We start from the raw sequence: 104,415 nt of genomic DNA, 5'->3' as shown, positions 1-104,415 counted from the left end.
AAACACACAAGCCTTTCTGATACTCAACAGAAACAAAGACATATTTAATAAAACTATATTCCATTTGAAATAATTCTGATCATTTTAAAATTACATTTAATTTTAGACATTGATAATTGCTTATAATATCCAGTTCTAGCATTTCCATTGCAAATATTTCATTTTTAATAGTTCAATATCATGAGAGGCACAATGCATATTTTACAGGCAAACATGAGGTCAAAGGCCATTTAGGTTTGAAATAAACAAATGGACACACACTAGGGGTTGTGTTTGATCAACGTGTGATTTTTATTTTGTGTTATGGATAAGTAAATGAACGATTTGTTTGTACATGAGGAGATGATATAAAAATGTATAGTAACCAACTGGCTGATTTTGTACATTCTTGTTTTAAAATGATCTTTTGTCAGAGCATTTACAGTTCAAAGCTTTTCACTGTTGTGGATTATTATGTTAATAATTGTTTCTAGTGGTGAATATAATTCACCAGAATGGGCCAGCTATGTACAACTGGGGTGGAAGATATTGTAAGATTTCATTTCTGAGGAGTATTGCAATCACCCTGATGGGTCATTTACTCATGATCGCTAATAGTCAGATCTATAATAGTGAGTTTTCATGCAGTGTTATAAAAGGGTATAAAAACTGGAAAATAAAATGGACAAAAGATGGGTAGCTGGTTTTTGCATTGCAATGATCATTTTTTTTATTCCCATAGAAACAAACAGAATATACACACTGCCCATTGATAGGAATATAAATAAATATATATATAATATAAAACATCAAATTAATTTGCAAACTACAATTAATTGAAAGGTAGGGGATGGAATGGGTTCATATTATAACAACATTAATATCTTGGCTCCTGCAAACCCCTCGTTGGGAATAAATGTCTATTTGCTCCTAATACTGCACTGCTCTAGTACCATGCTGATCTGATGCATTTGATAATGTTTGGACTGATATCTGGGGTGGTTTTAAATTGCCTTATGAATACAGAGTGGGTCATAAACAGGGTCATGCACTGGATTAAAACCTACTGTCACACCAGATTCTCCACTCCTACTTTACACTCTCTCAAGCACACAAATTCCAGTGTACATGTGTATGTGTATTGCAGCCTCACTGATCACTTGATCTTAAATGAAAAAGGTGTGAGTATAGTTCAGATAGCGCATCAATACACCAGGAAAGGAATCTCCGGGGGAGCATAGGACCAGGCGACGTACTTGTGTGTGACATTAGTTTTATTTTCTTATGTTGCAGGCCATTTAATCAAATATTTCACTGGATCACCAAAGCTGGGCACCTAAGAATCGATCAGGTTTCTTTACCTGATCACATCAGCACTTGGTTTCTTGTATCAGGAAGCCGGAGTCCCACGAGGCCTCCACAAACAAGGACTGTGGACGCGAGTAGGATAGGGATTGCTTTGGTAATACCAACCAAAGAGCCAAAGATGAGATTTCCCATGACAGTCGAAGCTTTGCACAGTGCATTCAAGAAGCCAAATCCTGTAGCTCTGAAACACACAAAATAGTGGGGCTTAATTATTTTTAATGTAACACAATAATTTGTAATGAAAATAGACGCACTTGTTCCGAATGTTCAGTTGATCAAGTACTTTTCTCATGAAGGTTAAACAAAATGAGGGGCAGCAACAAGTTATACCAGCAACAACCCGACGACCCAGATATGGGCTTGATTGTCATTTGTTTCTGCGGACCTGTTATAACGAGAGGTCTACTTTTATAGACCCAAACATCATGTTATAATGAGGTCGCAATGCATACTTCTATAACGTAGGAGTCCAAAATACGTGTCATAGCTATGCAAATCCTTTTTGAAGTGCCTATCTCCTTCTTGAGGTGTCCATTAAACACAATCACCATTCTCTCAGTAAAAAGAATTATATTCAAACTGTTTGTTCACTTTCACTTTTCTGACCACAAACCAATGTTCTCTTGTCGCAGAGTTTATTTACAATAATAATCCTTACGTTTAGTATAGCGACTTTCACATCAGGAGGACGTTCCAAAGTGCTTCAAAGGATAGACCATAAAGTGGAGTGATTGTGTGTTTTTATTTAAAACAATATGTTAAACAAATTATTAAGGTTCAGTATATCTGTACCCTTTAAGATCTTGGATGCCTCAATAAAATCTCCTCTAAACCTTCTCTTTTATGTGAATATTTCCAGCTTCTTGCCTCATAACGCAGGTGCTTAATTCCAACTCTAAGTTTCATTGTCTTTTAATAGACCCTGTGCAATGCCAGGATGTCCCTACTGTGATCCACATTGCAACATAAATGGGGCAGAATCCAGATCACTGGGACTTGAGCTACCATTGCACAACTAGCTGGCAAAACCCAATTGGCCCAAATCCTTACCATTTCAAACCCATTTTTCTAAATGTGTTTTTGTGCTGTTTCTGTAATTATTTTAAATTCCTGCAGGAACAAGGTCAGCGTGTGTGACATCTCATTGGGTTTCACACACACAGTACATTGGGCAGTCGGAAGCACAAAAAGAAAGTTAATTAAGCAAACTGCTGAACAGACGACTGTTTTCATTCCCATAATGGTAACGTCTCGATTCTGTATTTAATTAATCATACCCAGCAGAATAACATGTTATTAGTCACCAGAAGATTACATTTTGTTTCTGAGATGACATTAGCGATGTAAAAGTAATTAGGAATTGACTGTGCCATATTATTCCAGAGCTATTTTAGACTCAGGGTTTGCTTTTGGCTTGAAGTCCGGTTGCCCTTTGCATCATGGAAATGATATTTTACAAATGTACACATGAAATGTTGTACAATTTCCTTTTCTAAATCACCCTGATGATGCACACAGAGTTTGCAGTTAGTCCAAGCTGCAGATATCATTCGCCTTTTATATTATATTTATACTTGTGGAGTCCTTAGTGGTTCATCTTAGTGGTTAGAGCACTCGCCTTGCAAGCGAGAGACCCTGGTTCAATTCCCGGGCAGGGCAAAACATTGGGCAAGTTTCCTTACTCCACAAACCTCTGTTCACCTACTACAGTCGATTGGCAGATTGCGTTTCTCTGGGTAATAATCCCTTCAAAAAAATTTAAAAAAAAATAATAATTTGGTTAAATAATCCATGACTGTTTGTGGAATACTGCTGCATGTAATTGGCTGCTGGGTTTCGCCCACAAAATATACAATCAATTCACTTTACAGTATAGTCTGTGAAGCTCTTTCAGACATATTGATGATGTGATAAGGTGTTATATCAAATGCAAGGATCAACATTATCATTATTCTTAGGCTTACGGTGATGCCCACATCGTGCGACCCGATAGTTACATTAAATAATTCTGGGATTTATGGGTTATCGTTTGTTGCATTGACCAGTGACGTTTGAAATGGAATGCAAACCCCCAAAAGTGTTCTGCCAGGAATACCTCAGGGTAGAACATTCGTCCTTACTGCACAGCAGGTGTACAGTTGTCAACATATCAGCCATGTAAAAGTGGTACGAAGAAAAATGGTTGGTGGACCTACTCTTGAGTACCTACAAGTAACTGGTGAGTGTCTTTAACTCATGTCAACTTCATCATAATACCACTTTTACACAATGTGCTGATCATTAAAATAATTCAGAAAGATGGGGGAGTGGGATTAATTTGGACAGCTCTTTCAAAGTGCCGGTACAGGGCTGAATGGCCTCCTTCTATGCTGAATAATTCTAAGATTCTAAAATTCTAATAATTTGTGGAGTCCTGTAGCTCAGTGGTTAGAGCACTCGCTTTGGAAGTGAGAGACCTGAGTTCAATTCCAGGCAGGGCGAAACCTTGGGCAAGTTTCCTTACTCCACACGCCTAATAATATCTCCAAAACCAAAAACAATAATAAATTGGTCATTTTCAATCTACGACTGTTTGTGGGACATTGCTGTGCGCAATTGGCTGCCGCGTTCGCCCACAAATATACAGTCAATTCACTTTACAGTGTGTTCTGTAAAGCGCTTTGGGACGTCCTCCCGACGTGAAAAGCTCTATATCAAAATGCAAGGATTATTATTATTATTATTATTATTATTAAGATGCCAATATATGTCTCATGCTGATATCAAATCACTTCTGACTTTTGCAGAATTGGGAATGAGATGGCAGTTGGTACCAATGAGATAGTAATTGATTCACATTATTTACTGTAAAGTGTAGTGACTGAGTAAGTGTAGATAAACTCAACAGCCAATTTACACACAGCAATGATCTATAAACAGCCTTAAGATGCATGATCAATTTTATGTGAGGGTTTGTTGGCCAGGACAAACTCCTTTCTCATTTAGAATCGTGTCATGGGATCTTTAACATCATGTTGTAGTCAGCGATGCAAATACTTAATTGTTGGATAGTGGCAACAGAAGATCTGACTCCAAAATACTGTCACTATACTTTCCAGTAAATCCTCCTGAAGCGAAAGACACTATATCAAATGCAAGGATTATTATAGAAAAGATCCAGGTAATTTTACTTTAACAAATTACCAGCTAACCTGTAATGAAAAAGCAGTATATACAGATTAGGTGCATTGTTGCATGGTTTCAAGAACAAAAAAGATTTTTCAGTATCCAGTTGTTTTAGATAACACAGTGGAAAGAGACCCTTGCAAGAAGAAATGGTCCCTGATCTACATTCTCACCTCCTATCTGTCGGCAAAAGCTCCACGGTGATCACATCGAGAGAGTTCCACGCTGAAATGGTCAGACCATTGTACAAGCATAACATGCCAATCATCATGGCCTCACTAGTACCAAACCACAGGAAAAAACAGCTGATTCCAGAGAGAACCATGGAGCCACCTGAGGGGAAAATCAATACTCAAGGTAAGTTCCTCATAGAAAAGAGTAAACAGCGCCATGCTCTCTAGGGTAAGGGAAAATATGTAATGAATTCCTCAATCTTATCAGTGGAACTCCATGTATAAATTAAATCCTCATTAATTTCTCATACATTTACTTCACCTCTGGCCTTTGTTTACAAACAGTCGCGAGAATTTTTTCCCCCAGTTTTCCCAGTGTCAGTTTACCCCTTCAGCATTCTGACCCTTCTCTCCTGATCATGAGTGGGATAGTTGCTGTGTTTTCTCTTTCTAACCCAGGAGCGCTGAAGCCAACTGTGGTCACCTCAACTGCAAGCTGAGATCAGCTAATTCAGCACTGAGGGGTTTGATTTGGGACCTTAAAAACATCAGAAATAAAGAGATAGTTTGGGAACCAAGAATCAACAATTCCATGAGCAAAGAGTAAAGCTTTTACTTATTCTATGTACATGTTTTAGACTGATGCAGTGTTGACAACTAGAGCAGAAGCAGGCCAGTTATCACGTTGAGACTGTTCCACTATTTTATTCAATCATAGCAGATCTTTTAATCCCATTTCTGCTGCATGGTCCTAGTCTATAATGAATCTTAGTGCAGGTAATGGATTCTCTGTGCATTCTGTCAAACAGGGCTAAGACATTCCCATCACTGAGCAAATAAGGGCTTCGTTGAATACTGAAGTTGTAGATGATGGCAGGTAAGGGTTGAGGTTTCTAGATAATTTCCACTTCTTTATTGTGTTTTCTTCACCACTTGTTTACCCTGGTGTATATCAAATGCAACTACCAAGTCAAAGAGCTGAATGATGAAAACAGCTTTCAAGCCTTACAGAGCAAAAGTGAATGGAAAACATCACAGACAATCTTTCAATCTTAGCAGAATTATTGATCTGGTCATTTCAGTACCAGTCTACTATTATAACTGCCTGCAGTGATCTGGTTGGCTTTTATCATTGAGTGCATGTCTGTGCCGTGATTTGTGTCAAATTCAAGACATGGCTATATAGCATGAGTTACTTGCCAGATTGAAGACAATATTTTCCCTGGTTCTGTACTTTTCTGTATTCCTATGAAACTCTTTCATCAATAATGTTTAAAAATTCATGCGCAAATTACAACATCTTGTCTTTGTGTAGTGGCTTTCTATTTGTAAATAAACCTGAATCAGTTTGAATCACTTGGTGATTGTATTCATCTATAAACTCACATGACTACAACAACAAAAACAACAACAACAAGATTACATTTGTATAGCGCCTTTCACGTCGGGAGGACGTCCCAAGGCGCTGGACATAGTACAGCATTTCAGACCCAAGCTGGGGTTGGGAGGGTAAGGGAGGGGAGGGAAAGTGGGGTGGCCAATGGCATAGTCGAAGAGGAGGGTCTTGAGGCGGAACCTGAAGGAGGCTAAGGAGGGGGCGAGGTGGAGTGACTGTGGGATGGAATTCCAGAGGTTGGGGACAGAGTGGCTGAATGCGCTCCACCAATGATGGGGCGGATGGGGCAGGTGGGTCGGGGGACATGGAGCAGGGCAGAGCCGGCTGAGCAGAGGGAATGGGCTGGTTGGTAGGGGGTTAGGAGGTCGCAGAGGTAGGGTGGGGCGATGTCATGGAAGGCTTTGTATGTGAGGACCAGGATCTTGAACTGGATCCTCTGAAGGATAGGGAGCCAGTGGAGTCGGGCAAGATTGGGGGAGATGGGGTCACGGAGTTTGGTGCGGGAGAGGACACGGGCTGCAGAGTTCTGGATTATCTGCAACCTGTGGAGGGAGGAGTTGGGAAGGCTGACAAGCAGGGCATTTGCATAGTCGAGCCTGGAGGTATGAAGGCATGAACAAGAGTTTCAACGGCCTGAGGGGTGAGTTAGTGGTGGAGTCGGGCGATGTTACGGAAGTGAGGGAAGACTAGATCCAGAAACGCATGCTAATGACCAGCTCAGAATGTTACTCTTTCAGATAAATGTTTATAAAAAATGAGAGTAGAACTGTACCTAACATTGTCAGTCGTCCAATCCTGTCCATCAGTAGTGCAGAGACTATGTTGCCTGGTAACACTGCCAGTGTTCCTAGGAAGTTGACAAAATAAATCCAGTAGGCACTGTAGTCCTCGTCAAAACTAATTTGACAGCCTTTCTTACTGTGTAGAAATGTAGTGTTGATGAACTGACAATCAATGAATTTAGAGTCCTCAAGATCTGCGAGCAAAACAAAAACAAATATAAAATGTACAGCTAGCACAGAATGATGGAAATTACATGTGCTACAGAAGGAGACAATTTGTACATGACATCTATGCTGTCTATGCTGGACATTAAACAACAACATGCATTCATATAGCACGATTTTTTTTAAAAAGGAAATATCACAAATTAGATCCCATTGATTAAAGTGAGGGTTTGTTGAATAGCTGGGGCCGGGGCTTGAATTTGTGAGCCGAATGTGACTTGTATGTATCTACCACTGATACAGAATCAAGCTGGGTTATATGCTCACCTGTATTATAGAAAAGAGTTTCGATAAAGCTGCAGTTCCTGAAGTAGGTAGTTAAGGATGTGGTATCTTCAAATTTGCAGTTCTTAAAGAGGGAGTCTTCAAAGGTTACAGCTTTAAACTTCATGTGAGAAAACCTGTTTAGAGAGAAAATATACTTTTGCATTGACTTATAGAAAGTACAGTATTTCTAAATCATTCCAGCCGTAGTTTTGTTGAGAGGAGATTCTGCTTTTTAAAAAAAAATCCTTTATTTTGATCATAGTTTCCTTAGGTCTCTACACATCATTATCTAGCCAAGAAAACAGTCTTGGCTAGATAACAATGGTTGACTTCAGGTGATGGAGTAAGGAGGGGTCAAACCCATAAACCAGCCCCCAAAACATGAGGGACCAGGCAATGTGTTAATTAACCCCAGTATAAGTTAACATATTTACTCCAGTGTTAATTAACATACCACAATATTGTGAACATTTAATTTCTGATTAAAACTACAATGTGTCCATTAAAATAACCTTTTTAGTATAATAGTGAAATAACCCTACTAGATGAGTGTTTTCAAATTCCTAAAAATAACTTTTACTCTTGGGATGCACAGAGTTGAATGACCCAAGAAATCCTGACCTGTCTCTGATGTATTCACCATTGAGGTGGATCTGGTTTTCCAGTGTAAAATTGAATACAAAATCTTCTACTCTCTCCCCGTCAAACCGTTTCACTCGGGATGCATATTCGTCAGCTTGAAGATGTTTGATGACATCTGGGAACCAGACGGAGAGGCCGTAGTAACTGTACAAAACAATGTAGAATAGATTTAAGAATTTCTTTCTGTAGGACTATCACTCATAAATAGTAATATTTGTCACATTTGACGCAGTGTTTTGTACATTGGACAAAGTATACATGTCAAAGTTCTTCATAGGATTAGTCATTTTATTTTGCAGGCAAAAGCAGGAGTCAATTTGCGCACACCAATGTCCAACAACAACTTGCATTTAGATATACTGTATTGTGCTCTTATCACAGGATAGCATCTTGAAGCATTCAAACCAAACAGCCATGGCATGAATAATCAATTTTATTTGGAAGACTGTTAGCCAAGATGCTGGAAGAAACTACCTTCACTTATCGAGTAGTGTCATTGGATCTTTAACTTCCACTTGGACAAGCAGATGGGATCTTGGTTTAACATGTCATCCGGAGGACAGCACCTCTGATGAGGGAGCACACCCCCAGCATTGCATTGGAGGGAGGACAGCATAGACTATGTTCCAAGTCTCAATATTGACTTGAATCACAACCTTCAGACTCAGAGAAGAGAGTGATACAAATTGGGCCAGGCTGCTTCCGATAATGCACATGGTAGAAACTTGACGATGTTGTTTAAGACATTAGCTAATGTACAGGAAGCAACATGCCAGAATACTCTGCTGTTTATATAATTAAATCTGTTTAGTGATGCTTGAGAGAAAATAAGGGAATGCATGATAGCATAACACAGATAATGGAAGGTTTCATAAGTGATTAATTAACTGAAGAGTGCAAACTCTGAATAGCAATAAGACAAGCTTAAAACAGATCAGAACTAACACTTGTGTGATGAAAAATATATTCCCAGGTGGTGAAAGTGAAACCAGGAAGAGGCTTCAATAGATTTTCAACTTATAAAATGCATGTTCAAATGATCTTTGCCCCTTTTTCAAAACCTGACAAATTATGAGATGTGATAAATAATAATGGTTGCATTTGATATAGCAAATACTTTGAGATATCCTCCTGATGTGAAAGGTACAAAATCAAATTTAAGGATTATTATTACACTGCTCTCCCATGCTCTCATTGGATTATCCGCCTGTCTCTTCATTCTGATTTTCAGGTCCTGGAACAATGCCGTAACATTATTCGATCTTTTGTAATGTACTGCAAATTTGCATAATATTAGACAAATTATAATATTATACGGCTACAACAATACAAAAAAATTCAAATGCGTACAAAACATACTAAGAACAGCCCGGACCAGCCACCAATATAACATTAGGACGATAATAATATTAATTAATTTTCACTTAACATTATGCAAACTTGACTATTATTATTGTAGCGCCTTTCACTTCAGGAGGAGGATTTACTGTAAGTATTGTGACTGTATTTTATAAGTGAATGCCTAAATATTTTCATTTCAAAACCATAATCCATTAGTCAATATGACCATGAAACTATCCCATTGGACTGACTTGTGAGACATTTAACACGTGAGATTCTTGGCCGGTACATATCTTTCATCAAATGTAAATATTTGAATCCAAGAAAACATATGGCAAAGTAAGATGTGCCTTTACAACGGCAGCAAAACTTACCCAAAGGACAGTGTTGTCCAAACAATTATCAGCATGATGGTGTTCCTTTTAACTGGGTAGTCAAAGCACCTTGTAAATGTCATCCAAATCTGTTAAAAAGGCAAAACAATACATTGAGGATCGTGTTCCTTTCATTGTGTTCAACGGTTGAACCTAGAAGGCGTGACAGTGCAAGGGAATTTGTTTTCTAGGTTTTTTTGTTCAGATTTTAGTGTGTCCAATTATGTTTTTCTATATTTTCTCCTGCATGGCATATGCTTTTCTACTGCTGGTCCCCAAGCTCCCCATGTTAGGGATGGTTCCACGGGCAATGATTGCCATCTGGTATCCCACTCGAGAGGCCCCTGTTCATGTGTGAGTCTCAGCAGGCCAGGTGAGTGTTGGCAGGCCATTTAATTGTACAGGATGTTATTTCAGAACTTGAACCTCTCCCCACCAGCTGCCAAACATGTACTACCAATAGGGGGTGCTGTAGAGGGACCAGGAGCAGAAACCCTGCCAGGTTTTTCTTTCCCTAACCCAGAAACCCTAAGGCCAATTTAGCCAACCCATGCAACCTGTCTGAGACTAGTAAACTCAGCACAAAGTGGGATTCAAATCACCAGCTCTATCCATTACACTATCAGGGTTGCCTAGTATTTCTTGATTGTTTTAAGAAGAAATGTGGCATTAGTGAATTTCTAAAACATTGAATGTGCTAAGAAATGCAATCTTTGTTGTTTTTGAATTTTGATAAACAAACACCCATTTCTTCTTATTTCTTCTTAGAGATATCTTGTTAAAAAAATACAGTAAACCCTGGTCTTAGCAGACTCCGCGTACCCAGAATTTGGACCTAGCCAGATCGGGCCCTAAACGGAAGTTCTTTTTTTAAAATTTCAGCCGGCCCATATAGACTCCAACCCGCCCAACTCTCCTCGCGTGTGCCCCTGCCTCACCATGCTTATTGATACCAGCATTGTAATTACACTTAGCCAGAAATTCCGGCTAGCTGGATCGGATCTCTCTCTAATGGTCCAGCCAGCCAATATTTTAATGTTCTGCAAATTAGACTTTGGGTGGAAATAGTCTCAGGTCCAATTTTTTGCATTTAGGGATGTCAATCACTGACTTATTAACTATCAGCATTTTCTGTGTTTTCAGTTGATGTTTAATAGATTAGTTAGTAATTGATTGAACCACATATAATTAAGCATTAAAACAGCCTTGAGTGAAATAGAATCCAGACATTTTTTGGTGACGTTGTGAGTAAACCTATTTTTGTGCTTGAAACACAGGATAAGGTTACAGTCACCAATCATTTCAGACATGTTCTATCATTAGCAGGACAATGGGGTCTATTATGCGAGTTGTATTGTTTGTATATCATTATTGTTATTATTACAGCAACAACATAAATTTTAATATGTACAAACCAAATTTCAGATTTGTTTAACTCACTCCACACATTTCAGTCTTGATTCGAACAAACCACCTCATATGCCAACTGCCTGTGTCCGTTTGGATCTCGATCAGTTCATCAATCAGTTTGGGAGTCTTGATTCTATGAACCTGTGAAAACAATAGCCTATGGTAGGTGCTTTATGGACTAACAAATATGTTTAAATATTTGAAATATTTAAATATTTACTAGAATGTAACTAAATCTCTTGCAGTGTTTTCAGACTGATTATTTGGTTGGATAATACGGTCTAGCACCCACATGGTTGAATGGTCAAATGACTTTGCTGTAATTTCTATTATTCTAAAAGGGAGAATAGCTTACATATTTCAGTCTGATATTTTAAACTTATTTAAACCACTGGACTCAACATCAAAACCAAGCAGCATGTTATCTGCTGTTAAATCGTCTCATTTCTTATCATCTCTTACATCAAAGCATCTGACCTGCAGCATAAACTCCACGACTTCTCCTGCTCACTCAAACTTGCAAAATCACGTGGAAAGTAAATGTTATGCACACTTCATTCAATGGCCAGTCCTGATGCTTGACTCCTCTAATAATGTGGCCAGTTTGGTTAAGATGGTTTGGTTTAGTTCCAACTCCCCAGACAAGGAGTCCAAACAACAAGTTGCATTTATATAATGTTCTTCATGTGGGGTAGTGACTCAGAGTGCTTAACAAGCACTTTGGAAATGATCCAGTGATGGTATTAACTGTCTCAGCATCTTGGGACATCCTCCTGATGTGAAAGGCTCTATAAAAATGTAATTTGCTGTTCTTGTTGTTGTCTCTGCTTTCCTCCCCTGGCCAATCTACAGAAATATTTCCCTGACCTTAATTATTGCATTCACTTTCTACAACAACAACAACAAAATTACATTTATAGAGCGCCTTTCATGTCGGGAGGACCCTACGTTGAGGATTGTGCACACTATAGAATATTTGGAGTATTCTGTCCTGGTTAGTCCAGTATATTGACATTCCACAATGATATGCAGTGCAGAATGTCCCTGATTTCCTATAGTGTCAACTCCTGATCCAGAAATGCTATCTAGCAGAAGCACTGAGGAGTGGTTAAGAGCTTTTTCGTACAGGGATAGCATGTCAGTCCTTGGCCGGTGCTTGTACAATACAATTGCACAACCCCACTCACTGTGTTGGAGTATGATACAACAACAACAACTTGCATTTGTATAGTGCCCTTCACACAAGGTAGCATATGTTTCACTGTGATACAATGATACAATGTGATACAATGAGCGATATAATGTGAATAGAAACAGTTGATTACAGAAAACATCCTTTCTATTAGATACCTCACATATAGCTGAAGTCTGCTGCAACTTCTGTCAATAATTTATCAAGTTAAGCCTGTCCTGTACCCGTACTTACGGTGAAAACTTTCTCTGGTTGACCTCGGGCCCTCATATTGGTATCATGAATTTGCTTCAGAATCATCCAGGCCTCATCATGTTTACCAACCTGTAAGGTAAGGCAATAAGGTAGTAAAATTAAGTACATGCATAATGTCATTTAATTATTTAAAGGTGAGTTTGAATTATCAAGATTGCCAGCTAGTAACTATCTTTCAAAGATCCAGCACAGACGCAATGGGTCGAATGGCCTTCTTCTGTGCTGTAAAGTTCTAGGGAACTATGTGGAACTCTCAATAATTTGGTTTGGAGACTCCTCAACATAGTGATGAGTTTTCCTGTGAGTCAGACACCCAGTTGACCAAAATTAATTATCCACATCACTTTGGCATGAAAATTGTATGTTCATATTCCACAGTTATTTTACGTGAATATAAAATTGAATATAATAATATTCCATTTTGAAGTCAGGGGTTTTGACACAGTGCACTGGGGAACTAGCGGATTCAACACAGGGGGAGAATGGGCACTTACACTGGTGACTCCCCTTAGAGAACATTCTCACCCATAGCAATAGATGCAGAGTGGGTTCACGTGTCTCTTCCATGAGCCCAGGGAGAAAGGAAAATCAGAGACTGTTACCCCATACTCCTCTTGCCCACTTGCTAGCATTTGTAGTGGCATAGGAGTTGGTAGAGAGCCAGACCATTGATCAGGACATCTAATTACATTGGTACATAGCGAGCTCATGGACAATTAACCTAACCCACAATTTAGACAGTTATGTAATTCCCGACTGATAAACAACAACAAGATTAAATTTGTATATGTGTCCACTTTCATAATCCACTAAAGCAGTGTCCAGTCTTTCCTCAGTTGCGAGTTTCTTACCTCCAGCAGGAATCGAGGACTCTCAGGCATGAAGGTGAGCGCCACCACAGAGGAGACACAAGGTAGAGCGCAGACAATGACAAACACTCGCCAACTGTGGAACTGGTAGGCAGAACCCATGCTGAAACTCCAACCTAGATAGATAAAGCGTAGGTCCTCAGAACATTAACACTGTTAAACTTCAACAACTAATATGACAACCAGCAGCTTTTAGTTGCTTTCACCCATATCGCTGAATTTGGAACCAAAAAACAACTCCCAGTGTGCCTGGAAAAGCAGGTTTTGCTCCGAAATCAAAAGGGTTTCCTAAGAGTTAGAAAAACTATTGTTGCTTTCATGCCAGAAATAACTGAGACAAATTTTAGAGAATGGGTATCAATTGGTAAAGGAGGTTTGGGATAGAGAAAGATAACATGTGTTGTTGAAAGAGGGAATCTCATTTTTTGGGGAAAGAGGGAATCTCAACTTTTGGATTGCTTTTGGAATCGAGCAGTTATGAAGAATTATAGCATTAACATTCTTGTTACCAAAAATAATACTAATAATAATCCTTGCATTTGATATAGTGCTTTTCAAGTCTTCTAGATGTCTCAAAGCGCAAGAAATATGTGAAGATTGTTAGTATTATTGTAGTAATAATTATACAAATAATAATATTCTGGTATCAACTTGTCTCAGCTGGCAACATTTCTCCTGATTATTACAATAATACTAACCATCCTTACACATGATATACTGCCTTTCTTGTTGGGAGGATGTCTCAAAGTGTTTCACAGGATTCACTGTAAATTGTAGTGACTGTGTACATTTTGGTAGGTGAATGCAGCAGCCAATAGGCCCACAACAATGTCCCACAGACACTTTTGTTTTGTTTCACAAGTTGTTGGCTAGAATACTGCAAGAAACTCCTTTCTCTTTTCGAATTGTGCTGTGAGACCTTAACGTAGATCTGAACAGGTAGATGGGACCTCATGAATTAATTCATCATTCACCCCATGGTTGGTTGTGGAGCATTGCTGCTTAGTTTGCCTTAAAAAGGGCACTATTCTTGACAATAAAGTGCTTAAAGATGTTGCAACATGTTAAGATTCCCTCTCCTGAAAAGTTAATAAAAATCAAATGGTTTGTTTTACAAATGCCCCTATAAAAGATTATGAATAATATACTTTATTTATAGGTAACATTTTAAATCATAATTTAAATCTCAATTGCTTTAAATCATTATCTGCACAATGCAGCTGTAATTGAGTTTTTAATTGAATTCTATGCTGGAAACATACACAGGGTCAGCCTTAGAGAAAGGTGGCACATCAGCAACAGTGGGTGATTCCTGAATCACATCCAATTGCTTGTTAGGCAGATCTTTTGCAAGGAATCATTCAGTGCCTTCGCGGGAAGGGTGATGGATCTCTGACCAGTGTTGGTAGTCAGCAGATTGATTGCAAAGGCAATCTGTTTGGTTCTCCGAAGCTTGTCAAGCAATTTGCTTAAATCGCATAATGCTACTATCACATCTTACAGTACACGTACTGCTCTGTATCTCCCACTTGACTCTGGGATGGGGACTGCTCCTGCTTCTACACTGAAAAGTGTAGTGACTGTGTATTTTGTAGGCGATATATAGATACAATAATAATAATCCTTGCAGTTGATATAGCGCCTTATCACGTCTTCGAGACGTCTCAAAGCACTTCACAGAATATACTGTAAAGTGAATTGACTGTATATTTTGTGGGTGAAATGCGGCAGCCAATTGCATACAGCAGTGGTCCACAAACAGTAGTGGATTGAGTGACCAATTTATTATTATTATTTATTTGAAAGATAAGCCAATCGACTAACAACCAGGTTCCTACTTAATGCTAGGTAAACAGGGGCGTGTGGAGTAAGAATACTTGCCCAATGTTTCGCCCTGCTGGGAATCGAACCCAGGTCTCTCGCTTGTCAGGGGAGTGCTCTAATCATTGAGCTACAGGACTCCAACAATGGAGTAAACCTCTATTTTTGGGATCCTCGTCCTCACCTTTAAGGGCATCCATGGCCTTGCCTCCTCCTATCTCTCTGACCTGCTGACTCCCTACCAAACTGCCCACTCCCTCCGCTCATCAGGTTCCGGCCTGACCCGCCCTACCATCGGTGGCCGGATTTTCAGCCTCTTTGCCCCCACACTCTGGAACTCCATCCCACGGTCCTTTCACCTCGCTTCCTCCCTTGTATCCTTCAAGGCCGGTCTCAAGACCCTTCTCTTCGACCGTGCCTTTGGTTTCCCTCCCACCTCTCTGCCTTCCCTCACCCCTACACCACCCCTCGCCCATGCTCGGGCTCCGACATCTGATTCTTCAGCACTTTGGGACGTCCTCCTAATGTGAAAGGCGCTCTATAAATGTAATTTTGTTGTTCTTGTTGTTAAGCAATAGAACAACAACAGAAACAGAACTGAAGCAGCTGCAAAATAAGCAGGAAGCAGATGCCTGCTCTTTCCAATGGCATAATTTCATGCAATTTACTATCGAGGGATTTAAGTTTCCAACTGTGGAAAATTAAAATGCTTAAAAACCAATGCTGATACTGTACACAATGCAGTCGATTACTGTGAAAAAATGCTTTCTCAACCCCATCCAGAGTAATCTTGTCAAAGGTGTTATATTGCTGCAACTGCTAAATAATTACCTAAATATTGATCTCTTTTTATCAGTGAGTAAGCAGTAAGTACGTAACAGAGGGCTGATAGAGAATGAAGCATTTTGCGGCCTCATGGAAGAGCTCTTGCAGCTAATACAATAAACTGTGCAGGTAAATTGGGTATTTAATCTTTGCAAGCCCACTTACTAAAAAAGCATTAAGCAGTCACTCAGAAGTGGTAATAGGCAAATGTGTCATAAATGAACTTTCCCAGCACAAGTCAATAGTTCTGCCATTATCCATTGATACACGTAATGAAAAATGTCAGGTGTTTTATCCTGCAATATAGAACCTTGAGCATAATAAAGACAAGGTACCCTCAGAGAATAGCTCTCCATTTCTCTCTGTACCATGTGAGTGCAAACATAGGAATGTTGGATTGCACAGAACAACTGGCCAGTCCAAAGGTTAAAAGAACACATGCACTACTCTAACATGCATACCCACAATCGATTTCTTCACCAAACAGCTATTAATTCTCTCTTATATTTGTCAACACAGTTTTCCATCACTGCCTCCCTGGGAAATCTATTCTACATTTTCACCACTCTGTAAAATAATTAAACTGTTTAAATTGTGTGTGTCCCTTGTTGTAGAACATATTATTATATTATGTTGTAAACATTATTAGACTTCAGCTTGTCTGCATCTTTTATGATTTTGAAAACTTCAATAAGATCTCCCTGGAGTCTTCTCTTTAGTGTGAACTTGCCTAGCTTTGGTAACTGTACTGTGAGTGATGTAAAATCAGCTCGGTGTCATCATCTCTTCCTCTCATAAACTGCTGTCCACTGCAATTTCAGTCAAAAGACAAAACATTGCTCCCTTGATGGCTCTGTTTTGAAAGCCATTTTCGATGTCAAATTGAGTGAATCAGAACAGGAAGATCACTTGTTCATTCTGTGCTGAGTTACCTGATCCTCAGCTTGTGTTTAGAGGTTGCAATTGGCTTCAGCAACCCTGGGCCAGAGAATAGTTAAAATCAGCTAGGGTATCTCTTCCTGGACGCTATCCAATAACCCATACAGGAAAGTGCATTTGAAAATTGATGTAATACACTTGGAATTTCACCTAGTCCCTAGCTTGTAAGACCTTTTTACGTCAAAATATCAGATTGTGCAGAACTGTGAAAAAATCTTAGTTTTTTTAAGAACAGAGGAAAATAACAATAACTTGGATTTTTATATAGCATCCTTCATGTAGGATGATGTCTCAGGGGGCTTTACAAAGACAGGGTCAGATGCTGAACAAGGAAAATGTAGGGGGAGGAGGAGGTGATTGTAGGTGTTGGCAAAGAGGTAGAATTTAAGGCTAGATTTAAAGACAAATTGAGGGGATGGGGGAGAGACCGAAGGAAAGAGGGAGGGAGTTCCAGAGGTGTAGGAGCTGAAGACTTGACCACCGATAAAGACAGGGAGGGGTCAAAGGACATGCTCTCTTTTTCTCTGATGACTCTCACTACCAACATTCACCCATGAACATGGCAGCCAATTGCGCACAACACTGTCCCACAAACAGACGTAGATTGAAGTGACCAGTTTTTTAAAAAAATAATAATTGTCTATCTGCCAATTGACTAACAACCAGGTTTCTACTTACTGCTAGGTAAACAGAGACGGGTGGAATAAGGAAACTTGCCCAACATTTCACCCTGCCGGAAATTGAACCCAGGTCTCTCGGTTGCAAGATGAGTGCTCTAACCACTGAGCCACAGGACTCCACTGGGTAATGCCACAGATGGCATCCAGTACCATGAAAAAGTACCTCTACCTCAGGCATGCTTCAGTACTGTGCTATTCAGCAGAAACTCAAGGAGAATAGGGGAACGAGATTAGAAGGAAAAACAAATCGATAAAGATGACAGAAATTTAAAATCGTGGTCTGGATAGTAAAATGTAGAGATGATGGCAGTTGAAAAACAATATAAACAGTAAAATGGAAAGTTTGATATAATTTAATGACACAATAGCTATCCTTGATAATGTGTTATCAGGTTTCTGTACAAACTGCTCAGATTTAAAGAGCCATCAGGATAGAATTTGGAATAATGAACTGAAGAAGTTGGTGTGCTGGTACTTTATAGTTCAGTGTTTAAAAGCTTTTTTGAACTAGCTGAAGACTATGTGACTGCGAGCCAAACAGTTATTGCAGCTGTAATTGCTCTGTCCCCATCAATCAATAAAAGAGATGGATAAACCTGTGGTAAGGAATGAAATTGGTCTTTGGTCATTTTCAATTCACATTATAGAGTGCTCGCAATAATTGGCCAGGACATGGTTACGCATGTAAAATGGTGTACCCTGAGATATTGTGGTAAGAAAAGACAGTGCCTGAAGAGCTTGCAGGTCTCATCAAGACAAGCAGGCAGCAATGGTGAGACCGGATCCTCGAAAGTAATGGAGATTACAGCACAGGGTTAAATGGAAAGTGCTGCAGTCTATACATACTTGGCTAGTCATTAATCTTCAGTCTTGCCCTGGGTTCTTGCTGTGTCACAAATTGCTAGAGCCATTGGTTAGACTGTATCCAGGGAGCAATTTCCATGCACCATTGCACAGAGCAGAACTTTAGTAACCTCAGACACAGCTTCAGCTTTCCTCTCGCTCAATATCACCTTTTCACTCTACTGATTACCCCAAATGACCAAATGAATCACTACGACAGAGATGCCCACAGTACGTGACATGCAGGCCTGACAGAATGCTCCATTAAAGAGCCCCTCCACCTGGATTGTAATGCAAAACATGAATTTCAAGAAAACCTTATAACATTTCCATTATAAATAAACGACAAGAGGGTCTGTCTGGAGCAGCATATTTGGGGCACTCATCCTACAACCTAACATGTATTTTCCAATCTGCTGAAATCTCCACTCTATCTGACCACTGGAAGTACCATAAGGTAGACAGATTGATCTAATGATTCAGAAGGGAGGTCCGAGAGGTCAGCATCCTGACTATGTTGTCCTGACTGACTAGTTGTATTAATTGATTCATGACTGGATACACAGCTGGTTTCTGACAGTTTACTTGTATGAGGCTGATAAATAGTGTGCATTTCTGATCTCTGGTTGTACAGCAGTGATGGGAACATCCTTAATACTTTTACAACAACAAGATTTCCAGCACCTTGGGATGTCCTCCCGACGTGAAAGGCGCTATACAAATGTAATCTTGTTGTTAATACTTTTACGACTATTCTAACAAATGATCAGACAGGTGCACTATTACCATATGACTTCTAATAGTTTTATTTGAAAGCATTTTATTTGTAATGTCTGTCTGGCTCAGTTATAGCACTCTTGCCTCTGAGTAAGAAGGTAGTGGGTTCAATCCCCATGCTGGGAGTTGGGACTCATATAGTCTAAGCTGACATTCCAGTACATTGCTGGTGGAGCGCTGCATTGTTGGAGGTGCCATCCTTTGATGAGATGTTAAATGTGGCCCATCTGCTTGTGCAGGTGGACGTGAGAGATCCCCCAGGACTATTTGAAGGGAGTTTCTCCCAATATCCTGGCCAACCATCTCCCAAATAGAAGTTATCATTTACTTCATGATTGTTTGTGGATTACTGCTGTGTGCAAATTAAATGCTATGTTTGTGCACAAAATACACAGTCACTCTGCTTTCTAGTACTTCCTGTCAAATCCTTTGCGACATCCTCCTGATATAAAAGGTGTGTATATCAAATGCAAAGGTTCTAATTATTTTTATCATTTATTATTACTATACTACCAAGTGGCCAGACAGATGTCTTGCAATGATGGTGCAACTGTCTGATCTCTGATGGTATAACAATAAGAATGTTGGAGATATTGTGCTACTGATGTACTTGTCCTCTTTGTGATGGCATAGTAAATAATAAATAATCCTTGCATTTGATATAACTCCTTATATGAAGTCACACTGTCGAAACCTCTCAGAGCACTTCACAGTATTTGCTATAAATTCTAGTTGCAAAACGTGGAGTCCTGTAGCTCAGTGGTTAGAGCACTCGCTTTGCAAGTGAGAGACCTGAGTTCAATTCCAGGCAGGGCGAAACCTTGGGCAAGTTTCCTTACTCCACACGCCTAATAATAATCCCTCCAAAAAACCAAAAACAATAATTAAATTGGTCATTTTCAATCTACGACTGTTTGTGGGACACTGCTGTGCGCAATTGGCTGCCACGTTCACCCACAAATATACAGTCAATTCACTTTACAGTGTGTTCTGTGAAGCGCTTTTGGACGTCCTCCTGACGTGAAAAGCGCTATAACAAATGCAAGGATTATTATTATTATTATAGTGATTTTTGTATTTGTTGACAAACATGGCAGACAATTTGTGCAAAGCAATACTCCACAAATAATACAAAACTACAATACAAAATGACATTTGTATAACACCTTTCCTGTCAGGAGGATGGCCCAAGGCGCTGGACAGTCAGGGATTTGGACACAAGCAGGGAGGTTGGGATCAGGGAGGTTGGAGGGCAAGAGGGTGGCAGACAGCGTAGTCGAAGAGGAGGGTCTTGAGACATGCTTGAAGGAGGAAAAGGCGGGATTCAGGCAAAGGAATGTGTGATGGAGGGGGGGTGGGGGGGGGCGAATGAAATCAATTGGACCACCCTGGTCTAGAGGAATGTTGGCCAGGACACCGTGAGTAAAGGTTAGAGTTAAAGCCAGAATGGTGTTAAAAGTACTTTAGTAATGTTATAAATAAATATATAATCAGGACAATATGAGAAACTCCTTTCTCTCAAATAAAGTAAAAATTAGGGTTAGAGCCATAAGGGTATTAATGGTATTTTCGTAATGATGTGTATATAATCTGTGGTATACAAATAGTGTCAATTCTTTTCCGTCATTCTCGGAAAAGATAAAAGCAATGGTTTCACCAAACAAGTATTGCACAAACACTGCCTCTAATTTGATTTGCAAGCCAGCAACATACAGACGGAATGTGGACTGAGATTTGACATTGTAGGACTAAATCTGAGAGTCAAGCGCATTTAAAATGTTAATAATTCAGTTGTGGATACAGTGTCGATAAAACAGCAATTGGAAGTGAGGTTGTTTGAAAATGTCTTGTTTTACAATGTGTAAGAAGGATCTCTCTTTCTCTTTTCCAAAAGCGAGTTGAGATAATTATCTTTACAAGTGATATTAGTGCCTGCAACACTGAAATGTTTCAAAGTGTTTCACAGGAAATTGCTGTCAAGTATAGTAACTATGTATTTGTAGGCAAACAGGACAGCCAATTTATGCACTGCAACGTTCCACAAACAACTGAGCAATTTATTGTTGGCTACGACATTGGGAGACACTGCCATCTCTTTTCAAATAGTGTCACGGGATTTTCAACGCTCTCGTGAATAGGCAGCCAGAACGTTAATTTAACATCTCATCCAAAGGATAGCAGCTCTGACAATGAAGCAGTCCTCCAGTAATAGACAGGAGTGTCAGCTGCGAGCTCAATGATATTGACTGCAGATTAGGTCTAATATAGTTTAGAAGTTAATTAGCAAGGTCACTTTGTCCCTTCTCCCATTATCCCTTTGTGATTAGACTATAGCCCAGTAATTTTAGATGTTAAGCTCCTGACACTTGTTCAGTACTTATTCTTCCCTAGTTAATTCAGGTCATTCCTTGAGAAATCCACATGCATTGCCAACAGCACTAGATAATATAGGTTATCACAGAAAGGTTATCATTCCAAAAAGGCCTTGCCCACAAAACAGCCACTATCCTTGCCGGTAAATACTGTGAAGTGCTTTGAGATGCTCTGATATGATAAGGTGCTATAAAAATCCAAGCCTTTTCTTCTTCTGAATATTGCGTAAAAATATTTTTATCTTAATATAATGTATTTTAGTTTCCATTTTGTAGTAAGGTTAAGTAGAAACAAAATGCTGACCCACATGAATGCCACTGAACTGAAATAGGTTACTGTGTTACTTTCTAAACAAGAGATGGCAGGTGTTACAAAGCCTTGGTGTACTGACACTGTACTCTATGGAGGAGAAAACAAGAACAGGAGTAGGCCACTTGGCCCATTGAGACGACTCAACTAATTTATAGTTCACGGTAGCTCTATATCTTTCTAATCCCATTTGCTCACCTTTTCTTCACATCCCTTAATCCTCTCGTAATACTGTACAGCGCAGTAAGTGCTATTGAGGAGCTATGTACTAGAAGCATCGCTGGTGTCATTTCCCTCACAAGATTACAACAGTGATGCTCCCTGAACTCAGTGTATATAGGCAACACACATGAAGTGGCATCAGTGGTACCTTTAACCTTGACTCTCGAGAATATAACTCTGACATAGACAGAATGGTAAAATGGGCAGACACATGGCAGATGAGTTTCAATGTAGAGAAATGCGAAGTAATGAATTTTGGTAGAAAGAATGAGGGGAGGTAATACAGGCTGGTAATACAATCTTAAGGGGGGTAAAAGAACAGAGAGACCTGGGGGTGCAGGTAAATGAATCCTTGAAGGTGGCAGGACAGGTAGATAAGGCTGTAAAAAGGGCAAATGGGATTCTATGCTTGATAAATAGGGGCATAGAGTCCAAGAGTCAGGAGGTTATGATTAACCTATATAAAACACTGGTTAGGCCTCAGTTAGAATACTGCGCCCAGTTCTGGGCACCACACTATAGGAAGGATGTTAAGGCATTGGAAAGGGTGCAGAGGAGATTTATGAGGATGTTACCAGGAATGAGGGACCTTGATTATGATGAAAGGCTAGAGAGGCTGGGATTATTCTAATTGGAGCAGAGAAGGTTACGAGGAGACCTAATAGAGGTCTTCAAAATCATGAGGGGATTTGATAGGTTGTAAAGGGAAAAAGTGTTTCCACTGGTGGGTGTGTCAGTGACTCGAGGTCACAGATTCAAAATAGTCTCTAAAAGAAGCTTATTCATTTATTGATAAATTTTTTCACACAGCGAGTTGTTCGAATCTGGAACGCATTGCCTGAAAGGGTGGTCAAGGCCGATTCGATACCTACTTTTAAAAACGCGGTGGACGGATATTTGAGGAGGTCGGGTTTGCAGGGTTATGGGGAAAGGGCTGGGAAGTGGGATTGACATTAATTGCTCTATTCAAAGAGCCGGCACAGACTCGATGGGCCGAATGGCCTCTTTTTGTGCTGTACAGTTCTATGATTCTATGAAATTAACCCAACCTCTCATCATAGCTAAGATCATTCATCCCAGGTATCCTGGATGACAAGATCCTACTCTCAACTGACTGACTATAGGATCAAAGAGGAAATGAGTAAAACTACAAGACATGTCAAGGATTATTCCAAGCTCTAAATTACAACAAGAATCTTGCAGAGTTTAACTTGTTCTAGAAAAACAATTGAGAGAGAGGATATAATCGAGGGTACATCTCGCATCGATGTACCTAATGCTTATTCTTATTCGCTTCTTTTTTACCTCTCAAGTAAACCTACAACACTTTTTGCATCTCCAAGGGATTGATTGAAGGATGAAGTCAGAAGATGCTTCAAAATCAACCACATGTTTGATGCTTAAGTCAGAAGATGGTGTGTGATGCAGTCTCACCACTTAGTGAGTTCTCAAATCCGTGCTTGGCGAATGTCTAATGACCAGATAGTTTAGTCTTCTCGAGGAGGAGGAGGTAAGTAAGGTCGCTTTGGAGCCGAGCTCTAAGGTGACCTGCTTAGCCACAAAATATTGGAGTCATGCCACCTACTGTGGCAGTTTCAATAGTCATGTTCCTACACTCGGCAGTATTTCCAATTCTTCAAGGCACTTATATAACAGATAAGTCAATCTAGCAATTGGAGGAGCTAATCATTGGGATTCTTCCCCCTTGAGGCCTGTTTGAGACCATTACCAACCCGTCCTGCCACACATTTGAACTTGTCACCCCCTCCTCTGTCATCACCACCATATCCTCCATGAAGCCCACCACCTGCTCCCTGGACCGCATCCCCACCCCTCTCCTTAAATCCCAGCTCCATCTCCTTGCCCCACTACTCGCCGACATCATCAATCTCTCCCTGTCATCTGGCACTGTTCCTACTCCTCTCAAAACAGACACTATCACCCCCACCTTGAAGAAACCTTCCCTTGACCCATCAGAGCTATCCAGCTAATGGCCCATCTCCCACCTCCCTTTTCTGTCTAAGGTCTTCGAGAGATCCATTGCCTCCCAGTTTCGCTCTTTCCTCTCCTCCCACTCCCTCCATGAGCCCCTCCAATCGGGTTTCTGTGCGGCCCACAGCACGGAAACTGCTCTGGTCAAGGTCACAAATGACATCCTGACCATGTGTGACGAGGGCTCCCTCTGCCTCCTCGTCCTCATCGACCTCTCCGCCGCCTTTGACACCGTGGATCATTCAATCCTCTTCCACCGCCTCTCCTCCCACCTCAACCTTCAAGGTTCTGTCCTTGACTGGTTCAGGTCCTTCCTTTCACATTGCCTCCACTTCATCGCTGCAAACGGTTTCTCCTCCAGCCCCCGCACCATCTCATGCAGTGTTCCTCAGGGTTCTGTCCTAGGTCCCCTCCTCTTCACCCTCTACATGCTCCCCCTTGGTGACATCAGCCGCAGACATGGGATAAATTGCCACATGTATGTGGATGACATCCAACTCTATCTCTCTGTCTCCACCCTCAACTCCAGGACTACTGGCATCCTGACCACTGCCTGTCGGACAATAAGTCCTGGATGAGGGACAACTTTCTTCAACTGAATGTCAGCAAGACCGAGGCCCTCCTGATTGGCTTACGCCAGCGCCTCCGCACCTCGGGCCCTGGCGGTATCAGCCTCCATGGCTGCACACTGAATCTCACTAAGCCAGTCAGGAACCTGGGTGTCTTGTTTGACCCTGAACTGTCCTTTCTCCCCCACATCCGCGCCATGACCGGCACTGCCTACCACCACCTGTGCAACACTGCCGCACCCCTCAGACTGCTAAAACCCTCACCCACGCATTCGTCACATCAAGGCTCGATTCTGGAAACTCCTTCCTCATTGGCCTTTCCAACTCTTTCCTTCACAAGCTGCAGATCATCTGCAGATCGTGTACTCTCGTGCACCTGGCTCCGTGTCCCCATCACTCCCACCCCCGCCTGACTCCACTGGCTCCCCATCCCTCAGAGGATCGATTTCAAGATCCTCATCCTCACTTTCAAGGCCATCCATGGCCTTGCTCCCTCCTATCTCTCTGACCTGCTGACTCCCTACCAACCTGCCCGCTCCCTCCGTTCAGCGGGCTCCAGTCAGCTCTATGTCTCCCGCCCGACTCACCCTACATTCAGTGGCCGGGCTTTCAGCCTCTCTGCCCCCAAACTCTGGAACTCCATTCCAAAGTACCTTCACCTCACTTTGTCCCTTGCCTCCTTCAAGGCCAGTCTGAAGACCCTTCTACTCGATCGTGACTTCAGTCACCCTCCCACCTCCCTACCTTTACTCATCCCTACCCCACCCCTCCCCCATGCTTGGGTCCTGACCCCTGACTGTCCAGTGACTTGGGACGCCCTCCCAACGTGAAAGGCACTCTATAATTATAATTTTGTTGTTGTGTTGCTGTTGTTGTTAACCCAACAAGCAAAGGCCTTAATGGTGTGGTAAGAATTGGATACGCAGTGGTGAGCAATCCAGTGTTCACAATTGGTTTTATCTGGTCAAATGCCAGCAGCAGTCCAATGCACATTCTTGGGTCTTCAAGCTTTGGGTCTTGCCAACCTGTGCCTAAAGCCTCTAGCATTAACTAAGCAGGGTGTTTCCCTCCAGGGTAAAAGAGTGCATTGCCTATTCACCGAACATTAATTTGCATACATATGTGGAACTCCCAGCCATTTGGTTTGGAGACTCTTAAGCATGGTGGTGGTTTTCATGTTGATCAGGTTTTCCTAGCTGACTAAATTAAAAAAAATGACACAGCAGTCATACAGAGGGAAACAGAATGACTGAAATATAGAAGAGGAGGAATCGATTGAACCAAATTTCATTCATGTTGATTGAATTGTACTGAACCATCAAGTAATATGTTTTAGAGATTTAAAATACCACTGGTATAACAACGAAACCAGAAAAATATATTTAAGGCCTTAAACTCAAAACTCATCATAATTGAAAATCCTGGGTCATTTCAATGAGATAATTTCAGCCTTTTTTGCTTGAATTCTGCTTAATTTGGAAGTCTTAAAAAAAAGGCATGTAGAGCAGCAGATAAAATATCCAACTTCATTCACTATTTTATGTGACTTTCCGCAACAGAGCAATAAGTGATTTCTAGTAAAAGGCAACAAATGATTTTAATAATGGAAAAATTGGATTCCTGGTAGGGTAAGCATCCAATCTAACCTTTGTGTGCTATAGGATGTCCTCCCAACAATGAGAGATTGAAATGCAATGGGCGCTTGAACTGATGCATTTGTCTGGTTGTAGTGAGACCAGTGAGCCTCTTTGGTGGCAGTGCTGCCTCCATCTCTAATGTATTGAACTAATTCAGAACATTACTCTTACCTACAGTCCTTCACATCAACAAATCTACTCTTGAGAATCAATCCCAGTCACTTAAACTCACTTAAACCCATCTGGGCCTATTTTGTCAGTGCTTGTTCAGATTGTTTGATAATTGAGTTCTCCCTTTCAAAGGCAAATCAATACTGACTGGACCAGTGCTCCCACCTAGCAATGGCAATGGTAACCATGGAGACGTATACGGCTCAGAATGCTTCACCCTTTCCCTAAGGAAGAAGGAAGGACAGATTGAGTATCAATTGGTAGAACTTAACAAAAACAACAACAACAACAAGATTCCATTTATAGAGCACCTTTCACGTCGGGAGGACGTCCCAAGGCGCTGGACAGTTGGGTCAGGACCCGAGCAGGGGGGAATGGTTAGGGTGAGGGGAGGGAAGGGAGGGAGCGAGGAGGGGGTAGAGAGTCGAGAGGGGAGCTGAAGGATCGGTCAAAGAGAAAACTTAAGTTCTTAAGAACTTAAGGTCTTAAGTTCAGAATTATAAAAAATATAAATGACTGAGGGACAACATCTCCTTCATTAAAATTTCACTCTGAAGATAAGTTAAACAAACAAAACTGGTCCATTATTTTCTTTCAATTCAATTGTAACTAATGCTGAATTCAAATAATGCTAATGGCAACTTTAGAAAGGTCATCATTTTGCAGTAAAACTGTCTAGCCCGGAAGGATGCAAACCTCAGTTAATGATAATTACATAATACTATGCAGAAAATAAAAATGTTTTTTTATTATTGTAGCACCGGAATGCTGTTGCAGGGCACCAAGAGTTAAAATTGTAGCCAATCCCAGAATTTCTTGGTCCGTGTATCCAGTATGTAATTGACTTCACTGCAGCGCTGGCTGAGTCAGCATCCCCTGAGATTGATGCCTTTGTGCATCCGCAAAGTCCTTGCTCTGAAAAAGGCACTCGCCCTGACAGAACGCCTTCACTCAGTAACCTGCGCAATGCTGTTTGAGTTATTGTCGCACATTGGCGCCATATTTCCTCTCTGAAATGTTGTGGATATGGCACTGGTCCACTACAGCACTAATCATACTGATGAGGCTGCCAAGCTGAGAGGAGAATCGATGCCAAGACCTCAAGATTTATACTTTTACTGAGTGGGAGAGGTTACTGATCAATAGGACTCAATCAGGGTCAGATGAGTTGTCTCAAATAAGTTCCACAGAGAGACTCACTTCGCTTTTACTTAATTCTAGGTATGTTAATTCTTGGAACTGCTGCACTTCCAGCCTGGTCTATTGAACACAGCACTGTCGATCATCATAATTCGTATGAACCACCGAATCTTTTATTCTTTAAAATATTTTGAAGAGATTTCAAAAAAAGTGTTTTCTTTCATGTTTTATGCTGCTTCATTTTGTTTCTCTTGAGCTGAGCAAAGGTGTTTGGAATGGAAAAGCTATTGTGATGGAATCAGTGCTTGACCTTAAGTACACTTGGAGCTCTAGGAAAGATTGATTAAGATTTCAATTCCTCTGTACGTAAAACACATCTGTTTAAGTTACCAATACGAGCAACACTTCCTATTCTATTTGTTGAGGTGTGCATTGGTTCTTTACCAGTACCTCAAACAAGCAGCCATTATTCTTGTGACAGCAAGGAAATGGACAGTAGGACATCAAAGTAATCCGGAATCCTAGTCTCACATGAAGCTCAAAATTCCTCCCAGACTTAGCCTGTAAGGTCATTTTGTCTTAAAATTTAAGATTGTGTTAAATTCGTAAATTCAGTCTTAAGCTGAAAGCAGTTTTTCTGCAGTTTTCAAAAGGAACCAGCTGCCAAATTAAGTGTGAATTTAAGAATTTTTCATACTTCTGTACCATGTTCTGTAACAGCCACGAGGTAAAGACTTTCTCTGTAGCAGTGAAGGAGGGGATGAACGAAGCATATTTAATGTTGAGTTAATTACAGTTTTTTACTAAGTCACTAGAAACTGGATAGAAATTGCCCAAATCCATTCCAAAAAGAGCTTTTATTGTCATGTGGATTCATTTTAAGGTGATGGTTTCCTGGCATGAACAGCAGTTTCTGTACTCACCACACACAACTTAAATAAACTGAAATAATATGTATCAAGACTCCATCCACTCAAACTCTGCATAATTTAAGATTCTTCAGAATCGTTACTATCACCACAAAAAGCCACTAACAATCTGAAAGTCTCAGCATTGTTGATATTATTATTATTATTATTATTATTATTATTATTATTATCATAAACAAAACTCAAATCAGGAATGGTGGTGAATTATAAATAATAAACCATTTATTTGAAGTTGGAAATATCCTGGTTGTACTTGAAGGATTTACGGTGTCCATTTTCTCTTGCCAGACGAAGTGTATGATTCAAATACTTACACTCTGTATGTTCAGTGTTAGCAGCACATGTTATACAATTATAGGTACTGGTATGAATATGCCAAAGAATTCAGGGTCAATAAGTAACTTATCTCACTGACAATGATAAGCAATTTCCAAGTCACTCTTCTTTCTGACTCAGACACTGTATTTGTTTGCACAAATCCTGTTCAAGGTCAGGATCCTGTAAATCAGCTCATCAGTATCTGCATTTGATTAAATAAGTCAACTATGTGCACTTGAACACTCCTGGCATGTTTCCTGAATGCCTTTCTGGAAATGGTGAGTCAAGGTAAAAATCACAAAGCACTGCAGCCCCTGGAACTCCACTTCCACCTCCCAGACTGACCAATATATGATCTAACACATCAATTAAACACACAAACAAATAACAAAATAATCCTTGCATCTGCTGTGGTGTGTTTAGTATCAGGAAGATATTGCAAAGCCCTTTACAAGGTGTATAGTGACTGTGTATTTCATAGGCACACACACTAGCCAATTTGCACAAAGCAATGTCCCACAAATGACCATGAATTAAATGACCAATTTTATCGAGGGAATTGCTGGCAAGGATACTGGGAGAAACTCCCTTTTCTTTTCAAATAGTGCCTGGGATCCTTAACATCCACCTGAACAGGCAGATTGGACCTTGGTTTTTAATACCTGCTCTGAAGGACGTCACCTTCAAAATGCAGCACACCCCCAGCAATGCACTGCTGTGATTGTGAGTTCAAAGTCACAATGTGAGCACTCAACCTTCTTACTTAGAGTTGAGAGTACTAACCAATCGAACCAGGCTGACACCACTTGACATGTATATATATACTGTGAGGTCGCATTATAACACAGTATTTGGGATCCATAAATTCCCAATCCACAGACTGCACATGCTCACATCCGGCTGATTCAATGGCTGGTTCCTGCTCTGGAAGAAAAAGTGGCCAATTTGCAGGTCATCGGGTCACCACATATCACATTTTGTTTATTGTATGTGCACGGGATGGGGGCGGGGTGGGGGGAATAGTATTTTACTGTGTGATACAAAGTGCAACAGCACCACCTGCTGGAATTGTATGGAGATCTATTGAGAACCCAAAAAATATTTTGCATGATACAACAACAACAACAAAATTACATTTATATAACTCCTTTCAGATTGGGAGGACGTCCCAAGGCACTGGACAGACAGAGTTTCGGATCCAAGCTGGGGTTCAGGATCAATATAGTCAAGATGAAAAGCGCTATTAAAATTTTATGATTGGGTCATAAATCAGACAGTCACCAAACAGGGTGAAACATTTGGCACAAATCAGGCACAGAATGGAATTGCAAAGGTTCCATCTGAAGGAAACAACAGACTTTATTGAAGCCACTTTAGATGATTCTGACTAAAGTTGGAGTTGGCAGCCTGTTGGTGAGAGGGGGAAGAGCAATAATAAATAATAATCTGCATTTGGTATAGTGCCTTGTCACATCATTCAAACATCCCAACGTTTCTCATAGGATTCATTGCAAAGTGAATTTTGAAGCATTCTATTGGGATTAAGAATTCTAATACAATAGTAGGAACATCAGGCTGATGTATTTGATCAGCTCTGTCAATACACTTCTCTAGTCCAATCATCCTATGTGTCATGTGTAAACCATGTGTATAGAGAGAATTACAGGTGTCCTTAATTTTGTCATCAACAACTGAATTTATTAATTATGAAATCAAAAAAAAATCCTTTTCATACGTTGTTTAATATATAAATAGGGCCCCTGTAATTTCTTCATACACATGGTAAATTCAGTGCACTACACCATTCACTGAACAGATTTTATGAAGTGTGCTTTGCTGAAATTGCCAGCAGTTTCTCCAAGGGACAACAATCTTAATTTTTGTATTTGGTACAGAACCTTGTCACATCAGGAGGATGTCTCAAAGTGTTTCACAGGATTGAACTGTAAAGTGTAGCGACTGTATTTTATAGGCAAATGCGACAGCCAATTTGTTCACAGCAATGATCCCTGAATGACGGGACCAACTGCAAAAGGTAGAGAGATAATTAATATTCTTGTTGTGTTAATACATTGTGGAGTTCAGAGCATCACAAAAATTGGGTTATTCTGAAGGAAAGGCCCATGGCAATTTTTTCGGACTTCCAGCTACCTTGAAGCTTAAATTGAAATGGTGAGGTTGGGGAAGAGGTGGGGAGATGGCTTTTGTGGACTCTGATGTTATTTTTGTGATTGAAACAGACAATTTCATATAGCGTTTATGGTACACTGGTTTTGTGTACCTGTCAAAGTTGCTATTCTATACTGCAAAGTGCATAACACGGTGCCTGGCCGATTAAACCTCACTTGAATAAAACAGTAATGGACATTTATCACCAAAAGGCAAATTGACCACTTATATGTTTGTAGATTATGCCACTTGGACAACAGGCTTTGGGTTACATGTCTGTATAAGGAGACAGCACTTTCTTTCTGCGCGAGGAAGAAAAACACTATAAGGGGATGCATGTTTTTAGTATGCTGATATTGCTGACATATGATAACTTGACATTTATCATTGACATCATGTGATGAGCACTTGTGTTTTGACATGATTTACATCAGTGGAACCAGGTTTATCAGACATTTTTCTCATGATGATGGTGCCCCTTTTATAATAATAATAATCCTTGCATTTGATATAGCGCTTTTCACCTCTTCTCAACATCTCAAAGTGCTTCACAGAATAGACTGTAAAGTGAATTGACTGTATATTTGTGGGCGAAATTTGTGAGCAAAGGATACTACATTCATTCCCTTGAACTCATTCCAATCAATTGGTAAAGCCATGAATTAACTTAACACAAGTAAGATAACTTGCTGAGACAGGGCAAAGGTCAATCCTCTCATGTGACATCAACTTAAGGACCTAATTTCATTAACTACTGACCTTAGTCACCACCAGCTCTGCTCTCTGGTACATAAATTATTCCTGACAAGATTGAAAATACCTCTTTGATGAAGCATGTAGAGAGACCTCTGTATTGTTGAGAATCTGTGATTGAGTCAGGAGTCTGTCCATCCACATAGCCCCAGTACAATAAAGAGAAACTCACTCAATGATAGATCCTGACAGTAGTGCACTAAAGCAGCATGAAATTTGACCACCTGGTAAGGTGTTCCAATACATCTCTGACAATCAGAAAAATAAATTCTCTGTTAACCCCAATAAAATCTCCACTGGGCAAAAGGCAAGAGCAATAAACTAACCAGCAGCAGGATACTATTCACCAATGACTTGGAAAATATCCTTTTATGATCAACTTTCAATTCAGTTTTCCTTCTGTATTCAAAAAAGATTATTTTATTACATTTTTCGCTCCCTATGTGTTAACGGGGAAGAAGTTACATGAAGCACAATGAGACATCTTTTTGACAAGAGTGACATTACATAAATGTAAATTGTTGCTGTTGTTGTCCTAGGAGATCTAATAGCACATTGATCACTAACACTAGGTATCAAATATACAGTCAATTCACTTTACAGTATATTCTGTTAAGCGCTTTGGGACATCTAGAAGACGTGAAAAGCGCTATATCAAATGCAAGGATTATTATTATTATCTTTTCCTCAATAATGATAATGGGAAATCCTATAACATAACATAACTAAAGATCAGGAGGCTAACCTAGTTAACTCCGCTGTTTTGACTTCTCTATTTAATTGCTTTATGTCCCCCACCCTGCCCACCTCACCATTAGCGGTCGAGCATTCAGCTTTTCTGCACTCACCCTCTGGAAATCCATCCCAGAATCCCTTCACCTCAGCCTCTCCCTTGCCAACTTCAAGGCCCATCTCAAGATTGCTTTTTGATTCCAACCCCTCTTGATTCCAACCTTCAGATCAGGCCAGGAGCAAACCCTTAACCGTCCAACACCTTGGGAGACCTGCAGCAGGCCGGAGCCTGTTGAGCGGAGGGAGCAGACATGTTGATAGGGGTCAATAGGTCAGAGATGTAGGTGGGGGTAAGGCTGTGGAGGGCCTTGAAAGTGAGGACAAGAATTTTGAATTCTATCCTCTTAGGGATGGGAGCCAGTGGAGCCGGCGAGGGTGGAGGTGATGGGGTCACAGAGCCTGATGCAGGAGAGAACATGAGCTGCAGAGTTCTAGATGATTTGCAGCTTGTGGAGGGAAGAGTTGGAGAGGCCGACAAGGATGGAGTTTCCGTAATTGAGCCTTGAGGCGACGAATGCGTGCGTGTATGAGGGTTTCGGTAGCCTGAGGGGTGAGGCAGTGGTGAAGTCGGGCAATGTTGTGGAGGTGGGGGAAAGCAGAGCGGGTCATGGCAGGGATATGGGGGAGAAAGGGCAGTTGAGGGTCGAACAAGTCGCCCAGGTTCCTAATTGGCTCGGTGAGGTGGAGTGTGCAATCGTGGATGCTAATGCTGCCAGTGCCTGAGGTGCTAAGGTACTGGTGTGAGCCAATCAAGAGGGCCTCGGTCTTGCTGACATTCAGCTGTAGAAAGTTGACTGTCATCCAGGATTTGATGTCAGACAGATAGTCTGTCAGGACGTCATTTGTCCTGGAATCGAGAGTGGAGGCAGAGAGATAGAGTTGGGTGTCATTCACGTACATGTGGAAGTTGACCCCATGTCTGCAGATGATGTCACCAAGGGGGAGCATGTAGAGGTTGAAGAGGAGAACCCTGAGGAACACTACGTGAGACTTTGCAGGGGCTAGAAGAGAAGCCATTGGCAGAGACAAATTGGAGATATTTTGAGAGATAAGACCTGAATCATTCAAAGACAGAACCTTGAAGATTGAGGTGAGAGAAGAGGCATTGGAGGAGGATGGAGTTGCCCATGGTATCGAAGGGAGCAGAGAGATCGAGGAGGATGAAGAGGCAGAGGAAGCCCTGGTCACAGATGGACAAAATGTCATTTGTCACCTTGACTGATCCAGTTTCCACGCTGTGAGCAGCAAGGAAACCGGATTGGAGGGGCTCGTGAAGGTAGTGGTAGGAGAGAAATGAGCGAAGCTGGGAAGCAACGACTCTTTCAAGGACCTTTGAAAGAAAAGGGAGGCTGGAGATGGGCTGGTAGTTAGAGTTCACTCTCACCGACCCTCTTTATGTATTAACTAATCTTTAGAAATGTTTTAATATGGCTCAGGTTCTTTTTCTCCAGTTTGGGTTAGTGCCGAAACTCCAGGTGAGACATACTGTTGGATACAAAACAACAGTTTCCTCTCCCAAATTATTAAAAAGAATGAAATGAAAAGTATTCGACAGGGATATTTTCAACAGGAAGAGATGATGTATGAAACCTATAGGAAGCTTTCACTTGACTGAAATAATGTGATTTATCTCGAGTTCATTCTCACCAACCCTCTTTATGTATTAGCTACTTTTTAGAAATGTTTTAATATGGCTCAGGCTCTTTTTACCTCCTAGATCTCATTTTAAAAGACATTTATTTAGTGGATCACTTCAATTTTGTACATTCTGCGCTTTCATATCTTGTCTTGAAAGAGCTTGTTTTTTCTTTCAGCTGATGTGTTGGGTTTTCCCTTCCTTTATTTTACTGCCACATTACACTGACTGCATTGCTGACACTGCAAAAAATCAGTCGCTTGGAGCACTTGCATTTTGCACCATGACCTGCACCTGTCCCAGAAAACTAGGTGTCAACACTCTGACAAGCAACGTGAGGTGAAGCAACTGTGAAAATAGCAAGAGGTTCAGTATGAAAAAACGTAAGTCAGTGGGTGAATGCCCGAGCTGGTACGAGATTGAATCATGTAGGCCAGAAGGCCCCATGTTCGGTCCCTTGCGTGTGCTAAGTTTAGTTTATCTCAGCAATATGAATGCTATGATTTTCCTCATGTGCCCGAGCTAGATATAGGAAAACTCACCCTCATTGCCTAGTAACCTCTACTGGAAAGTTACTGTTTGTCAATGTTCAGTGAGAACAAAATGCTCCCTTCCTCTCATGGTTCATAACACTGTTTAGCATTTGATGGAAGATCAGGTAAGTTATAGTAGGACAGCCAGGACACATGAAACTGTTTCTGGATAGGAGTGGAGAAAACTGGGAAAAGAATAAAACGGCCAATTCCAACCAATTTTGACTTTGGTGAAGTTGGCCAGTCCCTTTAAACATAAAACTTGGTGCAATGTAGTTTGTGTTCCTCTCCCAGGAATTTCCAAATGGTTCTTTCTATCCATGAGTATGTTCCATTATTTTTTTTCAAAAGGGGAGGGGTTATATCCCTTAGTTAATATTTTATCTTTGCACTTCTGAAACAAGCCATACATTCCTGCAGCCTTGTTCAGCTGGGAGAACAAAGTAGACGGTGACACACATTATCCCATGGCTTCCATAATTCTGCTCACTGATCCATCTAGCAGCCCAAACCAAGACAAGTGGCCTGGTTGTTTTTGCTGCTGTTCCTGTACAGTAAGGGGCTGTAACTGGTGACCTGATTGAAAGCTGCAAATGTCATTCCCGGTGGAGATAATGAGCTCAAGCGACAAGTAGCTCTGGACTTAAAGCTGCCACCATCTGCCTGGGTGGGAGGGAGGTGCTGAGCTCCCCGCTCTCCTGGTTGCTAAATCTTACAAGAATTATTACTTTCTGAGCTTCTCTACAGGCCGAAAATAATGAACAATACATTACAAAGGAAATGGTCTAGCTCTTAGCATTTGATTTTGTGTGTATTTCAATCCAGTGGAATTGACTATAATTCAGATGTAAAATAACACAAAGGCAATAGCGTGTGGATAATCAATTACGGCATGTCGCATGCTAAGTGGAAGAGTACCATCAAAGCAAGAGGATTACACACTAGGTTAGGGACTATCCCTTCACCTCTGGGGCACGATTTGAAATCCAGCTCAGAAGGAAGGCATGAAAGGCTCTGTTCTCTGGTGGCTTTTAAGGGGTCCTAAATAACAAGGGTTCAGTGCTTTCAGTCCAATTCCCATTCCACCAAACAAAATTACCGTCATGTTTCACAACTGACTGAAAATGTGCCTTTAGGCCTCCTTCCTTTCTCTCTTCTACGTTAAAGGAGAGAAATTCCACTCATTGCTTTTGAAAAGCTGTGTTATGCAACAAGCTGCTAAGGATGCATGGAACATGACTTCCGTAGACCGAAATTCTATTGAATGTAAGATAATGAAAATAATAATCCTTACATTTAATATAGTGCCTTTCACATCAGAAAGACATCTCAAAGCACTTGATAAGATTTACTGCAAAGCGTAGTGACTGTCTATTTTGAAGGCTAGCATGTATGCAGAATGCCTACTAGAAGATCATTTTGTCTTAAATGTTTAAGACTATGTAGAATTGTTCTAAGTTCAACCTCAGTTTGGAAATTAGAGCTTTTTAAGACCTGTAGAAACTAGCTTCTACAGGTCTTAAGAAGCACCCGTTTCCAAACTGAGGAAATATGCTGTGAGCACTATTGCATCTATAACCATAACCTGTAACCTCCAAAACTGTTCCCAAGAATATACATATTTTTTGAATGTGTTCCCTGAAAGAGTATCATTGTTTCTCTTAGGAGCCTGATTCATCCACTCCACATCTCCCCACCCCCAATCCCCCCCCTCATACCTCTCAACTCATGCAGACACACAAAACATCCAGCACTGTGTGCAGCATTTAGGTGACTGCAGGCCATTCATGCTCTTGTTGTCCTACCGTAGTGAGGGATGATGGCCCAAGCCATGGCCGATGCATAGATCCCTCCGATCATCCAGAACATGCAGAGCCAGCTCAAGTGCTCCCCACGCTTCTCCCGAGCCAGGACCTCAGCAAAATAGGTGAATACCACTGGAACTGCTCCTCCAATCCTGGGTTATCAAAACGAGACACATACTGAGGTTAGGCTTCAGGGAAAAGGTACAATTAATTGTACACCTCATTGTTTTCTCTTGCACGTGAATGTAATTATGTTATCACTGATTGTAAAGCCCAAATTATAGGATGAGTGCAGTGACTCCCAGTGAGGCATTATATCACAAATGCTGCATTATTCTGACTCAGTGGAATTCTTTAATGCCATGAATCTCTGGTGCATCATCTCAGACAAAATATTTAACATTTGCAAGCTTTCAGAAACTCACCTTCCTCTTTCACACATAAATACACAGAATCAATTCACTCTCTGCCCCTATAGAACTCTGAATCATAAAATTACCTTATATTTTTAAGATGTCCTTGTGCTACCTACTGCATTCTCATTGAAAAATGTACTTGTATACATTTTACAGGAAATTCCCATAGGTATGAGGAGATCTGTCATTTAAATTTACCACAATTTTGCATCTGGCTTTGCCTTATTGAATGCCCTTCATAGCTGCTGCACTTTCTAAGCTGACCGGGGAGTTATTTCAGTTACCCGCAAAAATAACCTTTTGGAGAGACAGTGCGGTGTGCAAGTTTCCACATGGACCAATCCAGATTCGGACACTAAAAAAAATGTTGGCTTTCTTTCTCCATTTAAGAGACAAATTATCAATAACCTCTCTCATTTTGTCGAATTAGAACTGTCAATATTTAGATAAATGACTAAAATACTTAACTAATTCCAGGGTTGATAGAATGCACTATAATAAAAGAATTGTCACGGACGATTTACTGAATTTGAGGTGAGGTTTACAAAGAGATACAGTTAATGTCTTATCCAGATCTCTGTCAATTACACACAAACATTTTTTTATTCTCACTTACTCTCTTTTAAAATAATATTCCAATAATGGTTAGTGCACAGGATTGTGAAGTTGGAATCCGTAGCACATCCACAGAGAATGGTTTGTTCACAGATATTTATATTCAGTGGAATTGTCTTGCTTATATTCTCCTTTTGATGTGTAAGCAGAATTCCCACATCTTCTATCCAGTATTCTGTGCTGGGATATTACTGGGATGCTCAGTAATCTCAATGCCCCTGGGTTTCGGGAGAAGAAAAAAGCAGGCAGCACTCCCACATCTGATCAATATCAAGTCATCTCTGTTCCAAAGGGTAAGGGGAGGATCAGTCTTTGCTGTGATGTGCCCACAGCCTCACAGCTTGATAACATTCATTGTCTAGACTCAAACATGAAAATGGCTATTTCAGTGAGGTAGCCGAGGGCAGCCAATATGAGTCAGTCCTTGCAGGAGAGAAGGATATAAAAATTTCAATGGAGCAGGAAAGGTGCCAAATAAGACACATTGAAGGAGAGTTGGAGATTTAAAAATGTATGCTTATAGACAGAGGATCACTCAAGGGCCTGACCTACACTGGATAATGAAATGCATAAATCAGGCTCTGAAAGAGACACTCAATATGAAAACAATGTAGCTTACATCACAAATGTGGAGACACTTCCATGAGGTTAGCACATTGCTGGGAACGAGAAACTTTGAATAATGATGTGATTCTCTGTGTTGAGTGCCTCACTTTTGTGTGCAGTGGCTAAACATTCAGTGAACCTTTTGCATCTTAGCAACTCGCAGTGTGGGTATTCTAAATATGAAATAATAGCCTCTTCAGCCTTGGAATTACAACTTTGAACACTACAATATAGGAAAGGATTCTATGTCACAGCTCCAGCGAGCAGCAGGCATCTTTGTGAATTCTGTTTTTATTTCAAGTTTTTTGACAACTGGGAGTTTTGATCATTTCAGTTTTTCAATCTCCACCGCATTGCAGTTACATCATGAAATCATGCCCTTGTGTTCACATAATATATATAAATAAATATCTACACAAACAAACAAACAAGCAAACAAATAAATAAATAGAATAATACTTGCATTTGATGATGCGCCTTATCTCATTAAGAATGACATTTTTTTTACTGTTACAGTTTCGCTTTGACTCCCTAAAATGCATTATTTAATTTCTCTTCAGATTACCTGCATGGGAATTTCTCCCATCAGCCATTGCAGGGGTCAGCCTGGCTCAGTTGGCAGCAGTCTCAACTCTGAGTCAGAAGGTTGTGGGTTCAAGCACCACCTCGGAACGCTGAACTCACAGCCTAGGCTGACAATTCATTACAGTGCTGGCAGCCCAAGCTGACAATTCAATATATTGCTGCATTGCTGGAGGTGCCATCCTTCAGATGAGACATTAAACCGAGGTACTGTTTGCCTATTCAGGTAGAAGTTAAAGATCCTCAGGCACTATTTGAAATCTCGTCTCCAAGCTAACAATTTCCCAGATTAAATTAGTCATTCCTTTCATAGCTGTTTGTGAGACATTGATTGCTGTGTCCAAAATGACTGCAACATTCGCCTACAAATACACAATCACTACACTTTACAGTAAATGATGTGAATTGCCTAAGACGTCCTCCTGATATGAACAGAGCTGTATCAAAGGCAAGGATTATTATGTAGATCTTCATGCAGTGCTGGCAAAATCCTTGATCCCTGGTCCTTGATTTATGAGATATAATTTTTAGTGCATGCCGGATTTTTTACGTTGGGCATGATAACCCTCCGTTACAGAATGGTACTCTGACCTTGGCAAGCAATGTAATTGATAGTGGGAATAAGGCGTTAGTGTAAAAATTCAACTCTTCAAATGTTAGCATTGAAATTTTTTTATTGCCTGCAACAAATAAAAACAGGAACTGAAGCTCATCAAGCTTTTGTTAAAGGCCATTAAGCGCCAATCTGTTGTAAATTTTGCATTTGTCAAAGTACGCAGAGCAGAGTATTTTAATGCCAGCACTGTTTGCTTGGATGATATTGAATGTGGCAGGTTGGGAGTGAAGTTGCAGAAGTGGAGGTAGAGTGGGCATGGGAGTGTTAGCGAAAGTGGAAGTGGAATGAGTGTGGATTGGGAGCAAAAGTGGGTTAGAAATGGAAGCAGTCAATGGACTAAATAACAGGTGGTGTACAGGTATGTCAGGCTGGGAGAGGGGATGAATGGGAGGTGGGCTGGGTTGGGTGAATGAGATAATAAGGTGAAAGGTGGGAGTTGGGGTGGATGGGTGGTTGGCTGGTACGGATAATAATATTAATCCTTGCATTTGATATAGCACCTTATCATGTAGTTGAGACAACTCAAAGCGCTTCAGAGTATATATTCTAAAGTGAATGTTTGTTTGTTTGTTTGTTTGTTTATTTATTTATTTAAAGCAGTTATTATCTCCAGAAAGTGATCCGCCAATTGGCTAACAGCCGGATTTCTTCTTAATGCTAGGTAAACAGAAGCGTGTGGAGTGAGGAAACTTGCCTGAGGTTTCGCCGAAAGGATATGGGCTAGGAATGGAGATAGGCTTGGAGGGGTATCATAGAATCATAGAATTATACAGCACAGAAGGAGGCCATTTGGCCCATCGTGTCTGTGCTGGCTCTTTGAAAAGAGCTTCCAATTCAATCCCTCTCCTCCGCTCTCTCCCCATAGCCCTGCAAACTTGTCCTCCCCAAATAATTATCTACTTCTCTCTTAAAAGTTGTTATCAAATCGGATTCCACCACGCTTTCAGGAAATGCATTCCAGATCCGAACAACTCGCTGTGTGAAAAAATTTCTCCTCACCTCCCCTCTGTTTCTTTTAACAACTATTTTAAATCGGTGTCCTCCGGTTACTGGCCCACCCACCAGTGTAAATAGTTTCTCCACTGGATGGTAGAATAGGATGGGGTGAGCTGGAAAATGATCAAAACGGAGGGAGGGAGGACTGTGAGGGATTGGGCCAGCAGATGGCTGGGATGTTGGGATATGTGAACACTTAAAATTAAAAACAATACTTGTTAGATTGTAACAACAGACTGCAGCACAAATTTGGTGCATTAGCAGGAGCACTGCACAACATAATCTGATGTCAACTTCAAGGCACACACTCAATGCATCACAATTCTAATATGCTTAAGTGCACATGCAATTCCCCAAGGTGCATTTCCCCAGATATATATATTCACTGTAATGATTTGCTGCAAACACATACGGAATCAATCTGAAATTTACTTTAAATGGTTTTACAGTAAGCAAAATGTATCAACAATATCACCCCCACCTCTGAGGGAATACATGTTTGTTCCATCACAGGACTTTTAACAATGTTCAAGAAATTCTTGCAATTATATTCTGTACTTTATGTTTTATTCACTTCTCTCCCACGTGTCAGCCTGGCTCAAATGGTAGTACTCTTGTTCTGAATCTGAAGGTTATAAACGTATCAGCACCTTGGGACGTCCTCCCGATGTGCAAGGTGCTATACAAATGTAATTTTTTGTTGTTATAAGTTCAGGTCTTAAGATGTTTGAGTTCACAGTCTACGTGTAATGCTTTGCTCGAGTTACCATCCTTCAAATGAGACATTAACCTGAGGTCTGGTCTGGCTGTATAGATGGGTGTTAAAGATAACTTGGCACTACTAGAAAGGAGAATGGCATTTCTGTGGAGTCCCATAGCACATTATTTAGAGCCTCGCCTCGCAAGCGAGTGGACCCTGGCTCGATTCCTGGTCAGGGCGAAATCTTAGGCAAGTTTTCTTACTCTATACCCCTCTGCTTACCCTGCAGTAAGTGCGAACTTGTGTTTTAGTCAATTGGCAGATCGCTTTCCTGAGGAATAAAATCCCCTCCAAAATAAATAAATAATAATTTGGTCACTCAATCCGCAACCCACACACCTGTATGCAATTGACTATCATTTAACATAATTTTCAATATGATCTAATACCTAAATAACAAAAGTGGAGGCCAGGAAAAGAGAGTGACTGTCAGATAACTTGTTCCTGATCTTTTTTCCCAGATCCGGTACCAATATTTAGGCAATGGCAATTGAGGAAAAAGTGGTTCAAAGGCCTTGTGCCTTCTCAAAGCGTATAACATCATGGACTGCTTAAGTGTCCTTTTTTTCGAGGTGGACCTTGTTTTATTCCAGCAAAGGAATTCCTTACTCAGATTTTTATAGGCAACAATAGGCATGAATTTTAATGAGATACTGCTTGTACTATAGGGGCTAATTTCTCACTGAATTTCTGCGTGAAACCTCCTTCCAGTAATCAAATGTAATAATAATGATCATTGCATTTGATACTATGCCTTATCACACTATTAAAATGTCACAAAGTGCTTCACAGGATTGCACTGTAAAGTGATGTAACTTTGTATTTATAGGCGAACACATTAGCCAATTTCACACAACAACTACCAACAAACAGTCAGAAGGTTAATGGTCAATTTTATCAGGAGACTGTTGGCCGGGGACACTGGGAGAAACACCCTTCTCTCTTTGACTCGTGCCATGAGAATTTTTATATCACCTGAACAAATATATGTCACTCACTCACACTGCTTCAAAATAGATTGTTTCATATGGAGTTCCAACATGACAGCATGACATCCTTCTACTTTCCATAATAAGGGATCCCATTAGAAATTGTCACATATTACACTTCTGTTTAAGTGACAGCTTGCCAGCGTTCGGGGAATGAAAACCTTAGTAGGAGATGGAATAACAAGCCAGCCAATCTTACCCAAATCCAGCGAAGAATCGACAGAAGAGGAAGAGTCCATAACCCTGGACGAAGGATGAAAGAAAAGCGAAGAACCCATTGAGGGACATGCAGATGATGAGAGATTGCCGTCGACCCATCTTGTCTGCTAATCCGCCCCAGAAAAACGCCCCCAACATCATGCCGACATACACGATACTGCCTGCAATACCGAAAAAATCTTTTTAGTTTCAAATATGAAAAATAATATTTTTCAATTATTAAACCAGTAAGTAGCCATTGATATGGTTAGTTGAAATGACATATCATTTTCAAAGCGAACTTGTTTTAGAATTTACCCCCTCAAAAGTCAACATTCGTATTTTCCGTTTCAATTTCTCCCGTTCTCTCTTCTCATTGATTCTGGACTCCTGTTCCATTGGTATCTTTTGCCCTCTAATACACCAAATAAGTGACCATCCTGTTTCCCCTGGTAATGAGTGTCAGCAGGCTAGTTAACTGAGGAAAGTTATCACAGCCAATCCTTGTCATGTCCCTCCAATGTCCTTAAAGTGCTCTGAGATGCTACCTCATGTGAAGGCTGCTATATAAATGTAAATTGTTGTTGTTACGTTAGATCTATAATAACAATATTCCTTGGATTTAATATAAGCATCTTATCACGTCTTGAGATGTCTCAAAGCTTTTCACAGGATATATTGTAATGGGAATTGACTGTATATTTTTTGGGTGAAACGCTATCCAGAAGGGGGTGCTGGATAGCTATTTTACCTTCTCTAACCTCTTGTCTTGAGGTTCCAGCGCCTTGGGACGTCCTCCCGACGTGAAAGGCGCTATACAAATGTAATCTTCTTGTTGTTGTTGTTAATTGCAGCGATCTAATTGCTGCTACAGCTAAGAACAGTTAACTCAGCACAGGGTAGAGATTATAATTGAGCTGTTCTGAGAATGCAGGACTCAGTTTCAAAATGGACAGTGGTTTACCAACTAAGCCATTGAAAGAGGTCATTACAGGATAATCTGCAGTGACGCCAGATAGGAAATGTTGAAGATGTAATTCTTCCAATGCTTCAGTCCATAAATGCAACACATGGTTTGGTATGAAGTCATGCACATCAGAATGGTTACAAGTTTGATTTCACAGACAGCAATGACATCTGACAATTAGCCTCATACTCTGTTCTTGGCGGTGAAAAAGAAACCATGTCTGGATCTCTATCCTGCAAATCTTACTCAAATGTTGGTGTTGGCTGTGAGAATAATAATCCTTACATTTAACAAAGCACATACAATGTTAACATGTCTCAAAGCACTTCATAGCTATTTGCAATTAAGTGTAGTAACCTGATACTTATGCAATGCAGCAGCCAATTTGTGACTGGAAGGGCCACAAACAACAATGACAACTTGCGTTTAAATAATGCCCTTCACCCAAGGTAGCATCTCAGACTGCTGAAACAGTTATGGAATGAATGATCAATTTATCTAGAGGATTGTTGGCCAGGACACCAGGAGAAATTCTCTTTTCTAAGACGCTCTGAGACATTAGCCTTGTGAAGGATTCTGTATAATTGTAAATTATTGTTCTCTTTTTGAATGGTGCTGTGGGATCTTTATCATAAACATGAATAGAGAGGGGACCTGAAATAAGATCTTAATTTTATATTTCACCCAAACAACAATATCCACCTCTGACAATAAAGCCCACCCCTAGTACTATACCGGAGTGTCAGCTTAGACTGCTTTTCCTATTAATAGCAAATAATTTATTTATCGCAACCATTTGCTTATTCCATCTCAGAATTTCATTTACATGGGCTTTATTGCTATGTGCAACATGATGAAAGTTAAAAAATAGGTACAAATTCCACCTGGTTCTAGAATTGCCAGATTTCTGGATTTTATTTTTTTAGCATTTCAGGGATTCCAGAATTTTGATAATTTCTTAAATGCAGTCTCAATTTAGAATTTTTTTTGTAAGTTCTCTGCCTTCAAAGTTACATCTATCTGATTTCAACAATTTGCCAAATTCTGGATTCTGTGAAATGTTACATAAATAGAGTAAATCTGTTGTAATGTCTATCTTAAGTTTCTTAGTAAATACTTTTAATGGTCAAAATGAAAAGAAAAGCTACACTCTCTGCTCTCCTCCTGTTTGGATGGCATCCATAGGTCACAACTTTCTCCCATGGGTGGAGTGGGGGTGTGGGGGTGTGGGATCTCAGCATTATGATATAGCCAGAGCAAACAGACTCTGTTAACAGATAATTAATTGTGAAATAGGACAATTAAAATAAATATCCTATTTCCCCTCCCTCCCAAGGAAAATACGATATTCGGTGTTCTAATTATCATATTGAACATCGTAGAAGCATGGAAGCGATGAATAGGAGAAGGTCATATGGTAAATGGAGATCACAAGCAATCAATCTGTTGCCTACATAGTACATAGCCTCCTAATCCCACTTCCCCGCCCTCTCACCGTGTCCCTTAGTATTTGTAGGAACATGGAGCATTTATTGCCACCATATTTAACTACCGCGAGTATATCAATATTATAATGCAGCTAGAAACTAAAGAAACTAATTGAATCTAGTAAAGCTATGGCAATTAGACAAAACTAAACCTGTTGTACACTTCTGCCCAAGTGCTTTGTGTTTTGATCGACCTGTGTATGATTAAGTGGGAGGAAGAATCCTGGGTGCATTGTAGAGATTTTACCAGATGCTTGGTAGATTACAATAGGGAGCATTCTAAATGCTATGCTTTAAGAAGAAGACCCTCTAAATAACCATTACTCTTTGCTGAGCATAATGTCAAAAGATAACAATGTGAAATATTTCACTGACAATCCTGGACCATGTAATCCTGTTGGCTTTTCTGATAAGCTATCTATCATAGTAGTTCTCAACTGTTCTCAGAATAGTCTGAAGATCACATCAATTCTTTAGAAAGCCCAGGACACATTTCCATCGATTTCACCTTGGTATATCTAACCCTCTTTAAAGACTCTATTCTCCAAGGCATTGTGTTGTGGTAAGTTTCGATTTCCTATTTTTCACATTGACTCCTTGAAAAGTTTATGAAATTGTGAAATGCCCATGGCAATAGAACAATATAATATTTTTAAAAATGCTTATGACATCAAAACACAGGTAATGCCAGTCAAGTCTAGTAACTGTTAGTTTTTAGACAAACTCAGCAGTCAATTTAGAGCATTGTTTACCAAGGCACTGGGGAAAAAATCCCTTCTAATTTTGAATAGTATTTTGGACCTTCAACAAACACATGAACAGGCAGGTGGGAACTCTATTTTAAGATCACTGAAGTACAACATCTCTGCAATGCTACGTTCTCCCAGTACAGATCGAATTTGAAGCTTGACCAATCAATTTTCTGACCCAGTGGCAAGAATTCTGCCTACAGAGCCATGCTGTCATGCAATAGTTAAATAAAATGGAGCCCACATTTCAACCTCAACTATTCATGGCTTCTGAAAAGTATAGCATTTCTCCTGTTTTATTGCAGATCTATTTGGTTCCTGTATTATCTTCAATGCTTCTGTTGTTTTGGGAACCACTGACTTTGATTCTGCTTGGTACCCTTCTTTAGCACTTCTGCATTGCCCACATAGATTTTACATCACTTCATACAAGGACTCAACCATTGTTCTGTCACTGTACTGTGATGTGATTCCTCTTGGAATCGTACTCCAGCAAGTTCTAAAAACTCACTGCATTACTTCCTACTCCAAATCAATCATTTCCTGTTTCTCAAGACTATGAGATCTCAGCAAGCAAGGCACACCCACCCCCTCAACATCCTCCTTTATGTCTTCTTGTTCACTGAAACATGGACTACTATGTTATTAGCATCAGAAACTGTTCTGCACTCATTGTACCAGACATAATTGGGCCACATCCTACCATGTGGGAGTGAGTAGTTATTTGTATGCGACCAGGCTTTCCAGGGATGTCATAGACTGCTGTAGTCCTAAAACTAAATTAGTGTAATTCAACAACAATAATTTGCATTTATATAGCACTCTTCACGTTGGACAGCGTTTTGGAGCGCTTTAATTCAATTTCACGTCATTTAAATTTTCACATCAGCCCACAGACTTGGAAAAACACACAGTTACGTACACAAATATAGTTCCACACCCATATATAGACACACAGCCAAGGAAGCACACAAATTGAGTAAAGCAGAGGCTACACACATATAAACATATGCACAGAGGCAGTGACCCACTGAGAAATATTCATATGCCAACAAATACACATGTAATAAAACTAAAGCCGCTAGTTTCTGTGGAAGTTAGGTAAAATATCAATCCTCATTTATTTATCATACTATTTTGTAAATCAACTAATGTAACCAAAACAGTTATACTGGTTGATAGTTTGAGCATGAAGGCTTTTCCAGTGAGGTTGTTGTGCTGACACTTAACCATTCTTTGTAATGCAGTATCCCTTTGCAATGAATGCTGTCAGATTTTTGTTTTGATCAACTAGGGATCTGACACAAGCAGAAATCCATTACTATAAGTGTCTCCAAACAAAACAAAAGCATTGAGAGTCTTACATATGCATGGTTTGCACTTATGTCGGTATGGAATGCACACTTGCTTTCTCCAGGGGGACTCATCCTGATTACCTAATCCACCAAAACTTGGTGCGAGTTGACAAGAGCCAAGGCTTGGGGACCCAAGAGCCTGTGTTGGGTTGCTGCTGGAGTGATAAGCTGCAAGAACTATTTTCACCAGTGATGCGTGGTTTTGCAGTTCAAGCATCAATATAGTTATGAAGCAAGAGTATGTTGGGGCTTTTTGAAAAAAAATCTTATTTAAAATATGTCCAAGGTTTCCTAGTAAGTATATTCCAATCTGAACTGGCACTGAGATTGAATGAATCGGTGGACTGAATGGTTTCCTTCTGTGCTATAAATTTCTATGATTGTGTGAGATACGGGGAGCGCATGCAGGATAGTGAAGAGGACATATTCATCTAGTGCAGTGAGGATGTTTAATGATGGAAACATGCCCTGGCACTCTAATGGTGACCACATTTGCTCAATGTTTGGTATGCCAGCAGTGTGGAAGGGGAAATACGACGCCATGATGAAAAGGGAGGGAATTGGCCATTTGGTGTGGATTTTCCAGTTTAATTACTCTCCTCAGGGTATCAGCCTGGCTCAATTGGTAGTTTTCCCCTCTGATTCTGAAGGTGGTGGGTTCAAGCCCCATATTAGGACTTTGAGCTCATTGACTTGGCTGACATAGGTGGAACTGGTGAAGCTCAGCATTGTCAGAGGTATCGTCCTTAAGATGAGATGTTCACCCAAGGTCCTATCAGCGTGATCAAATAGATATTAGAGATCCCATAGCACTATTCAAAAAGAGAAAGAGTTTCTCAAGGTGTCCTCTCCAACTATTCAGCTGATAAAATTGGTTATTCATTTCATGTCTGTTTGAGGGACATTACCTTGTACAAAATGGCTGCTTTGTTTGCCAACAAGTTCTAAATACTAGTCTTTATAATAAATCATGTGAAATGCTTTGAGATATATCAGCAATATGATAAGGCGCTGCACCAAATGCAAGGAATATTATCAATAGTAATACCTGAGGGTAGATAGACTACCTGTTGCAGTTGAGACGCAAGGAGCGATGGTGGGTGGGGGCGGGGTGTGGTGGGTTATATTTATTACCTTTCTCAATGTTGGGAACTTCTCGTTAAAGATTACAGAGTCAACTAAGCTGAGGAATGAGGGGATAAACTATTAACTGCCATTGTTGATGCAGAATCCATAAATTATTTTCAAAGGGTTAACTTCCACATGTATGCAGATGACACCCAACTCTACCTTTCCTCCTCTACCCTCAACTCCACGACCACCGATGTCCTGACAGCCTGCCTGTCTGACATCGAGTCCTGGACGAGAGACAACTTGCTTCAGCTCAACGTGCGCAAAACTGAGGCCCTCCTGATTGGCTCGCGTCAGCGCCTCCGCACCTCAGGCGCTGACAGCATCAGCATCCAAGGCTGCACTCTCCACCTCTCAAAGACAGTCAGGAACCTTGGGGTTCTGTTCGACCCTGAGCTGTCTTTTCTTCCCCACATCCGCGCCACAACTGGCACCGCCTTCCATCACCTCCGGAACATCGCCAGACTACGGCATTACCTCACCCCTCACGCTGCTGAAACACTGGTCCACGCCTTTATCACCTCAAGGCTGGACTATCGGAACTCTCTCCTCGTCGGCCTTCCCGGCATCTCCCTCCACAAGCTGCAGGTCATTCAGAACTCTGCAGCTCGTGTACTGTCCCGCACCAGGCTTCGCGACCACATCACTCCCACCCTCGTTCACCTCCACTGGCTCCCCATCCCCCAGAGGATCGAATTCAAGATTCTCATCCTCAACTACACGCCATTCACAGCCTTGCTCCCTCCTACCTCTCCGACCTACTATCCCCCTACTTACCTGCCCGTACCCTCCGTTCCTCTGGCTCTGGTCTGCTCCACATCCCCCGCCCCAACCGCCCTACCATCGGTAGCCGGGCCTTCAGCCTCTCAGCCCCTAGGCTCTGGAACTCCATCCCCCAGTGCCTTCGCCGCCTCCTCCCTTTCCTCCTTCAAGGCCGGTCTCAAGACCTTTCTCTTTGACCGTGCCTTCGGCTCCCCTCTCGACTCTCTACCCCCTCCTCGCTCCCTCCCTTCCCTCCCCTCACCTTGACCATTTCCCCCCTGCTCGGGACCCGACCCAACTGTCCAGCGCCTTGGGACCTCCTCCCGACGTGAAAGGCGCTCTATAAATGAAATCTTGTTGTTGTTGTAGATGGATGCTTAACAAAAGAGAAAGGGCGTCATGGAGAAAGCAGGAGAAAAACACCACTGCAGACGTAATGAGCCAAATGGCCTGTTTCTGTACTATAACATTCTACCATTCTCTGATATTCTGAATACAGCTTATTAAGAATTGAATTTGAATCTCTCCAGGCCAGAATCCCAACTCAAAATGCAAATGTGCAAAAAATTCCAGCCCCGCCAATTAGTGCTGAATTATTAACCAATACTCACTGGAAACTGGTTTGAAATGTTCAAACTCATTTCACTTGTACCGTATTTATGTTGGAAGTATGCCTCTTGGGGCAAGCTCACTTCTAGAGATAACTGAAAAGGAAAAAGGCTGTATCTTCCCACACCAAACACGGCAGAACCCAATTCAGAATTGGATCGCCTGTTGCCTCCACTTAATAATAAATATTCCTTGCATTTGATATAGCGCCTTATCATGTCTTCGAGTCGTCTCAAAGCGCTTCACAGAAAATACTGTCAAGTGAATTGATTGTACATTTTGTGGGCGAAACACTTAGAGGGGCTCCGACAATATTATGAAAAAGGTGATGCTACAGAAACTGGACGTAATGACACTCTACTCACATGCGCAAAAACATTGGAAATTCATCCTCGCAAATCTCTGCTATTGCAATATTGATGGTGGAACTGGGTAAAAAAGATTGGCAGCAAAGCCAGCTGATGCTCAGATCATCAGCCATTTTTCCTCTCATTATTTTGACATGGAAGATTGCAGGAATAAAGTGGTTGGTGCATGTGAGAAACATCTGACAACATAATACATAATAATAGCACATGGTTGCACATACAGTACAAACAAAACATTTATGTAGCATTTTTCATGTTAGGAGGATCTCCCAGGCTTAATGGTGCTGGCTGGGCAAGTGAGCTGGGGGTGGGAAGGGGAAAGATGATTGAAAGTGCTGTCAAAGAGATAGATCTTAAGACGGACCTTGAACGAGATGTGTGAAATGTCACTTCCCTGCTTCCTGGATGGTGACGTAAAATGAGCAGAGGCTCAAAATATGAGACTGCACCATCGCCTTTCAAACATCTAGAACCACAATATAAAATTAGAACAGTTTACACCGTTCAGAGAGAAAAGTTTATCCCATATCTCCTACAACAACTTGCACTTACATAGCGCCCTCCACGCAGGGAAGCATCTCAGTGCGCTTAACGGTGGCGGAGCCTGACTCTGAGCTGGGAGAGGGGGTAGGTGGTTGTCTGCATGAGGAAAGTTTTCAGGCGGTACTTGAAAGAGGGGAGAGAGGGGCCAACGCGGACCGATTGAGGGACAATGTTCCAGAGTTTTAGGGGGTAGTGGCTGAAAGTGCAACCTCCAATGGTGGGCGGAGGGTGTGAGGAATGAGCAGGAAGTCAGTGCCAGTTGAGCGGAGGCACTGGGTGGTGGATTGGGGAGTGAGGAGGTCGGATAGGTAGGGAGGTGTCAGGGAGTGAATGGATTTGAATATGTGTGTGAGGATCTAGAAGTCAATCTGTTCAGTGATGGGGAATCAGTGGAGCCTGGCCAGAACTGGTGAGATGTGCGTATAGTTTTGTTCGGGTCAGTATGTGGGCAGCAGAGTTTTGATTGCGCTGGTTCTTTTGAATAGTGGAGCTGGGGAGACCAGTGAAGAATGCATTGGAGTAATCCAAGCGGGTGATGACATATGCATGTACAAGGGTTTCAGCTGCATTTGGGGTAAGGTACGGTCGGAGGCAGGCAGTGTGGAGGAGGGGAAGAAGACAGTCCTGGTTAGGGACCCGAGGAAGGAGGAAGGGGAGGAAGGACAGCTGGGGGTCAAACCAGACGCCTAGGTTGCCCACTGTTTGGTGAGTCTGAGGGAGAGCCCAGGGAGGTTGAGGAGTTTAGATCCGCAGGAGTGAAGATGTTGACGGGAGCCAAGGAGTATAGCTTCCACATTCAGCTGCAAGAAGTTTACACTCATCCAGGCCCTGATATCTCCCAGACAAACTGATAGAAAATCGGCGGACCTGGAGTTGGTACTGGAGGAGGCAAAGTAGATTTGTGTGTCATCCACATTCATGTGGACGTTTACCCTGTGTCTGCGGATTACATCATCCAGAGGGAGCATATAGATAAGGAAAAGAAGAGGGTCCAGGATGGAGCCCTGGGGAACCCTGCAGGTGACTGGTTGGGGGCGGGAAGAGAAACCATTTGCTGAGAGGAAATGGAAGTGGTTAGTTAACGAGGACTCCAACCAAGCGAGTATGGTCCCACTGAGGTTGATGAGGCAGGAGAGCTGATGGAGGAGGATGGCATGGTCGACTGTGTTGAACGCGGCAGAGAGATCCAGGAGGACAAGGAGGCAAAGTGAACCCTGGTCACAGATAGAGAGAATGTCATTTGTGACTTTGATGAGCGCTGGCTCTGTGCTGCGGGCAGGGCGAAAACCAGACTGCAGGGGAGGGAACAGAGGGAGAGGTGTGATCAAAGTTGACTGCAACAATGCGTTCCATGACTTTGGTAAGGAAGGATAGTTTGGAAATGGGATACTAGTGTGAGAGATTAGAGGGATCGAGAGTGGGCTTTTTGAGGAGCGGTGTGATGGCACTCAGTGGGAGGGGAACAGAGCCTGAGGAGACTGGTTGACCGTGTCGGCCAGCAGGGGGTAGAGAAGGAGGAGTTGAGGTGGGTTGGGGAGGGGGTCGAGGTAGCAGGTGGTGAACTTCATCCGCGTGATTGTGGTTGAGAGGGAGGAGGGAGAAATGGGGGTAAAGGAGTGTAAGGAGGGGGGAGTGTCAGGAGCCGTGGTGGAGGGAGAAGGCGGTGTGGATGGTCTGGGTGGGGTGGAAGGGAACATGCGGTGGGAGAACGATGCAGCCAGCAGATGTTTTCAATTTTTGAGGCGAAGAAGTCTAGAACCTCTTTGCACTTAGTGTTTGATGTAAGGATAGAGAGGGCTTGAAGGGTTGCATGGAGGAGGTGGAAAACAGCGTCTTTGGATTGTTGTTTGCCTCCAGGATGACTTTGGAGTAAAACTGCATTGAGACTGAGGAATCAGAGAGAAAAAGCACGATTGAAGAGTACATAACATAGTCTTAGTCACTTGTGTCAACTTTCAAATAGGTATCAGAATGGCTCAGTTGCCCCACCAGCTCCAAAGCCCCATGCCCCAACTCATAAAGTCTAGGCTGACTCTCCAATGAAGTGCTGGGGTTGCTCTGTATTGTTGCATGTGCCATCCTTTGAATGAGACATTAAATGGAGGTCCTATCTACCTGTTTAAGTGGATGTTGAAAAAATTCATGGCACTATTCGAAAAGATAGAGAGTTTCTCCCAGCGTTCTAGCCAACAATCAGCCAGAGAAAAATTTGTCACTCATTTCATTGCTGTTTGTGGGACATTACTGTATACAAATTGGATGTCACATTTACCTACAAGACCTATATTCGCTACACTTGACAGTAAAATTCTGTGAAGCACATTGGATGTCTCTACAATGTGATGAAGCTCTATACCAAATGTAAGGTTTATTATAAATAACTGGCTCAAATTGACAAATAGGAGCAAACGAGAACAAATAGTTCACGAATATAACTTTATTTGGGGATGGAGTCAGGAGGGAAAAAGTCAAGTGCCACACAGCAGAGCTTTTAGCAAAAATAATAATTTCAGAATAAATTCAAAGTAATTTCAGCAGAGGAAATGTAATGAGGAAATAGAGAAGGGCAGAGCATCTGCTTCGCTCAAAGTGTTCTGCTATTCTGCACAGATCTGCACTAGCTGCTTTACTGAGCACGCATAAAAAACACCCTTTTTAATAGAAGAAATGTCTCTGCTGCATTCATAGGAGATCACAGCACATCCCTGGTGCACAAATCTTTACTAACTTTAGTGTACACTCCTTCAGGCAGCAATGAATCTACGGGCATGGTGACTGCAGCCGCTGTCATGAATAACAGATTGCAGAGGAGAATGAGGAACAGGCTGAGCACAGCTGTAAGCAGTGATAAGGAAAAACAGATTGTCGGATATCTCCAAAAGCAGCATGAAGACAAAGTATCATTGGAAGCAGAAATGAAAGGCTTTTAACCTAGAAACACCCTGGTAGCATTCTGTTTAGTGATTAAATTAAATAAGATTTTTTTAAAAAAAACTTTATTCACATAATAGCTAAACATTAGGTACATTTCACCTAAGCTTCATTCTCATTTACAATATCGAAAAGCACATTTCTATGCTATATTTCCAAGCAGAATTTCTCATTGAAGAACTGTCAGAATGTGACAAACTGGATAGATAATTTAGTAATTTAATCACCTCCTTTCCTGTGTCTTGTTTGTTGTACCCCAGAGTTTGACATTTGTACACCTTGATCTCAATTACATTTTATGGGGAAGGTCAGGGAATGGTGAGGGGGGAAGCAAGTGGGAGGGTGGTGGCAGTTGCTAAATCTGCTCCTATGTATAGCTAACAACCAGGAAAATGCTTCATCCACTGGCAGGTAGACTAAGATGAATGAAAATACTCTGTTTAAAATATACCACTTTAGGGAACCTTAGATTATGATATGAATCATGGAATACACTGCCTGGAGATTCAATAAATTCCCAACATAGGAAAGTATTTAACTGGAAAAGATCATTGCGGTGCATCTGCTGAGATCTGAAGTTTCCCATGGTCTTAGACTTACAATAATAATAATGCTTGCATTTGATATAGCGCCTTATCATGTTGCTGAGACTTTTTTGTTTCACAGGATAAACTGTAAAATGTATTGACTGATATTTGTGGCCTTAAGATTATTGAGCCAAAATATAAGATCATGAAGAATTTTGGTAAATTCTCTAATTCACTCTTAATTTGGAAGCTGGTTTTCTGCAACACCCAAAAAGAACTGCAAGTACCCAGTTTGCAATTTAACATTGAAATTAATAATTCTGCATGATCCTAAATGTTAAAACAGTGTTCTTAAGCCAAGAGCATAAGTCATTTCTGGTTTGAGTCCAACACTAAAAATGTAATACTTAAAATTATATATAATAATAATTGGATTTATTAAAAGGTTGTGCAACCATTTCTTATTGTTAAGTGCAATAGAATAGAATTTACAAAACGATTTACATTTACATAGCGCCTTTCACGTCAGGAGAATGTCTCAAAGCGCTTAAAGTAGTGACATCACAGTGTAAATCTTTGTTGTTTAGTAAAATATTAAATGTTTCAATCGTAATAGGAATCACAAGTTATTAATGTAAAGAATCTGAATATTTGGTGGTGAACGCAGCAGCCAATTTATGAACAGCAATATTCATGAAGTGAATGACTACTTTATCGGAATGATTCGTTTATCAGTTCACTTAAATTTTAAAAATTCTGTGATTTTTTTACCGTGTCATCTTTACTAATTCATCAGAATTCTATGAACTTTGGACAATGATACAAAATATATTTCATGCAAATATGACTTGGACCTCCATCTAAATCTGACATGATTCATTAATAACTGTCATGGTTTTAAGCTGTTTGAAACCCACATATGGACACTGGCATTAGCATGCTGTGCTGTTATTCTCCATGGCCCACTAGTGCACTGGTGCCCAACAGTGGTGAGAAGTGCTCAGCTGCCTCCAAGTAGTCTTTTCAGCCAAAACCAGAAGGATTAATACTAGCATTTAGTCAACGATCGTCCACCAGAATCATTTGCCTTTAGTGAAATCTAATCTTTAAAATTTCTCTGAGAGATTGGATCAGTAACCACAGCACTTTAGCTCTAGAGCCTCAACATAAGTCTCAAATCATACTCGTACTCAATTGAGTTTTCTGTACTTGTCCAGGTGATCATTGAAGACCAGTATCTTATCGTGAGAATTTCACTTTCCTTTTAACTCAAGAGTTCTAGTAAACTGTCAAGCGACTGACTTCGAGTCAGTCATTGAATCACGTAAGATCACAACTGAAGCTCAGGTGAAGAAGGCCCTTCGACCCATTTGATCCCATCCTTCCAAAACCAATAGAGTAGTGATAATGGGGGATTTAAATTATCCTTACGTGGACTGGGAAACACACAGTGTAAAGGGCAAGGAAGGGGAGGAATTCCTGAAATGTGCGCAGGAGAACTTTCTGGATCAGCATGTTTCCAGCCCAACGAGGAAGGAAGCAGTGCTGGATTTGGTTCTGGGAAATAAAGTGGGGCAAGTGGATCGGGTTTCAATAGGAGAGCATCTGGATAACAGTAATCACAATATCATTAGGTTTAGAATAGTTATGGAAAAGAACAATAATCAATCAAAGGTAAAGACCCTCAACTGGAAGGGACTAATTTCAGTGAGCTAAAAAGGGACCTGGCCAAGATAGATTGGAAAGAAAGATTGTCAGGTAAAACAGCAAACGAACAAGGAGGAGATAGTTCGGGAACAGAGCAAATACATTCCCACAAAGGGAAAGGTAGGACAGTCAAACCTCCCTGGTTGACTAAGGAAATTGGGATTAAAATAAAACAGAAAAGGAGGCTTATGACAAATGTCAGGTCCAAAACACACAAGATAATCAAATAGAATATAAAAAGTATAGAGGAGAAGTGAAAAGGGAAATAAGAAGGGTGAAGAGATTGTACGAGAAAAGATTAGCAGGAAAAATAAAAGGGAACCCTAAGTATTTTATAAGCATATCAAAAGTAAAAGGTTAGTCAAAGGTAGGGTGGGTCCAATTAGGGACCCAAGTGGAAATCTTCTTGTTGAGGGCATGGCTGATGTACTAAATAAGTACTTTGCAACTGTCTTCACAAAAGAAAACGATGCAACCAGTGGCACAATATCACAGGAGTGTGAACAGAAATTGGATATGATAAAAATCAACAGAGAGGAGGTACTAAAAAGGCTGTCGGTGCTCAACATAGATAAGTCACCTGGTCTGGACGGGATGCATCCTGGGTTACTGAGGGAGGCAAGGGTGTAAATAGTGGAGGCTCTGGCCATAATCTTTCAATCTTCTTTGGACACTGGAGCGGTGCCAGAGGACTGGAAGGTTGCAAGTGTTACTCCCCTGTACAAAAAGGGGCTGAAGGATAAACCTGAGAACTACAGGCCAATCAGCCTAACATCAGTAGTAGGGAAACTTCTGGAGACCATAATCCAGGACAATATAAATTCTCACTTAGAAAAATATGGTTCAATAAAGGACAGTCAACATGGATTTGTTAAAGGCAGATCGTGTCTCACAAACCTAATAGAATTTTTTGATGAAGTGCCTGAGAGGGTGGATGAAAGTAGTGCCGTAGATGTAGTTTATCTAGATTTTCAAAAGGCGTTTGACAAAGTACCACATAAGAGACATAAACAAAATAGAAGCCCACGATATTAAAGGGACTATATCGACACGGATCCAGAACTGGCAAGGAGACAAAAAGCAGAGAGTGGTAGTAAATGGTTGCTTTTCTGACTGGAGGGAGGTGTGAAGTGGTGTCCCTCAGCGGTCGGTATTGGGACCACTGTTCTTTCTGATCTATATTAATGATCTGGACCTGGGTACAGGGAGCACAATTTCCAAATTTGCAGATGATACGAAGCTAAGAAAAATAGTTAATGGTGAGGAGGATAACACCAGACCCCAAGAGGACTTAGACAGATTGGTAAAATAGGCAGAAATGTGGCAGATGAGATTTAATGTGGAGAAATGCAAAGTGTTGCATTTTGGTAGGAAGAATGAGGAGAGGCAATATAAGCGAGATGGTACAATCTTAAAGGGTGCAAATGAACAGTGACGCCTGGGGGTCCACATAAGCAAATCTCTAAAGGTGGCAGACAGGTACATGGCTGGACCTCCTCAAAATCTACCGCTCCACTCTAGCCTCGGCCAAATCGTCATTCTACTCCAGGATAATCCTGGAGGCGAAGGACAACCCCAGGCTACTGTTCTCTACCACATCCCAACTCTTCCGTCCACCCGCCACCCCGCGCAGGTCATCTCCTCCAACCTTCACTGCGAGGAGATGCTGGATTTCCTTGAATCCAAGATCAAGGGAATTTGCTCCGCTTCGGGACCATATCACTCCCACCCTCGCTCGCCTCCATTGGCTCCCCATCCCCCAGAGGATCAAATTCAAGATCCTCACCCTCACCTACAAGACCATTCACGGCCTTGCTCCCTCCTACCTCTCCAACCTACTATCCCCCTACCTACCTGCCCGTACCCTCCGTTCCTCTGGCTCCAGTCTGCTCCACATCCCCCGCCCCAACCGCCCTACCATCGGTGGCCGGGCCTTCAGCCTCTCAGCCCCTAGGCTCTGGAACTCTATCCCCCAGTGCCTTCGCCTTGCTTCCTCCCTTTCCTCCTTCAAGGCCGGTCTCAAGACCTTTCTCTTTGACCGTGCCTTCAGCTCCCCTCTCGACTCTCTACCCCCTCCTCGCTCCCTCCCTTTCCTCCCCTCACCCTGACCATTTCCCCCTTGCTCGGGTCCTGACCCAACTGTACAGCGCCTTGAAAGGCGCTCAATAAATGGAATCTTGTTGTTGTTGTTGTACATAAAGTTGTTAAAAAAGCGTATGGAATATCAGGTTTTATAAATCGGGGCATAGAATTCAAAAGTCAGGAGGTTATGTTGAATATTTATAAAATGCTGGTTAGTACTGCGTTCAGTTCTGGGCACCGCAATTTAGGAAAAATGTTAGGGCATTGGAGAAGGTGCAAAGGAGGTTTACAGGGGTGGTACCAGGAATGAAGGGCCTTAGTTATGAGGAGAGGTTAGCGAAACTAGGATTATTCTCCCTAGAGCAGAGAAGATTAAGAGGGGATTTAATAGAGGTTTTCAAGATCATGAGAGGATTTGATAGGTTGAACCGGGAAAAACTGTTTCCACTGGCATGTGGGTCAGTAACCCGAGGACACTGATTTAAGATAGTTGTTAAAAGAAACAGAGGGGAAGTTAGGAATTTTTTTTTGACCCAACGAGTTGTTCAGATCTAGAATGCATTGAAAGGGTAGTGGAAGCCGATTCAATAACAACTTTTAAGAGAGAAGTAGATGGGTATTTGGGGAGGACAGGATTGCAGAGCAATGGAGAGAAAGCGGGCCAGTGGGATTGAGTTGGATTGCTCTTTTAGGAGCTGGCGCAGCCGCGATGGGCCAAATGGCCTCTTTCTGTGCTGTATGATTCTATGATTCTATGATTCCACAATACCTATTCTACCTTCTTCCAATTGCAGGATCAAGCATCCGGTAGATAAGGCTGTAAACAGGTAGATAAAATTGTAAAAAGGGCATATGGGATACTAGGCTTTATAAATGGGGGCATAGAGTACAAGAGTCAGGAGGTTATGATTAACCTATATAAAACACTGGTTAGGCCTCAGTTAGAATACTGCACCCAGTTCTGGACACCACACTATAGGAAGGATGTTAAAGCATTGGAAAGGGTGTAGAGGAGATTTACAAGAATGGTACCAGGAATGAGGGACCTTGATTATGAGGAAAGGCTAGAGAGGCTGGGATTATTCTCATTGGAGCAGAGAAGGATACGAGGAGACCTATTAGAGGTGAGTTGTTTGAATCTGGAACGCATTGCCTGAAAGGGTGGTCGAGACTGATTCGATAACTACTTTTAAAAACGCGGTGGATGGGTACTTGAGGAGGATGGGTCTGCAGCGTTACGGAGAAAGGGCTGGGGAGTCGGACTGACATTATATTGCTCTTTTCAAAGAGCCGGCACAGACTCAATGGGCCGAATGGCCTCTTTTTGTGCTGTACGATTCTATGATTCTATGATTCTAGGCACTTCATGAATGAGTCCAGTATTCTAGTCGCCCATCCCAGCTGTTGATTTCCCTCAGTGTAAAGAAATACTTTTTGGAATCTGTCCTAAAGTTGTCCATTCACAACCCTGAACCTTTGCCTAATTGCCCTACTGCCCTGGCCATATACCATTAGGGACATCAGTGGTTTACATTATTCCACTCCACATTGAAACACCTCAGAACACTTTATAATAATTACTGTTTAGCGTAATGACTGTTTTTAAAGGCAAACAGCCATTTTGCCTGCAGCAAAATCCCAAAAGCAAGCGATAGCCAATTCTTATTGTTGAATAGAACCTTCTTTCTCTTTTCAGATAGTATCGTGAGATTTTTTGCATCAAATGAAGAACTGCCAGATGGGATTGTGGTTTAATGTCTCATCTAAAAGATACACTGCACTACAATATTGCACTCCTTTAATACTGCACTTGGAGTGTTAGCATAAAATACGTGCTCAAGTCCCAGCATGATGCTTGAACCGTAACCATCTGTCCCAGAGGGGAAAGTGCTACTAACTGAGCCAAGCTGCCACTCGAATAATCACACCTGAGACAAATGCCTACACTTAGTTCCAAATCCTTCAAAGATTTGTGCATAAGCAAAGTGATTGAGCTGGGGAACACGTCTCACTTTGGCACCTCCAGCACATAGCCCTGCTGCTCTCCTAGCTCGCTGTGAAATGATCTGGATGAGGTCCAGCAGTACTCCTAATTGAATAAAATGGGAATTAATTTGCCTTCCTGATGCTTACATTTCTGCCTCTGATAATGGGAGTTATTCGATATTTTAGAATTCTTCATTACCGAATGAGAGGCCATCATGTTTTGTTAAAGCACAATTTAAAAACAGACCAAAAACCACGTCTGATCAATCGATGCTTCCTTTCGAGAAAGCCCATCCTTGCAAAGGATTCCTGATCGTACACACAAATGTATTCTGGTGCTACAAAAACAAGTGCCTGCAGAAGCATAAAATCGGCAGCACAGATTTCTGCCACAGGACAATACAGCCTTCTGTGTCCCTGCCATGTTTCCCTATTGATGCCGTTGACAGCAAGTGTAGTTGAAATGGTAGAACAAAACTCCATTGTTGGAACAATGGCTAAGATCCAGTTAATGTAACCCTTTGATTTTAGAAATCGGTGAAAAAAAGAAAATATCAAGTTACTGCTGTAATGCTGAATTAATTAAATACAGGGCACTCCACTTAATTGCATATCAGGTAAATTGCATACTCCGATTAATTGCATAGCACTTTTTAGTTACCGGAAATTTGTTATTTGTTTGCATGGTATTGCACTCCACCAAATGCATATCAAATAATTGCATAATTTGCTTAATTGCATGAAAAATAGCCAGTCGATTTAATTAATACCTGTATAATTAGTTCGGATAATTGCATTGTTGAGAAGTTGACTGTATGATTTGTATGTATGCTGGAGAGGCAGTGCCGAGAGAGTCATGAAGAGAGCCAAAGCGGGAAGTATAGAGAGAGGCAGCACGGAAGGCGATGGGTAGATGGCATCACTAATAAACTTCAGGTAATTCTTCGGGTATTTATTAAATTCTCCATAATTGCATGGCATCTGTTGGGTCCCAACTCCATTCAATTATATGGAGTGCACCCTATATTAAACATATTTTTACAGGATGTCTTGTAAATACTCAGCATACGTGTTTGCTTACAATAGGCACCTGACCAAAATTGCAAGAGAGTGAAAGAATAATTCCGAGTACTGAATAAGAACAAGTCCATTTTTGGGGGGATCAGCCGGGTGTCTAATAGGCGTCACCATGCTTAAGAGTATCCAAATCAGCCTGAGAATTCCATGCATCCCACCGACACATAGAAATTTCAGAGATAGATTGTTGTAATGGGATGCACGATCTCTGGAGGAACGCGTCCTGCTTACCTAATTCTGGAAAGTATTAGGAGTTGGTTGGCAACAGCCAAAGTTTGGGGATGCCAGAGTGTGGGTTGGGGTACTGCTGGAGTCTAACCAGCTAAAGCCCATAACTTGCCGTTGATATCGCTGTCTTGCAAGCTTTCTCGCTGCTTGTCTAGCTAGGACCACCCTACCCATTAGGGCTTTGCTTACAAGGTTAACAGGAGCTGAGTCGGAGGATTCCCTATCCCCAGTGACTTGTCTGCCTTTTCAAGTCCTGCCGATGAGCCAGGCTGTGCTGTCATCATTAGTGCCCTTGAATACCACCACTGCTGGCTCGATTCCGACATTGAGTTGCCAGGCATATCACCTTTGAGCCAGTTCAGTTCCAAGGAGATCCCAGTTACCTCCCCCCAAAGAGGATAGTCACAAGTTGGTTGTTTGACAAGAACAAGTTCACTGTTTGCTGCAGGCAGACTCATATCGTGCTTTGGCAAAGAGGCAAAACATCCACTCACTGCAGTATCCCAGATTCAACAGCATTCAGTACAAAAGAACATTAAATCAACTTGCTATGACTTTAAAATATAGAATAAAAAAATCAATGAGGAAACTCTTGTTTGCCAGCAACTGAAAGGGTTGGGAATATATACATATATATTATTGAATTGCTTGTTTACTTCTTTGACCAATTAAGCAGATGGACTAGGGAATGACAGATTAATGCTGGTGTGGTGTATGGATGAAATGGAAGGTAATGCACATTGGAACAGTAAATGGCAAACGTGATGAATGGATATCCAAAGATGGAAAGACATTTGGCCGTGATGGTTGGCCCATCACTTAGCCTGTAGCCAATATAAATTGACTATTTACATGAATCTCAAGTGCATTCACGATGAGTAAAAGTAGGTTATTTTAACCTTGTATTTTATCTTTAGTAAGTCCACATTTAAAATACCTTGAATTGTATGGGCCAAAAGATTTACGATGTATTGGAGAGAGTTTAGAACATAATGTGCAGGATAATTTCACGGTGTATTCTGAATTATCATATGTGACTCACAGGTCTTGACTTGTTTTAATTATAATTTTTTTTAAGGGGACTCGATCCAATTATTCAAAGGTATGAGAGGCGTAGATTATGTAGCGGTGAGCTGGTTGCTTAACTTGGAATGTGAGCGCAGAAATGAAGGACACTGTAAGTAATAATTAATAAGTCTCAAGTGAGAGAGTTAGAAGAACTTGGAACAACGTGGAAAGCTTCCACAGTATTGGTAGAGTAATCCATACAGAATTAATTGTATAAATATTTCCATTATTCTAACATGCAACTAGAAGGCAGACTAGATGGACTTTGATCTTTTTTCGTCAAGAAATTCCTATGTTCCTAATTTTATTCTCTTCTCCATTCCCACTTCTACCATACATATACACAAAGCAGTGCCTCTGTGGAATGAATGTCCAGCAAAAGGCAGATGTTGCTGTGCGCTATCAATCTCTTTCACAAAGAGCTGAGTGAATATGCAGTTGGGTTACATGGTTGTAGAGTTTAGAATGAAAAATAGAAGCTGCTAATATATAATCTGAATGAACATTTGAAGAGGAACAATATAAAAGCGTACAGGGAAAGAGCAGGGAATTGGAATTACAGTGGTTGGCTCAATATACCAAATGGCTTCCTTCTGTGCTGTAGTTCCTTTGATTCTATGGTGAGAAAACTTGTGGTATCCCTAAACACATTCCATTCCATAATTATTCCCTTTCCTTAATTAAAGATGTATTGGAAAGAATTTGGAAGATAACGTGCTGGACAATTTCAGGGTGTACTCTATATTATGAGGAGTGGCTCACAGCTTTCGACTTGTTTTAATTATAATGTATTTAAAGGGAATGCGATCCAATTATTCAAAGGTATGAGAGGCATAGGTCTATCAACTGGATCGAAAACATGGTTAAACATGTTCTTATCAACAGGTTTGGGGCTGAGCATCCCCATTCCATCTTCTGGGCAAAGATTTCTCTCAGACATTTGCCTATGAAATACAGTCATTACACTTTACAATAAATCCGATGAAGCACTTTTAGATGTCCTCTTCACACGAAAGGCACTATATCAAATGTAAGAATCTTTAAAACAATTTAAAATGTGAAAAACCAGGTTGAGAAACTATTCCCAGAAATCAAGGATGTGGTGTTCAGGCCCAAACTGGTTGTCAAGAATGGCAACTTTAACCATATTTTCTGTCCCTTTCCTTAATTAAGGAATGTGATACATTTTTCACCCTGTATTTTCTTGGGATGGGGTATCTTTCGAGCACTTTTAGATACCCCCCCATGTGAAAGGTGCCATATAAATGTAAGTTGTATTGTACCGTTGAAGTGGTCCCAGTGTTTTAGGACTAAAAGGAACTTCATTTGTGGGGAAATTGAGATTCTACAAATTGATAAATGTGAAATCTTGCCAATCTTAACATGAATATTATTTGATCATCAGGGCAGTTACGTCTCTTTTCACGCTCTGCTCTGATACCCTGAGTAAATGGTATCAAATTTGGTCTCAGTAGCATCTTATAGCTCTGTCCCTGGCCTGTCTTACAGACATCTCAACATCTGTTTGTTCTCTCCAGCAGTTCTTCTTCACATTTTTCCATCTGCCTCCATTCCCTGATGACTCCCTCCCATCCTTTTATCTCTCTGCTTTCTCCCGTGGTCCCATATCTTAGATCTTTCTTCATTCCCCAGTGGTCACTCTTCAGCTAAAAGTTTTATTCAAGTTTTGAGCAAAAGGAAAGAAAAATCAACAAATAGTAATAATTTGGTCACTGAATCCACGATTGTTTGTGGAACCCTGCTGTGCACAATTTGCTGCTCCATTTAGCCCACAAAATATACAGTCAATTTACTTTACAGTATATTCTGTGAAGCTCTATGAGATGTCCAGAAGATGTAATAAATGCAAGGATTATTATTATTTTATTATTATTACTATGATTCAGAATTATACCTGCACAATGAAGGTTAGCAAATTCAGTTATTGCTTGATAGAGGGTATTGGATGGATATAAATGGGTTATAAAACTAACCCAATGATGGGTTAAGCGGATCCAAATAACAATGAGAGCAAAACATGTGGTTTGGTTGTCTTCTGAATTGTGAGATTGAATTACTGCCTATAATATTCTGCAACCAATCCAATTTTTTTTAATAGGAATCTAATATATATCTAATATATCTGATATTGGATCTATTAATCTAATAATTAATCTAATAATTACTTAATAAGGAATTGAAATAGTTTCTTTGCTCTACTGCAATTACCTAGAAATACATCATAAGTGTTACTCCAAAAATGTCAGAGCAAAGTCCTTCTCTAATAACAACAACTTGCATTTATACAGCTCCCCTCCACAGGGTAGTGTCCCAGAGCATCCCCATCATTGTCAGAGTGAATTGGTGTGATGCACGTGCAGGTTTCTCGTGAAGGAATCCTGTTAGAAACCACTACATATTAGACCCCACTATATGCATTCTGTAACCATTGTTGCTGTCACTTTTCAACAGCATCTGTTGGGTGATGGTTTAAAGTAATGCTAGTCTGTGTATTCTTTCACATTATGAACTTCAAAGGAATTTATCACCTCCCTGTAGCATGTCATTAATCATCCTGCTAACACAGAAGCTTATAGCGCGACAATAGGTTCCCTGTATTCAACAGTAATTTTTTAAAAAATATATATTTATTTATAAATATATTTGGTACAAAAGAAATCCAAAATAAACACAACATCGTCTGTTAAAATTTTTTCCTTTTCTCTCAATACAAAAAACATTCCGTTGTTTACGGTACATTCCTTCCTGCACATAGGTTTTTGTCACCGCAGGGTACCTCCGGATCGGGGCTGCCCTCTATGACTTGATATATTGACTTCAGTATTTATTGTATTCAACAATAAATACTGAAGTCAATATACCAAGTCGTAGGATGTTTTACAACAGTGAAAGTTTCTACTACTGGAGCCTTCTACTCTCATCCCCATTCACTACTCTTCCCCTTACCCTTTAAATAGTGAAAAAGAAAATGGTTGCAGGTCATGATAATGAGGCTAATTTTCTGCATTTACAAAAATGGTGAAAGTACTAATTTCTGCATCTTCATGAGCCTGAGAAATAGATACTGTCTCTGAAAGGATTGATATGAAGGGTCTCACCCTTACATATAAATCCCTTCACTCTCTAGGACCTCCCTATCTATCTAACCTCTCTGTACCCCAATCCTTAGCCCACACCCTCTGCTCAGATAACGCAGGCCTGCTACATGTCCCCCATCCCCTCTGTGTCACAATTAGTGTTCAAGTTTCAGTCAATATGCCCCCAAACTCTGGAACTCCCTGGCGCTATCCTTTTGCCTCATCCCCTCTCTATCTATTTCTATAGCCCATCTTAAAACCTATCTCTTTGACTGGCCCTATTGTCAACTTCCCCTTCCTTCTTGCTCAGCATCCAACCCCATCACTGTGAAGCTTTTTGAGATGGTATCCTAAATGAAGAGCTCTATTTAAATGCAAATTATTGATGATACAACACGGTGATTTCTGAACGCCCATCAAAGTATGTAAACAAAAAGCTGGAGAGTGAAACAGACGGCTGTAAGAAGATGGTGTTTCACTTTCCAGTCTATTGTTTGAATATGACGCCTTTCAGAAATCACAATGAGCTCTAGCCACTCCCTTTTGGCAAGGTCATAAATTAAGCATCAATGTGCAAGACCACAAAGTAAACCAAAATGAAAATATATTAGCATAGTTTAAAATATTAAAAAGAACCACAAAATATTCAGAATTCTTATTCTTGTTATTTTCAAAATCTCTAAACAACAACAATATAGAGCGCCTTTCACGTCAGGAGGAAGTCCCAAGACCTTTTTAGAGAAAAATATTTTTTAGAGATTTCGAAAAGAAAGCTGGTCTTTATATTGTCAGGCTCCTGCTTTGTGTGTCATTGGGATGAGACCCCAGTTATATAACCTTTGACAAGCAGGGACCAACTTCCACATGGATGGTGTTTGAATGAAACAGGCTAGTTACCTTCTGTGACAGGTTTCTTTCTTCCTCGCTCCATAAGAATATTATACAGTGAGTAAGTAGCTGCTCACTGTGAAACTGCATTAAACACTTAGGGCTGTGGCTTTTTAAATGATTGCTCTCTCAGTGGCATTGTACTATTTATCATTTCATTGGGTCCAATTCTTGCTGCTGTTACGTCCAGTGCAACTGAAGCATATTATACAATGACCAGTTTATTCCTTGTAGTAAAGTTATACTGTACTAATCCATGTACTAAGGCTTATCAGTCTCCTGAAATTGTAGCATCACCAACATTGGTTAAGAATGTATGATAATAACAACGTCACATGGTTAGAATTTCAGTGGAATATCATTCAAGGCATGTGACTAGTTTCATCCAGCCCACACACATAAATCAACTTAATGGTATGAGGGGTAAATTGGCGGTACATTGGTTGCAGATTAATTGGTTACAGTGGATGATACACTTTTTTTTCGGACATTGTGCTGGCTTCAACTGTTATACATTGGTTCTCTAGTTCCAGAGCATCTTGGTGGTTTAAATGCACCACTTTCGTATTTGGTTATGTTGACTTCTTTTTGCTAAAATTACACAAAATTAAAAAAAAGTAGCATTTGTCCGCATCTCCTTAATTACTGTTCTCTCTCAGACAATACTAACTTGGGAGAGTTCATTATACAGTCCCCTGTGTTAGCTATCTGTGAGAGAAATCAAGACAAGTCAAGTACTATTGATCTGTTTCTAAGGAACTCGCATTATGTTGGGAAAGCAAGAGGTAAAGTGACGTTTCATGAAAATTATTGACTGTCCACATTTTTTAAATTCTATTAATTATGCCTTTTGCACAAGTGTCAAAACTTACTATACATGAATGTTGAGTGTGCAAATCTCCGCCACCAAACAGCAATAAGCTGCATCAGTATTTTTGCAAACACCAAATAAAATAAGCAATCTGCAAATTTAGTGCCAAAGTCAATTAAATTATTCATTCAGCAATCATCCTCAACAAAAATAGAAAACACTTAAGAAAAATCCATACTTTACACCAAAGTAATTAGAAATTTGAAATGTGCCATTGACTGTAGGTGAAATCGTGTGCCTTGGCTAGATTTAATTGGCTGAATTACATAACAAATAATTGGGGACTTTTTGGGGTAGATCAGGAGTACAATACGATGTAGAGGGAAAAATCAAAGCATTGCAAATTCTGTGATGGATCAAGAACTCAATACTATATAGAGAACAAATGAAGAGGCGCAGGGCATTTAGATACTGACAAGGCTGCTGACTTGATGACTAATGCAACGCATTATAATTCTGTAGTGAGATCAGGAACTAGTTTAAATTATTTTACTTCCCTTATGTATACTCAGTAAAGGAGGGAACCCTAGCAATGGATCCTCTCAATAATTCCCCCTTACTCCCCATTTTGATATAACTCGCCTTAGGATTACTCTCCAGTTCTTCAGCTAATCGATAATTCACAACAAATACACTTTATAGTATATCTTGTGACGTGCTTTGAGACCCCTCTCGAAATGATAGGCGCTATATTAAATGCAAGGATTATTATTCTACAAAGCGACCAAAAAGTCATGATAACATTACAATGTCTAATAAGTCTTAAAGAAATTAGGCTATATATATATACTTTAGATAACAGGGTAGGAGTCCTGTAGCTCGCTGGCTTCCAATCAATGGAGAATACAGTTCAGGATCCTGGTCCTCACTTTCAAAGTCCTCAATGGTCTTGCTCCCCCCTACTCTGCGACCTCCTAACCGCCTACCAAGCTGCCTGCTCCCTTCGCTCAGTGGGCTCCGGCCTGCTTCATGTCCCCCAACTCACCTGCCCCTTCAGCCACTCTGCTCCCGCCCTCTGAAACTCCATTCCACAGTCCCTCTGCCTCACCATCTCCCTTGCCTCCTTCAAGATCCATCTCAAGACCCTCCTCTTCGACCATGCTTTCGATCACCCTCATTCCCCCATGACCTCCACCCTCCCCAATCCCAACCCCAGCTCGGGTCTAAAACACTGACTGTCCAGCACTTGAGATGTCCTTCTGACATGAAAGGCACTGTACAAATGTAATTTTGTTATTCTTCTGTGCTGTAAATTTCTATGGTTTTAAAGAAATTAGGCTATATATATATACTTTAGATAACAGGGTAGGAGTCCTGTAGCTCGCTGGCTTCCAATCAATGGAGAATACAGTTCAGGATCCTGGTCCTCACTTTCAAAGTCCTCAATGGTCTTGCTCCCCCCTACTCTGCGACCTCCTAACCGCCTACCAAGCTGCCTGCTCCCTTCGCTCAGTGGGCTCCGGCCTGCTTCATGTCCCCAACTCACCTGCCCCTTCAGCCACTCTGCTCCCGCCCTCTGAAACTCCATTCCACAGTCCCTCTGCCTCACCATCTCCCTTGCCTCCTTCAAGATCCATCTCAAGACCCTCCTCTTCGACCATGCTTTCGATCACCCTCATTCCCCCATGACCTCCACCCTCCCCAATCCCAACCCCCAGCTCGGGTCTAAAACACTGACTGTCCAGCACTTGAGATGTCCTTCTGACATGAAAGGCACTGTACAAATGTAATTTTGTTATTCTTCTGTGCTGTAAATTTCTATGGTTTTAAAGAAATTAGGCTATATATATATACTTTAGATAACAGGGTAGGAGTCCTGTAGCTCGCTGGCTTCCAATCAATGGAGAATACAGTTCAGGATCCTGGTCCTCACTTTCAAAGTCCTCAATGGTCTTGCTCCCCCCTACTCTGCGACCTCCTAACCGCCTACCAAGCTGCCTGCTCCCTTCGCTCAGTGGGCTCCGGCCTGCTTCATGTCCCCCAACTCACCTGCCCCTTCAGCCACTCTGCTCCCGCCCTCTGAAACTCCATTCCACAGTCCCTCTGCCTCACCATCTCCCTTGCCTCCTTCAAGATCCATCTCAAGACCCTCCTCTTCGACCATGCTTTCGATCACCCTCATTCCCCCATGACCTCCACCCTCCCCAATCCCAACCCCCAGCTCGGGTCTAAAACACTGACTGTCCAGCACTTGAGATGTCCTTCTGACATGAAAGGCACTGTACAAATGTAATTTTGTTATTCTTCTGTGCTGTAAATTTCTATGGTTTTAATTCTGACTCTATACAATGTGGAACAAATGGAGAGAGGTCAGTACATTAGAATTACATGACTGATCTAATGTACCAAAGGCCTCCCCATTCAATATTGTTGACCCTAGAAGAAATAATTTACTTTATTACTTATTGCACTCCAATTGTTTGGACTTTAATTTGCACAATCTACCAAAACAAAAGAAAACTTGTTCAGAAATTCTTTGAAATGCATTGAAGGTGTTGAAAAAAAATTCATTTAGAACAAGAGAATGTAAACAAGGTTTGATTTGATTTTAATGCACCCCACATAGGCCAACGAAAACCAATTATAGACTTCAAACAGAATTGAAAGGTTCGTGGTGCAGTCTTTTGTCGCTTCAATTGCTCTGCCAGGTCACAGCGGTGGTGCAGTGTGAATTACACAGCCCTGTATGGAGGTGAAAAGAGCTGTGTGATCTTTCAGATAACACAGGGGTATCAGAAGCTGCCAAACACATCCTTCCATAGCCTAGTGCATCGCTGTTTTAATTCTGTAAATCCCCGCTAGTATTAGAAGAAAAGCCCTAATTGAAAAGCTTTAGATAAAAGTGACCAGTTAAAGCCTAAATAATACCACTAAATCCTGTCATCTTGTTCTTATCTTCACGAGGCTGGAGGGGAGAACTAGAGGAATGAGCCATTTTATCTCTAATTAGCGAACTCATTTTTAACAATTCCTATAGATTTTCATTTTGAAGGTTTTTTAACCCTTTGAGAATGCAATAGAATTTCTTCATTAAATAAAATCCCAACTTTGGCGGCTTGCCTAGCATCGTGCGTCAAATGGGTAAAAGTTCTTTGGTCGATCTCAGTAAGTCCCATTAAAAGACACATCACTAAAGGTGATGCTCATGTTGAACAGAAGTTTTACCTCCAAATTCTTGTGAAGCCAAATCTGCATGTGCCTTTTCACATTTTCCACTACAATGTTTTTTTTTCCACGTGACCAAATGGTAGTTTCTATTGAGGATTTGACTTTTTTTCTCTCCTCCAGGCCTGGCAGAAAAAAACTGGTTAAATGTTGCAATGGTATTGATTGACACCTATTTGCTGATTAATACTGGTAACCAATTTAGCTACCTTATAAGAATTAACACAGCCACTGTTCCCTGGTGTGCTGGAGGCTGACCTGACAAGTGGGCCAACAAAATCTTGCATTTGCTTCCCTCACACGGGGTAATGTCTCCGAGTGCTTTGCTCTAAATCTGTGCTTGTTGAACCTCTGGCTCATGGATAGTCCGATTTTACCATTTTTTACATGGTTTAAATATTTATAATTTGATTGTATATTGCTAATTATTAAAGATTTGATTTTTACATTAATGAGAAGCCTTACATTTGATAAAGCAACTTCACAGGATTTACTGAAAAGCTTAGTGACTGCAGATTTTGTAGGCAAATTAATCTTAAGCTCAGAATTTTTGTTACTTGGTTTTGAAGGTTAGTTATTTTGTTTTGAAGATCGACCTCTTGCCATCTGCTTTTTCTGGCAATATTTTATATTTACAAATCTTCAATAATTGAACAATTATTATTTTCTCCATCTTTCTCTGGCATGTTTACAATGCACTAGAAAATGCTGAGAAACCAGATACTGTGAAAAGAAACATTTTTGCATTATAATGTTTTATGATTCAATTTGCAGAAAAGTCTTATGATTTACCATACGCCATATTTCATGGATAAAATCAAGTCGCAGAAATGAGCTTATTCTCCTACATGGTGGATCTACAAATCAGTACTATTGCAGTATCATGGAATCACATGACTACGGTATATTGAGGCGCAAAGTTCATGTATTCCCCGCATGTTAATTGCCTCCATTTATTATATTTGGCAGAACCTCTATTCAGATGTAGATCTGTGTATCCTGCTGCAATATACTGTACACCTGAAGGATAACCATTCAGTAAATACACCCATGTTGTGTCTAATTCTTAAAGAGCAGTTAAGTCTTACAGAGACTCATCTTTTTACATATTGCAGGCCCGAGTCTTAGTGTATAAGATGATGTTGTTTTAAAATTTGAGGCTGTAGTTGCCTTTTGTTAGGTAAGGGTATCCAGGGATATGGGATATGGGTATTTGGAGTTGAGGTGCAGATCAGCCATGATCTTCTAATAGAATGGTGGAACAAACTCAAGGGGCTGAATGGACTGCACCTGTTCCTATGTTCCTCAAATTCTTAAAAAGAACCAGCTTCCAAATTAATTTGAATTTTTCCACAATTTCTACTAAACCTACCTGGTGGAATGCTGCGTTATATTGATTTCTAGGCACAGTTTATAGAGAATGGGTTGGATTTGGAATAACTGCACAGGTCTTGTTCTGCTCACATCTCTTTCCTCCTGCACTGGTATGACCCCAACTGAAAGGCACATCTTGCTGAGACTTGCTCCCTGCATGACCCATGGCAATGACACAAGTGCAATGCTGATTTAACAGAAAGTTGTACTGCACCAAATGTAGATCAAATCACAGCAAACAATGTGACACAGTGTTATTGTTACATATCATCCTGTGAAATCAGCTGAAAACTAAAATCACCTTCTTGCCTGCAAATCATTTATGTTCATCTGGTATTGGAATCAGCTGGGAAATTAGAAGATGTGAGATTATAACACAAAAGAAGGCCATTTGGTTCATCATGGTTCATCTGTGCTGTCACCCCTATTATTAGTGCCCCTTTATAGGAAGCATATCATAAATTTCCATTAATTTAAGATAATTGCACAAAACTATAAAGTCATCTTAGAAACAACTGTGTGAAGAATTGTTTTGAACCGGACTTTATAGTCTTTTAACACTTTAGTCTCAGAGTCTTAGACCCGAACTGGGGGTCGGGATCAGGGAGAGTGGAGGTCAAGGGGGGAAGCAGAGTGATCGAAAGCACAGTCGAAGAGGAGGGTCTTGAGATGGGTCTTGAAGGAGATGAAGGAGGGGGTGAGATGGTGGGCCTGTGGGATGGAGTTCCAGAGGGTGGGGGCAGAGTGACAGAAGGCCCGCCTGCCAATAGTGGGGTGAGCAAGGTGGGGGACGTGAAGCAGGCCTGAGCCCGCTGAGCAGAGGGAGCGAGCAAGATGGTAGGGGGTTAGGAGGCTGCAGAAGTATGGGGGAGCAAGACCATGGAGGGCTTTGAATGTGAAGACCAGGATCTTGAACTGTATCCTCTGTGTGATGGGAAGCCAGTGGAGTTGGGGGAGGATGGGGGTGATAGGATCATGGAGCCTGGTGCGGGAGAGGACACGGGCTGCAGAGTTCTGGATGATCTGCTTCTTATGATTTGCAAGGCTAATTCTAAGCACCTCCTTGGTTGTGCTGACCCGATGTATAGAACAGGATTCTGTACTATTTATTTGTGTTTTCACTCATGTCTTTGCCCTCTGGGGCATTGTTTCTCTTCATGCTCTGTACAATTTCCTGCTTTGATGCCAATGAAGTCACGGTCCGAGCCCACACGTCAGCCATGGTGTGACACAATGACAATCTGTTACATTGCCTGCAGTGTCTTGGTCATTCTACAGTTCAATTAATCGTCCCACCCCACTGGTATCTCAGGTAAAGAACCAACCACAACTCTTACAGCAGGTTCCCGCTAAGCTTTCTGCTGTATAATGCATCATATTCAAGTGGAGGTGTTCGTATGTGAGTACTGCTCTTTGTGCAGTCCTTGCTTTCTATTTTTTACAAATTCAAGGGGATGGGGTTCCACACATACACAACACCAGTTATGTTATTTCGTTATTCATATGTGTGTAACGCCAATGAAACTGTTATGTTATCCACATGTGAGACACAGGTGAAAACATCATGTTATTCACACACATGTGACACGAATGAAATTGTCACTTTTCCCACCCATGTGATACCAGTGACATTGTCCTGTGATCCTGACCCTTCCCACTCTCTCCATTCTGCCAACTCAGGCCTGCTCTATGTCACCCATTCCCTCTGCCCAACCACAGGTGGGAAAGCTATCATCTACATTGCCCCTGCTCTCTGAAACTCTGAAAGCACTCTGGGACGCGACCCTGTGTGAGTGGCGCTATATAAATGCAAGTTCTTGATGTTGTTGTTGAAACTCTCTTTCCAAATCCCTCTACCTTGCTCCCTCGCTCTCTGGTTTCAAAACCGATCTATAAAACTATTGCTTTAATTGTGTCAGGATCTAGATTTTGCTTATTTCATAAATTAATAAATTTGCTGTCATGAACAGCATGACAAAAGCAAAATTGCGCTGCAGCAGAATTAGACAAAAGGTTAATTCTGTGCACTAATTTTCCCTGTTGGTGGGAAATGGAACAGACCAGTCAGTATGGTAGCAAAATGAACATTCAAGGAGCAAGAAGCATTGGGGAGGATGGAATTGAATAGAGCCCTAAGGGGAAGTCGGAATCTGTGAAAACGAAAGCCTAATTAAACTAATAATGGAGATGCTTGTGAATTAAAATGATGATAAGAATGGCAAGAAATCTAGAGCTCCAAATGCAAAATGTTCGTAGTATTTAATGTAATCCCTGGAAATGTCCTGGTCTCCATTCCTTGGGAGCTACAGTCGTCAGCTGATTATGTTTGTGTGTGTACAGCTTTGTGTATAAGTGTGATCAGGGGGTTGTTAGAGTGTGTGTTGGGTGTGTGCCGCCGGCATACTCATCCGTTCTAAAACATGACACCAGTCCTTCGCCAGACTCCAGTGGCTCCCCATCACAGAACAGAACAGACTTCAAGATTCTCAACCTCATCTACAAATCCTTCATCTTCTGGTACTTCCCTACCTCTCCGACATGCTTACTCCCCACTCTACTTCCCGTCACCTCCACCTGGCTGGCTCAGTCCTCCTGCTTGTCCCTCACCCCCTCTGCTCCACCATCAGCAGTCATGCTTTCAGTTACTACATCCCGAAACTCTGGAACTCTCTCCCTCAATCCCTCCACATTGTCCTCTCCTTCCCCATTTTCAGATCACATCTTACCTGACGAATTTACATTGTAAGGTATCCGGAATTCAAAGTTAGTGGGACCGGGCCCAAAACTGAAAAATTAAAATTAAATTTCCACATTTCCAGCATTGTAATTCCACTTAGCCAGAAAGTCCAGAATGGATTCCTCCTCCGCATTAGACCAGCCAGCTGGGGTTTTAATGCACTTTGGTAATGTAGCACTGGTGATTTGCAGAAGGCAATTCCTCTCACTGTTTGGACTACAACACTTATTTTCTTCATTATTTTAATGTATATATTTTTGAATGTACTTGCACTTCACCAATTTTCAATTAAATGCTATCATTTTTTAGTTTTTAATACAACCTGCAGCATGTGAAAATGAAACAAAAAATCATGTTGGAGCTGACAAAGTTATTACATTACAAATAGTAAAAGATTAATAATAGTGATCTCTTGATGTCCCGTCCAATATACTTTTCCTGAGAGGACCTGCAATATTTTGATCCGGTATCACTACATTAAAAAACAGAGGCTTGTGCGGTCCTCATACCATATAATAATAAAACTGTCTTTAAAATAAAATATCACCCAATGCAATGTTGGCTGTGACCACATTTGATTTGTGACCATGTTATCAAGAGTGCTATTGCAGCGAGAGAGGCTACAAATTTCCGTTAACACCTCCCTCTCCCTCCCCCTCCCTCCAAGAGATTTGTTTTTTACACTGTGAGGCCAGGGTTGGGCAATGCTGTGAAATCATATCAGGACATTTCCAGGACCACATTAATACTGTCAAAGCCCAATGAGATGTCACTTCTAAGATGGATTAAAATGCAGCTTCTGTTTTCCATAGCACTAGATTGGATGTGCAATGATGCAGTACTAATAAAACATAGCCCATTGTCATTTTAGGTGTATTGTTTCTCCACCAGTTTTCCATTTCATCTCCCTCCAATACCATCATCACACAAAGCTTCCGAGCTGTTTTTATCTTGCTGTGTGCATTTAATTTTATCTTCTCTGTCTGAATTCCCTCTGCTTTCTCATGGGCAAAGTACCTATACTGAGAGGGCTCCTTTCTCAATTGAGAAACGTAGGTGATGGACCAAGACAGGTAGTGCAGAATAGCAGAAAAGAGGACGAGATAAATGAAGAAGTACTGCTTAGGTGACAAAAAGTTTCAGGTTCAGCCTGCAGTTTGTAGGAGGAAGGAATACTGAGGGTGATAGACAGTTCCACAATTTTTTTGTCAGCTAAATATCTGACACATGTAGAAACTTATCACCATGCTTAAAAATATCCAAACCAGACTGAGAGTTCTCCCTGGAATGGATTGTGCCCTCTCTCCCTGGAGTAACACATCCTGCTTACCTAATTCCAAAGAGTAACTAGGCACAGGTTGGCAAGAGCCGAGGCTTGGGACCAAAGAGTATGAATTAGGGTACTGCTGGAATTTAACCAAGGAAAATTACTACATAGCTTGCTATTGAAAGCATTATCTGACACACGTTCCCACTATTTGTCCAGCTTGGACGACTCTACTCATCAGGGTTTTGGCTTGCAGGCGTAACAATTGCTGAGTGTGAAGAATCCCTGATCTCAGTGACTGATCTACCTTCCAAATCTTACGATCATGAAATAACAGGTTTCTTTACCCCATTCATACACACACACTCATACACACACACTCATACACACACAACGCTAGTAACACAGAACCATAATATCCCATGGACATTATTCATCTCAGTCACTACATATCTCTAAAATCTTCAAAATCCTTTTGATCGTGATACCCAGACACTCATTCAATTATTTTCCAATGGATTTTGTCAACAGAGCATTTACTTATTTTCTTGGGAATTTCTCTCCCACGTATTATTAACAATAATAATAATCATCATAATAATAATTCTTCCATTTGATTGGCACTTATCAAATTGTTGAAATATCTGAAAGTGCTTCACAGGATTTACATAAGCATAATGTAGTTTTGAGCATAGTGTAGTTTTTAGGCAAACACCGCCTCTTTGACTGATGTAACTATTGTTCTATTATTTATTGAGAGTTCAGGAATGCCTAGATCCTAGGGAGATTTCCTATGGGTTTCCACCATTCATTATAACAGAAAGCATCTCCTGTTGCCTTTATACTGCCCCCTTGGTAGCTGCTATCACATTGGCAGCGTCAGTACAGTATATCTAGTGCCAAAGAGAAAAATAAAGCTGCTAGTGCTCACTAACACAAACAAGATTACTTTGATGGTGTAATTCTACCTGGATCTAGATTTATTCTCTTTGTTTAATATTTCAGAATGTGCAGAATGTGGCTAATTCTTAAATACTGTGTATTCTTAATTTTGACACTATTTTTCTGAAAGTTGTTTTTTAAGAACTACAAAAAACCGGCTTCAAAGTTAAGATGTCATTCAATAATTTGCCAAATTCTGAATTCTCTGAAATGCTACACAAAGTAAATCCAGACCCAGATGGAATTTCTGCCCCTTTGAGAGGTAAAACTGGACCCAGTTCAAAGCAAATTTCCTTCCCTGGGTTACCACAAACACTGGGTAGCTCCAGTACTTCACCCAAGTGGGCAATCTCCATGGATAATCCTTGAAAGTGAATATTTGTAAGCATTTCAACCACTGCTTGACACTGCTAAAAACAGTGTCTAACATTGAAGTCTCACTGCTGGGTCTCATCTTACCCCACCCAACAAAACCCATGCATACATAGTTTCCAGCAAGGGTCACTAGATAGCAATAAGGAGCAGGAACTTTGGATGACACTCCACATTCTAATTCAGGCCGATTAAACCCATTTCCCTAGTGCTGTCCTGCCTGAAATCAGCTTATAGCACAAATCAGGAATCGAACCAAGGACCTTCTCAACTCTATGGCTCAGTTACTATTTGGATAAATTCATTGGGGCATTGAGGAAAGTGCGCCAGAAATCACTTTGTAACATATCCTGTTCCAGAATCATCTTCTTAAAACCTGTGGGGTGCAATGAATGCCTTTCAATTACTGCTGACTGGCTCATTGGCATTGGCCCATGCCAATGCCTGAGTGTTGACTGTGCAGAACTTTAACTTGCCTCAATCCATAGATAGGTTGCAGCAGCACTGCCTAACCTGTAGCCACAGGGCATATGTGGCCAATTTGCTTTTCAGATATGGTCACTTCCATATTGATAGCATTAAGGAGCTATTAATGTTGCGTTTCAACTTGCGGAACTGAATTGGATCTTCCGTCACCCTATCACGTCAAAACATCTCAAAGGCTGGTATACATGTGGCCACTGGGTTGGACATCACTGGGTTACAGCGTGGGTTCTGGGCACTTTCCCCGAGTGCGAGGGTGGGACGGGGCATCAACCCAGCACCGCTCTTGTCATTTGACACTTCACAGTGATGATGTGTCTCTTAATGAAAGCTTCCCCACTCCAAGGAACAAGAAAAGAATCTCCTGTGTTTGAACGTCACTCAAGCTGTAAGACCAAGAAAAATCCTGTTGTTATCAAAAGCACTGAAGAGCATCCTCTGCGACAGTTTTATTTAATGCATCGTAGCTTCAAATTCCACATTAGTCAACTTTGGCTTTCCCCAAAGGACCATGCATTTTTCATGATATTCAGATTTTAAAAACAAGTCTGAGTTATTCTATATGCAGCTCAGTTTCTTCCTGTCAATGAGACTCCGTGAAAATGCCCCTGGGACAGATGTAAGCATTCAGCCACATCAGCAAGTTTTTTTCTGATTTCATGCACTGATGCTTTCACAGAAGGCTAAATTACATTAGCCAGGAACACACCAGTTTGTGATTTATTCATATTTGTAACTCCCTTTCTTCAAAAATGCTCAGTTACCTTGTAAATGCGAGCGTCCACAAGCTCCAGCACACAGAGGAAAGCCCAGAAGGATTTCTACTGCATAAAGCTCATTGATCAGTACGAAAATAATGGGACTTTTCACTTGAAGAAAAAGACTGGCAAATATTGAATTAGGCCACAATACAAAAGAATCCTACATTTGGAACCAGTCTTGGGTTCCCTCACACAATGTTTGGATTCCTGTGCATGGAATCACTAAACAGACATTTTGCCATAAAACTCTTGAACTTCAGTATGTTCTGCAGCTGAATGCATATCTGTATCTGACTGGTTTTACTTAATTTCAGGGAAAAAAAAGAACTTGAATGAGGCAACACAGTCTTTGTGCAGTGCATGAACAAAAATTAGAAAGGATCAACTTCTGTTAACTCTTTGCAATAAAAGTACTTAATAAGCAAATGGGTTCCACCACATACAAGGGTCTATCTTGTATTATTTGTTAATGATCATTTACAGAAGTCGATCGTTTCAGAGCTGAGTTCTCTTATGGGTGGCATGATGTACTTTTGGTTACCAGAATAGTCTGTATTGCATGGTTATCTTATTAAGCAATTCCATTAAGAAATGTCACAAATCAGATTAAATACTAGCAAAATTTTACTGGCATAAGCATACAGTCCATCAAGCCTAAGATGGTACAATCTCCTCCACTGGAGCCATATAGCCTCATCCCAATTTTCCCCATTCCATCTTATATTCATTCTCTTGAAGTATTTATCCAATTTCATTTCAAATGTTGTTATGACCTTAGCTTCTGAAACCAAAGCCCAAATAAGAATAAGAATCCTTACATTTGCTATAACACCTTTCACATTGGAAAGACTTCTAAGGTACTTTATTTACCAGAATTGGAATCTTTCCACATTTTTCAGAACGCATTTGAAAATTGGGCACATTTGACGTGCCACAACTCAAACCTCTTAGAGTCCTACAATTTATTAAAAATGTAATTACAGGCTGTAACCTGGGCAACGATAGGTGTGGTATTTAGAAGTACTCATATATATTTTTCAGAAAGCAAAATAATCTCCTCAGTTTCTTAGAGCTTAATGTTTTATTGAAATATAAAGAACTATACCACAGACGCAAAATCTAACACTTAACAAATTTAACAAAAGGAGCAAATAATTTGTAACTGTGAGAGTCTCGTTTCAAAATGCAATTGTTTCCTCTTTCAGCACATAATAATAGTAATAATAATAATAATAATATTAATAAACCTTGCATTTGATATAGCGCCTTATCACCTGGTTGAGAATCTCATACCCCTTTACAGAATATATTGTAAAGTGAATTGACTGTCTGTTTTGAGGGCGAATGCGGCAGCCAAATGCGCACAGCAGTGTTTCACAAACAGTCGTGGATTGACTGACCATAATTATTTTATTTTTTGGGGGGGGAGGGATTATTACCCCGGAAAGCAATCTACCAATCAACTAACATCTGGGTTCCTATTTACTGCTAAGTAAACAGAGGCATAAGGAAACATGCCTAAGGTTTGGCCCCTGCCTGGGAAAGGATTCCGAGTTCCCTCGCTTGCGACAAAAGTGCTCTAACCAATACACTACAGGACTCCACATAAACCTCTGAATTCTGCTATTTTCCTCACTTCTTTTGAATACCACATCCACTTTGCAGGAGATGTTTCTTCTGTCCTTCATGGGTTTGTTCTCCTCATAGTAATCATTTACAGCTAGAAGTGTATGGAGCTTCCCAGCTTTGTCTGTTTGTTTTGTTCCTGTATGTTGTGGTCCACAAATAATGTTCCTACTACTCTTCTGATAAAGATCTGTTTGCCCTGAAGTCATTTGGTCAGAAAATGTGTCTAGCAATGAAAATGAAAGACACGTTTGCTCCTAAAATGTGTACCTTGACCTGGTTGAAAGACAGCAGCAGAGATTTGATGCTGAACTAATTTCAGGCTAACTGCTAAGATATTTGTTTCAAATTCATAGATTTTGAATATGTATGAAGTCAGATTTCCAGCTCAAGCTACTAAAGAACTTTACGATAATCATACACAGTACCAAAGTCAGGGCAGAATATCACTTCAAAAAGGTTGTGAAATAAAATCATGTCTAAATGAATGATAGAAAAAAAAGTTCCCAACAAGGATGTACTTGCCTTGGAGGGGGTACAACGTAGATTCACTAGGTTGGTACCAGGGATGAGGGGGATGATTTATGAGGATAGGTTGAGCAATTTAGGCCTATATTCTTTAGAATATAGAAGAATGAGAGGTGATCTTATAGAAACCTATAAGATTATTAAGGGGCACGACAGAATAGATAGTGGGAGACTTTTTCCCCTGGTTGGAGAAACTATAACCAGGGGTCACGGTCTTAAAATTTGGGGTAAGTCCTTTCGCACTGAGTTGAGGAAAAACTTCATCACTCAAAGGGTAGTGAATTTATAGAATTCTCTACCCCAAAGGGCTGTAGCTGCTCAGTCCTTGAACATATTCAAGACTGAGATTGATAGATTTCTTGTGGATAAAGGGATTAAGGGATATGGGGATAAGGCAGGTAGGTGGAGTTAGAATAGATCAGTCATGATCTTATTGAATGGCGGGGCAGGCTACAGGGGCCGAATGGCCTAACTCCTGCTCCTAATTCTTATGTTCTTATGAATCATAGAATCATTGAATTTTACAAGTAGAACTGGAATATTTGGCACATTGAGTCTGCATTGGCTCTCAGAGCAAGCTTTTCTTTCAATCCAACTATCTAAATAGTATTTTAGTAATGAATTATACACCTGAGTTGATGACACATGCTGTTCAAACTCACTTTGCAGATGATTTAATATCTATGCAGCTTCAGAATCTCTGCATTATTAGAATTTATATTTCATTTCACAAAGATTGACCTTAGGATGCCTCACAAGTGAACCTTGATGTTGGTACAGATGAAAGTTTCAGTGTACTCCCAGTGTAACTGATAAACAGGCAACCTGACTTAGCCTTGCTGTACACAGTAGCTTCTGTACCTATGATATAAATATTCAGCGATATAGAAATATTTTATCCAATATAAAATCCAGTTTTATTCTATTGCAGCTTGTGATAAAAGAAAGCAACTGAAGTTAGTTTGTGAGACGTACTGAAGGGAGAATCTCAGCCTCATTTGATATATTTAAGTAAAATAATCAGTTGAACATTATTATATTTAACAACCTTTTGTTATTTTTTTCGGTCTATTTTTGGAGTATCTTTGCTCAAACAGTGAGTGCTGACTAATAGGTATGAAAAAAGGCAAATACTGGAATCTGAAATAGAAATAGAAATTACTGCTCGTGCATGTTATGGGTTCTGGGAAAAGGTTGCACTCAAGATATAAAACTATTTTTCTTTTTCAGAAGCTGATCGATCAGCTGTGAATTTGTGTTTTGTTTTATTTTACTGAGGTTAACATCATCGAGGAAACATAGGCGAACGATTTACTTAACCCACTTGTATTATGGATAGACTCAAAAGTAGAAATTTCACTTGAAATTTACAACAACAATAATTATAACTTGCATTATAAATAGCATTTATACAGCACCTTTCACACAAGATAGTGTCTTCGAGTGCTTAACAGGGGCAGAGTTTGATCTCGAGCCGAGGAGAGAGGGGAGAGAATTTACTCTATTTGCATAGCATTTCAGAGCATCCAGAATATGGCAACTTCTTAAATAACTTCTTGATTTTGAAACTGGTTTTCTTTAAGTTCTTTTAAAAACTACAGAAAAACAGCTTAAAAATTAACTCTGAATTCAACAATTTGCCAAACTCTGATCACTTTGAAATATAACACATCTATACCCAGGTGGAGTTTCTCCACTATAGTCCTTAACTAAAAAATTCATGGATTGTGCCATTTTAGTTCAATTTGTTGAATGAATTCTTATTTTCCACTGTTAGGCTCAATAGCATTTTGCATTTATAACTGTTTCCTTCGCCAATGGCACAATTACAAAACAAATTAACTCCCCAAAATAGTTTTTGAACAAGTTCCTATTTATTTTATTTATTTGATTTTAGAAGTTGCCCAAATAGTTATGCAGTTTGTAAAGCAACATCATTTTTTTACATTCAATCAGAACTCTCAGTTATTTTTAGTCACTTTAGGCACAAAATGTCTTTTGTGAACTGAAGAAAAACATTATTTTGGCCTCAATTCTGTGATGAAACAAGAGATATCAATAAATGCTTTGAGAGATACTTGAAAGAATCATAGAAATTTACAGCTCAGAAGGAGGCCATTTGGTCCAATGAGCTCTCAGAGCAAGCAATATTTTCTATCCCACTGCCTTGTCCTATCCCCAAACAAAGTGAAAGATGTTTTCAATGAGTACATTGATGTGTTCCTAAAGCCACATATCAAGGCAAGTACATCAGCAGCTGGGGCTAACATAACAATGAGTTAGTGAAAGTGAAGTAGTGATCAATAATGTCAGCTGATTTTTCCTTTAACCTCATAAATAAACCACAACAACAAAGCCCTTTCAAATGAGTAGCTTTTTCATTAAAAAAAAGGTCAACACTGTTAAGGGTAATAGGTTAAGCAACGGTGACCTTTAGTACTTAATACCAGAAAATCCAATTGTTGGATTATGACCGTGTTCTCTGTTACACATGTTGTATTGTAGATCAAAACAAGCCACATATAGGTCACATGGGGACAGAGTAGTGGTTCGGAGTAACCCAGCAGTTGTATTGCTGTTGCTACAGAATCACAGAAATGATTCAGTGCACAAGAAAGCCACTGGCAGAGAATAGCTGTTTCTGTGTTGCAGTGAAATTCTATATAATGTACCCCATCATGTTTGTGCTACGAGCTCCCTCCATTGAAGCTCTCTGCTCCAAACACATTCCTCTGCTATATCCCCAGAATTTTGAATATTATTTTTCTCAAGTATTGATCTAATTCCCTTTCAATATATTTTCCATTAAAACATACTCAAAGAAATCACTAACCATCAACTTATATTCAGATCAAAACTAAAATCTGAGGTCTGAAATTGTATGTCACTGAAAAAAATCTTAGTGTTGGCAATTGATCAGCATAGAAACTGTAAGCCTGAACTTCCACCTTGTCTTAGTTTGTAAAGCAACTTTGTCTTCAAATTTAACATCATGGATGGTTGTAGAAAATCTTTAAATTTAGCCTTAACATGGAAACGCATTTTTAGCAGTTAAAAATAATTGGCTTTCAAATTGAGACTACATTTAAGAATTATCCACAATTCTATGCAATTCTATGCAATCTTAAATCTTAAACAAAAATCTTGTACAGCATTAAGTTGATGTGGAATTTAAGCCTTTCTACATTTTGTGTGCAGTATTTTTTTAGGGGTGGTCAAAAAAATGCATAAAAATCACAGGGAGGACTAATTACTCCAAGGAGAAATTCGTTAATTGTTGCCTGTTTAACTGAAAGAGCATGTGGAAATGATCTATTGAGGCATAAATGTACCATCAATGTCAAGAGTTGCTTGCTTGCCTTACTAGGGGTCCATGCTACCAGCGTACAGGCCCCCTCATTGCATTATGTCTCCAGAAAAATGTACAAACATTGCTGCCTTGATCACTTTCATTCACTCCTTCCATTTACTTTATGCAGTCCTAGGCTCTTGGAAATGCAAAAACTATTCCTGGACACTGTATGTATTTTCATTGCTAGATTGAGCAATGCGCTGTGACTATGGAGTTAATTAATAGAGTCCACCATCACAATGCTGTGAAGGAGAATGGCTGTAAATCTCAGGCAGATTTCCTCTAAACCCGCTGCACCAAAAGTCAACTTGTACCACCCTTGCGAAGAAAGTCATGTGTAATCGTTTTGTAGGTTCAAGCACCTTATTAAACCAAACTCAGTGTAACAGCAGGGGGACAAGGATGCTGATCAGGAATTAGGTCATTCTGGTGAAGGAACAAATGAGAGGGACACAACGTGAAGTTATCTTATCAGACAACAGGCTGCCCAAATATAGTCCTCAATACTAAAGGGAGGGAACAGTGAAGTAGATTCCTTTAGTAGACAGTGTCACCTTTAGTAAACATTGAAAATACATTTCACTCACAAAATACACAGTCAATCCACTTTATAGTATATCCCGTGAAGCAGTTTGAGTGAGTCATCTCAACGACGTGATAAGGTGCTATATTAAATATTATTATTAAAATGCTTTAGTAACATCCTGAAACATAATTTAAAGTGCTGTGGAACACATATTGTCTCATGGAAATTTGAAGCTAAGAACAGAGAGGGATGGGAGAAATGCACTATTCAAAGGGACAGTGAAATGTGAAGAAATCAGATCGTAAAATTCCACCTGAGTATAGATTTGCTCTATTAACATAGCATTTCAGGGCACACACAATTAGTAAACTCTTAAACGCAGCCTTATTTTTGAAGCCGGCTTTCTGTAAGTTCTTTTAACTAACTACAGAAAACCAGCTTCAAAGATAAGACTGAATTCAACAATTTGCCAAATTCTGGCTGTTCTGATTTGTTATGTTAATAGAATTCATCGAGACTCAGGTGGAATTTCTAGCCAAATAATGGCTAACATTAAGATCAGAAAGAGGGAAACAGGAACAGAAACAGGCCACTGTTTGTATCAGATAACAATTGTTGCCACAGTGTGTGTGTAGTAGTAATTGTAAATTTTGAGTTACCCTCCTTGAGTTACCAGTGCTACAACGGTGCACAAGCAGATAATGCAGATAATGTGTCTTGCCACTGTCAACATCACGACACCAGAAAACTAGTACTAATCCAGGCCTCTGTGTCCTTCGTGTCAAACTATGATGAATTAATAATTGCTTTTTGTAATACCAATTTGTAAAGACATCATCACATTTCTCTTTATTTTCTAAACCTCATCACTGCTCAGTAGTACTAAGGATCCAGTCAATTTGCTCGTGTGAGGCTTTTATAGATTAAACGCTCATGGAATTAATGACAAATTAGATGCTTGGATTGGAAAGGGAATTTGCCGAGGGAAGAAGGAAGGGATTCTTAAGTCTGAAAATGCTTGTTGAAGACAGTAACTACTGTAACAAGAGTTTTGTAAAGGTCTATTCACTCTATTCATAATGATACATCAAAATAATTATTATTTCTAATAATACTATTTCCCAATAACATCAAATTGCATGGCCAGAGCATTTGTATAAGGGATTTGGACAAATTAAGGAATGGTAGATGGATTTTACTCTGGATAAGTAAAAAATAATATGTATTGGACCAAGAAACAAAGCACTTAATAATGAGGCTGAAAAAGTGTTCAAAGAGCAAAAACACACATAACTGGCAAATGACTAAAACTAATCCCTTTCCAATTTAAACTGCATTTTACTTCAGCAGTAATCCAATGCATTCTCAGGTGGATGCTAAAAGATCCCATAGCATTATTGGAAGAGAGAAGGAAGTTTCTCCCAGAGTCCAAGCCAACATTCCCCCAAATAAAATTGGGCATTCACATCATGGCTATTCTAGGGACATTGCAGTGCACAAAATGGCTGCCACATTCGCCTACAAAATACAGTCATTTACATTTTACAGTTTATCCTTTAAAACATCGTCCCGACAGGAAAGGAACTATGTTAAGGATTGGTTTTTTTTCAAAAAGTACTCTGATGTGTGGTATGACACCCAGACACACAACCTGTACAGCAGACACCCAGCTGACCCAAAAAAAACATTTTCTGTCAACTCTTGCATTCTGAGCTCTGAGGCAATCCTGGGTGGGAGCTAAGGGAGCTAAGGTTGACCTAACATGCATGAGATTCCGTGCAGAAAATTCAGTTTACATTGCAAGGGAATTTTTTTCCAATATTGTTGTAAAAGCAAAGGTTAAAGCAGCATGGGTAATACTTATGGGAAGAGTTCTTCCCTTGACTCTGTTTTTTATATTGTATTTGTGTATACAATATTAACATTCTTGTTACTCAAGTTTTGAAGTAATAAGAAAGTTAATAATATTGTAAGGACGTACCTATCCTTCCCCGTATTTGAACATTCATTTGCACACATGAAGCAAATTAGGTCTCTTTATAATGTAGTGCTAAACCTTCTTCTCCCATATTGTGGTGCAAACACAATCTGTACAAACACAGCCTAGATTTCTTCACTCAGCAAAGTGTTTGGTTGCCCTTCAACATTCCAAACTCAAAACATGTACCAGCTAGAATTTGTAACAGCAGCTGGAACAATTATCATATATAGAGAAAATATTTGCCAAATAATCTTGTATTTTAAATTGCCAAACACTGCAAATCTAGTTGGCAAAATGTCTAGATGTTATTGTTACAATTTGAAACTCTTTGTGGTTAAAATACTAAATCCATCAAGAATGCTGAAATAGTAAAGACCTATGATTTGTATATAATATACACCACGGTATTCATACATGATGAAATGAGCATTTCTCTATTAGTATTACTTGGCATTACTCCAGCATTTGCTTTAATATGCTTAATATTATTATTAATAAACGATCCATATAATTGATATTTGTCTAGAAAATATGTCATTAGATTTAATGAATGACATTTCTGTTAATGTGGGTTTTCTTTCATTTTCTTTTCTTTAAGGCAATGCGGGCATCATTTAGATGGCAATATGGGTGATTGAAAAGGCACCCAAAAGATAAACGGCAGTGTAAATAGCACAACAAATTACATTTGTATAGCGCCTTTCATGTCGGGAGGACGTCTCAAAATGCTTCACAGAATATATTGTAAAGTGGATTTACTGTATATTTGTGGGCAGAACACGGCAGCCAAGGGAATGAGAGGGAACAATCCCAAGTCTTTGTCCATCTCCCTCCCACAGCCCAATACATCCCCTCGCTCTGCAAGTCTTCATCCATCTCCCTCGCACACCTTAATCCATTCCCTTGCTTCCAGAAAGAAAAATGACACCTTGACATGACTTGACAAAAAATGGCACAATGGCAGGAAAATTAATTCAGGATTTAAAAGGCATCTAGTTATATGTGTGTGTGGGAAGGGACCTACAGGGCTCTGACCTGAGATCACCTTGAGCCAAGTTCTTATGGTTTGAGGTGATGCACAGGAGAGAGGAGACAGACTTTACATGCCAAAATATTTCTTCTGGTATCAACATACAGTTTACTCTGCCGTTTTTCTGACAAACACTCTTTGAACCCCATTGAAGGAAATCAGGCCTAGGATTACACTAATGAAATATTTTATTCCGTCCCATTTAACATTGCCCCAAATGCTATCTTTTATTTGGTAATTGTTTAATGACCAGAAATACACATTTAATATTAGCCTGAGGCCGCAATGAAATCGTTACACTGAATGAAAGGTTCAGACATAATCATTGCCCTTTACAGCATATTCTGGATGCAAGAGGGAAGATTGATATGATTTTGTTACTCACCAAGCCATCCGGTGCTGGCGTTTTCTACACACATATCTGTCTCAGCGCTCGGCAAGACAAATCCCACCACAAACATCTCCACCCCGTCAGCCATGAGAGACAATCCTAAGACAAAAAAGAGTCCCCACTGGAAGCGACCGTGTCCGCACTCCTGGATGATGAGCTCGTACTGCTGTGCCAGCTCCTCCTCATCAGCTCTCCTCTCCGCATCAAGCTCTTCACGGTCCTTGTATTCATCCGAGATTGGTTGCCCTATGGCTACCTGGTTCTCCTTGTTTTGAGCCAGGTTTGGAATTCCCTGATATTCTCCTTCATAAATCTCATCCTCATCATCATGGCCTTCTGTAGCTTCACTTGATCCTTCATCTTCATGAGTTTCTTCACCATAAGTTTCACCTTTGTACTTGTAGTCCTCCTCATCATCTTGATAATGGCTATAATACTTCTGGGTGTATTCTTCTGGATGGTCCGCGCCTTTGTTCACCTTCTTTACCGTGTGTCTTTTAACCTCCTTGGCAATGTCTTTGGCTCCCTTCTTGAGGGCAGTCCTGTCCATGTAAGCATCATCCATTCTTAGGCAGCCTTTCTTCAGTAAACAGACTGATGTAGGCGATTTACTGAACAGCCACGAATGAACTGACCAGATTGGGAGACTATGGTTTGGGCTTGTATGTTTAACTCACTCTCTCAGGTATCTCAAGTCTTTAGTGGTGAAGTTTCAGCATTGTCAGCTGATAATTGATGATTTTGTTTCTTATTTTCTCACCATCAGGAACCTAGCAAAACAAAGGGAAAAAAAAGAAATTTCGCTGTAAGGCATGACACCAGCCAGGCAAATGAAAAGCTTAAAATGATACAGAAGAAAGAAAAAGGGCACAATCCACGTGTTTGCATGTTAAGGTCTAAAATGTGATACTGTCTTCACCAAAATTGCCAGCTCCAGTTTGCTAATATCACATTGTCTGATTTGTGTACATTTGGCAGATAAGAATGGCAAACCCTAAGCCACCAAACCCTAAGCCACCTATATTGTCCCAATGGCTTTTTGCTCCAGTCTTTCCCTTCGTATGTTGCCAGCTTGTCAGCTTCACAATTTATCATTTTGCAAACCTCACACAAATCTTTCAATTCAATATTCGCTACTGCAATTAACATAATGTTTGTTTTGCGGACATTGTATATTAGATCTAGTAACTTGTAGTCTAAGTTAAAAGATTCCTTAAGACTTAAGTAAGGCTTAAGTATTCAGTATGTTATAATAATCCTTGCATTTAATACTGGGACAAAATGCCACAACATTGCAAAGTGCTTTACTGAGATTACTCTTAGTGCAAAACAAATATATTGTAGGCAAACACATCAGCCAGTTTGCACACAGCAATGTCCCTCAAATAGATTGAAATGGCATACCTGCAAATAGATGGAAAGATCGAAGAAATGTGGGAGACGAGCACCAGGACTCCTCAGACTGGACAGAGATGAAAGGCAGCCTGATAGAGAAAGGGAAACAAAAAATATCAGCATTACCATAGAAACAGACATCATAATAAGGAAACATGATTCCATTTGATCTTTTATTACTTTTACAGTCAATTCCTTTTAGGATTTTGGAAGAAAAAAAAGCTTCCAACCCAAGATTATGCTAAGAAAGTGCTATCACTTTTATTGGCAATGTTTTGTTTGCCAGTGATGTGTATTTTGAATTACACATGAGCTGGAAACTAATAGTGAGACATTTTGTTAGATCAGTCAGTCGTGCGTTTCTGAATTGCAAGGCACAAAGGAGTTCAGAGCAACTGTATGAACCAAAGCAGATTGATTAAATAAAAATCCAGACTTTGAATGGAAAATCTAAAAATGTAAAAAGACATCCTGAATCTTTTGGATTCAAGGGTAATGGGTTATTTCAGCAGGAAATTGAGGATTCATTTGATTTGGACAGAACTTTGTGAAGTAAGAAACCTAAATATTAGGAAAAGGGAAGAAGGTTAGGGCACAGCCTGATACCATTTGGTTGGTTTCTATGCAAGATGAAAAAAAAAGCTTTAATTCAGATTATATTATTATTACTTTTAAGTATTACGCGTATACACTCGCCTAAATACATAAGACCAAAAGGATTCTTGGTTATCGCAGGACTTATAATGTCTGTGCCCCACAGTTACAAACATGGGCCACTTTCCACTGATTAAATGACATTGAAGTCTGCCAGTGAAGTTGACAAGACAAGCAGGTTTGATTCATGTTCTGCTCAGCACAGTGTTTTCACATGCACATCCATGTGATGAACAAGTTTTACAGAAGCGATAGCATTGCTGTTTATCAAACAAATACATCTTAGTCACCCCACTGCAAAATGAAAAATATTTCAGAGTTATTGAAAGTCAATGGAATAACCTGTAATGCAGGTTGTAGGAATGCATCAATTGGCAGCTGTATTTCAAATCTTTATGAAATCTCTGAATTTACAGACTATTTCTGTACTTTCAGTCTTGTTATGCCTGCTAGAGCAATAATAATAATAATAATCCTTGCATTTGATATAGCGCTTTTCACGTATTCTAGACGTCCCAAAGCACTTCACAGAATGTACTGTAAAGTGAATTGACTGTATATTTGTGGGTGAACGTGGCAGACAATTGCGCACAGCAGTGTCCCACAAACAGTCATGGATTGAAAATAACCAATTTATTATTGTTTTGTTTTTTTGGAGGGATTATTATTAGGCGTGTGGGGTAAGGAAACTTGCCCAAGGCTTCGCCCTGCCTGGAATTGAACTCAGGTGTCTCACTTGCAAAGCGAGTGCTCTAGCTACAGGACTCCTATAATAACAATAATAATAATAATGATCCTTGCATTTTGATATAGCGCCTTCTAGACGTCTCAAAGTGCTTCACAGATTATGCTGTAAAGTGAATTGACTGTATATTTGTGGGCGAAACATGGCAGCCAATTGCGCATAGCGGATCCCAACAACAACAACTTGGATTTATATAGCGCCCTCCACGCCGGATGGAGTCTCAGTTGTGGAACAGTCATGGATTGAAAATGACCAATTTATTATTGTTTTGTTTTGGAGGGATTATCATCAGGCATGTGGAGTAAGAAAACTTGCCCAGGGTTTCGCCCTGTCTGGAACTGAACCCAGGTGTCTCGCTTGTAAGGCGAGTACTCTTAACCACTGAACTACAGGATTCAATTGTATTATGTTGTGTCAGGGTGAATTCAACTCCAGGATCTTTCAATAACCAGATCTATTAGTATTGCTCTTTGTCATACACCTACCCATGGTATAAAGAACATTCTTATGGCTCTTTCAATAACAGTTGCAAAACAACCACTAGAAAACCTGGTTTTCTAAGGTTCTCAAAAACATCTTAAAGAAGTGGCTGTCCTAGGACAATATTTTGAAAATAAGTACATTAAATGTCTTTCTGGTGGTTTCAGAATCAAACATTCACCATTCCAGTGGGGAAATGAGTGACAGGCTGTGTATATGCAGTGAATGTCTATGTTTTTAAGATATCCACAGTTTTCGAGGTTAATGGGTAAAATGTCCTTAATCCACCTTGTGTTCTCTAATTACTGTTATCTGCAGCTGGCTAACAAGAATGTAATTATGTTGCTTTGGCTATACATAAAATGGCATTATGTAAGATATAGGGCATTAAGAATATTTAAAATTTAACATTGCCTTGTTCCATTTCTAATTAATTTTGTTTAACTCTGTGGAATTGAGTGCTCTGTTTAAATATTTCAGCACTCTGGATAGCTCAAGGATTTGGTTGCAAAAGGGAATTACTCCTACAGCTGTAACTCCTAGAGCTGCTTTGCAAATGTCAAAATACCACATAGTGCACACAGAAGAGGTAAGAGAGGTTTGTCTATACCAAATGCACTTTAAATATTTAATGAGTTGGGATAGGGAAGAACACAGCTCAGGTACCACCCAGGTTAACACACGTAATTGGCACAAGTTCATCTCGATTGTACAACATAGAAGGCTCACAACATCACAAGAGAAGTTCAACAAATAAAATAGTTCTTTGACCCATTTAATCACATCCTTCAAGAAACTCCCAAAGTATGTACTAACAGCGATACTGAGTCTCTTTGATTTCTTGTAACTCTACTCCACCAGCACTCCCCCTATTCCGTCAACTCCAGCTCAATTTGTACTCTTGCCGAATTTGTCCTCCTCACAAGCGAGCCTTCAGCGTCTCATAGAAATTCCCTCTTCCGTGTCCTCTCAGCCTCTCACAGATATTCCTTTCAGCCTATCACAGAAATTTCCTCTTGATTGTCCCTTCCCTGTTTTCAATTGCCTCCTGGAGATTTACTTCGTTGTCTGTGCTTTCATTCACCTTCCAACACCCACCAGCTCACGCTCCTGCTTACTTAATCTTTGCAAACCACTTAAGATATTCTTCTAATGTGAAACATGTTATTTCAGTATATGTTTTTGTGGCTGAGGCAAGAAAGAGGAAGGTATGTGCAATTTGAGAATTAGTCAATGAAAGACAATCTCAGCCCCACCCCCCTTCTTGAGCTTTTTTAAGAATATCACATAGTTCAATCCTGAGATTATAACACCTGTCCCTTTGGTTAATGCTTTCATTACATCGAGGCTTAACTATGCACATTCATTGCTTGTCAGCCTCCCCAACTCCTCCCTCTGTAGACTGCAGATCATCCAGAACTCTCCCGCGCCAGGCTCCGTAACTCACCCCATCCTCGTCCAACTACAGTTCAAGATCCTGGTCTTCATCTTCAAAGCCCTCCACCATCTTGCTCCCCCCTACTTCTGCAACCTCCTAACCCCTTACCATTCTGTTCACTCCCTCCGCTCAGCGGGCTCCAGCCTGCTTCACATCCCCCGCCTCGCTCGCCCCACTATTGGAGGGCGGGCCTTCTGCCATTCTGCCCCCACCCTCTGGAACTCCATCTTGCAGTCTCTCAGTCTTGCCCCTCCCTTGCCTCTTTCAATGACCCATCTCAAGACCCTCCTCTTCGATAGTGCTTTCAATCTCCCTACCTCCATCCCCGACCTCCACCCTCCCTGATCCCAACCCCCAGCTTGGGTCTGAAACTCTGTCTTTTCCTGTGCCTTGGGACATCCTCCCTACATGAAAGGTGCTAGATAAATGTAATTTTGTTGTTGGTGGTGGTGCTGCTGTTTGAAGATTATAATTTACCAAACAGAAGAAACACAAGGGAAAAAAAATACAAGCAACAATGAAAACAAGCACTTTATATGAACAAGAAAAAATCAAATTGATGTTTTTAAAATAATAAAGGGATTCGATGGGGTAGATGTAAATAAACTATTTCCTCTGGTGGAGGAATTCAGAACAAGCGGGCGTAATCTTAAAATTAGAGCTAGGCCAATTAGGAATGAAATTAGGAGGCACTATTCACCCAAAAGCCAGTGGAAATCTGGAACTTTCTCCCCCAAAGGGCTGTGAATGATGGATACATTCACATTTTCAAGATTGAGGTTGATAGATTATTGTTAGGTCAGGGTATCAAAGGATACGGGGCAAGGGCAGGTAATTGGATTCAATGTACAGATCAACCATAATCTTATAGAATGGCAGAAGAGGCTTGAGGGGCTGAATGGTCTACTCCTGTTCCTATCTTTCTTTCTATGTTTCTAAAAAAATCTCCTAAAACAAAAGTAATGAACTCATGTTTTATACATTTCAAATTTTTAGGAGCAATTTATAGGATTAATCAATAACAATTAGATTTTACAGGGCAGGTATTCTCATCACTTCTCAGATGGACACAGTTTTAAATCTCATGCAGGTAACTCCTATAACTATAAACCAAGGGAAAGCAGAGCCATAGTCTTAAAGGCAACAGCTTCACAACCCAGGGCTAAGCATTATTACACATAATGGTTTTAAAATGGATTAAAGAAGCATCTGGACCTTAATAAAATGATATTTAGATGTAAAGCCTTATATCAACATAATAATAGTGCATTTCATTACAAATTATACTTTAAAATTAATTTGTTTAGAAATTGTTAAAATTAAAAATGTACTATTTTGATGTCAACATGGAATTCATCAACTGGATCTTTGGGTAAAAATTAAGAATTAAGTATCCACTCTTCTCTCGTTGGCAGTTCTGAATAAAATAATAATCCTTACATTTCATATACAGGAAATTCTGACAACTCATTGCTCCAAGGGAAAAGGGCTCATTGATGAGTTATCAGGAGTGGCGACTTAGGCATTTTAACTTAAGTGGTAGTGACAAGTTAATTCAGGGTTGAGTTATCAGGAGTTGACCATACAGCCTTTTATCATCTCAAAGTGCTTCATAGAATTCATTGTAAAGCATAGTGACTATGTATTTTTGTAGGCAAACGTGCCACCAATTTACACACAGCATTGTCCCATGAACAACCATGAAGCGAATATCCAACTTTATTTAGCCTATAAAATATCACTTTTATTCAACCAAATTCATTTGATTTTTTAAATATAAATGTGAAAATGAAACTATTGATCGCCTAAACATCTCGACAGATAAAAGCTACTGGAACATTTATTATTTTTTCCTCTGGAAAATAAAATGGAGAAATGAAAGCAAAATTCTCCAATGTCTCTGAGCAATGCTTTGGTGTGACAGCTGTTCAGTGGCACTTAATAAAATGCAACTTGTATTCGCTCTTTTTGATGGCAAGAAACAGCAGAGTCTGAAGGTCAGAATTAGCAAAATAATCCTCCAAGACCACCTTGGATAAAATGCGTGTGTTTTTTTTAAAGTCACAAAAGCATTTCTTTAACGCATTTCAAGGCAAAATACAATACCTACAAATGTTTTATTTTATCCTTTTCATACTCCCCTCTCCCAACACCCGATCTCATTTTTTCCATCACAACCTGTCACAAATTTCTACATTGTATCCACACTGCTGTGATCATTGTTGCTCAACTCTCCTTTTGTTCTGTGCAAGGAGGCAAATAAACTACAGAACACACTCTTTCTCCTCCTTTCTTCACTGCACTGAAAAATCCAATTGTAGTGCACCATCATGTACTCCAATGCTGTGGTTATAGTGGGCTGTTCCAGGTGATAGAGTGGAGCAGGAAGCCTAATTCTATTTCCTATAACGCATTGTATTGAGTTGGGATGTGGCTGAATAAAATAATACCCAATTTCAACGTAATGCACATGTGCAAATGTGGGACTAGTTATTTAGTGACACTTATGGGCAGTGTTTTCAAAAGTCAATGGCCAGAGAATTGTGGATGGGCAGTTTGGCAGGGAATGATTTGAACCCGCTGCATTTATACTGCATGGATATGAATCACAGCATTCATTCCTAACACTGGTTTCAGGTGCAGGGGTTCAGTGCTTTTTGAGCCCTTGATTGTGTTGTAGGTTTGGCAATGATTCACAAACAAAACTGTGATGATTGGCCTCCAAATAAGCAGTATTAACACAGCATTAATCATGTTTTCCCACGATCTGAAGCTCCTTCTCTCCCTCAATTTTCTCACTCTAATAAGGACTTTAAAACCCAAGCTTGGCTTCACCCCCGTCTTTCTGAAACTCTCTTATTATCTCTCTCCAATATCTATTTGATTTTCTTTTTTATTTATCTTTCATCGTCCAGCACCTTGGGACGTCCTACCGACGTGAAAAGCACTATTCGATATAATTTGTTGTTGTTATTTGCTTTTTCTCTCCTTGTCTTCAAAACCATCTTAAAAATATATCTCTCATGCCTTTGTTCAATATCCTTAAATCTGCCGGTTCCCTGCTCAGAACTGTCCATTATATCTGTCAAGCTCTTTTGAGTCATTCATTCTATGTGAAAGGGGTTATACCAGTACAAAACTCTTATTTGTCTCATACGTTTTAACCTTAGCAATGTCCTGCAATGCAGGCATTTATCTTTCAAAGTAGAAAGATCTTTCAAAGATGTTTGGTAGAATAAACACTCATGGTTGAAGTTCATGATCCTCACAAAACTAACTGCCTCTCCCCACCCAATTCGCACAATAAAAGTAACAGTTATTAATATTTCAAAATATTTTAATATTTCAAAATGGTTCATTAAAACAGAGTAAAATTTCATGTGATGGTTGATCAAGATTAACTTGAAAAAAATGCTAAGGCAAATTGGAAAAAAAATTAATCCCAAATGTGAAAATTATGATGTGAAAGAAAGATTGGAATCTATTAGGCTCCATGTGTAATATGAAGAAAAATAATTCTTGCATTTGATATAGATCCTTATTGCATCAACAAAAGATCTAAAAACATTTCACGGGATTTGTTGTAGTGTCTAGTATATCTTGGAGACAAAAAACGCAGCCAATTTGCATGCGGCAATGTCCTGCATTACCAAATTCCTCCCATCTGTACCAATCACTGCCCAAAAAGGACAATTTAAAAAACTTGACACACAGTTAGACAGGGATAATTATAGGCTTTGCTGCTTGACAAATGCTCCATCCCCGACAGCACAATTACCATTTTCAGAAACAATAAGTAGATTATAATATAAAGTCTGAGCACTTAGTCATAAAGTATGCAAACTGCTAGTACAGAACATATGAAATATATATGTGAACATGCAAGAAAGATAATAACATTAAAAAAAGGCACTTTCTACCAGACCACAAAAAGCCATGCTCACATTTCTGTGTCAAAGGCTGGATTACTCTAATGAGATGTAGCATTGGATCAAGCCCATTTCTGTCTGAGTACAGCACAGATAAGACAGTACAGGTATATGCCCTTGTAGGTTTGGTCTGAATGAGAATTGAATTTATGAATACTGTATATTGNAAAAAAATCTACATTTCAAGTAACATGCTTCTTTTTTAGGTTCATTGAAGAATGACATGTTTAGTTCTTTTAAGAGGTACTTTCAGAATGTTAGTGACAAATGTATGAACCATAAGAGTGCACTGGTCCTCAAGCAGATAAAAGACGTATAATTTGCAAAACAGAGTTATGCTGGGCCATAAGTTAGCATTTAAATGACTGATATTAACGTTTCGAAGGCAGTACTACAGACTTTAATAATCCTTGCATTTAATATAGCGTTTCTCACATCTTCTAGATGTCTCAAAGCGCTTCACAGAATAGACTGTGAAGTGAATTGACTGTATATTTGTGGGTGAAATGCAGCAGGCAATTGCGCACAGCAGTATCCCAGAAACAGTCGTGGATTGAAACGACCAATTTTTTTTTTGAGGGATTATTATCAGGCATGTGGAGTAAGGAAACTTGCCCAAGGTGTCACCCTGCTGGGAATCGAACCCAAACCTCTTGTTTGCAAAGCAAGTGCTCTAACCACTGAGCTACAGGACTCCTTGCAACTAATTACAACTATATTTATTTTATAACTTTATTACAACTAAAAGGCAGAATTGTCGAAAAAGCCAATCCGTGCTGAACTCTTTCAATTTTGTGCAGCAATGTCCTGTAGCTCAATGGTTAGAGCGCTCGTCTCACAAGCAAGTGATCTGGGTTCGATTTCCAGCAGGACGAAACCTTGGGCAAGTTTCCTGACTCCACACGCCTGATAATAATCCCTCAGGAAAATAATATGAATAAATAATAATTGGCTCACTCAATCCACGACTGTTTGTGGGACACTGCTGTGCGCAATTGGCTGCTGCGTTTCACCCACACATATACAATCAATCGTTCCAAGCTTCCTCCCTATTCCACCACTTGTCAGATTCAATTAAATGTAGCAAATAGAACCCCTTGAATCATTGTGGACCAACTATTATCAGCCTCCAGGTAATAAGTACTCTGAATTACAATCAAACTTCTTGTGTTTAATTGGAGACATTTTCATCTACAATGTTTGACTGAAAGCGCTTCACAGAAATTGAAATTGAAGCTAGCTGATCATATTAATTATTTTGTGAAGCGATTTGAGACATCTCAATGAAGTGATAGGGCATTATATCAAATGCAAGGACCATTATTATTATTAAATGAAATTTTAGAGACTCAAGAGTTTTTAGGTGGTGTCAATTCACATCAAAACAGTGCCACTGATAGACCATTTTCACTAATGACAGTGGTATGGAAAATGACAACTATCACACCAGCGCAATAGAGGATGGACGTTTGCTCTGTATCTGCCCAATAGCTGACTCGGAGGTTCTTGATGCTCACACTGAGTGTCTGAAATGTGAAAGTGTCTGACTAGCCAAAGTTGTCTTTCACTTTGTGGCTATGGGTAGGTACTTCCTGAGCACAAATTGGCTGCCACTTTTGCCCACAAAACGAGTCCCTACATTTTACCGCAAATACTGTGAAGCATTTTGAGGTGTTTTAACATGTTGGGACGTGGAGGCTAATACTCCAATACAATACTGGGGGTTGGTGCACTGTTAGAGGTGCTGTCCTTTAGATTCGATGTTAAACTGAGCTTCTGTTTGCCTTTTAAGGTAGATGTTATAGACCTTGTGGCACTATTCATAATGACAAGGGAGTTTCTCCCGGTGTCCTGGACAACATTATAAAATTGAATATTCACTTCATGGTTCTGCTGTGCGCAAGTGGCTACTGCATTTTGCCCACAAAATATACAGTCAATTCACTTTACAGTATATTCTGTAAAGCACTTTGAGACAGCTCGAAGATGTGATGGAGCGCTATATCAAATGCAAGGATTATTATTATTATTACTGTACTTTTTTTATTATTATTTGTGGGACATTGGTATGCACAAATTGACTGCTGCATTTGCCTTCAAAATACACACTCACTACACTTTACAGTATATCCTGCGAAGCACTTAGAAACGTCCTCCTATCATGAAAGCCTCTATGCCAAATACAAGGGTTATTTTTTATCATTGTTATCTCTGATATTTAAATAGTTTATTACCATTCTTTTAAAAATACCATATGCAAAATCAAAAATATATACAGTACATTTGGGAGGACCAGGAGGACCAATGCTCAGTTGATTTCTCTGCACCATTTACCATTCCATACCTGGTAACATATGCAGTAAATTCATTGTTAGGCTTCTACCAGTGGCATTCAATGCAGATAACCACGAAGGTAGACTGAGTCCAAAAGCAACTCAATCTGTCCACCAGGAATACCGATCCACCCATCAAGGTCCGGGTCAGAAAGAAAAAAACTGAGCAAATTGAAATGTTTCAAACTGCTTGACAAGTAATGCCAAATGTGGTGATTATATTTATAGGCATTTGCTTCAGCATAGTCCCACGAGCTGCCATAAGGTATCAATTAATTTGGAGAACTATTGGCCAGGACACTGGAAGAAACTCCCTTCTCATTTTGAACAGTGTTAGGGGATCTATTACTTTCATTAGAACAGGAAAATAGCACCTCAGTGCATGGAACCTCCAACAATGCAATTTATGAGAACATGTCCTTGTTACCATGAGCAATTGTAGCTCTAAGCCGACATCACTGTGCTCCGCTACCAGGAGCCAACAGCTTGTATACAACTTCAATTATTATGTAGATTTTGGTAAATATGGGTTCATCCCAGGAAATTCCTCATGATTTGAGTTCACAGACTGGATGTGTCCTAAGGAGCAGTGGGTGGGTGGGTGGTAGGAGAGGAGGGGACTCAGTTGCTCATTATATAAATGCCTTACTCCATGTGGATCACGAGCAGCATTAACAGATGCCTACGTACCAGGCACCTGGCCAGGCCCCTTGAAACAAAAATGGTGCACAGGGACTTCTGAGAAAGGAAAAGAAAATAAATAATTTAGAAACGCATAGTATGACATTTGTTATGTTTTAATTAGATTGAGGTTGATATCAATGGGTCTGGAAGTCCTACTCATGCATGGAGGGCACTTGACATCAGACGCTGGAGAGACAGAGCATTGCCGCAGTGTCTGTCTGACTGCACTCAGTACTGAGTCACACTCCGCAGTTTGTTCCCAAGATCACACTCTGTTTTACAGGGTCAAATCTGGAGATCAAATCAAAGTAATATCTAAATGGCATTAATTTAAAGTGGAAGTCAGGTCCTCAATCAAGAGCCCATTGTCTAAATGAAATGAGCCCTGCAAAAATTGTAAGGAAACACTCATATAAATGGGAAGGACTGAAGGACGTTAGTCTTGTATAAACGCAGAACTTTTCCATCTGTTGTGAATCACAACATAAATTCCCGCAGTGTAATAATTTAATGTGGGGGACTTTTGCCATTCTGAACTGTGTCTGGAATGAATGATGGAAGTCTGTGAACAATGACATCTGTACACATTCTTCTGTTGCATTTAAAAAGTGTATTTTTCATTGTAAAAGTCATTCAGTCCCTTTTCTGGTTACGTCAGGGACAGGAATCTAATATTCTGGCAAGTAAAACATTTCCCCATTTTGTATGCCATTTTCTCCTACTCTTTTGCACCATTGGTTAATGGACTGTGAGCTGCAAAGATGCCCCAACCTCTGCTAACCTGTTCTTGAACTGGCAACTAAGAAGTAGTTAGAGATAGGAGTGAGTCAATTACTTGTCCCTCCTTTTGGAAGAGATGTCTTTCATGTTCTTGCCAACCAACTGACCCAGGAATTAGCCATATGTGGAATCTCTGGACATCAATGCATTGGAGCCCAGGGCACTTCAGTGTTCTCACACTTCAATTTTTAAGGATTACGAATATAGTAAAATGTACTAATAGCTAGTCTCACCTGCCCTGTTGATTTTTTTCCCCTCTTATGCCAATGTGTTTGAAGTAAATGACATGGTAGAGCATACAAAGCATCAATCTCCCTCAATTGGTATGTGTATCTCCTCTATGCAATACCACTGAGGGAGCTCCCAAGAGTCTGTACCATAGAAGGGAAAGATTCATTGAGCGCACTAAATAATTGTGATACCTGTGCTAGATTCAAAGACAATCTGCTCAACAAAATGATTTGTGCTCTCATGGTGTTATAAATTATATCAGCATAAAATGTAAACTCTAACTGTAATTATATTTATGAATTCTACATTCACTGACTTGTAAAAAATAGGACACCACAAGATATGGAGTAGGTTTCACAACTCACTAAAAAAAGTGCCTTCTAGTAAGTCACCAGCATTTGTTTACATTCTAAACCTTGTAACACCCATTCCTGGATGTTAAGTCACAAAGATAATAATAATAATAATAATCCTTACATTTTATATAGCGCTTTTCACGTCTTCTCAACATCTCAAAGCACTTCACAGAATAGACTGTAAAGCGAATTGACCGTACATTTGTGGGCAAAACCACTCTGAAGCCCTCTGAATATGGGTGAGTTGGTGGGCATTGATGGCTCCAATAATGGGAGGGAGTTAATGGCACTGTCTCATGGTCTCAGTAGTATTATATATAAAACTCTTTGGTGTCATGACATTATCTAAAGCTCTCATTTATCATTATGCCTTAACATGTCTTCTTATCGTTCCATTATTCTGTAAAAAGTAGCCTCCCTGTAGAAGACTTTGAAAGCCATAGAAAAAGAATGTCACAGTGAAGGGTGAATTATAAAAATGGTTGTCCCGTATATTTTTTCTGTTAATGATGAAGCTACGGGAATACACATTTCATCATACATCACAGTGTTAAAGGGCTGCTCTATATTTTACATTGATCTAAAAGGCAGAATGAAACATTCATTTCATAGTTTATTTACCTTTAGTTTACTTTAACACTGATTTAGCACCTGTCACACCTAAAAGACCACATGAATATAATCCCCACTGTAACTGAAACTTCTTGTAGACTGTACTATTTATACACACAGATAATTAACCTGACAGCTTTTACATGAAGAAAACTTCACTGACTTAGATTAGCAAGTGTGTTTTTTTAAAAGTTACTTCTCAGTATTAAAGTATTGTAAAGAAAGATTAGCTTTATTTATTGAATAATAATGAGAAAGACAGCATTTAAGAGAATCCAGGTTGTATTTTTTAATTTTAACTCCTGGAGATATTCAACTAGACCGTGTGGAACATTTCGACTGTAAATGTGCTAAGATGCTTTCAGACAGATGGATGGAGTTTGACAAGTTTGACAGTCTGGCATCATGAAAGCATCCATGCTCAATCACTCCAGTTTACATAGCAGATATTTGAATTTTTAAGTGACGATTTCAACAGTGGTTATTTATTTTTAGATCCCATTTGCTTGAGAAGCAAATGCAAAATTCTTCGATTGAGGATTGCGGTCCAAATTGATAGTAAAATGCGAAGCAGGATTTTTTGGTCAGCTCGGTGTCTGATACATGGGGAAACCCATCACCAAACCGAGAATTCCATACAACCCATCTACACATGGAAATTTTAGAAATACATAATAACAACTATCGCATTAGATAGTAAAACATTAAAATACACATTGAGGGTGTAAAAAAAGAGTTTTAACCTAAAAACAAATCAAAATGCTTCAAAGCAAATCCCAACACTGGTACAACTGTGAATCTGTCATCTAAGTTTAAAATACACATACAGTGCCTTTAAATGTTACTTTTAATACAGCATATATTTATTTTAATCATTAAAACGTTAGCTTTTTTTTAAGAAAATTAACAAATCCTCTGGAAATAAATTTTCACTGAAGCCTTCTTCAAGGTAATGTTGTAAGTAAATGTCTGTTAACCGTGGAAATAAAACACGACCTTCCTTCTTATACCGCTAACTTGGTGCCGCAGCGGTAAGTGAAAAGTGACTTGTATTTAATAGCTAATAATTGTGTCCATAAGTGATGTTCGGTACTTACTTTTGTAAGTTACAGCAGAAGACTGTATCCTACCCAAGAAATAGACAGAACAGACTCCTCTCCCTGTGGGTTCTCGGGGGGTCTGAGGGTCTAATCGATGAATCAAAGCCAAAGGCAACTTTTCTAATACCATTTGCGGTGACACATTGGTCCTGACATTGAGCATCTGCTCCCTCCCTCCTCCCTCCCTCCTCTCCTCCTCCTCCCTCCCTCCCTCCCTCCTCCTCCCTCCCTCCCTCCCTCCCTCACTCACTCACTGCTGAGATGACAGCTCCTCAGGATGACTCAGTCTCCGCAGTGAAGCGAGTTCCCCCCTTTTTTTTAACGCAGGAACAAGCGGAATCTGTGAGTGTGCGCGACGTGTCCCTGTGTGTGTGTGTGTGTACTCGAGAGAGAGAGAGAGAGAGCGAGAGCTGTGCCACTGGTAATCTCTCACCGCACAAAGGCTCCTCCACCGCCTCCACAATAACACAGCCCCGAGAGATCTGGTGACAGCCACTGATCTGTTGCAATTACGAATCGGTTAATCCGATCGCCGTTAAAGCGACAGTCCGTGAAATCAACCACAAGAACAGCAAAACCTGTCACTCGCGTTTGCACACACACACACACACACACACACACACACACACCTGCGTCTCGGCGTTTAACCCTTCGAGGCTTGAGCTAACTTCAGCACCGACCCCCGGAGCCCCTCGGCGTGAGATAGCAAAAGGGCTGCAAAACCTCACTGCCAACACGCGAGAGAGTGGAAGAAATAAATGCCCCCAATAAACACACCTTTTCGCTACAGCAGAGAGCGGCGGTTGTGGTGTGAACGCTGCGATGTTCCAATACCGCGGGAGGGAGGAGGGAGGAGGGGAGTGGGAGTACCTGAAAGGATTAAGCAATGCATATTTTTTTTTTTAAAAATGCATAAGTGTATCTATCCACACGACCCGTGAGTAGTGACGGGGGAAATGGTTTGGATCCACCACCGAAATCGACGTGGTCAACGCTGCAAAAGGGACAGCTCAGCTCAGCAGCACACAGGAAAGCTGCATCCCTCACCCTCCTGCACCCAGTGTGCTCCAAGTTCAGCACATCCATCCCTGTGTGTGCACCCCCCCCACCCCGTGTTAAATTCACGACCCAGCCCTCCTCATTGGAGTGAGATGGAGTGCAACCAACTTAGCACAACTGCCTTAACGGCGTTACCGATTCCCAAAGCTTAATCAGAGGGAAGATCTGGGATTTCTGCTGAGAGCCACAAAATACAAGCACGGAATCTCCCAAACTTAATGCTTATTTCCCCCCCCCACCCCCCCCCCCAAAAAAAAAAATCAGGCTCGGGTCTTCACATCAGCAGACAAGCAGGGAGACACGGTGCAAATAACACAGTCGTTACAGAGTGCAGAATCTCTACACACGTCGTCAGCTGGAGGACTGAGTGCAATGCACTGATCATCAAGCAAAGCAAAGCAAAGAAAACACATTCACTTACTTCACTGGCTGGGAAGTGGCTGCTGCAGGGAAATTCCAGGCATGTCTTAAAAGCACAGCTGGTTATATTCTGGCTGGTGACTGCTTTCTTCTTGTTTGCCCGTGTCCCACAGTGAGACGGCTGCAAGTGAGGGAGGAAGCCTCTAACCAGTGGGGTGGGTGTTTCTTTTTTTTTTTGACGTTGCAGCCTGACCACTGCAGTGCTGGAGGAGAGAGAGAGAGAGAGAGTGAGTGAGTGAGTAAGTGAAAGTGCAATCAATAATTGTAGCCCAGGGAATAGAGTGGGCAATCCCAGCTAATGGAAAAATCCTGCCTTCAGCTACAGTGTGAGTGGTGAGGGTGGGGGAGAACACACAGCAGCTCTGATCTGCATCCCATCAACAAAAGAGACCTTAAGCTGCCTGTAAATACCAGGCACACACAGCACTGCAACTGCACATCTACACCCGAGGCTACACACGGATGTGGTACCCATTCGATTAACACAGGGAAAGGGGTTTCATTTTGATTGCAAGACGAGCATTTTGTTCAGGAGGGGCAGTTTGTAGCCAGTTATTTCCAATAAACAATAACACCCGCTTCAGTGCTCAACTCACTCAATTGCTATCGAGACTGTGCATTGACAGTGGCACATAGTGTAGTCAGCAATAGTTGCACCACCTGGATATGAGTTATTTTCCTCCCTCTTTGTGAAAGAATGCAGTGGGTCAGGGCATCCCAAAGTGTTTTTCCTTTGTAAGAATCGTATTTTACAGGTGTGAAATTGAAAGTCATCCGCACT

General features: G+C 40.4%; 1 protein-coding gene and 1 non-coding gene across 2 annotated transcripts; both read right to left on the bottom strand.

The window, feature by feature from the left end:
* Positions 1 to 1,139: 1,139 nt before the first annotated feature.
* On the bottom strand, positions 1,140 to 103,676 carry sv2ca (synaptic vesicle glycoprotein 2Ca). The gene is made up of 14 exons (XM_007905372.1): positions 103,636 to 103,676; positions 88,823 to 88,902; positions 87,413 to 88,188; positions 42,451 to 42,631; positions 36,672 to 36,823; positions 13,421 to 13,554; positions 12,549 to 12,638; positions 11,153 to 11,263; positions 9,713 to 9,801; positions 7,977 to 8,141; positions 7,356 to 7,489; positions 6,854 to 7,057; positions 4,686 to 4,845; positions 1,140 to 1,528 (listed from the first exon to the last, which is right to left on the bottom strand). Exons 3-14 carry the CDS (start codon positions 87,981 to 87,983, stop codon positions 1,345 to 1,347), a joined length of 2,175 nt encoding a protein of 724 aa, XP_007903563.1. The 5' UTR covers positions 87,984 to 88,188; positions 88,823 to 88,902; positions 103,636 to 103,676; the 3' UTR covers positions 1,140 to 1,344.
* On the bottom strand, positions 15,328 to 15,399 carry trnav-gac. The gene has a single exon. It is a non-coding gene; the product is annotated as a tRNA-Val (tRNA).
* Positions 103,677 to 104,415: the final 739 nt, after the last annotated feature.

The sequence above is a fragment of the Callorhinchus milii genome, unplaced genomic scaffold (genome assembly GCF_018977255.1).
Source record: "Callorhinchus milii isolate IMCB2004 unplaced genomic scaffold, IMCB_Cmil_1.0 Scaffold1, whole genome shotgun sequence".
Taxonomy (NCBI): Eukaryota; Metazoa; Chordata; class Chondrichthyes; order Chimaeriformes; family Callorhinchidae; genus Callorhinchus; species Callorhinchus milii.
The sequence above is the reverse complement of the archived record's forward strand: the minus strand, read 5'-3'. Positions and strand labels throughout refer to the sequence as shown.

Bases quoted from the DNA above. Each gene is read 5' to 3' on its own strand.
- sv2ca (XM_007905372.1), bottom strand. From the start codon at position 87,983: ATGGATGATGCTTACATGGACAGGACTGCCCTCAAGAAGGGAGCCAAA. The intron at 4,846-6,853 runs GTACAGTTCTAC...TTTTCCCCTCAG, and splicing joins TGGACGACTGACAATGTTAG to GTGGCTCCATGGTTCTCTCT. The intron at 1,529-4,685 runs GTGAGAATGTAG...TGTGTGTTTCAG, and splicing joins CTTTTGCCGACAGATAGGAG to AGCTACAGGATTTGGCTTCT.